Below are 144179 nucleotides of genomic sequence, written 5' to 3'. Positions count from 1 at the left end.
TGCTTTCTTATGGCCCTGCCAGGAGCCCAGGGAATCACACTTCTAATGACCCACTGACATAGGGTGTCTGGTGGTCAATATTCCTGGGACACAGGGATCGCGGAGAGTGTCATTCCTAATATTCCACCCGTTGCACTCCTTATAATGGATTTTAGAGAAAACACGCAAAGGAGTTATACTCGTTCAATCCCTGAGGTTGGAGCGCATACAGGCGGTAGATCCACTGTGTCTCTTTTTGTAATAGACGCCTATCAAAGTCGCCTCCTCTTGGCGATCTTCTAACCACTTCCACAGCCTGAAATTTAATGACATCCGCATCACCACCATGTACAGTTGACATATGTCTGGCGATAGGGGTATCAGCCCCTTTGCGGATGTCATTCAGATGTTCTGCTACTCTTCTACGGAATTCCCTTGTGGTTTTACCCGCATATTGTTTTCTGCAAACACAAGTGGCCAAGTATACCAAGCCACTGGTTTTGCAATTCACAAATGACCTGATGGTGAATCTCCGTTCAGTGACACTACAAACAAATGTTGCGCCCCTCTGAATCGCAGGGCAAGCCACGCACCCACCACAGCGGAAAGTCCCTGTAAGATTGGTACTCAACCAGGTAGATGTGGTAGGGGCCTGAAAGAAGCTGTGGACCAAGCGATCTCTGAAGTTATGTCCACGTCTGTACGTGATCAGAGGTGTGTCGCCTATCATATGTCCAATGTCTGGGTCTGATTTTAAAATACTCCAATAGGTCGTCAACAACTCTCTCACTGTGTTGTGTGCTTCATCATATGTGGCTATGATGCGCAACTGCTCTGTTCCCAGTGATCCCGGTTTAGGGGTAAGAAGGGCATCCCGATTTTGGGCCAGTGAATGATGGTACACCTTAGCTAGTACGTGTTGCGGGTACCCCCTACTCCTAAACCTGGTCTGTAGATCACTGGATGCCGTTCTAAAGTCCAACATGTTAGAACAGTTGCGCCTTACCCGAAGGTATTGCCCTTTGGGAATTCCCTTCTTCAGGGGCAAGGGGTGGCAACTGTCCCACCTGAGGAGGCTGTTGGTCGCAGTCTCTTTGCGGAACAGTCGTGTGCCAATATTGCCCATCTTGTCCCTGAAGATGGTCAAATCCAGGAAAGTGATTTGAGATTCCTGGATCTCTGACGTGAAGAATAGTCCCATCGTATTTATATTCAGATCTGAAACAAACCGATTGAAATCCTCAACACTCCCTGACCATAAAATCAACACATCATCGATGAAACGTAACCACAAGTTAATGTGGTCAGTCCATCTCTGATCATCAGCGAACACAACTTCCCGTTCCCACCAGCCCAGGTAGAGATTGGCGAAAGTCGGAGCACAGGGGCTCCCCATCGCCACTCCCCTGAGCTGGTGGTACATACGGTGATCGAAAATAAAACAGTTGTGTTCAAGGATGAACTTCATTAGTTCAAGGACAAACTCGTTATGCTGCCAGCAATGGATGCCACGTTGATTAAGAAATGAGGCCACAACTCCACACCCCCTATCATGGGGTATGGAGCTATACAGGGCCTCAACATCCAAGCTGGCCAGCATAACGTTTTCACCAAGATGAATTCCCTCCAGCTTCTTGATCACATCCATGGAATCACGTACATACGAGGATAGGGCCACCGCAAAGGGTCGTAGAATCCTATCCACGTATGTACTGATTGGATGTGTCAAGCTCCCAGTCCCTGAAACAATGGGACGTCCCTTTAATGGGGAAAGTCCCTTGTGCACCTTGGGTAACCCATAGAAGCAAGGGATCTGGGGATGTTTGGGGAACAAAAAATCAAACTCAGACCGATTGCTGGATTCACATCTACACTGCACTGTATAATGTCCCCCATGCTGGTTCTTCTAGCAAGTGTTCTGTCTCACCATAGTGCTGGATTCACATCTACGCTGCTCACTACTGCTTTATAATGTCCCCCATGCTGCTTCTTCTAGCAAGTGTTCTGTCTCACCATAGTGCTGGGTTCACATTTACACTGCTCACTACTGCTGTATAATGTCCCCTATGCTGCTTCATCTAGCAAGTGTTCTGTCTCACCATAGTGCTGGATTCACATCTACGCTGCTCAGTACTGCTGTATAATGTCCCCCATGCTGCTTCTTCTAGCAAGTGTTCTGTCTCACCATAGTGCTGGGTTCATATCTACGCTGCTCACTACTGCTGTATAATGTCCCCTATGCTTCTTCATCTAGCAAGTGTTCTGTCTCACCATAGTGCTGGATTCACATCTACGCTGCTCACTACTGCTGTATAATGTCCCCCATGCTGCTTCATCTAGCAAGTGTTCTGTCTCACCATAGTGCTCTGTCTCAACATAGTGCTGGGTTCATATTTACACTGCGCTGTACTGCTGTATAATGTCCCCTATGCTGCTTCATCTAGCAAGTGCTCTGTCTCACCATAGTGCTGGGTTCATATTTACACTGCGCTGTACTGCTGTATAATGTCCCCTATGCTGCTTCATCTAGCAAGTGCTCTGTCTCACCATAGTGCTGGGTTCATATTTACACTGCGATGTACTGCTGTATAATGTCCCCTATGCTGCTTCATCTAGCAAGTGTTCTGTCTCACCATAGTGCTGGGTTCACATTTACACTGCGCTGTACTGCTGTATAATGTCCCCTATGCTGGTTCTTCTAGCAAGTGTTCTGTCTCACCATAGTGCTGGATTCACATCTACGCTGCTCACTACTGCTGTATAATGTCCCCCATGCTGCTTCTTCTAGCAAGTGTTCTGTCTCACCATAGTGCTGGGTTCACATTTACACTGCTCACTACTGCTGTATAATGTTCCCCATGCTGCTTCTTCTAGCAAGTGTTCTGTCTCACCATAGTGCTGGATTCACATCTACGCTGCTCACTACTGCTGTATAATGTCCCCTATGCTGCTTCATCTAGCAAGTGTTCTGTCTCACCATAGTGCTGGGTTCACATTTACACTGCTCACTACTGCTGTATAATGTTCCCTATGCTGCTTCTTCTAGCAAGTGTTCTGTCTCACCATAGTGCTGGATTCACATCTACGCTGCTCACTACTGCTGTATAATGTCCCCTATGCTGCTTCATCTAGCAAGTGTTCTGTCTCACCATAGTGCTGGATTCACATCTACGCTGCTCACTACTGCTGTATAATGTCCCCTATGCTGCTTCATCTAGCAAGTGTTCTGTCTCACCATAGTGCTGGATTCACATCTACGCTGCTCACTACTGCTGTATAATGTCCCCCATGCTGCTTCATCTAGCAAGTGTTCTGTCTCACCATAGTGCTCTGTCTCACCATAGTGCTGGGTTCATATTTACACTGCGCTGTACTGCTGTATAATGTCCCCTATGCTGCTTCATCTAGCAAGTGTTCTGTCTCACCATAGTGCTGGGTTCATATTTACACTGCACTGCTGTATAATGTCCCCTATGCTGCTTCATCTAGCAAGTGTTCTGTCTCACCATAGTGCTGGATTCACATCTACGCTGCACTGTACTGCTGTATAATGTCCCCCATGCTGCTTCTTCTAGCAAGTGTTCTGTCTCACCATAGTGCTGGATTCACATCTACGCTGCTCACTACTGCTGTATAATGTCCCCTATGCTGCTTCATCTAGCAAGTGTTCTGTCTCACCATAGTGCTGGATTCACATTTACACTGCGCTGTACTGCTGTATAATGTCATCTATGCTGCTTCATCTAGCAAGTGTTCTGTCTCACCATAGTGCTGGGTTCACATTTACACTGCGCTGTACTGCTGTATAACGTCATCTATGCTGCTGCTTCTAGCACACATTCTTGCTCACCACAGTGCTGGGTTGACAGCTACACTGTTCAGTATGCTGTAACCAACATGCTGCTGGTACTTTAGTAAATGTTCTGTCAGGGCCGGTTCTAGGTAAAATGGGGCCCTGGGGCGAAAAACAATAAGAGCCCCCCCCCCTCCCCCACATGACACTTGCTGACTTTAACGTCCCGTATTGTAAACAAATGCAAGTGGCAAAGCAACATGTACAAGTAAACATTTCTGTAATATTTATTATTACAATAAATAAGTGCAACAAAAAAGGAATTAAATAAAAAAAATTCCAAGTACCAAAGTATTTTTCCAAATAAACAGTGCAGTTAGATTTTTTGGGTAGGCTTAAAATCCTGCTGTAGGGAAAAATTTGGTATTTTTTCCCAAATGGGGACATAAACACTACAAAAACACAATGTAAACCATACTGTGCAATAGTCAAATAAAAATGATTCCTGAAACTGGGCTCTAACAAATGTCCAGATAAAATTAAGTTCACTAATTGAAAATGAACCTTTGGCATGTGAACAAACATTTCTAAAGTGGCCTGAAAATAAGTAAAGTGCTCTTAAATTATATGTGCAATTACATCAACTATGACTAAAAAAAGTCATCCCAGGTAAGTGAATGCAACATCAACATGAGCTATAACAAAATAGTTTCCATCAAAATAATTAGAATGACCAGATGGAAATAAATAGAATTATTATAAACAAATGAATGTTTTAACTTAACGTTAGATAAAAAAAAAAATACTGCAACATCAAGCAAAAATAAATCTATTAAAGTGCAATGGTTTGAGAACCAACAAAATGATTGCTTTGAAATAAAGTTTTTTGACTTCTTATAAGTGAACCTTCCTGGCTTTTGCTGAGACAAACTCTTCTATCAATTTTGAGAAATCTAGATTTCTGCAAATGTCTTGCTCACTTGCAATCTCTGCCGATCTTGTGACATGGAGGATGGCAAATAGTTCTAGATTAGCTTTAACCATGAGAAGCTCCTCTCCCCGGATGCCACTGTGACGCTCAGGAGCATACGGAAGGCCACACTCTGGGTACAGATCCATAAGGTTGGTTCTGTAAATGTGATTTACCATGTTCAGGGTGGAATCAGATCCGTCCTCCGGCATGCTTCTGATGGCAGTAATTATTTCTAGCTTCAAGTCATTAGGGTCAATGTCGCCCATTTCTTCTGAGAAGTGCTTGCAATCTTCCAGTCTTTGCTGGTCTGTAGCAGCCGTCATCTCCTTTGTACTAAAGAGGAAACTGAAAAGATTGTAGAAAGCGTTTACTTGAGTAAATCTTTCTTTAATGTTTGTCAGGACAACATCAATCAGGGGTAGAAAGAAAACCGGTCATGTTCTTCTGGGTGCAGTCCACCTCATCTATTCCCTCATAGTCAAACAAACAGTCTTCGTTTTGTTCTATTTCTCTTGATGGGCAACACAAATTCCACACCTATTTCTTCTCCCAAGTCTTTAGCAATGGAACGGGCTGATTCAAAGCCAGTATCTCTGTATTCTTGCGAGAATTCCAGTGCTGCTTCCATTTCTTTTGCTAGGACATCCATGCCAATACTTGGACCCTGGAGGAGCTGGCAGGATTAATGTGGTACATCATACCACACCACAGTGCAGAGAGCGAATAGACCTGAAGAGATCTCTCAGCCTCTGCAGCGGTCACATCATCTGCATGACAAGATCTTCAAGTGCAGAGACCACATCCCCCAGGAACCTTAACACTATCAATCCCGCACTCCCATCGAGTCTCAGAGAGGGGTTTACCAGTGAGACGAGGGCAGTTCTGCTTCAAGATAGCCCACCGCTGTGTAGAGGAACTAAAAAGAACATCGGTTCTCTGTAAAACGCCCAAAAATATGACTGAAAAAACAGAAGATTTGGCAGCGTCCAGTATTACTACATTCCAAGTATGACGGCTGCAGGGCGTAAACAATGCTCGTTTATTAATGGCCACAATCCTTGTGTGGACGCCCTGTTCCTTCCCTTTCATGTTTCTGCCATTATCATAGCTCTGACCTCTGCAGGTATCAGTACTGATGTTCATTTCATCCAGGTGTCTTAAAGATACATCACCCAAGGCCTCCCCAGTGGTTTCTTCCCCAGCAAAGTGTTCAAAAACGGAGGCTCCTTCTGACAGTTCACAATGCGAATGGTTATGGATAGTTGTTCCACGTGGCTTGTATCAGGCGTGCAGTCAAAGGTCACACCATGGCTTGTATCAGGCGTGCAGTCCATGGTCACACCACGGCTTGTATCAGGCGTGCAGTCCATGGTCACACCGTGGCTTGTATCAGGCGTGCAGTCCATGGTCACACCGTGGCTTGTATCAGGCGTGCAGTCCATGGTCACACCATGGCTTGTATCAGGCGTGCAGTCCATGGTCACACCGTGGCTTGTATCAGGCGTGCAGTCCATGGTCACACTGTGGCTTGTATCAGGCGTGCAGTCCATGGTCACACCGTGGCTTGTATCAGGCGTGCAGTCCATGGTCACACCGTGGCTTGTATCAGGTGTGCAGTCCAAGGTCACACCATGACTTGTATCAGGCGTGCAGTCCAAGGTGCCTGTACGAAGTCCTTCTGCCACGGCCTGTAGTATGTATTACCCATCTGCCTTATAAGCTCGTTTTCAATGTCCTTACTCAGGTAGTGCCGTTAGATTTTTCTCACAAGTTTATTCATAACTGAGCCATATTTAGCAAGAAGCTCCACAAGCCAAGAAAATGACCATTGTGGGGCTGATATAGTCTATCTGTACTTCCACGTAAGGCCAGATTGCGCTGCGCCAAATGATGTCTATTGTCCTTGTTAGAGTAGAGCACCAGCAGTTGTTTCCAGTTCAATCTGCTGCAGGTTGGCACTATGGACATCCCTGTGCCTAGGCTATGCCAGTCCTGCGTGCACTGCTCGCGTTATTTCAGGTATGGATGGATATTTGTCCACTTGTTAAATCCATCTTCGGATATTGCGATATCCCCGTTTTCCAAATACGACGCAGTAGAAACAAAATACTTTACTTTTGTTCCTAAGGCCTCATGCACACAACCGTTCTGTTTTTTGCAGTCCGGGGATCCGCAAAAAACGGAAGCCGCCTGTGTGCCTTCCTCAATTTGCGGAACGGGCGGCCGATTGTAGAAATGCCTATTCTTGTCTGCAAAACGGACAAGAATAGGACAGGTTATATTTTGGGGGCCACGGAACGGAGCAACGGATGCGGACAGCGGAGTGCTGTCCACATCTTTTTCATCCCCATTAAAGTGAATGGGTCTGCACCCGAGCCACAAAAACTGTGGCTTGGATGCGGACCACAACAATGGTCGTGTGCATGAGGCCTAAACCGGCCAAGTACGTAGAACTTTGTCTCTATTGCCTACTTGAATGAAATCATTTTCTTTTGTAAAACGTCTTCTAGTTGCTGATTTGTTCTGTGGAAAGACAATGTCCATAATTTGCTCGGGGCCTCTCTTCACTAACTCCATTCTCTGGGCATCAGAAATCGCAGTCGGCCACAATGCTGGGTCGTCACTTCAAACATCAGTAATGGCTACATTTTCCGGTTGTAAAATAATACTCATGGAAAGAGCAGAATTAGTGCTTCCTGCAGCAGGTTCAGTGGTGACTGGTTCACTTCCACAGAAGAGACTGTGTCCTTGGCTCCGTGACCTTCAGCTTCCTCTCCCATTTCTGTGGCCGGTGGTAAAGGACTTCCATCACTAGATGCTGAAGCTTCAACTCGCTGGGATTCTCCATGTGGTTGAAAGAATGATGTTAGTTTGGGAAAGGTCTCTCCTTTTCTGAGAACCTCTGAGATAGAATCGCTTCATCTTGGCCCAGTAATCTGACAATGTATCCAGTTATGTACAAGTCGACTTCTATATTTATGTATTAAAGTGAATTTAATAATACCGTATATCACTCCAGGAGTACAGGACGGAGACGCCAGTGGCGGCCGGCGGCTCCTCCCTCACTAGGAGTGTCGCGTCCGTGATATCGATAAAACCAGAAACAGTCATCAATAAAAACATTAACAGGTTTAATCGTGGCTGCTTCATCAATCGGTGGACGTTCATACAGAAAAAAAACTGTATATTGTGGGGCACAGTGTAGAGGTATACTGTATATTGTGGCACAGTGTAGAGGTATACTGTATATTGTGGTGCACAGTGTAGCGGTATACTGTATATTGTGGGGCACAGTGTAGAGGTATACTGTATATTGTGCGGCACAGTGTAGCGGTATACTGTATATTGTGGGGCACAGTGTAGCGGTATACTGTATATTGTGGGGCACAGTGTAGAGGTATACTGTATATTGTGGCACAGTGTAGAGGTATACTGTATATTGTGGGGCACAGTGTAGAGGTATACTGTATATTGTGGGGCACAGTGTAGAGGTATACTGTATATTGTGTGGCACAGTGTAGAGGTATACTGTATATTGTGTGGCACAGTGTAGAGGTATACTGTATATTGTGTGGCACAGTGTAGAGGTATACTGTATATTGTGTGGCACAGTGTAGAGGTATACTGTATATTGTGTGGCACAGTGTAGAGGTATACTGTATATTGTGTGGCACAGTGTAGAGGTATACTGTATATTGTGTGGCACAGTGTAGAGGTATACTGTATATTGTGTGGCACAGTGTAGAGGTATACTGTATATTGTGTGGCACAGTGTAGAGGTATACTGTATATTGTGTGGCACAGTGTAGAGGTATACTGTATATTGTGTGGCACAGTGTAGAGGTATACTGTATATTGTGTGGCACAGTGTAGAGGTATACTGTATATTGTGTGGCACAGTGTAGAGGTATACTGTATATTGTGTGGCACAGTGTAGCGGTATACTGTATATTGTGGGGCACAGTGTAGCGGTATACTGTATATTGTGTGGCACAGTGTAGAGGTATACTGTATATTGTGTGGCACAGTGTAGAGGTATACTGTATATTGTGGGGCACAGTGTAGAGGTATACTGTATATTGTGGGGCACAGTGTAGAGGTATACTGTATATTGTGGGGCACAGTGTAGCGGTATACTGTATATTGTGGGGCACAGTGTAGCGGTATACTGTATATTGTGTGGCACAGTGTAGAGGTATACTGTATATTGTGTGGCACAGTGTAGAGGTATACTGTATATTGTGTGGCACAGTGTAGCGGTATACTGTATATTGTGGGGCACAGTGTAGAGGTATACTGTATATTGTGTGGCACAGTGTAGCGGTATACTGTATATTGTGGGGCACAGTGTAGAGGTATACTGTATATTGTGGGGCACAGTGTAGCGGTATACTGTATATTGTGGGGCACAGTGTAGAGGTATACTGTATATTGTGGGGCACAGTGTAGAGGTATACTGTATATTGTGTGGCACAGTGTAGAGGTATACTGTATATTGTGTGGCACAGTGTAGAGGTATACTGTATATTGTGTGGCACAGTGTAGAGGTATACTGTATATTGTGTGGCACAGTGTAGAGGTATACTGTATATTGTGTGGCACAGTGTAGAGGTATACTGTATATTGTGTGGCACAGAGTAGAGGTATACTGTATATTGTGGGGCACAGTGTAGCGGTATACTGTATATTGTGTGGCACAGTGTAGAGGTATACTGTATATTGTGGGGCACAGTGTAGAGGTATACTGTATATTGTGGGGCACAGTGTAGAGGTATACTGTATACTGTGTGGCACAGTGTAGAGGTATACTGTATATTGTGTGGCACAGTGTAGCGGTATACTGTATATTGTGGGGCGCAGTGTAGAGGTATACTGTATATTGTGTGGCACAGTGTAGAGGTATACTGTATATTGTGTGGCACAGTGTAGAGGTATACTGTATATTGTGTGGCACAGTGTAGAGGTATACTGTATATTGTGGGGCACAGTGTAGAGGTATACTGTATATTGTGGGGCACAATGTAGAGGTATACTGTATATTGTGGGGCACAGTGTAGCGGTATACTGTATATTGTGTGGCACATTGTAGAGGTGTACTGTATATTGTGTGGCACAGTGTAGAAGTATACTGTATATTGTGGGGAACAGTGTAGAGGTATACTGTATATTGTGTGGCACAGAGTAGCGGTATACTGTATATTGTGGGGCACAGTGTAGAGGTATACTGTATATTGTGGGGCACAGTGTAGAGGTACAGTCATGTGAAAAAATTAGGACACCCTTTGAAAGCATGTGGTTTTTTGTAACATTTTTAATAAATGGTTATTTCATCTCCGTTTCAACAATACAGAGAGATTAAAGTAATCCAACTAAACAAAGAAAACTGAAGAAAAGTCTTTTCAAGATCTTCTGTAAATGTCATTCTACAAAAATGCCTATTCTAACTGAGGAAAAAGATAGGACACCCTCACATGTATTCCCTCTTAAATTGGCTCAGATCTCACACCAGGTGCACATAATTAGTAGATCGTTACTCTGCATGTTGAATGAGGCTTGCCCTATTTAAACCTCAGACATTTAGTTTGGTGTGCTCCTGACTGTTGAAGTGAGAGTGAGCACCATGGTGAGAGCAAAAGAGCTGTCAGAGGACTTCAGAAAAAAGATTGTAGCAGCCTATGAGTCTGGGAAGGGATTTAAAAAGATCTCAAAAGATTTTGAAATCAGCCATTCCACTGTCCGGAAGATAGTCTACAAGTGGAGGGCTTTCAAAACAACTGCCAACATGCCCAGGACTGGTCGCCCCAGCAAGTTCACCCCAAGAGCAGACCGCAAGATGCTAAAAGAGGTCTCCAAAAACCCTAAAGTGTCATCTCGAGAACTACAGCAGGCTCTGGCTACTGTTGAGGTAGAAGTACATGCCTCTACAATCAGAAAGAGACTGTACAAGTTTAACTTGCATGGGAGGTGTGCAAGGAGGAAACCTTTGCTTTCCAAGAGAAACATCGAGGCCAGACTGACATTTGCCAGAGATAAAGTTGACAAAGACCAGGACTTCTGGAATAATGTTCTTTGGACAGATGAGTCCAAAATTGAATTATTTGGACACAACAGCAGAGGACATGTTTGGCGTAAACCAAACACAGCATTCCAAGAAAAGAACCTCATACCAACTGTGAAGCATGGAGGTGGAAGTGTCATGGTTTGGGGCTGCTTTGCTGCAGCAGGACCTGGTCAGCTCACCATCATAGAATCCACGATGAATTCTACTGTGTATCAGAAGGTGCTTGAAGAACATGTGAGACCATCAGTTAGAAAATTAAAGCTGAAGCGGAACTGGACCATGCAACATGACAATGACCCAAAACATACTAGTAAATCAACCAAAGATTGGCTGAAAAAGAAGAAATGGAGAGTCCTGGAATGGCCAAGTCAAAGTCCAGATTTGAATCCCATTGAGATGCTGTGGGGTGACTTGAAAAGGGCTGTACGTGCAAGAAACCCCTCAAACATCTCACAGCTGAAAAAGTTCTGCATTGAGGAGTGGGGTAAAATTTCCTCAGACCGATGTCGAAGACTGGTAGATGGCTACAAGAACCGTCTCACTGCAGTTATTTCAGCCAAAGGAGGTAACACTCGCTATTAGGGGCAAGGGTGTCCTATCTTTTTCCTCAGTTAGAATAGGCATTTTTGTAGAATGACATTTACAGAAGATCTTGAAAAGACTTTTCTTCAGTTTTCTTTGTTTAGTCGGATTACTTTAATCTCTCTGTATTGTTGAAACGGAGATGAAATAACCATTTATTAAAAATGTTACAAAAAACCACATGCTTTCAAAGGGTGTCCGAATTTTTTCACATGACTGTATACTGTATATTGTGGGGCACAGTGTAGAGGTATACTGTATATTGTGGGGCACAGTGTAGAGGTATACTGTATATTGTGGGGCACAGTGGATGCTATATGTGTATAACAAACATATTCCACATGAACACTTAGTTACTTGACTTGGCCCTTGGGGATCTCGGACACCACTTCCACACTTTGGCCGGGGGCTCGGCGGAGCTGATGTTGTGCTTTATCCTAATGAGAAAGATTTCATAATAAGGATTTGGAGAAGGGGCAGAGGGATAGCAGAGCAGGGAGAGGCTGGTGCTGCTACTAGGGGGTCATACCATGGGGGAGTAATAAAGCCCACCATAATGCCCCCCCCCCAGTAGTAATAATTCTCCTTATAATGTGACAGTGCAAAAAATACCCCCTTGTAATGCCCCCAGTTGAGCTAATGTCCCCATAGTGCCCCCATAATGTGCCAGTATAAAATACCCCTATATAGTGCCCCTAGTAAATGCCTTCATAGTACTCCTCTCCCCCCTTCCTCCTAGTGCCCCCCATAATGTACCAGTATAAAATGCCCCATATATAGTGCCCCAGTAGATGCCCTCAGTGTCCCCCATGATTTGCAAGCATAAAATACCCCTTTTTAGTGCCCCCATAGTATCCTCTCCCCCCTTCCCCATAGTACCCACCATAATGTGTCCCAGTATAAAATGCCACTGTACAGAACACTCCATTTAACATACCCCTTCTTTATGGCCTCAGTAGATGCCCCTATAGTGCAACCTAATAATGTGCCAGTAAAAAGTGCCCCCAATAATGTGCCAGTAAAAAGTGCCCCTATAGATGCCCCTCAATCATGTGCCAGTAAGAAGTGCCCCCATAGTGCAACCTAATGTGACAGTAAAAAGTGCCCCCAATGATGCCCCCCAGCCTCAATGTCACATTTTACCCCCTCAATGTCATCTCCCCCCCTCCTTTTTACATCACCCCCTTCGCGTCACATCATTCCCCCCCCCCTCTATGGCAGCACACTTCCCACCCTCCATCCCTCCCCCTGAATGTCACATTTCTCCCCCTCCATGGGCCAGTGGCAGCACCACATCTCTCCTACCCCCCCCTCCCTTCATGGCACATGGCACTTCCCCCCCCCTTGCCTATACGGAAGCGCCGGCCCTGGTCGGTTGGCTTGCTGAAGATAATGCTTCCAGTCGGTTAAGCATCACCCTCTCTTCCACCAAGTCCAGTCTCTGTAGCCAAGAGTCTGGTCAGCCAACTCCTCGCTCAGATCATCCTTCCTCCCACCATGGAGAGGCCTGCCAAACGAGTGACCCCACACTCGGATATTCCCAGGAGCTCTTTTCAGCTCCACTATTAGATTTGGCCCTCACGGCCAGCATGCTTGAAGAGGGACCTGAGATATTGTGCCCTGATTCCCAACCTCTTGAGCCTTTACAGTCTCAAGAAGATGACGGTGGTGAACGTCAATCATCAGTTCATGAGGTGGATGACGATGAGACACAGTTGTCAATAACTGAGGTTGTGGTTAGGTGAAGTCAGGAGGATGAGCAGAGTGAGGAAGGTGGTTGACGATGAAGTCACTGACCCAACATGGGAAGGTGAAAATCCGAGCGAGGACAGCAGTACAGAGGGGGAGGGATACGCAGAACCACAACAGGCTGGAAGAGGCAGTGGGGTTGCAAAAGGGAGAAGTCGGCCCACACCTAACAGGCCCGCAACCGTTACACCGATCACCCCCATTAGTAAATCTACCTTGCCATGGGGTAGGTGTTCCGCAGTATGGTGCTTTTTTTGAGGAAAGTGCAGACGACAAAAGAGTGGTAGTTTGCAACCTGTGCCGTACCAAAATGAGCCGAGGCATGAACACTAGCAACCTCACCACCACCAGCATGATCCGCCACATGGCATCCAAGCACCCTACTAAGTGGGCCGAACGCCTGGGTCCACAATCTGGGTCTGCGGGTCACACCACTGCCTCCTCTTCACCTGTGTTATGTGCTGTCCAATCCCCTGTCCAAGACGCAGTCCCGGATGCCTCTCGCCCTGCACCTGTACCTTCAAATGAACCATCAGCGACCACATCCACTTCCCTGTCCCAGCGCAGCGTCCAAATGTCCATAACACAGTCATTTGAACGCAAGCGCAAATACCCACCCACCCACAGGCCATAGCATTTAATGTGCAACTTTCGAAATGATTGGCCCTTGAAATGTTGCCATATAGGCTTGTGGACACTGAGGCCTTCCGCAGCCTGATGTCGGGCGCGATCCCTCGGTATGCAGTCCCCAGCCGCCACTATTTTACACGGTGTGCCGTGCCCGCCTTACACCAGCATGTGTCCCAGAACATCACCCGTGCCCTGACCAACGCAGTTACTGGAAAGGTCCACTTAACCACGGACAAGTGCTGGTGGCGAGGGACGCTACATTTCCCTGACCGCACACTGGGTGAATGTGGTGGAGGCCGGGAGTGATGAGTCGTACTCGTACCCTGGGATGGCACAGGTGCTACCCACACCCAGGACTGCGGGCCCTACGTCCATCAGGGTCTCCTCAAGCAGCTCTGTTACTGGCTCCAACCCCCACTTCTCCTCCTCCACCTCATCCTCCTCCACTTCCACCTCCAGCAGCCATCAGCCCTCAGTCCGTAGCTGGAAGCAGTGTAGCACTGCTGTGGGGAGGCCTCAACAGGCCTTGCTGAAGCTGATCTGCTTAGGGGACAAGCAGCACACCGCCGCAGAGCTGTGGCAGGGGATAAGGGACCAGACCGAGCTGTGGCTCTCTCCACTCAACCTACAACCAGGCATTGTTGTGTCTGACAATGGCCGTAACTTGGTGGCGGCTTTGGAGCTCGGCAAGCTGACACACATCCCATGCCTAGCCCACGTCTAAAACTTAGTGATTCATCAAAACCTACCCCAATTTGCCAGAACAATTTGCCCATTTCCACAAGTCGTCCACAGCGTCAGCCGGTCTGTCAACGCTGCAGCAGCGCTTTAACTTGCCAGCTCACAGACTGTTGTGCGACGTGAGCACGCGCTGGAACTCCACGTTCCACATGTTGGCCAGGCTTTGTGAGCAGCAGAGGGCAGTAGTGGAATACCAGATCCAACACCGTCGTCGCCTTTCCAGTCAGCTTCCGTTATTCACAAGCGAGGAGTGGGCATGGATGTCTGACCTCTGTGAGGTGTTAAGAAACTTTGAGGAATCAACACAGATGGTGAGCGGCGATGACGCTATTATCAGCGTCACCATCCCACTTCTGTGTCTACTCAAACGCTCGCTGCTCACAATTACACAGGGTGATAGCCAGACCAGCCACAGTTTCCATCTGACAACGTGGTGGCAGAGTCCGTACTTCCTTAGGCAACCGAGGAGGGGAGACGAGGGGAACACACAGCAGTTCCAACAGAGGCAGGGCAACACTCTCCAAGGCCTGGGACACTTTCATGACACCCCGCCAGCACCCTCACCCTGATGCGCAGCCTACTGTCACAAGGAGGGAAACATTTTGGAAGATGGTGAAGGAGTATGTAGCAGACCGTGTCAGCGTCCTCAGTGATCCCTCGGTGCCTTACAACTACTGGGTGTCCAAGCTGAATACGTGGCTCGAACTGGCGCTCTACGCCTTGGAGGTGCTGGCCTGCCGCCAGCATTTTGTCTGAGCGGGTATTTAGTGCTGCTGGGGGCATAATAACAGATAAGCGCATCCGCTTGTCCACTGGCAATGCTGACATGTTGACTCTTATAAAAATGAACAAGGCCTGGATTGCCCCTGACTTCTCAACTCCACCAGAAGAAAGCGGATGAACATAAAGGCACTTTCAATCTATCATTTATAATGTACTCAATCTACTGTAGTGTGTTCCCATGCACCTTTTCCACCCCAAAAAAAGAGTATATGGTTGAATCTTGTTTTCTCCTCCTCCAGATTGTATATATTCCCTCTGCTCAAATTATTTTAACAGGGTCAGCTCACCTGCAGGTCCTCAACTAAAATTTTTTTATAGGGTCAGCTCACCTGCATGCACTCACATATAATGTTTTACAGGGTCAGCTCACCTGCAGGCCTCACATATAATGTATTACAGGGTCAGCTCACCTGCAGCCCCTCACATATAATGTAATACAGGGTCAGCTCACCTGAAGGCCCTCACATATAATGTATTACAGGGTCAGCTCACCTGCAGGCCTCACATATAATGTATTACAGGGTCAGCTCACCTGCAGGCCTCACATATAATGTAATACAGGGTCAGCTCACCTGCATGCCCTCACATATAATGTATTACAGGGTCAGCTCACCTGCATGCACTCACATATAATGTTTTACAGGGTCAGCTCACCTGCAGGCCTCACATATAATGTATTACAGGGTCAGCTCACCTGCAGGCCTCACATATAATGTAATACAGGGTCAGCTCACCTGCATGCACTCACATATAATGTTTTACAGGGTCAGCTCACCTGCAGGCCTCACATATAATGTATTACAGGGTCAGCTCACCTGCAGGCCTCACATATAATGTATTACAGGGTCAGCTCACCTGCAGCCCCTCACATATAATGTAATACAGGGTCAGCTCACCTGAAGGCCTCACATATAATGTATTACAGGGTCAGCTCACCTGCAGGCCTCACATATAATGTATTACAGGGTCAGCTCACCTGCAGCCCCTCACATATAATGTAATACAGGGTCAGCTCACCTGAAGGCCCTCACATATAATGTATTACAGGGTCAGCTCACCTGCAGGCCTCACATATAATGTATTACAGGGTCAGCACACCTGCAGGCCTCACATATAATGTATTACAGGGTCAGCTCACCTGCAGGCCTCACATATAATGTATTACAGGGTCAGCTCACCTGCAGGCCTCACATATAATGTATTACAGGGTCAGCTCACCTGCGAGCCCTCACATATAATGTATTACAGGGTCAGCTCACCTGCAGGCCTCACATATAATGTATTACAGGGTAAGCTCACCTGCAGGCCTCACATATAATGTATTACAGGGTCAGCTCACCTGCAGGCCCTCACATATAATGTATTACACGGTCAGCTCACCTGCAGGCCTCACATATAATGTATTACAGGGTCAGCTCACCTGCAGGCCTCACATATAATGTATTACAGGGTCAGCTCACCTGCAGACCTCACATATAATGTATTACACGGTCAGCTCACCTGCAGGCCCTCACATATAATGTATTACAGGATCAGCTCACCTGCAGGCCTCACATATAATGTATTACAGGGTCAGCTCACCTTCTGATGACGACAGTGAAGTCTTGCCTGTTGGTACTCTGGCACACATGGCTGACTTCATGTTAGGCTGCCTTTCCCGTGACCCGTGCGTTATATGCATTTTAGACAACACTGATTACTGGGTGTTCACCCTTCTCGACCCCCGCTACAAAGAGAACTTCTCATCTCTCATTCCCGTAGTGGAGAGGACGAGTAAAACGGTGCAATACCAGAAGGGGCAAGGCAACAACAGCCAATCAGATTCAAGCAATTAACCTCAATTAGATGTGGTACCCCTTTCTCAGGGTCCCTCTCCAGCATTGAACCCTGATTCCCAGGTTCCCATGATCACCATGGTAGGTGCAGAAAACAACATCGAAAGTTGATGGGCCAGACATCCAAATGGATCGTCGCCGTCACGGGGACGTGCAATCGCCCAGAAGTTATCTAGAGTCACCAATGCGGCAGCAGGCCCTCGCCCTTAAGGTTTTAGATGGTCAGATCAGCAGGCCCTTGGCTCCAAATGTTTTTGAGGGTCACCAGCAGGCCATCAATCATAATTTTTCAGGGCTGTGTATGACGCCCTCCTGTATGTGTAATAAAGGGTGTATTGGAGTGCCGGTTCCTTGGCAGCCCTTTCCCTTAGCGCACAGGCTTTGTAGGAATCCGACTACCTGAACAATTGTACTACAATGTGAATGAGGCCTCCTTTATGTGATATACAGGTTGTATCGGAGTGCCTCTTCCTTGTAATTTTTTGCAGCACTTTAAATACAATTTAATATACTGGAAAGAATGTTTCCTAACAATTTGAAATTGTAAAATTGATTTTTTTGGGGGGGTTTTGTGCGTATTTTTGTCCGTCTGTAAAAGTGGCGTACACGTCGGACAACATGGTTCCCAGCAGCGACCTGGGAGTCAAAGATGCATCCAGACATCGTTCCCGTGCTGTTCTCAATCCGGTGGAGTTTGTCACTTTCTGACTTTTTCCAATGGACCAGGCAGGGGGTGCCTGGTTGTCTCCCATTGACTTCCATTATACTCGGGATCTCGGCCCACAGGAATATACAATGTGTTCGGGCCGAACACCCGAATACTTTGGTGCTCGATCATCACTACGCATGACCATTTTGCGGCTCCGAGGCTTCTGTCATTACAGAGGGTTGCCCTCTCCTGCATCGGACTCGGGTGACGGGCGAAAGCCAAACCACCGCAGGCTGTAATTAGTCATGCGCCGCTCAAACAGCCGTAATGCGGTAATAGTCACATGCACTTACATCTATCTCACCATTGGCCATTTGAAGTTTAAAGGTCCCTTCCTGCCTCAGTCTAAACCACTCCTCCAGAAGCCTCAACGTGAATCGCGCGTAGAGCGTCCGCATCGTCATCCATATCCTGGTAAGTCTTTATTCAGATACCTCTATACATTAGTCATGCACTTTACCTACAATTTATTCCGTGTTCGTATCCGCCGTACGACGCATTACGTAGGATTAGATACAGTTTTGAGGCGGTGTTTTTTTGCCCTTCTGCTTAGTATCATACATTTATCCCATTATTCACACATGAATTAATTCTGAATGTAGGTTTTTTGACTTTTGGACGGTTAAATATTTTGCTGTACTTATAAAAGACGGTTGTGTGTTGTCATGCGGTGCTATTTTATCGGATTCCCTACTATTATGTTGTATTTGATTTGTCTTTTTAATCATAATTAATAAAAATTTATAGGTATATTAGGAAATAGTTTTCACTCATTCTTTTTGAAGGCATTTATACATTTTGAGTGTTCCGGTTAGATTATTCTAGGATCTTTAGTGGTACTTCACATTTTAGCAGGTCTGAGTAGATTTATTACTTATTGGCGCACCAAGTATTGTTGTGACATGACAGCACTGTGTCTAACAGAGACACTAATCCCTATCATAGCACAGTAATCCCTATCACACTACCCAACACCCTGCACTGGAACCTATCTAACCTACACTGTATCACTATCTAACCTACACTGACTATCTCCCACTAACTTCCTGCAACAAAGCTTAGTGGATCATCATCAAATTCCGTTCAGCACCTGCAGAGAAATTTGACGGTATCATCCATTGATGGAAGGGCTCTATCAGAGTCCATCTCAGAACCTGTAAAACTACAGGTGGGAGCTCTTCATACTGATGTGATTTTGGATTCTCAAGTCTGCCCCATCCTCTCCTCCTGGGACTTCTATGGCTTCGTACTCATGAACCTGTTCTTGACTTGAGGACCGGGGAGGCGTTTCATTGAGGGCAGTGCTGCCTAGGGAGATGTCTTCTGTTCAGCTGGCTCAGTCATCACAGGTACTACCCAATCTCCAGGGTCTGCCTGCAGCACATCGTGCCTACCTGGATGTCTTTGATAAGAAAGAGGCTGAGACATTACCACCACACATGCCGCATGACTGCCCGATTGACTTGGTTCCTGGATACTCGCCTCCTCGTGGATGCATCTATCCCCTGTCACCAGCGGAGATTCAGGTGATGTCTGAATATATCAAGGGAAATCTTGACAGAGGATTCATCCACAAATCTTCATCTCTGGCTGGCGCAGGGTTCTTCTTTGTGAAGAAAAAAGATGTCATCCTATGTCCATGCATCGATTATAGGGGGCTCAACAAAATCACCATAAAGAACAAATATCCTCTTCCTCTGATTCCTGAGTGGATCGACCATCTCAGAGGAGCAAAGATCTTCTCCAAATTAGACCTACGTGGGGCCTATAACTTGGATCAGAATCTGTCAAGGGGATGAGTGGAAGACCGCTTTTAACACCGGAGATGGTCACTACGAGTACTTGGTGATGCCCTTTGGGCTAAGCAATGCCGCAGCAGTCTTCCACGATTTTGTGAATGACATCTTCCGAGACGTGCTCTATTACTGCGTGGTGGTGTACCTTGCCGACATTCTTGTTTTCTCTCCAGATTTAGCTTCCCACCGGAGACAGGTCCATCAAGTCTAGCAAAGATTAAGAGAGAATCATAGGTCTATGCTAGGGCTGCACGATATATCGCAAAAGTAATCGAATCGCGATAAACGGAAAATGCGGTTTGGCGATTCGGCCGAGCCGAAAATGCCGCGATTATTATATATGAAGGGGCCCCTATTGATAAAAAAAAGTCCTCTGTCCTATTGATAACAGGTCCAGCCTCTGTACTTACTTTCACAATGAATGCACTGCAGCGACGAGCGGGAGCGAGCGAGGCAGCCGGCCGGCGCGGGACTGACGTCACTTAGTCACGCTCCTGCTTCCTGAATTAAGTGGGAGGAGCGTGACAGTGACGTCAGTCACGCGCCGGCCGGCTCGCTCTCTGCCGCTCTCTGCACTGCAGTGCATTCATAGTGAAAGTACAGAGGCTGGCCATTTTATGATAGAGCGGCGCCCAGGGATCTAAGTGCACTTACTATTATTCCTGGGCGCCGCTCCGTTCGTCCGCTGTGGCCCCCGGTATTTTCAGCATTCAGAGGAAGGAGGAGGAGACGCCAGTGTCTGTCCTTCTCCATAACAGCAGCGCTGTCCAATCAGAGCGCAGAGCTCAGTCAGGGAGAAAAAAAACTCCCTGGCTCTGAGCTCTGAGCTGTGATTGGACAGCGCTGCTGTCATGGAGACGGAGACTCACTGGCGTCTCCTCCGCCTTGCTTTGAATGTTGAAAATACCGGGGGCCACAGCGGACGAACGGAGCGGCGCCCAGGAATAATAGTAAGTGCACTTAGATCCCTGGGCGCCGCTCTATGCAGCCTGCTACCAAGTTCATATTCTTTGGACCTATGAAAGGTCCTCTTTAATTACATTCATTGGTGGTGCAGTGTGCGCAGTTTAGGACACATGAAGGGACACATAGGGCCATGAGGGGGACCAGCATAAGATGCTATATGTGTGTCTTATGCTGGCCCCCATCGTGGCCCCATGTGTTATAGCACACATCCCCTATAACAGCGTCCTCCACAGATCCCCCATAACAGTGCCCTCCACAGATCCCCCACATAACAGCGTCACCCACAGATCCCCCACATAACAGCGTCCTCCACAGATCCCCCACATAACAGCGTCATCCACAGATCCCCCACATAACAGCGTCATCCACAGATCCCCCACATAACAGCGTGCTCCACAGATCCCCCACATAACAGCGTCCTCCACAGATCCCCCACATAACAGCGCCCTCCACAGATCCCCCACATAACAGCGTCCTCCACAGATCCCCCACATAACAGCGCCCTCCACAGATCCCCCACATAACAGCGTCATCCACAGATCCCCCACATAACAGCGTCATCCACAGATCCCCCACATAACAGCGTCATCCACAGATCCCCCACATAACAGCTGCCTCCACAGATCCCCCATAACAGCGTGCTCCACAGATCCCCCACATAACAGCGTCATCCACAGATCCCCCACATAACAGCGTCATCCACAGATCCCCCACATAACAGCGTCATCCACAGATCCCCCACATAACAGCGCCATCCACAGATCCCCCACATAACAGCGTCCTCCACAGATCCCCCACATAACAGCGTCATCCACAGATCCCCCACATAACAGCGTCCTCCACAGATCCCCCACATAACAGCGTCATCCACAGATCCCCCACATAACAGCGTCCTCCACAGATCCCCCCCATAACAGCATCATCCACAGATCCCCCACATAACAGCGTCCTCCACAGATCCCCCACATAACAGCGCCCTCCACAGATCCCCCACATAACAGCGCCATCCACAGATCCCCCATAACTATGTCATACCCAGCCGCGTCAGCGGCTCATATGGGAAAATCCAAGCAAATAGACCTCTAGCACAATTCCCTTAAAATATCGCATCGCACATCGTTATCGCAATTTTTAGGGCCCTAATCGCAATCGCACAAAATTCCCATATCGTGCAGCCCTAGTCTATGCCAAGTTCGAAAAATGTATTTTTGAGCAGTCCTCTCTTGCATTTCTGGGGTACATAATATCGGATACCGGTCTACAGATGGATCCTGAGAAGCTGTCAGCGATCTTAAAGTGGCCTCGTCCTTCTGGTTTGAAAGCAATCCAGCGTTTCTTGGGGTTCGCTAACTATTACCGACAGTTCTCCATAGCCCCCAGAAGTAGTAAAGCTCACCATAATGCCCCCTAGTAGTAATAATTCCCTGTATAATGTGACAGTAGTAAAAATTCCACCCAATTATGTGAACTAGTACAAAAATGCCTCCATTCTGTGTGCCAGTACAAAAAATACCTCCTCTTAGTGCTCGCAGTTGAGCTAATGTCCCCATAATGTATGCCAGTAAAAAATACCCATATATAGTGCCCCCAGTAAATTCCCCCATTGTGCTCCTCCCCCTTCCTAATAGTGCCCCTGGTAGATTATCCCATAGTACCCTCCCAAAAAAATGCCCCTATATAGTGCCCCAGTAGTAATAGATGGCCATAGTGTCCCCCATAATGTGAAAGTATAAAGTACCCAATATTAGAGCCCCCAGTAAATGCCCCCATAATGTGCCAGAATAAAATACCCTATCTTTGTGCCCCTATAGTGTCCACCATAATGTGTCAGTAAAAAATGCCCTTTCTTACTGCCCCCTAGATGTGGACCAGGAGTTCGGGTTTGTAAGATGAAGCATGTCCAAAAGTCGGGGTAAGCTGAGGAGTGGTAATATAGCCACGATCCAGGAGACCCACCACCCCACCTGCCTCCTTGGGGCGGGTTCAGAGCCCTTCCTCTAACTGTGTCATTGGTTCCGATATGGACCATGACCGCTGGGTCTTCTCCAGCCCCTCCCAGTAATCTGTCAGCCCGATCCACGATGTGTCGAACTCGAGCGCCAGGAAGACAATCCCGGTCTTTGTGACAGATCGCCCTATCTGTACCCCTAATAATGGAGTCCCCCACTACCAGCACCCGTCTGCCCTGCTCTCCTGCAGCTGACATTCCCCGGGCTGGCAGAGGGAGCGTCCGGCTGCAGCAGTGCCGTCCCTGGACTGACACCCCCCTCATCTGACAACCTTGTGTCAGATCGGGGGTGGCCTCCCTGACGCTCTTCCCTCTACCCCGCTGTTTCCCAACTACCTACCTCACCTTCCTGAGCCTCCAGGCTACCTCCCTTACATCTACTCCATAGGGCGTCTACACCGCTCGTTTAGATCCATGATGTGCGATTCCAAATGAGTAATTTAAACACAGATATGGAGACGGCGGCTCCCGGACGGCAGGAACCTGACGAGACGTGCACTGGACGGTGCGGTCAGTGATGGAGCTCAGACTAATGGGGAGAACACAAAGGAAAAACACAATACAGTGCAATAGTAAGCAACTGTCTGCAGTCCTGGGATCTACAGTCACACACCGGACCCCTGAACGCAGCTCCCGGACGGCAGGAACCTGACGAGACGTGCACTGGACGGTGCGGTCAGTGATGGAGCTCAGACTAATGGGGGGGGAACACAAAGGAAAAACACAATACAGTGCAATAGTAAGCAACTGTCTGCAGTCCTGGGATCTACAGTCACACACCGGACCCCTGAACGCGGCTCCCGGACGGCAGGAACCTGACGAGACGTGCACTGGACGGTGCGGTCAGTGATGGAGCTCAGACTAATGGGGGGGGAACACAAAGGAAAAACACAATACAGTGCAATAGTGAGCAACTGTCTGCAGTCCTGGGATCTACAGTCACACACCGGACCCCTGAACGCGGCTCCCGGACGGCAGGAACCTGACGAGACGTGCACTGGACGGTGCGGTCAGTGATGGAGCTCAGACTAATGGGGGGGAACACAAAGGAAAAACACAATACAGTGCAATAGTAAGCAACTGTCTGCAGTCCTGGGATCTACAGTCACACACCGGACCCCTGAACGCAGCTCCCGGACGGCAGGAACCTGACGAGACGTGCACTGGACGGTGCGGTCAGTGATGGAGCTCAGACTAATGGGGAGAACACAAAGGAAAAACACAATACAGTGCAATAGTGAGCAACTGTCTGCAGTCCTGGGATCTACAGTCACACACCGGACCCCTGAACGCGGCTCCCGGACGGCAGAATTCTGACAAGACGTGCACTGGACGGTGCGGTCAGTGATGGAGCTCAGACTAATGGGGGGGAACACAAAGGAAAAACACAATACAGTGCAATAGTAAGCAACTGTCTGCAGTCCTGGGATCTACAGTCACACACCGGACCCCTGAACGCAGCTCCCGGACGGCAGGAACCTGACGAGACGTGCACTGGACGGTGCGGTCAGTGATGGAGCTCAGACTAATGGGGAGAACACAAAGGAAAAACACAATACAGTGCAATAGTAAGCAACTGTCTGCAGTCCTGGGATCTACAGTCACACACCGGACCCCTGAACGCAGCTCCCGGACGGCAGGAACCTGACGAGACGTGCACTGGACGGTGCGGTCAGTGATGGAGCTCAGACTAATGGGGGGGAACACAAAGGAAAAACACAATACAGTGCAATAGTGAGCAACTGTCTGCAGTCCTGGGATCTACAGTCACACACCGGACCCCTGAACGCGGCTCCCGGACGGCAGGAACCTGACGAGACGTGCACTGGACGGTGCGGTCAGTGATGGAGCTCAGACTAATGGGGGGGAACACAAAGGAAAAACACAATACAGTGCAATAGTAAGCAACTGTCTGCAGTCCTGGGATCTACAGTCACACACCGGACCCCTGAACGCAGCTCCCGGACGGCAGGAACCTGACGAGACGTGCACTGGACGGTGCGGTCAGTGATGGAGCTCAGACTAATGGGGGGGAACACAAAGGAAAAACACAATACAGTGCAATAGTGAGCAACTGTCTGCAGTCCTGGGATCTACAGTCACACACCGGACCCCTGAACGCGGCTCCCGGACGGCAGAATTCTGACAAGACGTGCACTGGACGGTGCGGTCAGTGATGGAGCTCAGACTAATGGGGGGGGAACACAAAGGAAAAACACAATACAGTGCAATAGTAAGCAACTGTCTGCAGTCCTGGGATCTACAGTCACACACCGGACCCCTGAACGCAGCTCCCGGACGGCAGGAACCTGACGAGACGTGCACTGGACGGTGCGGTCAGTGATGGAGCTCAGACTAATGGGGGGGGAACACAAAGGAAAAACACAATACAGTGCAATAGTAAGCAACTGTCTGCAGTCCTGGGATCTACAGTCACACACCGGACCCCTGAACGCGGCTCCCGGACGGCAGGAACCTGACGAGACGTGCACTGGACGGTGCGGTCAGTGATGGAGCTCAGACTAATGGGGGGGAACACAAAGGAAAAACACAATACAGTGCAATAGTGAGCAACTGTCTGCAGTCCTGGGATCTACAGTCACACACCGGACCCCTGAACGCGGCTCCCGGACGGCAGAATTCTGACAAGACGTGCACTGGACGGTGCGGTCAGTGATGGAGCTCAGACTAATGGGGGGGAACACAAAGGAAAAACACAATACAGTGCAATAGTAAGCAACTGTCTGCAGTCCTGGGATCTACAGTCACACACCGGACCCCTGAACGCGGCTCCCGGACGGCAGGAACCTGACGAGACGTGCACTGGACGGTGCGGTCAGTGATGGAGCTCAGACTAATGGGGGGGAACACAAAGGAAAAACACAATACAGTGCAATAGTGAGCAACTGTCTGCAGTCCTGGGATCTACAGTCACACACCGGACCCCTGAACGCGGCTCCCGGACGGCAGGAACCTGACGAGACGTGCACTGGACGGTGCGGTCAGTGATGGAGCTCAGACTAATGGGGGGGGACACAAAGGAAAAACACAATACAGTGCAATAGTGAGCAACTGTCTGCAGTCCTGGGATCTACAGTCACACACCGGACCCCTGAACGCGGCTCCCGGACGGCAGAATTCTGACAAGACGTGCACTGGACGGTGCGGTCAGTGATGGAGCTCAGACTAATGGGGGGGAACACAAAGGAAAAACACAATACAGTGCAATAGTGAGCAACTGTCTGCAGTCCTGGGATCTACAGTCACACACCGGACCCCTGAACGCGGCTCCCGGACGGCAGGAACCTGACGAGACGTGCACTGGACGGTGCGGTCAGTGATGGAGCTCAGACTAATGGGGGGGGAACACAAAGGAAAAACACAATACAGTGCAATAGTAAGCAACTGTCTGCAGTCCTGGGATCTACAGTCACACACCGGACCCCTGAACGCGGCTCCCGGACGGCAGGAACCTGACGAGACGTGCACTGGACGGTGCGGTCAGTGATGGAGCTCAGACTAATGGGGGGGAACACAAAGGAAAAACACAATACAGTGCAATAGTGAGCAACTGTCTGCAGTCCTGGGATCTACAGTCACACACCGGACCCCTGAACGCGGCTCCCGGACGGCAGAATTCTGACAAGACGTGCACTGGACGGTGCGGTCAGTGATGGAGCTCAGACTAATGGGGGGGAACACAAAGGAAAAACACAATACAGTGCAATAGTAAGCAACTGTCTGCAGTCCTGGGATCTACAGTCACACACCGGACCCCTGAACGCAGCTCCCGGACGGCAGGAACCTGACGAGACGTGCACTGGACGGTGCGGTCAGTGATGGAGCTCAGACTAATGGGGGGGAACACAAAGGAAAAACACAATACAGTGCAATAGTGAGCAACTGTCTGCAGTCCTGGGATCTACAGTCACACACCGGACCCCTGAACGCGGCTCCCGGACGGCAGAATTCTGACAAGACGTGCACTGGACGGTGCGGTCAGTGATGGAGCTCAGACTAATGGGGGGGAACACAAAGGAAAAACACAATACAGTGCAATAGTAAGCAACTGTCTGCAGTCCTGGGATCTACAGTCACACACCGGACCCCTGAACGCGGCTCCCGGACGGCAGAATTCTGACAAGACGTGCACTGGACGGTGCGGTCAGTGATGGAGCTCAGACTAATGGGGGGGGAACACAAAGGAAAAACACAATACAGTGCAATAGTGAGCAACTGTCTGCAGTCCTGGGATCTACAGTCACACACCGGACCCCTGAACGCGGCTCCCGGACGGCAGGAACCTGACGAGACGTGCACTGGACGGTGCGGTCAGTGATGGAGCTCAGACTAATGGGGGGGGAACACAAAGGAAAAACACAATACAGTGCAATAGTAAGCAACTGTCTGCAGTCCTGGGATCTACAGTCACACACCGGACCCCTGAACGCGGCTCCCGGACGGCAGGAACCTGACGAGACGTGCACTGGACGGTGCGGTCAGTGATGGAGCTCAGACTAATGGGGGGGAACACAAAGGAAAAACACAATACAGTGCAATAGTGAGCAACTGTCTGCAGTCCTGGGATCTACAGTCACACACCGGACCCCTGAACGCGGCTCCCGGACGGCAGAATTCTGACAAGACGTGCACTGGACGGTGCGGTCAGTGATGGAGCTCAGACTAATGGGGGGGAACACAAAGGAAAAACACAATACAGTGCAATAGTAAGCAACTGTCTGCAGTCCTGGGATCTACAGTCACACACCGGACCCCTGAACGCAGCTCCCGGACGGCAGGAACCTGACGAGACGTGCACTGGACGGTGCGGTCAGTGATGGAGCTCAGACTAATGGGGGGGAACACAAAGGAAAAACACAATACAGTGCAATAGTGAGCAACTGTCTGCAGTCCTGGGATCTACAGTCACACACCGGACCCCTGAACGCGGCTCCCGGACGGCAGAATTCTGACAAGACGTGCACTGGACGGTGCGGTCAGTGATGGAGCTCAGACTAATGGGGGGGGAACACAAAGGAAAAACACAATACAGTGCAATAGTAAGCAACTGTCTGCAGTCCTGGGATCTACAGTCACACACCGGACCCCTGAACGCGGCTCCCGGACGGCAGGAACCTGACGAGACGTGCACTGGACGGTGCGGTCAGTGATGGAGCTCAGACTAATGGGGGGGAACACAAAGGAAAAGAGTATTACACTCACCGGTAATCCGGTTTCCTGGAAGTCTCCATGACACCAAGTCCTGAGATTGACTTCCTTCTGATTGGACAGGAAAAACACAGAGAGGTTAAAACCCCCACCCCCTCCTCACATCACCAGTGTATTTTAACGAAGAACCCCAGGATGAAAGGATAATAGCTAATAGCAGAAAAAAAGGGTGGGATATATGTGGTGTCATGGAGACTTCCAGGAAACCGGATTACCGGTGAGTGTAATACTCTTTTCCCCAGTCGTCTCCATGACACCAAGTCCTGAGACAATATCAAAGATACAATTAGGGGGGGACAACTGCCGACAGGACCTTACGTCCAAATCTTAGGTCGTCATTAGCAGCTACATCTAGTCTGTAGTGCTTAGTGAAAGTATGAACTCTTTTCCATGTTGCTGCCCTGCAAATCTGTTGTAAGGAGGCTGAGGCTTTTTCCGCCCAGGAGGCAGCCATGCCTCTCGTAGAATGTGCTTTTAGGGAAGCAGGGACGTCTTTTCCCTGAGCTTTATATGCTTCGGAGATTGCCATCTTAATCCATCTGGAGATGGAACTTTTTGCCGCTTTCTTCCCTTTGTTAGGACCTGAAAATTGGACAAACAGATTTTTGTCTTTTCTCCAAAGGCTGGTAGCTTCCAGGTACTTTAAGACCGCTCTCCGGACATCTAATGTGTGGTAAGTGATTTCTTGATCGTTTTTCGGATCGTCACAGAACGAGGGGAGAACAATGTCCTGAGACCTATGGAAGGTCGAGACTACCTTGGGGAGGAAAGTCGGATCTAATTTGAAAATTAATTTGTCCTCAAATATTGCAAGGAATGGTTCTTGGATGGACAAGGCCTGCAGCTCACAGACCCTTCTGGCTGAGGTTATTGCCACCAGAAAAATCGTTTTAATGGTAAGCCATCTGATGTGGATAGAGTCCAGAGGTTCGAATGGATCGGAGGTTAGACCCCCTAGTACTGTATTAAGGTTCCATGGTGGCACCATGTTTCTAATTGTAGGTCTGATCCTATCTGCCGCCTTAAGGAATCTGGATATCCAGGGATGTTCCGTTAGCTTGGTATTATATAGTGCTCCTAAAGCCGATACCTGGACCCTAAGGGTATTGGGGGATAGACCTAAATCTAGCCCTTCTTGAAGAAAATCCAGGATTAGTGAGATGTTGGCTCTAAACTGGTTGAAGGAGGTCCCAGACCAATCAGCAAATTTCTTCCATATTTTTTGGTACTTGTCGTTGGTACTCTGTTTCCTGCTAAGGAGTAAGGTGTTCACTACTTTTTTTGATAGACCAAAGTTTAATAAGTTGGATTCTTCAGAATCCAGGCTGTTAACTTTAGTATTTTCAGGTCTGGGTGAGAAATAGGTCCCTGACTTAGAAGGTCCGGCCTTTGAGGTAGAAGGAGAGGAGCTTCCACGCTGAGGGCTTTCAAGAGGGAGAACCAACTTCTCTTGGGCCAGAAGGGGGTTATCAGGATTAGTGTACACTTTTCTTTTAGGAACTTCTGTAACACTCTGGGGATAAGCGGAAATGGGGGGAAGGCGTAGACTAAGTTTGTTGTCCAACTCTGGTTGAGGGCGTCTACTGCCCGAGGATGATCCCTGGGGTTGAGGGAGAAGAACTGGTTTAGCTGATGATTTCTCCTGGATGCAAACAGGTCTATCGTCGGCCTGCCCCATTTCTTCGTGATTAAATGGAAGGCTTCTGGGGCTAACATCCATTCCCCTGGGTCTAGTCTGTGCCGGCTTAGGTAATCGGCCTGAATGTTTAAAACTCCCTTCAAATGAACCGCTGAAAGAGATTGAATGTTGCCTTCTGCCCAGGAAAAGATTTTGTTTGCCAGGTTCTGTAGCGGGCGATGCCTTGTGCCTCCCTGGTGTTGGATAAAGGCCACGGCTGTAGCGTTGTCCGAGTAGACTAGGACGTGACGACCCTTTGCCAGCTGACTTGTGTGTTTCAGTGCTTCCCACACTGCCCTCAGCTCCTTGAAATTTGAGGATTGCTGGCTCACGTAATTCCCCCATGTTCCCTGGTAGGAGTTCCCCTGGACGACCGCTCCCCACCCGTGGAGGCTGGCATCTGTTGTGATGACTAGAGGGAGATCTTGTGCCCAGAAAATCCCGTTTTCTAGGTTCGAATTGCTGAGCCACCAAGTTAGTGATTTTTTGGTCTCTGCATCTAAGAATATTTTCCTCTCTAGGGTTAATTGCGATCTGTTCCATTTGTCTAAGATGAATTTCTGGAGTGGTCTTAGATGGAACTGTGCCCAGGCAACTGCTGGAATGCAAGCGGACAGACTCCCTAGTACCTTCATGGCCTGTCTTATTGAACAGAATTTCTCCTTCTTGAACTTCCTCAAAGCTGTCTGAAGTTTTACTATCTTTTGAGGTGGTAGAAAGGATCTTTGGGAGACTGTGTCTAGAGTAATGCCCAGAAAAACTTTCCGTTTGGATGGGATTAAATCCGATTTTTTCCAATTGATGAGCCAACCTAGGCTCTGTAGATGATCCAGGACTAACCCGAGATGGATTCCCATGGTCTCTATGTTGTCCGCCACTACCAGTAGGTCGTCCAGATAGGGGATCACACAAATTGCCTTTTCTCTCAAGGTTGTCAAGGCTTCCGCCATTATTTTGGTAAAAACCCTTGGGGCAGAAGAGATCCCGAAGGGGAGACACCTGAACTGGAAATGCTGAATGTTTCCCTCCAATTCTATTGCGAACCTTAGGAATTCCCTTGATGACCTGTGAATTGGGACGTGATAATAGGCGTCGCTTAAATCTATTGTGGCCATCACTGCATCCTTTTTTAAGAGTTTCACTGCTGACTTCAGGGTCTCCATTTTGAATTTTTGATATCTTACGTATTTGTTTAGATGTTTCAGATTTATAATTACCCTGGATTTCCCGTTTGGTTTCTTTATAATGAAGAGGCGGGAATAGAATCCCAGTCCTGTCTGATTTTTCGGGACGGGCTCTATGGCGTCCAAGGTTAATAGGTTTTTTATGTCGTTTTTTAAGGTCGCAGTTTGAGATGGGGGAAGGGTAGTGATCACATATTTCTGTGGAGGGGAAGAGAGAAGATCTATCAGATAACCCTCTTGTATAATACTTAAGATCCACCGGCTGTTTGTTACATGCTCCCAAGATCTTAGAAAGGAGCCGAGTCTTCCCCCCACTGGTATGGCGTCATTGTTTGTTGTTGGATGAGGAGGCTTCGGCCCGATTTGGGTTGAAGAGGAAGCTTCTCCCCCTGCCTCCCTTCGCATAGCTCCACCTCCCAGTCTTCCCTTTATCTTTTTTATTTTCGGGTTGAAAAAATCGGTCACGAAAGGGCTGCCTTTTTTGTTTATATCTTTCCTCTGGAAACCCTCTTTTTTTATTTGTCGCGTTGTCTAGGATTTTATCTAGATCTTCTCCGAAAACGTACTGACCGTGGAAGGGGAGTGCGATTAATTTATTTTTAGATGTGATATCTCCTGACCACGCTTTAAGCCATAGTGCCCTTCTCGCTGTATTTGAGAGAACAGCTGTACGGGCGGACAGTTTAACTGATTCAGCAGCTGCGTCTGCTAGAAAGGAGGTTGCCATCTTTAATAGAGGCAAGCTCTCTAGAATTTGATCCCGTGGTGTCTTATTGACCAGATGTATCTCTAGCTGGTCTAGCCAAAGGTTCAGTGTTCTGGCCACACATGTGGAGGCAACGCCCGGTTTGAGAAGGGCCGCCGTAGTCTCCCAGGTCTTTCGCAAGAGACTTTCCGCTTTCCTGTCTAGAGGATCTTTCAATTGTGCTGAGTCTTCAAACGGTAGGGCCGTATGTTTTGCTACCTTGGCCACTGGCGCGTCTACTTTGGGAATGGTCTCCCAATCCGTACAGTCCTCTTGGCTAAAGGGGTAGCGCCTCTTAATTCCTCTTGGGATAAAGGATCCTTTATCCGGTTTTTCCCATTCAGACCTAATTAATTTTTGGACACTATCAGGGACTGGAAAAACGGCTTTCTTCCTTTCACCTAGACCCCCAAAAATTTCTTGCTGGGTAGACCTAGGGGTTTTAGGCATCTCCATCTGAATGGTGGCCCTGATGGCCCTGATAAGTTCATCAATATCTTCAGGATTGAACAGGAAGCGCTTATATTCGCCCTCTTCATCTGAAGATGCCGGGTGTTTTTGGACAGATTCGGAGTCTGAGACCGCCAGCCCCTCAGAGTCGGAATCCAGGATAAGTGATTTAACACTACGGGCGTCCTGAGTGGGGGGAACTTTGGGAGGAGTAGGTTCTCTGGTAGTTAAGGCTAGCTGAACCTCTTCTTTTACCACTTTTCTAATGTCTTCAATTAGACTAGAAGACTCAGACTTGATGACACTGGCAGTACATTCTTTACACAGGGGCTTGGATCCAGTGTTAGACAATCTTTTGCAGCAAATACCACATTTTCTAGTTTTTTTGGCTGCAGAAGCCGAATCCTTTTCTCCCTGAAATGGTAAGGGAGGAAAGGATGAGCAGACTGAACCCACCATACAAGGCATGTACCTGAGAACAGGTTACTCACTGTCCCAGGGTTTGATGCAGGCTCGGTTCCAGAGCCCGGCGTGAGGGGGGTGCTCATCTTGACTCCCGACCGCTTCAGAGATGCTTCACCAAAATATGTGAGCCGCGCTATGCAGGGCGCCGTTACACAGGTCCTGAGCGTTTTTATAGTGTCTCCATGTGCTTCTCATGCTGCAGGACCTGTGGCGCATGTTGATGACGTCAGCGCGCTTAGCTCCGCCCCCGGCGTCTGACGTCATCCGCCTGCCGGCCGGAAGGGACACATCACAGTGCCGATCCGCCGTGTTCCTCCTTCCCTCTGCATCAAGCCCTCCGGGACCGCCGCAGAGGGAATCTTCGCAGGGGCACTACCTATGTGCCCGAGCCCAGGCCTAACCAAACGGAGGAGGGAGAGCTGCACTGCAGATCCGACCTCGGCCCAGATGAAAAAAAAAAAAAAAACTCCAGGTGAGCCCAAACGAGCTCCGTGCACCTCTCCTGCTTCCTATCCTGATGGGACAGGAAAAACACTGGTGATGTGAGGAGGGGGTGGGGGTTTTAACCTCTCTGTGTTTTTCCTGTCCAATCAGAAGGAAGTCAATCTCAGGACTTGGTGTCATGGAGACGACTGGGGAAAAACACAATACAGTGCAATAGTGAGCAACTGTCTGCAGTCCTGGGATCTACAGTCACACACCGGACCCCTGAACGCGGCTCCCGGACGGCAGGAACCTGACGAGACGTGCACTGGACGGTGCGGTCAGTGATGGAGCTCAGACTAATGGGGGGGAACACAAAGGAAAAACACAATACAGTGCAATAGTGAGCAACTGTCTGCAGTCCTGGGATCTACAGTCACACACCGGACCCCTGAACGCGGCTCCCGGACGGCAGAATTCTGACAAGACGTGCACTGGACGGTGCGGTCAGTGATGGAGCTCAGACTAATGGGGGGGAACACAAAGGAAAAACACAATACAGTGCAATAGTGAGCAACTGTCTGCAGTCCTGGGATCTACAGTCACACACCGGACCCCTGAACGCGGCTCCCGGACGGCAGGAACCTGACGAGACGTGCACTGGACGGTGCGGTCAGTGATGGAGCTCAGACTAATGGGGGGGGGAACACAAAGGAAAAACACAATACAGTGCAATAGTAAGCAACTGTCTGCAGTCCTGGGATCTACAGTCACACACCGGACCCCTGAACGCGGCTCCCGGACGGCAGGAACCTGACGAGACGTGCACTGGACGGTGCGGTCAGTGATGGAGCTCAGACTAATGGGGGGGAACACAAAGGAAAAACACAATACAGTGCAATAGTGAGCAACTGTCTGCAGTCCTGGGATCTACAGTCACACACCGGACCCCTGAACGCGGCTCCCGGACGGCAGAATTCTGACAAGACGTGCACTGGACGGTGCGGTCAGTGATGGAGCTCAGACTAATGGGGGGGAACACAAAGGAAAAACACAATACAGTGCAATAGTAAGCAACTGTCTGCAGTCCTGGGATCTACAGTCACACACCGGACCCCTGAACGCGGCTCCCGGACGGCAGGAACCTGACGAGACGTGCACTGGACGGTGCGGTCAGTGATGGAGCTCAGACTAATGGGGGGGAACACAAAGGAAAAACACAATACAGTGCAATAGTGAGCAACTGTCTGCAGTCCTGGGATCTACAGTCACACACCGGACCCCTGAACGCGGCTCCCGGACGGCAGGAACCTGACAAGACGTGCACTGGACGGTGCGGTCAGTGATGGAGCTCAGACTAATGGGGGGGAACACAAAGGAAAAACACAATACAGTGCAATAGTGAGCAACTGTCTGCAGTCCTGGGATCTACAGTCACACACCGGACCCCTGAACGCGGCTCCCGGACGGCAGAATTCTGACAAGACGTGCACTGGACGGTGCGGTCAGTGATGGAGCTCAGACTAATGGGGGGGAACACAAAGGAAAAACACAATACAGTGCAATAGTGAGCAACTGTCTGCAGTCCTGGGATCTACAGTCACACACCGGACCCCTGAACGCGGCTCCCGGACGGCAGGAACCTGACGAGACGTGCACTGGACGGTGCGGTCAGTGATGGAGCTCAGACTAATGGGGAGAACACAAAGGAAAAACACAATACAGTGCAATAGTGAGCAACTGTCTGCAGTCCTGGGATCTACAGTCACACACCGGACCCCTGAACGCTGATTATTTCCTCTGGATTCACAGAGATGACGCAGCCTGGACTATGCGTCATTACTGGGGGTGTGTCCTGATGGGAGGAGTCTCGGAGGATGCTCTGGATGTGACTAGAGTATAGCCAGCTCTGTGGCCTTCACACCCGTTTCTTAGCATTACTTAGAAGGAACGTGCCTGGCATCGCCCACTTCCTGCTCTGCCCAGTTTTGGAAACCTGGCAATCAAGCGCAATTCCCAAAAAGCCAGAAATGCTTGCGCAGACGGGACACACACCAAGATAAGCTAATTTTGCAGCTAGTTTCCTAGAGTCCAGGCGTTGATAAATGTGGGCTGCAGTAGGGGTGGGCGATATAGACGATATGCGATATAAATTTGTGCCACGATATGGATTTTGAGCATATCGCCGGACCGCGATATGATCCTGAACCGGCACACTGGAGAAGGAGAGAGTCCCTCCCTCCCCGCTGTGCGCGGCTGCCGCTGACCACCAATGACAAAAGAGGAGGAGGAGGGGAGGGACTGACTGTAAATCATTGAGTTTTCACGATCTCAGTGAGCGTGTGAAAACTCAAATCCGATGGTATATTCTAACCCCCAGGCGTTCCCATGGTGACAGGGACGCTTGCCTGGGGGTTAGAACATACAGGGCCACGCCGCTGACAGTAGAACATTTAAAAACTAATCAGTAACTGTAACTTTATTAATTGGTGATCTCTTTACTGTATACCTTACTAGGTCTTAGCTCCGGTAACAGCAGGCAGTGCGGGGGGCGGCGCTCACTCAGTGACGTCACGAGCCTGCTCCTCCCACTAGGCGGCACAGGCGCGTGACATCAGTGAGTGAGCGCCGCCCCCCGCACTGCCTGCTGTTACCGGAGCTAAGACCTAGTAAGGTATACAGTAAAGAGATCACCAATGAATAAAGTTACTGATTAGTTTTTAAATGTATTCCTGTGAGCGTCGGGGGGGGGGGGGGGGATCTGTGGATGGCACCGTTTAGGGGAGGGAGGGTGTCTGTGGATGGCACCGTTTAGGGGAGGGGGGGGGATCTGGGGATGGCACCATTTAGGGGAGGGGGGGGGATCTGTGGATGGCACTGTTTAGGGGAGGGGGGGGATCTGGGGATGGCACCATTTAGGGGAGGGGGGGGATCTGTGGATGGCACTGTTTAGGGGAGGGGGGGGGGGGGATCTGTGGATGGCACCGTTTAGGGGGGGGGGGGGGATCTGTGGATGGCACTGTTTAGGGGAGGGGGGGGATCTGGGGATGGCACCATTTAGGGGAGGGGGGGGATCTGTGGATGGCACTGTTTAGGGGAGGGGGGGGGGGATCTGTGGATGGCACCGTTTAGGGGAGGGGGGGGGGATCTGTGGATTGCACCGTTTAGGGGAGGGAGGGTGTCTGTGGATGGCACCGTTTAGGGGAGGGGGGGGATCTGGGGATGGCACCATTTAGGGGAGGGGGGGGGGATCTGTGGATGGCACTGTTTAGGGGAGGGGGGGGGTCTGGGGATGGCACCATTTAGGGGGGGGGGGGGATCTGTGGATGGCACTGTTTAGGGGAGGGGGGGGGTCTGGGGATGGCACCATTTAGGGGAGGGGGGGGATCTGTGGATGGCACTGTTTAGGGGAGGGGGGGGATCTGGGGATGGCACCATTTAGGGGAGGGGGGGGATCTGTGGATGGCACTGTTTAGGGGAGGGGGGGGGATCTGGGGATTGCACCGTTTAGGGGAGGGGGGGGGGGGATCTGTGGATGGCACCGTTTAGGGGAGGGAGGGTGTCTGTGGATGGCACCGTTTAGGGGAGGGGGGGGATCTGGGGATGGCACCATTTAGGGGAGGGGGGGGATCTGTGGATGGCACTGTTTAGGGGAGGGGGGGGATCTGTGGATGGCACTGTTTAGGGGAGGGGATCTGTGGATGGCACCGTTTAGGGGAGGGGATCTGTGGATGGCACCGTTTAGGGGAGGGAGGGTGTCTGTGGATGGCACCGTTTAGGGGAGGGGGGGGATCTGGGGATGGCACCATTTAGGGGAGGGGGGGGATCTGTGGATGGCACTGTTTAGGGGAGGGGGGGGGGATCTGTGGATGGCACCGTTTAGGGGAGGGGGGGGGATCTGGCGATGGCACCGTTTAGGGGAGGAAGGGGGATCTGGCGATGGCACCGTTTAGGGGAGGAAGGGGGATCTGGCGATGGCACCGTTTAGGGGAGGAAGGGGGATCTGGGGATGGCACCGTTTAGGGGAGGGAGGGGGGATCTGGGGATGGCACCGTTTAGGGGAGGGAGGGGGGATCTGTGGATGGCACCGTTTAGGGGAGGGGGGGGATCTGTGGATGGCACCGTTTAGGGGAGGGGGGGATCTGGGGATGGCACCGTTTGAGGGAGGGGGGGGGGGAATCTGTGGATGGCACCATTTAGGGGAGGAAGGGGGATCTGGGGATGGCACCGTTTAGGGGAGGAAGGGGGATCTGGGGATGGCACCGTTTAGGGGAGGGGGATCAGCTCCCTGCTGTTGTGTGCACAGGGCAGCAGGGAGAGTGTAAAGTCCTATTCACCCTAATCGAGCTCTACTAGGGTGAATATGACAAGGGTTCTACGTTCTAGCCCTTAAGGAGACTAATAGTTATTAAATAAAAAGTAAAAAAAAAGTTTAAACACGCCCCCCAAATATAGAAAACATATATCGCAATATATATCGCATATCGCACATGCTTAAAATTATATCGCAATATAGATTTTAGGCCATATCGCCCACCCCTAGGCTGCAGCTCTGGGTGCAACTACAGTATAAAGCCTCATTCACAGTATTTTATTATAATAATTGAAAGATCGGCGTCTTCTCCACTTCTGGACCGACTGCTACAAAAATACCGCTGTGTGAATGAGGCCAACATGTCCGCAGCTCTGGGGGTGAAAGGAGAATGAAAAATGCTGTAGCAGTACAATTGTGTCTGCAGCTCTGGATGTGACTAGATTCTCACACAAGGAAGAGGTAATAGGCACACTGCGCCTCCATCTTTATTTCTCCCCCGGGTACACAGGGGGCGCTTACACATTGCTGGGCACTGAGAACTTCCGGTGGATTCTCTCGTATCGCTGCAGCTCTTGCTGTGACACAGACGGCTGAAGACGCTCTGCTGCCTGCACCAAATGCTCCAGACGAAGGACGAGCCCTGCAGCCGGGTCACCTGCGCCTGGAAGGAAGAAGCAGCCAGATGTCAGACCCCCAAGGGCTACAGCCCTGACTCCTACCTTCCTCACAGCTCTGCTTCCTGTCAGTGAATGCCACCGTTGGCTGCTCACAGTTTAGGGCCGGTTCTAAGGAATCAGTGCAGGTCGGGCTGTCAGCAACAAATAATGGTCATGTTCACACAGCTGAGGGTTTGTTACAAAGTACAGTCCTGATCAAAAGTTTAAGACCACGTGAAAAATTGCAAAAAAATCCTATGTATCATGGCAGGATCTTCACAAGGTTCCAAGTGGAGCTTCAACCTGCAACAAGAAGAAATGGGAGGGAGACAAAGCATTTTTTGAGCATTCAACTTAATGAAAACAACGAATAAACTGAAACAGGCTGTTTTTCAGCTGATTTAGGACCACATGCCTTTAACCACCTCAGCCCCCAGTGCTTAAACACCCTGAAAGACCAGGCCACTTTTTACACTTCTGACCTACACTACTTTCACCGTTTATTGCTCGGTCATGCAACTTACCACCCAAATGAATTTTACCTCCTTTTCTTCTCACTAATAGAGCTTTCATTTGGTGGTATTTCATTGCTGCTGACATTTTTACTTTTTTTGTTATTAATCGAAATTTAACGATTTTTTTGCAAAAAAATGACATTTTTCACTTTCAGTTGTAAAATTTTGCAAAAAAAAACGACATCCATATAGAAATTTTGCTCTAAATTTATAGTTCTACATGTCTTTGATAAAAAAAAAATGTTTGGGTAAAAAAAAAATGGTTTGGGTAAAAGTTATAGCGTTTACAAACTATGGTACAAAAATGTGAATTTCCGCTTTTTGAAGCAGCTCTGACTTTCTGAGCACCTGTCATGTTTCCTGAGGTTCTACAATGCCCAGACAGTACAAACACCCCACAAATGACCCCATTTCTGAAAGTACACACCCTAAGGTATTCGCTGATGGGCATAGTGAGTTCATAGAACTTTTTATTTTTTGTCACAAGTTAGCGGAAAATGATGATTTTTTTTTTTTTTTTTTTTTTTCCTTACAAAGTCTCATATTCCACTAACTTGTGACAAAAAATAAAAACTTCTATGAACTCACTATGCCCATCAGCGAATACCTTGGGGTCTCTTCTTTCCAAAATGGGGTCACTTGTGGGGTAGTTATACTGCCCTGGCATTCTAGGGGCCCAAATGTGTGGTAAGGAGTTTGAAATCAAATTCTGTAAAAAATGACCTGTGAAATCCGAAAGGTGCTCTTTGGAATATGGGCCCCTTTGCCCACCTAGGCTGCAAAAAAGTGTCACACATCTGGTATCTCCGTACTCAGGAGAAGGTGGGGAATGTGTTTTGGGGTGTCATTTTATATATACCCATGCTGGGTGAGAGAAATATCTTGGCAAAAGACAACTTTTCCCATTTTTTTATACAAAGTTGTCATTTGACCAAGATATTTATCTCACCCAGCATGGGTATATGTAAAAAGACACCCCAAAACACATTCCTCAACTTCTCCTGAGTACGGGGATACCAGATGTGTGACACTTTTTTGCAGCCTAGGTGGGCAAAGGGGCCCATATTCCAAAGAGCACCTTTCGGATTTCACTCCTCATTTTTTCCTGAATTTGATTTCAAACTCCTTACCACACATTTGGGCCCCTAGAATACCAGGGCAGTATAACTACCCCACAAGTGACCCCATTTTGGAAAGAAGACACCCCAAGGTATTCCGTGAGGGGCATGGCGAGTTCCTAGAATTTTTTATTTTTTGTCACAAGTTAGTGGAAAATGATGATTTTTTTTTTTTTTTTTTTTTTTTCATACAAAGTCTCATATTCCACAAACTTGTGACAAAAAATAAAAACTTCCATGAACTCACTATGCCCATCAGCGAATACCTTGGGGTCTCTTCTTTCCAAAATGGGGTCACTTGTGTGGTAGTTATACTGCCCTGGCATTCTAGGGGCCCAAATGTGTGGTAAGTAGGTAAATGACCTGTGAAATCCGAAAGGTGCTCTTTGGAATGTGGGCCCCTTTGCCCACCTAGGCTGCAAAAAAGTGTCACACATCTGGTATCTCTGTATTCAGGAGAAGTTGAGGAATGTGTTTTGGGGTGTCTTTTTACATATACCCATGCTGGGTGAGATAAATATCTTGGTCAAATGCCAACTTTGTATAAAAAAATGGGAAAAGTTGTCTTTTGCCAAGATATTTCTCTCACCCAGCATGGGTATATGTAAAATGACACCCCAAAACACATTCCCCAACTTCTCCCGATTACGGAGATACCAGATGTGTGACACTTTTTTGCAGCCGAGGTGGGCAAAGGGGCCCATATTCAAAAGAGCACCTTTCGGATTTCACAGGTCATTTTTTACAGAATTTGATTTCAAACTCCTTACCACACATTTGGGCCCCTAGAATGCCAGGGCAGTATAACTACCCCACAAGTGACCCCATTTTGGAAAGAAGAGACCCCAAGGTATTCGCTGATGGGCAATGTGAGTTCATGGAAGTTTTTATTTTTTGTCACAAGTTAGTGGAATATGAGACTTTGTATGAAAAAAAAATAAAAAAAAAAAATAAGCATTTTCCACTAACTTGTGACAAAAAATAAAAAATTCTAGGAACTCGCCATGCCCCTCACAGAATACCTTGGGGTGTCTTCTTTCCAAAATGGGGTCACTTGTGGGGTAGTTATACTGCCCTGGCATTTTCCAGGGGCCCTAATGTGTGGTAAGTAGGTAAATGACCTGTGAAATCCTAAAGGTGCTCTTTGGAATATGGGCCCCTTTGCCCACCTAGGCTGCAAAAAAGTGTCACACATGTGGTATCGCCGTATTCAGGAGAAGTTGGGGAATGTGTTTTGGGGTGTCATTTTACATATACCCATGCTGGGTGAGAGAAATATCTTGGCAAAAGACAACTTTTCCCATTTTTTTATACAAAGTTGGCATTTGACCAAGATATTTCTCTCACCCAGCATGGGTATATGTAAAATGACACCCCAAAACACATTCCCCAACTTCTCCTGAGTACGGCGATACCAGATGTGTGACACTTTTTTGCAGCCTAGATGCGCAAAGGTGCCCAAATTCCTTTTAGGAGGGCATTTTTAGACATTTGGATACCAGACTTCTTCTCACGCTTTGGGGCCCCTAGAATGCCAGGGCAGTATAAATACCCCACATGTGACCCCATTTTGGAAAGAAGACACCCCAAGGTATTCAATGAGGGGCATGGCGAGTTCATAGAAATTTTTTTTTTTTGGCACAAGTTAGCGGAAATTGATATTTTTAATTTTTTTCTCACAAAGTCTCCCGTTCCGCTAACTTGGGACAAAAATTTCAATCTTTCATGGACTCAATATGCCCCTCACGGAATACCTGGGGGTGTCTTCTTTCCGAAATGGGGTCACATGTGGGGTATTTATACTGCCCTGGCATTCTAGGGGCCCTAAAGCGTGAGAAGAAGTCTGGAATATAAATGTCTAAAAAATTTTACGCATTTGGATTCCGTGAGGGGTATGGTGAGTTCATGTGAGATTTTATTTTTTGACACAAGTTAGTGGAATATGAGACTTTGTAAGAAAAAAAAAAAAAAATTCTGCTAACTTGGGCCAAAAAAATATCTGAATGGAGCCTTACAGAGGGGTGCTAAATGACAGGGGGGTGATCAATGACAGGGGGGTGATCAATGACAGGGGGGTGATCAATGACAGGGGGGTGATCAATGACAGGGGGGTGATCAGGGAGTCTATATGGGGTGATAACCACAGTCATTGATCACGCCCGTGTAAGGCTTCATTCAGACGTCCGGATGCGTTTTGCGGATCCGATCCATCTATCAGTGCATCCGTAAAAATCATGCGGACATCTGAATGGAGCTTTACAGGGGGGTAATCAATGACAGGGGGGTGATCAATGACAGGGGGGTGATCAGGGAGTCTATATGGGGTGATCACCACAGTCATTGATCATGCCCCTGTAAGGCTTCATTCAGACGTCCGGATGCGTTTTGCGGATCGGATCCATCTATCAGTGCATCCGTAAAAATCATGCGGACATCTGAATGGAGCTTTACAGGGGGGTAATCAATGACAGGGGGGTGATCAATGACAGGGGGGTGATCAGGGAGTCTATATGGGGTGATCACCACAGTCATTGATCATGCCCCTGTAAGGCTTCATTCAGACGTCCGGATGCGTTTTGCGGATCGGATCCATCTATCAGTGCATCCGTAAAAATCATGCGGACATCTGAATGGAGCTTTACAGGGGGGTAATCAATGACAGGGGGGTGATCACCACAGTCATTGATCATGCCCCTGTAAGGCTTCATTCAGACGACCGGATGCGTTTTGCGGATCCGATCCATGTATCAGTGCATCCGTAAAAATCATGCGGACATCTGAATGGAGCTTTACAGGGGGGTGATCAGGGAGTCTATATGGGGTGATCACCACAGTCATTGATCATGCCCCTGTAAGGCTTCATTCAGACGTCCGGATGCGTTTTGCGGATCCGATCCATCTATCAGTGCATCCGTAAAAATCATGCGGACATCTGAATGGAGCTTTACAGGGGGGTAATCAATGACAGGGGGGTAATCAATGACAGGGGGGTGATCAGGGAGTCTATATGGGGTGATCACCACAGTCATTGATCATGCCCCTGTAAGGCTTCATTCAGACGTCCGGATGCGTTTTGCGGATCCGATCCATCTATCAGTGCATCCGTAAAAATCATGCGGACATCTGAATGGAGCTTTACAGGGGGGTAATCAATGACAGGGGGGTGATCACCACAGTCATTGATCATGCCCCTGTAAGGCTTCATTCAGACGACCGGATGCGTTTTGCGGATCCGATCCATGTATCAGTGCATCCGTAAAAATCATGCGGACATCTGAATGGAGCTTTACAGGGGGGTAATCAATGACAGGGGGGTAATCAATGACAGGGGGGTGATCAGGGAGTCTATATGGGGTGATCACCACAGTCATTGATCATGCCCCTGTAAGGCTTCATTCAGACGTCCGGATGCGTTTTGCGGATCCGATCCATCTATCAGTGGATCCGTAAAAATCATGCGGACGTCTGAATGGAGCTTTACAGGGGGTTGATCAATGACAGGGGGGTAATCAATGACAGGGGGGTGATCAGGGAGTCTATATGGGGTGATCAGGGGTGATTAGGGGTGATCAGGGGCTAATAAGGGGTTAATAAGTGATGGGGGGGGGTGTAGTGTAGTGTAGTGGTGCTTGGTGCTACTTTACTGAGCTACCTGTGTCCTCTGGTGGTCGATCCAAACAAAGGGGACCACCAGAGGACCAGGTAGCAGGTATATTAGACGCTGTTATCAAAACAGCGTCTAATATACCTGTTAGGGGTTAAAAAAAACACATCTCCAGCCTGCCAGCGAACGATCGCCGCTGGCAGGCTGGAGATCAACTCTCTTACCTTCCGTTCCTGTGAGCGCGCGCGCCTGTGTGCGCGCGTTCACAGGAAATCTCGCGTCTCGCGAGATGACGCGTATATGCGTGACTGTGCGCAGCGCTGCCACCTCCGGAACGCGATCCTGCGTTAGGCGGTCCGGAGGTGGTTAAAAGGCCAAAGATGTGGATTCATTGTCATTTTCTGTCAGGTAGTCACACGTTGTGATGGCAAAGGCAAAAACTCTCCCTTTTTGAAGGTGGTCGGGTTGTTGAGCTGCATAAGCAGGGTCTCTCACAGCCGCCATCGCTGCTGAGGTGGGACGCAGGAAGACAGTTATTTGGAATTTCTTAAATGATCCTGAGGGTTATGGAACAAAAAAGTCAAGTGGAAGACCCCAAAAAATGTCCTCAGCACTGAGCCGGAGGATCCAATTGGCTGTCCGTCAAGACACTGGACGATCCTTGACCCAAATGAAGGCCCTTACTGGTGCTGACTGCAGCCCCATAACCATCAGACGGCATCTGAGCCTGAAGGGCTTCAAAAACAAAAAACGTCTTCAAAGACCTCGTCTCCTTGAACGCCACAGAACTGCTCGTTTGGACTTTGCAAGAGAGCACCAAACATGGGACATTCAAAGGTAGAAGAAAGTTTTATTCTCTGATGAGAAAAATGTACCCTTGATGGTCCTGATGGTTTCCACCGTTACTGGCCTGACAAGCAGATCCCACCCGAGATGTTCTCTACGTGCCACAGTGGAGGGGGCGCCATAATGGTCTGGGGGGCTTTTTCCTTCAGTGGAACAATGGAGCTTCAGGAAGTGCAGGGGCGTCAAACGGCCGCTGGCTATGTCCAGATGTTGCAGAGATCATTCCTCATGACTGAGGGCCCTCGTCTGTGTGGTAACAGGACAACGCTACAGGACACAATGCCCGCAGGACAAGGGACTTCTTCCAGGAGAATAACATCACTCTTTTGGCCCATCCTGCGTGTTCCCCTGATCTAAATCCAACTGAGAACCTTTGGGGATGGATGGCAAGGGAAGTTTACAAAAATGGACAACAGTTCCAGACAGTAGATGGCCTTCGTGCAGCCGTCTTCACCACTTGGAGAAATGTTCCCACTCGCCTCATGGAAACGCTTGCATCAAGCATGCCGAAACAATAACGGCGGAGCTACTCATTACTGAGCTCATGTTTGGAGGTTGGATTTCTGTTTTGGGGGGGTTTAGTTTTTTTTTGGAGGTCTGGTCCTAAACATTTGATCAGCTGAAAAACAGCCTGTGTCAGTTTATTCGTTGTTTTCATTAAATTGAATGCTCAAAAAATGTTCTGTCTCACTCCCATCTCTTCTTGTTGCAGGTTGAAGCTCCACTTGGAGCCTTGTTAAGATCCAGCCATGATACATAGGATTGTCTGCCATTTATCAAGTGGTCTTAAGGACTGTATCAGTGTAGACAGAGGCCTAGTGTCCATTCACTGACAGCAAACAAAGTGGTGAGAGTGCAGAACATGAGCTACACTACAGGTCAACCATGTAGACCACCCGGGAGGATGGGCAGCACCGAGAGGCGGAGGGCCGCAGGGGTCCCTCCCGAGAGGCGGGGGCCGCAGGGGTCCCTCTCGAGAGGCGGAGGGCCGCAGGGGTCCCTCTCGAGAGGCGGAGGGCCGCAGGGGTCCCTCTCGAGAGGCGGAGGGCCGCAGGGGTCCCTCTCGAGAGGCGGAGGGCCGCAGGGGTCCCTCTCGAGAGGCGGAGGGCCGCAGGGGTCCCTCTCGAGAGGCGGAGGGCCGCAGGGGTCCCTCTCGAGAGGCGGAGGGCCGCAGGGGTCCCTCTCGAGAGGCGGAGGGCCGCAGGGGTCCCTCTCGAGAGGCGGAGGGCCGCAGGGGTCCCTCCCGAGAGGCGGAGGGCCGCAGGGGTCCCTCCCGAGAGGCGGAGGGCCGCAGGGGTCCCTCCCGAGAGGCGGAGGGCCGCAGGGGTCCCTCCCGAGAGGCGGAGGGCCGCAGGGGTCCCTCCCGAGAGGCGGAGGGCCGCAGGGGTCCCTCCCGAGAGGCGGAGGGCCGCAGGGGTCCCTCCCGAGAGGCGGAGGGCCGCAGGGGTCCCTCCCGAGAGGCGGAGGGCCGCAGGGGTCCCTCCCGAGAGGCGGAGGGCCGCAGGGGTCCCTCCCGAGAGGCGGAGGGCCGCAGGGGTCCCTCCCGAGAGGCGGAGGGCCGCAGGGGTCCCTCCCGAGAGGCGGAGGGCCGCAGGGGTCCCTCCCGAGAGGCGGAGGGCCGCAGGGGTCCCTCCCGAGAGGCGGAGGGCCGCAGGGGTCCCTCCCGAGAGGCGGAGGGCCGCAGGGGTCCCTCCCGAGAGGCGGAGGGCCGCAGGGGTCCCTCCCGAGAGGCGGAGGGCCGCAGGGGTCCCTCCCGAGAGGCGGAGGGCCGCAGGGGTCCCTCCCGAGAGGCGGAGGGCCGCAGGGGTCCCTCCCGAGAGGCGGAGGGCCGCAGGGGTCCCTCCCGAGAGGCGGAGGGCCGCAGGGGTCCCTCCCGAGAGGCGGAGGGCCGCAGGGGTCCCTCCCGAGAGGCGGAGGGCCGCAGGGGTCCCTCAGAATCCCCCAATACATCCTCACCTTCCTGCAGGCGCTGGACCTTCTCCTTGATGGCGCTCATCATGGCATCGGCACACAGGGCATAGAGGTCGGCCCCAGTCAGGGCGGCAGGACATTGATGTAAGACGTGGGACAGATCCACCGCCGGGTCCAGAGAGAACCTGCCCAAGAAGAGGAGGAGGAGCCAAGTGAGGAGGAGGAGGAGCCCAGCACCGACCAAGTGACTTGCCCCCGATGTCACATGATGTAGGGGCTCCTCTCTCAGCAGTATAACTCTCAGCGGAGCTACGGGTGACTACTCACCTGCGGGTCACGGCTTCCAGGACTCTCAGCTGGGAGTCACGGTCTTCATTTAACCCTACGTACACCAGCTTGTCAAACCTGGGAGGGAAGGAGAGTCGGTTGAGAGAAGAGATTGGCCCCTCCCCCACAGTCTATGATGCGGTGCCTCGCGCCTCACTGTAATACAGCAGAAGACCCCCATCTGGGTAAGAACATCTGCACCCCCCGCTGTAGAGGGGCCCATCGCCACGAGGAGTTCTCCCGCCATGACTATGCCTCTCCCACCTCATACCTCGCCCAGGGGTTGTCAGGGTAGCACCACCATTCCTTAAAGGGAACCTGTCACCGGGATTCTGTGTACAGAGCTGAGGCCATGGGTTACTAGATGGCCGCCAGCACATCCGCAATACCCAGTCCCCATAGCTCTGTGTGCTTTTATTCCCCGAGATGAGTCAGGGACAGGACTCATCTCAGGGACAGGACTCATCTCAGGGACAGGACTCATCTCAGGGACAGGACTCATCTCAGGGACAGGACTCATCTCAGGGACAGGACTCCTCTCAGGGACAGGACTCATCTCAGGTTAATTTGCAGATGCATCAAATCAGTTTTTTTCCACAATAAAAGCACCCAGAGCTATGGGGACTGGGTATTGCGGATGTGCTGGCGGCCATCTAGGAACCCGTGTCCTCAGCTCTGTACACAAAATCCCGGTGACAGGTTCCCTTTAAAGTCCTCTCAAAAGCCAAGGTCACATGACAGGAAGTTAGTGCGTAGAAGAGCGAGTCTGCTGATGTTACCGTGACGACCTCAGAGCAAGCACAAAATCCACATAGGAGCAGCGGAGGGGACCACCCCCACACCACACAGTCACCCTGGTACTAGGGTCATGTAGAATAAACGGGGGGCTACATAAGGGGGTGTCCTAAGTTACAGGAGGAGCTTTGTCCTGATGGGGGTTACCTCCCAGGCCGGAGCAGCGCAGGATCCAGCAGGTCAGGACGATTCGTGGCTCCAATCACAAAGAGGTCAGTGGAGGAGTGCAGCCCGTCCATCTCGGCCAGCAGCTGGGAGACCACCCTGAGGACAGAGCGACAATCAGAGGGGGCGCCGGCGGGACGTGACCAGAGTCCATACTGTGCAGAGAATACATCTCACCGGTCCATCACGCCTCCCGAGTCCCCGCTCCTCCCCCGCTTCGGGGCCAGCGAGTCCAGCTCATCGAAGAATATAATGCAGGGAGAAGCCGCTCGAGCCCTGGAGAAGACTGCAGAGAGAGGACAATGAGGAGGCACCAGCAGGGGCGGGCCCAAAAAAACACTGCGCCGGCAGGGGCGCACACACAGAGGGGGACAGGGGCGGGCCCAAAAAAACACTGCGCCGGCAGGGGCGCACACACAGAGGAGGACAGGGGCGGGCCCAAAAAAACACTGCGCCGGCAGGGGCGCACACACAGAGGAGGACAGGGGGCGGCGCGCACACACAGAGGAGGACAGGGGCGGGCCCAAAAAAACACTGCGCCGGCAGGGGCGCACACACACAGAGGGGGACAGGGGCGGGCCCAAAAAAACACTGCGCCGGCAGGGGCGCACACACACAGAGGGGGAAAGGGGCGGGCCCAAAAAAACACTGCGCCGGCAGGGGCACACACACAGAGGAGGACAGGGGCGGGCCCAAAAAAACACTGCGCCGGCAGGGGCGCACACACAGAGGGGGACAGGGGCGGGCCCAAAAAAACACTGCGCCGGCAGGGGCGCACACACAGAGGGGGACAGGGGGCGGCGCGCACACACAGAGGGGGACAGGGGCGGGCCCAAAAAAACACTGCGCCGGCAGGGGCGCACACACACAGAGGGGGACAGGGGCGGGCCCAAAAAAACACTGCGCCGGCAGGGGCGCACACACAGAGGAGGACAGGGGCAGGCCCAAAAAAACACTGCGCCGGCAGGGGCGCACACACAGAGGGGGAAAGGGGCGGCCCAAAAAAACACTGCGCCGGCAGGGGCGCACACACAGAGGGGGACAGGGGCGGGCCCAAAAAAACACTGCGCCGGCAGGGGCGCACACACACAGAGGGGGACAGGGGCGGGCCCAAAAAAACACTGCGCCGGCAGGGGCACACACAGAGGAGGACAGGGGCGGGCCCAAAAAAACACTGCGCCGGCAGGGGCGCACACACAGAGGAGGACAGGGGGCGGCGCGCACACACAGAGGAGGACAGGGGGTGGCGCACACACAGAGGAGGACAGGGGCGGGCCCAAAAATACACTGCGCCGGCAGGGGCGCACACACAGAGGGGGACAGGGGCGGGCCCAAAAAAACACTGCGCCGGCAGGGGCGCACACACAGAGGAGGACAGGGGGCGGGCCCAAAACACTGCGCCGGCAGGGGCGCACACACAGAGGAGGACAGGGGCGGGCCCAAAAATACACTGCGCCGGCAGGGGCTCACACACAGAGGAGGACAGGGGGCGGGCCCAAAAAAAACACTGCGCCGGCAGGGGCATACACACAGAGGAGGACAGGGGGCGGCGCTCACACACAGAGGGGGACAGGGGCGGGCCCAAAAAAACACTGCGCCGGCAGGGGCACACACACAGAGGAGGACAGGGGGCGGCGCGCACACACAGAGGAGGACAGGGGCGGGCCCAAAAATACACTGCGCCGGCAGGGGCACACACACAGAGGAGGACAGGGGGCGGGCCCAAAAAAAACACTGCGTCGGCAGGGGCACACACACAGAGGAGGACAGGGGGCGGCGCACACACACAGAGGGGGACAGGGGCGGGCCCAAAAAAAACACTGCGCCGGCAGGGGCACACACACACACACACAGAGGAGGACAGGGGCGGGTGCACACACACGGACAGGAGGCGGCGCGCGCACACACACACACGGACAGGGGGCGGCGCGCGCACACACACACGGACAGGGGGCGGCGCGCACACACACACACGGACAGGGGGCGTCGCGCACACACACACACACACGGACGGGGGCGGCGCGCGCACACACACACGGACGGGGGCGGCGCGCACACACACACACGGACGGGGGCGGCGCGCACACACACACACACAGACAGGGGGCGGAGTGCGCACACACACACACACACACACAGACAGGGGGCGGCGCGCGCACACACACACACACACACAGACAGGGGGCGGCGCGCGCACACACACACGGACAGGGGGCGGCGCGCGCACACACACACGGACAGGGGGCGGCGCGCGCACACACACACGGACAGGGGGCGGCGCGCACACACACACACACGGACAGGGGGCGGCGCGCACACACACACACACACACACACGGACAGGGGGCGGCGCACACACACACACAGGACAGGGGGCGGGCGCACACACGGACAGGGGGCGGGCGCACACACGGACAGGGGGCGGGCGCACACACGGACAGGGGGCGGGCGCACACACGGACAGGGGGCGGGCGCACACACGGACAGGGGGCGGGCGCACACACGGACAGGGGGCGGGCGCACACACGGACAGGGGGCGGGCGCACACACGGACAGGGGGCGGGCGCACACACGGACAGGGGGCGGGCGCACACACGGACAGGGGGCGGGCGCACACACGGACAGGGGGCGGGCGCACACACGGACAGGGGGCGGGCACACACACAGACAGGGGGCGGGCGCACACACACGGACAGGGGGCGGGCGCACACACACGGACAGGGGGCGGGCGCACACACACGGACAGGGGGCGGGGGCACACACGGACAGGGGGCGGGGGCACACACACGGACAGGGGGCGGGCGCACACACACGGACAGGGGGCGGGCGCACACACGGACAGGGGGCGGGCGCACACACGGACAGGGGGCGGGCGCACACACACAGACAGGGGGCGGGCGCACACACAGACAGGGGGCGGGCGCACACACAGACAGGGGGCGGGCGCACACACACGGACAGGGGGCGGGCGCACACACAGACAGGGGGCGGGCACACACACAGACAGGGGGCGGGCACACACAGACAGGGGGCGGGCACACACACGGACAGGGGGCGGGCGCACACACGGACAGGGGGCGGGCGCACACACACGGACAGGGGGCGGGCGCACACACGGACAGGGGGCGGGCGCACACACGGACAGGGGGCGGGCGCACACACACAGACAGGGGGCGGGCGCACACACAGACAGGGGGCGGGCGCACACACACGGACAGGGGGCGCACAGGTGTCTCTCACCTTCTCGGACGTTCTCCTCGCTCTGGCCCACGTACATGTTAATTAATTCTGGTCCCTTCACGCTGCAAAGAAAGAAGAAAACCTGGACAAAAAGTCCTGAACAGACCCCCCCGTGTATTACTGTACTGCAGCGGCGGCACGAAGCGCACGGCGTCATAGCAACCAATGAGGCCGTGCGCTCCTGCTCTCAGCAGGATGCCAGGCCGGGATACCACCGACCGCTCACGTCCGTGTTCCACGGTCGTGTGCATTCGGCTCTGTACCAGGAGATCCACCCTCAGGCCCCCCCTCCCCCTGCCAATCAGTGCTGTGTGAAGGCGGACGACTGCGCTCACATGTGCGGCTACCTGAGGAAGGTCATGGCGCACTCTGTGGCAACAGCTTTGGCCAGCAGGGTTTTTCCTGTTCCTGGGGGCCCATACAGCAAGATGCCCGACCTCCTGAGCCCCAAGGCCAGCACCTCAGGGTGCTCCAGAGGGAGCTGCACCGTGTCCAAGAGCTGACGCTTAGCATCTTCTAGTCCTCCCACATCCGTCCAGCGCACACAGGGGACCTGAGGAAACAGAGGACACCAGTGAGGAGGAGCACAAGTAGACTGCGGGGGCAGGTCCTCCTGTGGGGGTCCCCTGCACAAGGGGTGCCAAACTGTATATCAGTCAGTTCTTACTGCCCCCAAACACTACTCCCTGCCCCGCCCTCCAAATACCTCCAACACCCACAAACACCCCTCCCCCGCCGCCTGTGCAGGGCCCCTCCCCCGCCGCCTGTGCAGGGGCCCCTCCCCGCCGCGGTCTCTTGTCAGCAATACGGAGACAAAGCCTCAGTTCCAGAGAATAGTTTCTGTTCTTGCGCACATGTAGAATTCCTCCAGATTTCCAATGCGCTCCTTTACACTGATGTATACTCCGCAGTGATCGGGAGGCCACACTGTGGCTATCCGCCGTGGCGCCCCACGTGGTTGCTGTAGCGCTCGCCTCAGATTCAGTGTCTGTCTCCCGTGCTCACTGCTGAGTAAACATCGTTATTCACCCGTAGAGGACCCTCGCCATACATGTGCAGGAGCTGCGCCCACCACCCGATCAGCGGCACGGACAACCGCACCTCTGCTGCATACGCCGGCATCGGTACAAACAGCTGACCGCGGCATGCAGGGGGTCTGCGGGGGGTCCCAGCTCTGCAGCGAAAAATCTGAGCTCAAACAATTCTTTTTTTGTCACTTTACATCATAAAAAGTGCAACACCAAGCAATCAAAAAGGCGTATGCCCCCCAAAATCCTACCAGTCATCTCACTGTGCAAAAAATGAGCCCCTCCATAAGACAATCGGCCAGAAAATAAAAGAACTACGGCTCTCAGAATATGGAGATTGTATTTAATTGTTTCAAAAATGCTTTGTGTAAAACTAAATAATCAAAGTAGACATATTTGGTATTGCCGTGTCCGTAACGACCTGCTGTATAAAAATATCACATGACCTTAGCCCTCAAGTGAACACCGTAAAAAATAATAATAAAAAAAATTGTGTCAAAAAAGACATTTCTTTATCAGCTCACATCACAAAAAGTGTAAAACCAATCGACCAAAGAGTCCTACACAGCCCAAAATAGTGCCAGTCATCTCCTCCCGCAGAAAATGAGCCTGTACATAAGACAGCCGCCAAAATAATAAAAACTAAAAAAAACTATGGCTTTCAGAATATGGAGAAACAAAAAAATAATAATAATTATGTAAAACCGAAACAAAACCAAAAAATTTGTCAAATTTGGTATTGTGTCCGTAACAACCTGCTCTATAAAAATACCACATGATCGACCTGTCAGATGAACATTGAAAAAAATACCAAAAAATGTAATATAGAGCAACCAAAAATCCTCTGTACCCTAAAAATAGTCCCAAAAAAACGGCCACCTTATCCCGTAGTTTCCAAAATGTGGTCTTTTTTTGGAGTTTCTACTCTAGGGGTGCATCAGGGGGGCTTCAAATGTGACATGGCAACTTAAAATTATCCCAGTGAAATCTGCTTTCTAAAAACCATATGGCGTTCCTTTCCTTCTGCGCCCTGCCGTGTGCCCGTACAGCAGTCTACGACCACATATGGGGGGTTTCTGTAAACTGCAGAATCAGGGCCATAAATATTGAGTTTGGTTTGGCTGTTAACCCTTGCTTTGTAACTGGAAAAATAATTATTAGAATGGAAAATCTGCCAAAAAAGTGAAATTCTGAAATTTCATCTCCATTTTCCTTTAATTCTTGTGGAACACCTAAAGGGTTAACAAAGTTTGTAAAATCAGTTTTGAATACCTTGAGGGGTGTAGTTTATAGAATGGGGTCATTTTTGGGTGGTTTCTATTATGTAAGCCTCGCAAAGTGACTTCAGACCTGAACTGGTCCTCAAAAAGTGGGTTTTGGAAATTTTCAGAAAAATTTCAAGGTTTTCTTCTAAACTTCTAAGCCTTTTAAGGCGGCGGGGGAGGGGCCCTGCACGGGCGGCGGGGGAGGGGCCCTGCACGGGCGGCGGGGGAGGGGCCCTGCACGGGCGGCGGGGGAGGGGCCCTGCACGGGCGGCGGGGGAGGGGCCCTGCACGGGCAGATGCCACACTTCTTCCTCTTGTACAGCTAATAGAGGGCCCGTTGCTATACTTTTTGTGCTCTCTTTATACTGTTACAGGTCAGTCCCATATTCCCACATAAGATACTGAGGAATAAAGGAGAGTATGGAGGATGGGACGTCAGGTCTCTGGACTCTGCCCGTCTACATTTATTATACACTGAAGTTAGATTGAGGGGGCGAGCCGCTGTATCACATCATACTGGATTACACACCGCCATCACACCTCCACTAGTACACATACCTCTATCATACCTCCACCGTTACCCTAGTACACATACCTCTATAATACCTGCACCGTTACCCTAGTAGACATACCTCTATCACACCTGCACCATTACCCTAGTAGACATACCTCTATCATACCTGCACCGTTACCCTAGTAGACATACCTCTATCATACCTCCACCGTTACCCTAGTAGACATACCTCTATCATACCTCCACCGTTACCCTAGTAGACATACCTCTATAATACCTGCACCGTTACCCTAGTAGACATACCTCTATCACACCTGCACCATTACCCTAGTAGACATACCTCTATCATACCTGCACCGTTACCCTAGTAGACATACCTCTATCATACCTCCACCGTTACCCTAGTAGACATACCTCTATCATACCTCCACCGTTACCCTAGTAGACATACCTCTATCATACCTCCACCGTTACCCTAGTAGACATACCTCTATCATACCTGCACCGTTACCCTAGTAGACATACCTCTATCATACCTCCACCGTTACCCTAGTAGACATACCTCTATCATACCTCCACCGTTACCCTAGTAGACATACCTCTATCATACCTCCACCGTTACCCTAGTACACATACCTCTATCATACCTCCACCGTTACCCTAGTAGACATACCTCTATCATACCTGCACCATTACCATAGTAGACATACCTCTATCATACCTGCACCATTACCCTAGTAGACATGCCTCTATCATACCTCCACCGTTACCCTAGTAGACATACCTCTATCATACCCGCACCATTACCCTAGTAGACATACCTCTATCATACCTGCACCATTACCCTAGTAGACATACCTCTATCATACCTCCACCGTTACCCTAGTAGACATACCTCTATCATACCTCCACCGTTACCCTAGTACACATACCTCTATAATACCCGCACCATTACCCTAGTAGACATGCCTCTATCATACCCGCACCATTACCCTAGTAGACATACCTCTATCACACCTCCACCGTTACCCTAGTAGACATACCTCTATAATACCTGCACCATTACCCTAGTAGACATACCTCTATCATACCTGCACCATTACCCTAGTAGACATACTTCTATCACACCTGCACCATTACCCTAGTAGACATACCTCTATCATACCTGCACCATTACCCTAGTAGACATACCTCTATCATACCTCCACCGTTACCCTAGTAGACATAACTCTATCATACCTCCACCGTTACCCTAGTAGACATACCTCTATCATACCTGCACCGTTACCCTAGTAGACATACCTCTATCATGCCCGCACCGTTACCCTAGTAGACATACCTCTATCACACCTGCACCATTACCCTAGTAGACATACCTCTATCATACCTGCACCATTACCCTAGTAGACATACCTCTATCACACCTGCACCATTACCCTAGTACACATACCTCTATCATACCTCCACCGTTACCCTAGTACACATACCTCTATCATACCTGCACCATTACCCTAGTAGACATACCTCTATCACACCTGCACCATTACCCTAGTAGACATACCTCTATCATACCTGCACCGTTACCCTAGTAGACATACCTCTATCACACCTGCACCATTACCCTAGTAGACATACCTCTATCATACCTGCACCATTACCCTAGTAGACATACCTCTATCATACCTGCACCATTACCCTAGTAGACATACCTCTATCACACCTGCACCATTACCCTAGTACACATACCTCTATCATACCTCCACCGTTACCCTAGTACACATACCTCTATCATACCTGCACCATTACCCTAGTAGACATACCTCTATCACACCTGCACCATTACCCTAGTAGACATACCTCTATCATACCTGCACCGTTACCCTAGTAGACATACCTCTATCATACCTGCACCATTACCCTAGTAGACATACCTCTATCATACCTGCACCATTACCCTAGTAGACATACCTCTATCATACCTGCACCGTTACCCTAGTAGACATACCTCTATCATACCTGCACCATTACCCTAGTAGACATACCTCTATCATACCTGCACCATTACCCTAGTAGACATACCTCTATCATACCTGCACCATTACCCTAGTAGACATACCTCTATCATACCTGCACCATTACCCTAGTAGACATACCTCTATCATACCTGCACCATTACCCTAGTAGACATACCTCTATCATACCTCCACCGTTACCCTAGTAGACATACCTCTATCATACCTCCACCGTTACCCTAGTAGACATACCTCTATCATACCTGCACCATTACCCTAGTAGACATACCTCTATCATACCTGCACCATTACCCTAGTAGACATACCTCTATCATACCTGCACCGTTACCCTAGTAGACATACCTCTATCATACCTGCACCATTACCCTAGTAGACATACCTCTATCACACCTGCACCATTACACAAGTAGACATACCTCTATCATACCTGCACCATTACCCTAGTAGACATACCTCTATCATACCTCCACCATTACCCTAGTAGACATACCTCTATCATACCTCCACCATTACCCTAGTAGACATACCTCTATCATACCTCCACCATTACCCTAGTAGACATACCTCTATCATACCTCCACCATTACCCTAGTAGACATACCTCTATCACACCTGCACCATTACCCTAGTAGACATACCTCTATCACACCTGCACCATTACACAAGTAGACATACCTCTATCATACCTCCACCATTACCCTAGTAGACATACCTCTATCATACCTCCACCATTACCCTAGTAGACATACCTCTATCATACCTCCACCATTACCCTAGTAGACATACCTCTATCATACCTCCACCATTACCCTAGTAGACATACCTCTATCATACCTCCACCATTACCCTAGTAGACATACCTCTATCACACCTGCACCATTACCCTAGTAGACATACCTCTATCATACCTGCACCATGCTTATGGGTCAGAAGCAGGGAAACCAGCGAGGCTCCAGAAATGCAGACAGTAGACGCCTAGCCAGAAGATGCGTTAGCAGGGCACCCAACTCATCACAAGAGAACGGTGGTAGGTCCCGGCAGACGGTGGTACCAGGACTTGTCCCGTCATCTACAGGACACTGACCCCTCTGCCCCTCGGGACCTGTGGCCAGTCACAAGCAGATAAGGCTACCTTCTCGGGGCTGGGCTGTACCCCCAGATATGTCCACTCCATGCTATGGCATCACCCCAGCGAGCACCCTGCACAATATCCGGGACAGTCAGGAACAGACACCTACAAGAGATCTGGGTTTTGCCCGAATTCAGCAACAGCAGCCACAATCTCCACCATCTGTCCCTGGACCTTCCCCCCAGACATAGGAGGTGCTGCTCCAGATCCTCCAGTGCTAGGGGACTACTGCCTCCAACCAGTCGTCAGGCTCGACCGACAGGATCTCCTCCGCACGTCAGGCTCGCCCGACAGGATCTCCTCCGCACGTCAGGCTCGCCCGACAGGATCTCCTCCGCACGTCAGGCTCGCCCGACAGGATCTCCTCCGCACGTCAGGCTCGCCCGACAGGATCTCCTCCGCACGTCAGGCTCGCCCGACAGGATCTCCTCCGCACGTCAGGCTCGCCCGACAGGATCTCCTCCGCACGTCAGGCTCGCCCGACAGGATCTCCTCCGCACGTCAGGATCTCCTCCGCACGTCAGGCTCGCCCGACAGGATCTCCTCCGCACGTCAGGCTCGCCCGACAGGATCTCCTCCGCACGTCAGGCTCGCCCGACAGGATCTCCTCCGCACGTCAGGCTCGCCCGACAGGATCTCCTCCGCACGTCAGGCTCGCCCGACAGGATCTCCTCCGCACGTCAGGCTCGCCCGACAGGATCTCCTCCTGTCACACAGGAGGTTGGGGCGATGTTCCGACAGGGTGGCAGTATAAACCCACTACCATGTATCTCCGAGACGCACTCACCTTAGGGGCACCAATGGCTTCAGAATGAGCCTCCTGCAATTCAGCAAGTGCACCATCCAAATCCTGAGACGTCACAGGGAAACCGGCAGCCAGGAGGCCTTCTTCATCCTCCTCCGAAAGAGCACTACAAGGACAAGCAGAGTGAAAAATCAGGAGCAGGAGGGAGGGGGGGGAAGGGGGGCTAGAGAAGGGGCTGCCGGGGGGGCCTGGGAGGGCAGGAGGGGCCTAGTGGGGAAGGCAGGGGGGCTGCCGAGGGGGCCTGGGAGGGCCTAGTGGGGAAGGCAGAGGGGCTGCCGAGGGGGCCTGGGAGGGCAGGAGGGGCCTAGTGGGGAAGGCAGAGGGGCTGCCGAGGGGGCCTGGGAGGGCAGGAGGGGCCTAGTGGGGAAGGCAGAGGGGCTGCCGAGGGGGCCTGGGAGGGCAGGAGGGGCCTAGTGGGGAAGGCAGAGGGGCTGCCGAGGGGGCCTGGGAGGGCAGGAGGGGGCTAGTGGGGAAGGCAGAGGGGCTGCCGAGGGGGCCTGGGAGGGCAGGAGGGGCCTAGTGGGGAAGGCAGAGGGGCTGCCGAGGGGGCCTGGGAGGGCAGGAGGGGCCTAGTGGGGAAGGCAGAGGGGCTGCCGAAGGGGCCTGGGAGGGCAGGAGGGGCCTAGTGGGGAAGGCAGAGGGGCTGCCGAGGGGGCCTGGGAGGGCAGGAGGGGCCTAGTGGGGAAGGCAGGAGGGGCTGCCGAGGGGGCCTAGTGGGGAGGGCAGGAGGGGCCTAGTGGGGAAGGCAGAGGGGCTGCCGAGGGGGCCTGGGAGGGCAGGAGGGGCCTAGTGGGGAAGGCAGAGGGGCTGCCGAGGGGGCCTGGGAGGGCAGGAGGGGCCTAGTGGGGAAGGCAGGAGGGGCTGCCGAGGGGGCCTAGTGGGGAGGGCAGGAGGGGCTGCCGAGAGGGCCTGGGAAGGCAGAGGGGCTGTCAGACAGAACAAAAACAATAGATAATGAGATGCAAGAGACTTGGGAAGACGGGCAGGGAACTAACCAGGAATTGCGGACTCTGGTGCAGGAGATGCGTCCAGCTCCTGACAGCAAAGCAAGGAGATCCCCAACCACAAAACCCTGAAGAAGACACAAGGACAAGTCACGTTCACATGTACACAGATGCAGCAGAGCTGACTTTTTATCCACAATCCAAAGGCTTCTAGAGGATTTCAGGTAAACCTAGAGCTGGCCATACACTTGAGATAATGATTGGTCAATCCGTCGTCCATGGGATTGTTCGTAGGAAAGATCCCACCAACTAAACTGACCAGGGAAAGTCATCGGCCGATTCCATGCTATTTTTGGCCGATGAGTGGCCAAAGTTTTCCAGCAGGGCGGATTGCATTTTGGGCAGACAAGGGCCATTCTGGCCGACTTTAATCTTAGGTGTATGGCCACCTTAACATTACCAGGGAAAAAACAAAGGTCAAAGACGAGCTCAGCTCTTCTACATCTGTGCAAGGTCCTAGCTTCAGCAGCCCAGGCCACCTCCAAGAACACGGGTTATCCGCCAATCATTAGGTCGGTGCTTTGAGATTTTCTCACCGCAGTCCTGCGTGCCAGATGAGCGAGGTCCACATCCGTGCTGAGCGGGAGCGGAGCGGTGAGTACAGTCAGGAGGGACAGACGCTGTTCTTCTGTAGGAGGATTCACTGAAACTTCATGTAGAAAGCAGGACTGAAGATCCAAAGGGACCTCCTGTGCTCGAGAGGTTGTGGCCACCACAAGGAACGGCAGCTCCCTGTAAACACACAGTCTGCATGAGGGTCAATGGAAGAGACAGACGGGGAAGAGGACAACGCGGCCATCATTAGCAGGGAGAGGAAGATACCGGTCTGTGTGACTTGTCCCGAGCAGAAGACTGCACAGCTCAGAGACCACTCTTGTGTCTTCTCCAGATCCGCCTCGGTCCTTCCCCAGCAGATCCAGGTGACAGAGCAGCAGGACGCAGGGTCGACAGTCTCGGGCATGAGAGAAGACGGATCGCAGACGTGAGATGCTGCTGGCGCTGCTGTCCCGACACAGTCTTGCACACTCCACCTGAAAAAGGTAGAAGGTGAGCCCCACAGGTAGAGTCTGAGAAGGTTCTGTGGGGTCCCAGACACGGTGCACCCACCGGGTACAGATGTAAGTTCAGTCGGCTGCTGGCAGCTCTCAGCACGGTCATTTTACCACTGCCTTTCTGCCCAGTGAGGAGAACGCGACCTCCAGCCCCAAGAACATCACTCCTGTGGGTGGAGAGGAAGAGCAGGTCAGGTAGTGAGGTGCCGGAACCGAGGACAGCCTCACAGGGTGGGAAAACTTACGTGTTCTGCACATGAGGCAGGAGAACCCGACAAACCTCATCCACGGCATGAGACAGGCCTGCTGGGAACAAGCTGCTCCAGAACACGTGACCGTCATGGGAAGGAAAGGAGGGGACAAAGCTGCACACGCTGCCCACCTGTCAGGACATTGAGGTCACTGTGAGGACACAGAACATCAGACATGGAGACCACACACACATGTCCTCTGTATGATATCACCTGATAGAGAGTGGTGTGACGGCTGCTGGCCACGTAGCCTTCACTCATCTCCTCGCCCTCGATTTTCTGCACCTTAAAGTACAGTTCTGGACACCTGGAGGACGACACAGGGTGACACAGTGACCGAGGCCTACACACGTGTCCACGCCGACATACACGAGAACACACGTCAACCCCCAGACCGAGGCCTACACGCGCGCCCACGCCGACATACACGAGAACACACGTCAACCCCCAGACCGAGGCCTACACGCGTGTGCAGGCCGACATACACGAGAACACACGTCAACCCCCAGACCGAGGCCTACATACATGTGCACTCACAGACTTACATACATGTGGAGCACATCATCCTGCAGTTACTAACCTTACTGGGATCTGTGACTTGTTCAGCTGAAATTCTGAATGAGACAGACATGAGACACACAGCACGTCACCCACCTGGACGGCCCTGAGGAAAAAGAAGGCATCACACTAAGCAGGGCTCTCCCCCGGGAGAAAGAACCGCCAGCGGGGCTCTCCCCCGGGAGAAAGAACCGCCAGCGGGGCTCTCCCCCGGGAGAAAGAACCGCCAGCGGGGCTCTCCCCCGGGAGAAAGAACCGCCAGCGGGGCTCTCCCCCGGGAGAAAGAACCGCCAGCGGGGCTCTCCCCCGGGAGAAAGAACCGCCAGCGGGGCTCTCCCCCGGGAGAAAGAACCACCAGCGGGGCTCTCCCCCGGGAGAAAGAACCACCAGCGGGGCTCTCCCCCGGGAGAAAGAACCACCAGCGGGGCTCTCCCCGGGAGAAAGAACCACCAGCAGGGCTCTCCCCAGGAGAAAGAACCACCAGCAGGGCTCTCCCCGGGAGAAAGAACCACCAGCAGGGCTCTCCCCGGGAGAAAGAATTAAAGGCATGGTTCTAGCCTTAAAGGCGATGAACATCTTTGTGGGACATTTTGAGTGACTGGGAGGGAGCGTTCCCACTGAAGCGAGAGGGGCGGAGGAGATGTGATTACACGGCTCCATCGTGGGGCGCTGCATTCCCTTGATACAGCCAATTGCTGGGGGTGCGTGCACTCGGCCCCCGCCGATCCGGTATTAATATCTCTTCTATCTTCAGGATAGGTCATCAATAGAGCAGCACTAGAGCACCTCACGGATATCCTAGGAATGCATCAGCCAGTCCAAGGCCCAGTTCCGTTGGGGGTCAACACGATAATATCCACATAGAGCGGTGGCAGCATCTCCAATCCAGAAAGGTTTATTCACACGGGGTCCACGAGACAGTACACAAGGTCAAATAAAGTGCGACGTTTCGGCTACATGTGGCCTCTCTCCAGCTGAGACCTTCTCATGGACCCCGTGTGAATAAACCTTTCTGGATTGGAGATGCTGCCACCACTCTTTATGTGGATACAAGCCTGAAGATAGGTCATCAGCATAGGAAAATCGGACAAACCCTTTGATCAAGAAGGGTAGGGATCCAAGACAAAAAACAGGCAGAATCCAGAAAAGGGCAGGGTTCTAGCTTAGAAAGAGATCATGAGAGGGATCTCATCTAAATAATTATATCAAAGCAAAGTTCTACCCCAGAAACAAATAGAACGGCAGAAATAAGGCCAGGGTTCAAAAAACCTAGAACGAGAGATAAGGCCAGGGTTCTAAAAACCTGGAACGAGAAATAAGGCCAGGGTTCTAAAAACCTAGAACGAGAAATAAGGCCAGGGTTCTAAAAACCTAGAACGAGAAATAAGGCCAGGGTTCTAAAAACCTAGAACAAGAGATAAGGCCAGGGTTCTAAAAACCTGGAAAGAGAAATAAGGCCAGGGTTCTAAAAACCTAGAACGAGAAATAAGGCCAGGGTTCTAAAAACCTAGAACGAGAAATAAGGCCAGGGTTCTAAAAACCTAGAACGAGAAATAAGGCCAGGGTTCTAAAAACCTAGAACGAGAAATAAGGCCAGGGTTCTAAAAACCTAGAACAAGAGATAAGGCCAGGGTTCTAAAAACCTAGAACAAGAGATAAGGCCAGGGTTCTAAAAACCTAGAACAAGAGATAAGGCCAGGGTTCTAAAAACCTAGAACGAGAGATAAGGCCAGGGTTCTAAAAACCTAGAACGAGAAATAGGGCCAGGGTTCTAAAAACCTAGAACGAGAAATAGGGCCAGGGTTCTAAAAACCTAGAACAAGAGATAAGGCCAGGGTTCTAAAAACCTAGAACGAGAGATAAGGCCAGGGTTCTAAAAACCTAGAACGAGAGATAAGGCCAGGGTTCTAAAAACCTAGAACGAGAGATAAGGCCAGGGTTCTAAAAACCTAGAACGAGAAATAAGGCCAGGGTTCTAAAAGCCTAGAACGAGAAATAGGGCCAGGGTTCTAAAAGCCTAGAACGAGAAATAAGGCCAGGGTTCTAAAAGCCTAGAACGAGAAATAAGGCCAGGGTTCTAGCTTTCAACCTGAAAGGGCGGGGTTCTCACCTAGAAACAGAAACATGGGAAGGGTTCTAGACAAGAGGGTAGGGTTATAGCCTAGAACAGAAATGTGGGATGGGTTCTAGACAAGAGGGTAGGGTTATAGCCTAGAACAGAAATATGGGAAGGGTTCTAGACAAGAGGGTAGGGTTATAGCCTAGAACAGAAATGTGGGATGGGTTCTAGACAAGAGGGTAGGGTTATAGCCTAGAACAGAAATGTGGGATGGGTTCTAGACAAGAGGGTAGGGTTATAGCCTAGAACAGAAATATAGGAAGGGTTCTAGACAAGAGGGTAGGGTTATAGCCTAGAACAGAAATATAGGAAGGGTTCTAGACAAGAGGGTAGGGTTATAGCCTAGAACAGAAATATAGGAAGGGTTCTAGACAAGAGGGTAGGGTTATAGCCTAGAACAGAAATATAGGAAGGGTTCTAGACAAGAGGGTAGGGTTATAGCCTAGAACAGAAATATAGGAAGGGTTCTAGACAAGAGGGTAGGGTTATAGCCTAGAACAGAAATGTGAGATGGGTTCTAGACAAGAGGGTAGGGTTATAGCCTAGAACAGAAATATAGGATGGGTTCTAGACAAGAGGGTAGGGTTATAGCCTAGAACAGAAATATAGGAAGGGTTCTAGACAAGAGGGTAGGGTTATAGCCTAGAACAGAAATGTGGGATGGGTTCTAGACAAGAGGGTAGGGTTATAGCCTAGAACAGAAATGTGAGATGGGTTCTAGACAAGAGGGTAGGGTTATAGCCTAGAACAGAAATATAGGAAGGGTTCTAGACAAGAGGGTAGGGTTATAGCCTAGAACAGAAATATAGGAAGGGTTCTAGACAAGAGGGTAGGGTTATAGCCTAGAACAGAAATATAGGAAGGGTTCTAGACAAGAGGGTAGGGTTATAGCCTAGAACAGAAATGTGAGATGGGTTCTAGACAAGAGGGTAGGGTTATAGCCTAGAACAGAAATATAGGATGGGTTCTAGACAAGAGGGTAGGGTTATAGCCTAGAACAGAAATATAGGAAGGGTTCTAGACAAGAGGGTAGGGTTATAGCCTAGAACAGAAATATAGGAAGGGTTCTAGACAAGAGGGTAGGGTTATAGCCTAGAACAGAAATATAGGATGGGTTCTAGACAAGAGGGTAGGGTTATAGCCTAGAACAGAAATGTGGGATGGGTTCTAGACAAGAGGGTAGGGTTATAGCCTAGAACAGAAATATAGGATGGGTTCTAGACAAGAGGGTAGGGTTATAGCCTAGAACAGAAATATAGGAAGGGTTCTAGACAAGAGGGTAGGGTTATAGCCTAGAACAGAAATGTGGGATGGGTTCTAGACAAGAGGGTAGGGTTATAGCCTAGAACAGAAATGTGAGATGGGTTCTAGACAAGAGGGTAGGGTTATAGCCTAGAACAGAAATATAGGAAGGGTTCTAGACAAGAGGGTAGGGTTATAGCCTAGAACAGAAATGTGAGATGGGTTCTAGACAAGAGGGTAGGGTTATAGCCTAGAACAGAAATGTGGGATGGGTTCTAGACAAGAGGGTAGGGTTATAGCCTAGAACAGAAATGTGGGATGGGTTCTAGCCCAGAAACATAAATAAATGATGGGTTTTGGGACTGTTCAGAGAACACAAAGTAATAAAAGGCAGAAGGAAAAGTTACTGATCTGGAGACCACCAGTGGCGAGGCCGGCCCCACCTCACCCACCATTCTCTGTACTTGATGACAGGTATGGCTCCCTGATGTACAGGTGGGGGTCCCCGTGGAGAGGACGGGCCTCAGGCCGACCTTCTGGAAAGATAACCATGCGAGGAGCTGACCTGGGTGTCTGGAAGTGCTGGCACAAGGCTTGCTGGAAGGTGGCTTCACTGCTGTATGCTGGAGACTTCACCACGGAGACATGAAGCAAGGAGGCGACCGGAGGATCCACCAGAGCAGATCGACCTTCCACCGTAGGTTCGGTGCTGACCCGCTATGATGGAGGAACGGACAAGGGAGAAGAAGGAGAAGATCAGCAGCAGGTGACAGGACAGAGGCCATCTAGCAAAACACCAGGAGGAGATCTCAAGAACTTCCAGGCTGCCGCAAAGACAATCTAAGACCGCCAGATGGGCCTTCGTCACCATAGCAACCAGCGAAATACTTCCAGTTGGATCTGGTTGAAAAAGTGGCAAAATAAAGAGCACAAATCCTGAACTAACCCATTATCATGCTAGGGTGGAGGGTTGCTGCAGAAAGGGTTAAAGCCACAGAAAATTGTACTTTTTTTAAAAAATATCCTACTATGCGCTCCGAGGCGGAAAATAAGTGATAAACCTCCGAACAGCAGCTTCACCAGCGGCTGCAGACCGTCCGGAGCCGTGGCTTCCCTCCCTATGTACCAAGCTCTATCTCCACGTCCTGCACACGTCTGTGGCCTGTTATGTGGACCTATCTGTATTCCTGCACACGTCTGTGGCCTGTTATGTGGACCTATCTGTATTCCTGCACACATCTGTGGCCTGTTATGTGGACCTATCTGTATTCATACACACGTCTGTGGCCTGTTATGTGGACCTATCTGTATTCATACATACGTCTGTGGCCTGTTATGTGGACCTATCTGTATTCCTGCACACGTCTGTGGCCTGTTATGTGGACATCTCTGTATTCCTGCACATGTCTGTGGCCTGTTATGTGGACCTATCTGTATTTCTGCACACGTCTGTGGCCTGTTATGTGGACCTATCTGTATTTCTGCACACGTCTGTGGCCTGTTATGTGGACCTATCTGTATTTCTGCACACGTCTGTGGCCTGTTATGTGGACCTATCTGTATTTCTGCACACATCTGTGGCCTGTTATGTGGACCTATCTGTATTTCTGCACACGTCTGTGGCCTGTTATGTGGACCTATCTGTATTTCTGCACACGTCTGTGGCCTGTTATGTGGACCTATCTGTATTTCTGCACACGTCTGTGGCCTGTTATGTGGACCCATCTGTATTCATACACACGTCTGTGGCCTGTTATGTGGACCTATCTGTATTCCTGCACACATCTGTGGCCTGTTATGTGGACCTATCTGTATTCATACACACGTCTGTGGCCTGTTATGTGGACCTATCTGTATTCATACATACGTCTGTGGCCTGTTATGTGGACCTATCTGTATTCCTGCACACGTCTGTGGCCTGTTATGTGGACATCTCTGTATTCCTGCACATGTCTGTGGCCTGTTATGTGGACCTATCTGTATTTCTGCACACGTCTGTGGCCTGTTATGTGGACCTATCTGTATTCCTGCACACGTCTGTGGCCTGTTATGTGGACATCTCTGTATTCCTGCACACGTCTGTGGCCTGTTATGTGGACCTATCTGTATTTCTGCACACGTCTGTGGCCTGTTATGTGGACCTATCTGTATTTCTGCACACGTCTGTGGCCTGTTATGTGGACCTATCTGTATTTCTGCACACGTCTGTGGCCTGTTATGTGGACCTATCTGTATTTCTGCACACATCTGTGGCCTGTTATGTGGACCTATCTGTATTTCTGCACACGTCTGTGGCCTGTTATGTGGACCTATCTGTATTTCTGCACACGTCTGTGGCCTGTTATGTGGACCTATCTGTATTTCTGCACACGTCTGTGGCCTGTTATGTGGACCCATCTGTATTCATACACACGTCTGTGGCCTGTTATGTGGACCTATCTGTATTCCTGCACACATCTGTGGCCTGTTATGTGGACCTATCTGTATTCATACACACGTCTGTGGCCTGTTATGTGGACCTATCTGTATTCATACATACGTCTGTGGCCTGTTATGTGGACCTATCTGTATTCCTGCACACGTCTGTGGCCTGTTATGTGGACATCTCTGTATTCCTGCACATGTCTGTGGCCTGTTATGTGGACCTATCTGTATTTCTGCACACGTCTGTGGCCTGTTATGTGGACCTATCTGTATTTCTGCACACGTCTGTGGCCTGTTATGTGGACCTATCTGTATTTCTGCACACGTCTGTGGCCTGTTATGTGGACCTATCTGTATTTCTGCACACGTCTGTGGCCTGTTATGTGGACCTATCTGTATTTCTGCACACGTCTGTGGCCTGTTATGTGGACCTATCTGTATTTCTGCACACGTCTGTGGCCTGTTATGTGGACCTATCTGTATTCCTGCACACGTCTGTGGCCTGTTATGTGGACATACAGTCAGGTCCATAAATATTGGGACATGGACACAGTTCTAACATTTCTGGCTCTATACACCACCACAATGGATGTGAGATGAGACGGACACGATGTGCTTTACCTGCAGACTGTCAGCTGTAATCTGAGGGGATTTACATCCAAATCAGGTGAACGGTGCAGGAATTACAGCAGTTTACATATGTGCCTCCCACTTGTTATGGGACCAGAAGTAATGGGACAATTGTCTTCTCAGCTGTCCCATGGCCAGGTGTGTGTTATTCCCTCATTATCCCAATTACAATGAGCAGATACAAGGTCCAGAGGTCATTTCCAGTCTGCTATCTGCATTTGGAATCTGTTGCTGTCACAATATGAGATCCAAAGAGCTGTCACTATCAGTGAAGCCATCATTAGGCTGAAAAACACCACAAACCCATCAGAGAGATAGCAAAAACATTAGGCGCGGCCAAAACAACTGTTTGGAACATTCCTAAAAAGAAGGAACTCACCGGTGAGCTCAGCAACACCAAAAGACCCGGAAGACCCCAGAAAACAACTGTGGTGGATGAGCGAAGAATTCTTTACCTGGTGAAGAAAACGCCCTTCACAACAGTTGGCCGGATCAGGAACACTCTCCAGGAGGTAGGTGTATGTTTGTCAAAGTCAACCATCAGGAGAAGACCTCACCAGAGTGATTACAGAGGGTTCACCACAAGATGTAAACCATTGGTGAGCCTCAAACAGGAAGGCCAGATTAGAGTTTGCCAAACGGCATCTAAAAAAGCCTTCACAGTTCTGGAACAACATCCTATGGACGGATGAGACCAAGATCAACTTGTACCAGAGTGATGGGAAGAGAAGAGTATGGAGAAGGAAAGGAGCTGCTCATGATCCTAAGCATACCACCTCATCAGTGAAGCCTGGTGGTGGTAGTGTCATGGCGTGGGCATGTATGGCTGCCAATGGAACTGCTTCTCTTGTAGTTATTGATGATGTGACTGCTGACAAAAGCAGCAGGATGGATTCTGAAGTGTTTGGGGCAATATTATCTGCTCATATTCAGCCCAATGCTTCAGAACTCATTGGACGGAGCTTCACAGGGCAGATGGACAATGACCCAAAGCATACTGCAAAAGCAACCAAAGAGTTTAAGGGAAAGAAGTGGAATGTTCTGCAATGGCCGAGTCAATCACCGGACCTGAATCCGATTGAGCATTTCACTTGCTGAAGACAAAACTGAAGGGAAAATGCCCCAAGAACAAGCAGGAGCTGAAGACAGTTGCAGTAGAGGCCTGGCAGAGCGTCACCAGGGATGAAACCAGCGTCTGGTGATGTCTATGCGTTCCAGACTTCAGGCTGTAATTGACTGCAAAGGATTTGCAACCAAGTATTAAAAAGTGAAAGTTTGATTTATGATTATTATTCTGTCCCATTACTTTTGGTCCCTTAACAAGTGGGAGGCACATATGTAACTGCTGTAATTCCTGCACCGTTCACCTGATCTGGATGTAAATCCCCTCAGATTACAGCTGACGGTCTGCAGGTAAAGCACATCTTGTCCGTCTCATCTCACATCCATTGTGGTGGTGTATAGAGCCAAAAATGTTACAATTGTGTCCATGTCCCAATATTTATGGACCTGACTGTATATTCCTGCACACGTCTGTGGCCTGTTATGTGGACATATCTATTCCTGCACACGTCTGTAGCCTGTTATGTGGACATATCTATTCCTGCACACGTCTGTGGCCCCTGTGGACATATCTATTCCTGCACACGTCTGTGGCCCCTGTGGACATATCTATTCCTGCACACGTCTGTAGCCTGTTATGTGGACATATCTATTCCTGCACACGTCTGTGGCCCCTGTGGACATATCTATTCCTGCACACGTCTGTGGCCCCTGTGGACATATCTATTCCTGCACACGTCTGTGGCCCCTGTGGACATATCTATTCCTGCACACGTCTGTAGCCTGTTATGTGGACATATCTATTCCTGCACACGTCTGTGGCCCCTGTGGACATATCTATTCCTGCACAAGTCTGTGGCCCCTGTGGACATATCTATTCCTGCACACGTCTGTGGCCCCTGTGGACATATCTATTCCTGCACACGTCTGTGGCCTGTTATGTGGACATATCTGTTTTCCTGCACACGTCTGTAGCCTGTTATGTGGACATATCTATTCCTGCACACGTCTGTGGCCCCTGTGGACATATCTATTCCTGCACACGTCTGTGGCCCCTGTGGACATATCTATTCCTGCACACGTCTGTGGCCCCTGTGGACATATCTATTCCTGCACACGTCTGTGGCCCCTGTGGACATATCTATTCCTGCACACGTCTGTGGCCCCTGTGGACATATCTATTCCTGCACACGTCTGTGGCCCCTGTGGACATATCTATTCCTGCACACGTCTGTGGCCTGTTATGTGGACATATCTGTTTTCCTGCACACATCTGTAGCCTGTTATGTGGACATATCTATTCCTGCACACGTCTGTGGCCCCTGTGGACATATCTATTCCTGCACACGTCTGTGGCCCCTGTGGACATATCTATTCCTGCACACGTCTGTGGCCCCTGTGGACATATCTATTCCTGCACACGTCTGTGGCCCCTGTGGACATATCTATTCCTGCACACGTCTGTGGCCTGTTATGTGGACATATCTGTATTCCTGCACACATCTGTGGCCCTTGTGGACCGTTGTGTGCAGGAATACAGATCTGTCCACATAACAGTCCACAGGGGCCACAGATGTGTGCAGGGATACAGATATGTCCACATGTCTGTGGCCCCTGTGGACATATCTGTATTCCTGCACACATCTGTGGCCCCTGTGGCCTGTTATGTGGACATATCTATTCCTGCACAGGTCTGTGGCCCTTGTGGACGGTTATGTGGACATATCTATTCCTGCACACGTCTGTGGCCCCTGTGGACATATCTGTATTCCTGCACATGTCTGTGGCCAGTTATGTGGACATATCTGTATTCTTGCACACGTCTGTGGCCCCTGTGCCCTGTTATGTGGACATATCTGTATTCCTGCACATGTCTGTGGCCTGTTATGTGGACATATCTGTATTCTTGCACACGTCTGTGGCCCCTGTGCCCTGTTATGTGGACATATCTGTATTCCTGCACATGTCTGTGGCCTGTTATGTGGACATATCTGTATTCTTGCACACGTCTGTGGCCCCTGTGTCCTGTTATGTGGACATATCTGTTTTCCTGCACACGTCTGTGGCCCCTGTGGACTGTCATGTGGACATATCTGTATTCCTGCACACATCTGTGGCCCCTGTGGCCTGTTATGTGGACATATCTATTCCTCCACACGTCTGTGGCCCTTGTGGACTGTTATGTAGACATATCTATATTCCAGCACATGTCTGTGGCCTGTTATGTGGACATATCTATTCCTGTACACGTCTGTGGCCCCTGTGGACATATCTGTATTCCTGCACACGTCTGTGGCCCCTGTGGACTGTTATGTGGACATCTCTGTATTCCTGCACACGTCTGTGGCCTGTTATGTGGACATATCTATTCCTGCACACATCTGTGGCCTGTTATGTGGACATATCTATTCCTGCACACGTCTGTGGCCCCTGTGGACAGATCTGTATTCCTGCACACGTCTGTGGCCTGTTATGTGGACATATCTATTCCTGCACACGTCTGTGGCCCCTGTGGACATATCTATTCCTGCACACGTCTGTGGCCCCTGTGGACATATCTATTCCTGCACACGTCTGTGGCCCCTGTGGACATATCTATTCCTGCACACGTCTGTGGCCCCTGTGGACATATCTATTCCTGCACACGTCTGTGGCCTGTTATGTGGACATATCTATTCCTGCACACGTCTGTGGCCCCTGTGGACATATCTATTCCTGCACACGTCTGTGGCCTGTTATGTGGACATATCTATTCCTGCACACGTCTGTGGCCCCTGTGGACATATCTATTCCTGCACACGTCTGTGGCCCCTGTGGACATATCTATTCCTGCACACGTCTGTGGCCCCTGTGGACATATCTATTCCTGCACACGTCTGTGGCCCCTGTGGACATATCTATTCCTGCACACGTCTGTGGCCCCTGTGGACATATCTATTCCTGCACACGTCTGTGGCCCCTGTGGACATATCTATTCCTGCACACGTCTGTGGCCCCTGTGGACATATCTATTCCTGCACACGTCTGTGGCCCCTGTGGACATATCTATTCCTGCACACGTCTGTGGCCCCTGTGGACATATCTATTCCTGCACACGTCTGTGGCCCCTGTGGACATATCTATTCCTGCACACGTCTGTGGCCCCTGTGGACATATCTATTCCTGCACACGTCTGTGGCCCCTGTGGACATATCTATTCCTGCACACGTCTGTGGCCCCTGTGGACATATCTATTCCTGCACACGTCTGTGGCCCCTGTGGACATATCTATTCCTGCACACGTCTGTGGCCCCTGTGGACATATCTATTCCTGCACACGTCTGTGGCCCCTGTGGACATATCTATTCCTGCACACGTCTGTGGCCCCTGTGGACATATCTATTCCTGCACACGTCTGTGGCCCCTGTGGACATATCTATTCCTGCACACGTCTGTGGCCCCTGTGGACATATCTATTCCTGCACACGTCTGTGGCCCCTGTGGACATATCTATTCCTGCACACGTCTGTGGCCTGTTATGTGGACATATCTGTTTTCCTGCACACATCTGTAGCCTGTTATGTGGACATATCTATTCCTGCACACGTCTGTGGCCCCTGTGGACATATCTATTCCTGCACACGTCTGTGGCCCCTGTGGACATATCTATTCCTGCACACGTCTGTGGCCCCTGTGGACATATCTATTCCTGCACACGTCTGTGGCCCCTGTGGACATATCTATTCCTGCACACGTCTGTGGCCCCTGTGGACTGTGATCACGGCTACTGTGACTACACAATACGTCTCACCTGAATGAGGACCTCGCTGACAGAGCTGGTGCCACAGGCGAGGTTGAAGGCGAGGGTGGCAGAGATGACGGCAGTGCGGTTTGTGGGTGCCAGGCAGGGGCTGCTCAGCAGGTGGTTGTACTTGTGCGGGTGCCCCAACCAGAGGTCTGCCGCCACTATCATCGCCAGGTGTCGCCCCCTGTCACCCTGTGCGGGCGCCTTCCTGGTGCCGCTCCTGTCAGGCGGTAGAGACACCCACACCCACTCCCGGTGGTACAGACCCATCGCCCGCAGCTGCTTCCTGCTCACCCACAGGGCTGAGCACCGATCCACGGGGCCCCCAACTTCCTGCAGCCTCCCGGTCCGAACCAATGACAGGGCATCAATAGGGGCCACACGGAGCCTCAAAGGAAGGGGGGCTCTAGCAAAACTGGAGACCAGTGGAGAATGGAGATCAGGGGCGCCCGAGGCAACGTCCAGAAACCGCAGTGAACTGTCCATAGTCACGCTGTCTGAGCAGGGGACCCCCACATGGCGTCCACAGGGTGGTGCCGCCTCCTGCTGAGCCCCCCAGGGACCCCCCTCTTCCTCCGGACCCTCCACTTTCTCCAGTGCCCCCCAGGTACCCCCCTCACCTCTCTGCCCTCCCCGGAGATCCCCCTCTTCCTCCGGACCCCCCACTTTCTCCGGTCCCTCCCAGGTGCCCCCCTCCTCCTCCTGTCCCTCCCAGGAGCCCCCCTCTTCCTCCTGTCCCCCCACTTTCTCCGGTCGCTCCCAGGTGCCCCCTTCACCTCTCTGCCCTCCCCGGAGATCCCCCTCTTCCTCCGGACCCCCCACTTTCTCCGGTCCCCCCCAGGTGCTCCCCTCACCTCTCCGCCCTCCCCGGAGATCCCCCTCTTCCTCCGGACCCCCCACTTTCTCCGGTCCCCCCCAGGTGCTCCCCTCACCTCTCCGCCCTCCCCGGAGATCCCCCTCTACCTCAGGTCCCCCCACTTTCTCCGGTCCCCCCCAGGTGCCCCCTTCACCTCTCTGCCCTCCCCGGAGATCCCCCTCTTCCTCCAGACCCCCCACTTTCTCCGGTCCCTCCCAGGTGCCCCCCTCCTCCTCCTGTCCCCCCCAGGGGCCCCCCTCACCTCTACACCCTCCCCGGGGACCCCACTCTTCTTTCTGGGGCCCCCCTCCTCGCCCCAGGCCGTCCCCCTTAACCTCTATGCGGCTGATGCGAGTGTTGGGCCCCAGGACGCCCAGGAGGGTGGGCCGGGTGTCTAGTATCAGGGCTCCGGTCGCAGGCAGCACCTCTCCCCGACGGACGAGCAGTGGTCCCCGGGGAGCGGGTGTTCTGCGGCTCGGCACTGCCAGCAGCACCCAGTCCAGCGGCGGAGGAGTGCTGAGCAGGAAGCGCCGCGGGGTCAGGGGGCCCCTCGTCCGGACAAACAGCAGAGGGCCCCCTGGGTACCGGGAATCAACCATAACAGCCACTTCCGGGATCTAATTCCAGCTGGAGGAGGCGCATACTAGTGACGTCATTGCAAAGCGTGAAGCTATGACGTCAGCAGGGCCCTACCGCGCATGGACTTTTGACGCCATTGTGGAAGATCACGTGATATGATTTGATCACGTCACAACTCCTCCGACTTCTGGATATGGCGGCTTGTACGAGGTGGAGAAAAATGGCCGCGAGGACGTGACTTGTGGGCGGGGCTTGTTGTACGACGGATTTTACCTCTGAACTAAGACGGAACGAGTGACTGTTCCCATAGCAACACGTAATGTGGAACGTCACTTCGTCGGCTGCATGACGTCACACGCCGGACGCCACTGAAAATCCGCAGAGACCTCCTGAGAGGACGAGAGACGGCAAGAGACATGCCTTATAATAAACCTAAGAAAGAGAAGGTGAGAGACGGCCCCTCATTGACACAGAGAGAGACGGCCCCGCACTGACAGAGAGAGACGGCCCCGCACTGACAGAGAGAGAGAGAGACGGCCTCTCACTGACACAGAGACGGCCCCGCACTGACAGAGAGAGACGGCCCCTCACTGACAGAGAGAGAGAGAGACGGCCCCTCACTGACAGAGAGAGAGAGAGACGGCCCCGCACTGACAGAGAGAGACGGCCCCGCACTGACAGAGAGAGAGAGAGACGGCCTCTCACTGACACAGAGAGAGACGGCCCCGCACTGACAGAGAGAGACGGCCTCTCACTGACAGAGAGAGAGAGAGACGGCCTCTCACTGACAGAGAGAGACGGCCCCTCACTGACAGAAAGAGAAAGACGGCCCCTCACTGACAGAGAGAGAGAGAGACGGCCCCTCACTGACAGAGAGAGAGAGAGAGACGGCCCCTCACTGACAGAGAGAGAGAGAGACGGCCCCTCACTGACAGAGAGAGAGAGAGAGAGACGGCCCCTCACTGACAGAGAGAGAGAGAGAGAGACGGCCCCTCACTGACAGAGAGAGAGAGAGACGGCCCCTCACTGACAGAGAGAGAGAGAGACGGCCCCTCACTGACAGAGAGAGAGAGACGGCCCCTCACTGACAGAGAGAGAGAGAGACGGCCCCTCACTGACAGAGAGAGAGAGAGACGGCCCCTCACTGACAGAGAGAGAGAGAGACGGCCCCTCACTGACAGAGAGAGAGAGAGACGGCCCCTCACTGACAGAGAGAGAGAGAGAGAGACGGCCCCTCACTGACAGAGAGAGAGAGAGACGGCCCCTCACTGACAGAGAGAGAGAGAGACGGCCCCTCACTGACAGAGAGAGAGAGAGACGGCCCCTCACTGACAGAGAGAGAGAGAGACGGCCCCTCACTGACAGAGAGAGAGAGAGAGAGACGGCCCCTCACTGACAGAGAGAGAGAGACGGCCCCTCACTGACAGAGAGAGAGAGAGACGGCCCCTCACTGACAGAGAGAGAGAGAGAGACGGCCCCTCACTGACAGAGCGAGAGAGAGACGGCCCCTCACTGACAGAGAGAGAGAGAGACGGCCTCTCACTGACAGAGAGAGAGAGAGACGGCCCCTCACTGACAGAGAGAGAGAGAGAGACGGCCCCTCACTGACAGAGAGAGAGAGAGACGGCCCCTCACTGACAGAGAGAGAGAGAGACGGCCTCTCACTGACAGAGAGAGAGAGAGACGGCCCCTCACTGACAGAGAGAGAGAGAGAGACGGCCCCTCACTGACAGAGAGAGAGAGAGACGGCCCCTCACTGACAGAGAGAGAGAGAGAGACGGCCCCTCACTGACAGAGAGAGAGAGAGACGGCCCCTCACTGACAGAGAGAGAGAGAGAGAGACGGCCCCTCACTGACAGAGAGAGAGAGACGGCCCCTCACTGACAGAGAGAGAGAGAGACGGCCCCTCACTGACAGAGAGAGAGAGAGACGGCCCCTCACTGACAGAGAGAGAGAGAGACGGCCCCTCACTGACAGAGAGAGAGAGAGACGGCCCCTCACTGACAGAGAGAGAGAGAGACGGCCCCTCACTGACAGAGAGAGAGAGAGACGGCCCCTCACTGACAGAGAGAGAGAGAGACGGCCCCTCACTGACAGAGAGAGAGAGAGACGGCCTCTCACTGACAGAGAGAGAGAGAGACGGCCCCTCACTGACAGAGAGAGAGAGAGACGGCCCCTCACTGACAGAGAGAGAGAGAGACGGCCCCTCACTGACAGAGAGAGAGAGAGACGGCCCCTCACTGACAGAGAGAGACGGCCCCTCACTGACAGAGAGAGAGAGAGACGGCCCCTCACTGACAGAGAGAGAGAGAGACGGCCCCTCACTGACAGAGAGAGAGAGAGACGGCCCCTCACTGACAGAGAGAGAGAGAGACGGCCCCTCACTGACAGAGAGAGAGAGAGACGGCCCCTCACTGACAGAGAGAGAGAGAGACGGCCCCTCACTGACAGAGAGAGAGAGAGACGGCCCCTCACTGACAGAGAGAGAGAGAGACGGCCCCTCACTGACAGAGAGAGAGAGAGACGGCCCCTCACTGACAGAGAGAGAGAGAGACGGCCCCTCACTGACAGAGAGAGAGAGAGACGGCCCCTCACTGACAGAGAGAGAGAGAGACGGCCCCTCACTGACAGAGAGAGAGAGAGACGGCCCCTCACTGACAGAGAGAGAGAGAGACGGCCCCTCACTGACAGAGAGAGAGAGAGACGGCCCCTCACTGACAGAGAGAGAGAGAGACGGCCCCTCACTGACAGAGAGAGAGAGAGACGGCCCCTCACTGACAGAGAGAGAGAGAGACGGCCCCTCACTGACAGAGAGAGAGAGAGACGGCCCCTCACTGAGAGAGAGAGAGAGAGACGGCCCCTCACTGACAGAGAGAGAGAGAGACGGCCCCTCACTGACAGAGAGAGAGAGACGGCCCCTCACCGACAGAGAGAGAGAGAGACGGCCCCTCACTGACAGAGAGAGAGAGAGACGGCCCCTCACTGACAGAGAGAGAGAGAGACGGCCCCTCACTGACAGAGAGAGAGAGAGACGGCCCCTCACTGACAGAGAGAGAGAGAGACGGCCCCTCACTGACAGAGAGAGAGAGAGACGGCCCCTCACTGACAGAGAGAGAGAGAGAGAGAGACGGCCCCTCACTGACAGAGAGAGAGAGACGGCCCCTCACTGACAGAGAGAGAGAGAGACGGCCCCTCACTGACAGAGAGAGAGAGAGACGGCCCCTCACTGACAGAGAGAGAGAGAGACGGCCCCTCACTGACAGAGAGAGAGAGAGACGGCCCCTCACTGACAGAGAGAGAGAGAGACGGCCCCTCACTGAGAGAGAGAGAGAGAGACGGCCCCTCACTGACAGAGAGAGAGAGAGACGGCCCCTCACTGACAGAGAGAGAGAGAGACGGCCCCTCACTGACAGAGAGAGAGAGACGGCCCCTCACTGACAGAGAGAGACGGCCTCTCACTGACAGAGAGAGAGAGAGACGGCCCCTCACTGACAGAGAGAGAGAGACGGCCCCTCACTGACAGAGAGAGAGAGAGAGACGGCCCCTCACTGACAGAGAGAGAGAGAGACGGCCCCTCACTGACAGAGAGAGAGAGAGACGGCCCCTCACTGACAGAGAGAGAGAGAGACGGCCCCTCACTGACAGAGAGAGAGAGAGACGGCCCCTCACTGACAGAGAGAGAGAGAGACGGCCCCGCACTGACAGAGAGAGAGAGAGACGGCCCCTCACTGACAGAGAGAGAGAGAGACGGCCCCTCACTGACAGAGAGAGAGAGACGGCCCCTCACTGACAGAGAGAGAGAGAGACGGCCCCTCACTGACAGAGAGAGAGAGAGACGGCCCCTCACTGACAGAGAGAGAGAGAGACGGCCCCTCACTGACAGAGAGAGAGAGAGACGGCCCCTCACTGACAGAGAGAGAGAGAGAGAGACGGCCCCTCACAGAGAGAGAGAGAGAGAGAGAGACGGCCCCTCACTGACAGAGAGAGAGAGAGAGAGACGGCCCCTCACTGACAGAGAGAGAGAGAGAGAGACGGCCCCTCACTGACAGAGAGAGAGACGGCGCCTCACTGACAGAGAGAGAGAGAGAGACGGCCCCTCACTGACAGAGAGAGAGAGAGAGACGGCCCCTCACTGACAGAGAGAGAGACGGCGCCTCACTGACAGAGAGAGAGAGAGAGACGGCCCCTCACTGACAGAGAGAGAGAGAGACGGCCCCTCACTGACAGAGAGAGAGAGAGAGACGGCCCCTCACTGACAGAGAGAGAGACGGCGCCTCACTGACAGAGAGAGAGAGAGAGACGGCCCCTCACTGACAGAGAGAGAGAGAGACGGCCCCTCACTGACAGAGAGAGAGAGAGAGACGGCACCTCACTGACAGAGAGACGGCCCCGCACTGACAGAGAGAGAGAGAGAGACGGCCCCTCACTGACAGAGAGAGAGAGAGAGAGACGGCCCCTCACTGACAGAGAGAGAGAGAGACGGCCCCTCACTGACAGAGAGAGAGAGAGACGGCCCCTCACTGACAGAGAGAGAGACGGCCCCTCACTGACAGAGAGAGAGAGACGGCCCCTCACTGACAGAGAGAGAGAGACGGCCCCTCACTGACAGAGAGAGAGACGGCCCCTCACTGACAGAGAGAGAGACGGCCCCTCACTGACAGAGAGAGAGACGGCCCCTCACTGACAGAGAGAGAGAGAGACGGCCCCTCACTGACAGAGAGAGAGAGACGGCCCCCCACTGACAGAGAGAGAGAGAGACGGCCCCTCACTGACAGAGAGAGAGAGAGACGGCCCCTCACTGACAGAGAGAGAGAGAGACGGCCCCTCACTGACAGAGAGAGAGAGAGACGGCCCCTCACTGACAGAGAGAGAGAGAGACGGCCCCTCACTGACAGAGAGAGAGAGAGACGGCCCCTCACTGACAGAGAGAGAGAGAGACGGCCCCTCACTGACAGAGAGAGAGAGAGACGGCCCCTCACTGACAGAGAGAGAGAGAGACGGCCCCTCACTGACAGAGAGAGAGAGAGACGGCCCCTCACTGACAGAGAGAGAGAGAGACGGCCCCTCACTGACAGAGAGAGAGAGAGACGGCCCCTCACTGACAGAGAGACGGCCCCTCACTGACAGAGAGACGGCCCCTCATTGACAGAGAGACGGCCCCTCACTGACAGAGAGACGGCCCCTCACTGACAGAGAGACGGCCCCTCACTGACAGAGAGACGGCCCCTCACTGACAGAGAGACGGCCCCTCACTGACAGAGAGACGGCCCCTCACTGACAGAGAGACGGCCCCTCACTGACAGAGAGACGGCCCCTCACTGACAGAGAGACGGCCCCTCACTGACAGAGAGACGGCCCCTCACTGACAGAGAGACGGCCCCTCACTGACAGAGAGACGGCCCCTCACTGACAGAGAGACGGCCCCTCACTGACAGAGAGACGGCCCCTCACTGACAGAGAGACGGCCCCTCACTGACAGAGAGACGGCCCCTCACTGACAGAGAGACGGCCCCTCACTGACAGAGAGACGGCCCCTCACTGACAGAGAGACGGCCCCTCACTGACAGAGAGACGGCCCCTCACTGACAGAGAGACGGCCCCTCACTGACAGAGAGACGGCCCCTCACTGACAGAGAGACGGCCCCTCACTGACAGAGCGACGGCCCCTCACTGACAGAGAGACGGCCCCTCACTGACAGAGAGACGGCCCCTCACTGACAGAGAGACGGCCCCTCACTGACAGAGAGACGGCCCCTCACTGACAGAGAGACGGCCCCTCACTGACAGAGAGAGAGAGAGACGGCCCCGCACTGACAGAGACCACAGTGAATCCAGAGATAAACTGACTGCTGTGCTCAGAGACCGCTGAGTGACGCTCCTTTTTCTGGGCAGGAGCCGGTGAAGGTCTCCGCAGGGAGAGGGTCCGTGAAGAACGGGAAAGATGCCGGAGGGGCTGCAGCGGAGGAGGTGAGTTTGCCTTCTTCTGGCCTGTCTTGGTGGTCACTCCTTGATGTCATAGTGCTCTGTGGGGATCATGTGACTGATGTCACCACATGTGCTCCAATGAGGTCACCCCCCAGAATCATGTCCTTGTGAGAGGTGGGAGTAACCCTGTAAAGACACTGCAGAATTATAAGCAATCGGGGGTGTTCCCATGTAATACCTTTGGATTCCCAGATAAGGACCCAAGAGGAGAACACCTTCCCGAGTAATGATGTGCAGATTCGGACCCAGCACAGGGAATGGCGCGCTCTCTGAGAGGATCGGTCAGGCTGCTGCGCTCGCTCCCCAGGGTCCGGAAACGCATAGAAACTCGCGCTCTGCTGGGCCGTCTATAAGATTATTTATTAAAAACATCCGAAAAACAATAGAAATAAATGAGGATTGTACTGAGTCCGCTCCTTGTCTTCTGGATGTCTCTGTACTTTGTTCTCTTTCACTCCACTTGAGTCCGTTCTTCGTCTTCTGGATGTCTCTGTACTTTGTTCTCTTTCACTCCACTTGAGTCCGTTCTTCATCTTCTGGATGTCTCTGTACTTTGTTCTCTTTCACTCCACTTGAGTCCGTTCTTCGTCTTCTGGATGTCTCTGTACTTTGTTCTCTTTCACTCCACTTGAGTCCGTTCCTCGTCTTCTGGATGTCTCTGTACTTTGTTCTCTTTCACTCCACTTGAGTCCGTTCTTCGTCTTCTGGATGTCTCTGTACTTTGTTCTCTTTCACTCCACTTGAGTCCGTTCCTCATCTACTGGATGTCTCTATACTTTGTTCTCTTTCACTCCACTTGAGTCCGTTCCTCGTCTTCTGGATGTCTCTATACTTTGTTCTCTTTCACTCCACTTGAGTCCGTTCTTTGTCTTCTGGATGTCTCTGTACTTTGTTCTCTTTCACTCCACTTGAGTCCGTTCTTCGTCTTCTGGATGTCTCTGTACTTTGTTCTCTTTCACTCCACTTGAGTCCGTTCCTCGTCTTCTGGATGTCTCTGTACTTTGTTCTCTTTCACTCCACTTGAGTCCGTTCTTCGTCTTCTGGATGTCTCTGTACTTTGTTCTCTTTCACTCCACTTGAGTCCGTTCCTCGTCTTCTGGATGTCTCTGTACTTTGTTCTCTTTCACTCCACTTGAGTCCGTTCCTCGTCTTCTGGATGTCTCTATACTTTGTTCTCTTTCACTCCACTTGAGTCCGTTCTTCGTCTTCTGGATGTCTCTGTACTTTGTTCTCTTTCACTCCACTTGAGTCCGTTCTTCGTCTTCTGGATGTCTCTGTACTTTGTTCTCTTTCACTCCACTTGAGTCCGTTCCTCGTCTTCTGGATGTCTCTGTACTTTGTTCTCTTTCACTCCACTTGAGTCCGTTCCTCGTCTTCTGGATGTCTCTGTACTTTGTTCTCTTTCACTCCACTTGAGTCCGTTCTTCGTCTTCTGGATGTCTCTGTACTTTGTTCTCTTTCACTCCACTTGAGTCCGTTCTTCGTCTTCTGGATGTCTCTGTACTTTGTTCTCTTTCACTCCACTTGAGTCCGTTCTTCGTCTTCTGGATGTCTCTGTACTTTGTTCTCTTTCACTCCACTTGAGTCCGTTCCTCGTCTTTTGGATGTCTCTGTACTTTGTTCTCTTTCACTCCACTTGAGTCCGTTCTTCGTCTTCTGGATGTCTCTGTACTTTGTTCTCTTTCACTCCACTTGAGTCCGTTCCTCGTCTTCTGGATGTCTCTATACTTTGTTCTCTTTCACTCCACTTGAGTCCGTTCCTCGTCTTCTGGATGTCTCTATACTTTGTTCTCTTTCACTCCACTTGAGTCCGTTGTTCGTCTTCTGGATGTCTTTGTAGTTTGATCTGTTTCAGTCCACTTCACGTCTTTTGGATGTACTTTGTTCTCTTTCACTCTTTGTACTAGGGTTGTCTTGGGTATCGAAATTTCGATACCCAATTGATACTTTTATACCAGTATCAGTTTGGTACTGGGATTTCCATATTTTTTTATACTGGGCTGTGCTGCTGCGCAGTCTAGTATCACAGAACATGAGCGCGCTGCTGTCAGCGCGCCATGTTCCCTCAGCAGCACAGGGGAGAAGGAGTCTCTCTCTCCCTCCCCCTGTGCCGCGTTGCCAATGAGGAGAGAGACGCGGAGGAGGGGCGGGCGCCCTGCGCCACCAATGAAAATTAAAGGATAACTGTCACATTTAGACCCTAATTTAAATTTTCATATATGTAGTTAGTAATAACATGATATTCCAGAATCAGTTACTATTAGACTGACTTACCCCATAGTTACTAAGATTCAGCCCTTAGCAACCAGTCTGCATAAAACTGCAATTTCACTATTCAGTTAAGATGGCCGCCACTGCCCTCACCCTGAGGCTAATCCCGCCTGCCCTCACTAGCCCCCCAAAAGTGTCAGTAACCAGAGCCCTCCCCCTAAAGGGTTAATCTCCTGCAGCACAAAGGGGTCCTCTTACCACATGTTGCTTTCATTTATACACTGAGCAGACGGCAGATCTCCCTTCCCTGCTCTGCGCTGCTCCAACTCTGCATTCTTCAGCTCTGCTGAGTGAGGGAGCGTCTGCCAAGTGCAGGGACAGGGAGAAGTGCACACAGCCCAGGCACTGTTATCAGCTGCTGGGGAGGACCTGGCTTTAGTCATTTACTTACAGTCCCTGGCTGTCAGTAATGTGACCTTGCACGCAGCGTGCTTCTGCGTCCTCCGTCCTTCATCAGATAGACGGACCATGCCTAGCAACCCTATTGTAAGCACAGGTAAAAGCAGGCAGTACAGGGATCATAAATGTGGAATTAAGGGGTAATTGAATACACAGTGAAAAGTGGAAATAGGGCCATCAGGGAGATATTAATCACCACAATCCAATACTCCAAAAAAAATAATAATACGACAGTTATACTTTAAGGTCTAATACAAATACAGGAGGCGGTGCCCAGCCTTTATGACAGGAAGCTGCGATCGGTGGTAGTTAACCCCTCAGGTGATCGCAGCTCCCTGTCAGAGGCAGGGTGTCGGCTGTGTGATTCTGCGACGACACACCCACCTCCTGTATTAAACGTTAATAATCATTGGTGGCACAGTGCGCCCTCCCCAGCATTAAAAACATTGGTGGCACAGTGCGCCCTCCCCAGTATTAAAAACATTGGTGGCACAGTGCGCCCTCCCCAGTATTATAATCATTGGTGGCAGTGGCCACAGTGTCCCCTCCCCTTCTCCTCATTGGTGGCAGTGGCAGCTTCTGATCGGAGCCCCAGCAGTGTAATCCCGGGGCTCCGATCGGTTACCATGGCAGCCAGGACGCTACTGAAGCCCTGGCTGCCATGGTCAGCTCCCTGCTGCTGTGTGTACTATACACAGGACAGCAGGGAGAGTGTGAAGTCCTAGTCACCACAATAGATCTCTATCAGACACTACTGAAGCCCTGGCTGCCATGGTAACATCCCTGCTACTGTGTGTACTATGCACAGGGCAGCAGGGAGAGTGTGAGGTCCTATTCACCCTGATAGAGCTCTATCAGACACTACTGAAGCCCTGGCTGCCATGGTAACCTCCCTGCTGCTGTGTGCACTATGCACAGGACAGCAGGGACAGTGTGAGGTCCTATTCACCCTCATAGAGCTCTATCAGACACTACTGAAGCCCTGGCTGCCATGGTAACCTCCCTGCTGCTGTGTGTACTATGCACAGGACAGCAGGGACAGTGTGAGGTCCTAGTCACCCTGACAGAGCTCTATAAGACACTACTGAAGCCCTGGCTGCCATGGTAACATCCCTGCTGCTGTGTGTACTATGCACAGGACAGCAGGGACAGTGTGAGGTCCTATTCACCCTGATAGAGCTCTATCAGACACTACTGAAGCCCTGGCTGCCATGGTCAGCTCCCTGCTGCTGTGTGTACTATGCACAGGACAGCAGGGACAGTGTGAGGTCCTAGTCGACCTGGTAGAGCTCTATCAGACTCTACTGAAGCCCTGGCTGCCATGGTAACCTCCCTGCTGCTGTGTGTACTATGCACAGGACAGCAGGGACAGTGTGAGGTCCTGGTCACCACAATAGATCTCTATCAGACACTACTGAAGCCCTGGCTGCCATGGTCAGCTCCCTGCTGCTGTGTGTACTATGCACAGGACAGCAGCGAGAGTGTGAGGTCCTATTCACCCTGATAGAGCTCTATCAGACACTACTGAAGCCCTGGCTGCAATGGTCAGCTCCCTGCTGCTGTGTGTACTATGCACAGGACAGCAGGAAGAGTGTGAGGGCCTAGTCACCCTGACAGAGCTCTGTCAGACTCTACTGAAGCCCTGGCTGCCATGGTAACATCCCTGCTGCTGTGTGTACTATGCACAGGACAGCAGGGAGAGTGTGAGGTCCTATTCACCCTATAGAGCTCTATCAGACACTACTGAAGCCCTGGCTGCCATGGTAACATCCCTGCTGCTGTGTGTACTATGCACAGGGCAGCAGGGAGAGTGTGAGGTCCTATTCACCCTGATAGATCTCTATCAGACTCTACTGAAGCCCTGGCTGCCATGGTAACATCCCTGCTGCTGTGTGTACTATGCACAGGACAGCAGGGAGAGTGTGAGGTCCTAGTCACCCTGATAGAGCTCTATCAGACACTACTGAAGCCCTGGCTGCCATGGTAACATCCCTGCTACTGTGTGTACTATGCACAGGGCAGCAGGGAGAGTGTGAGGTCCTATTCACCCTGATAGATCTCTATCAGACACTACTGAAGCCCTGGCTGCCATGGTAACCTCCCTGCTTCTGTGTGTACTATGCACAGGACAGCAGGGAGAGTGTGAGGTCCTAGTCACCCTGATAGATCTCTATCAGACACTACTGAAGCCCTGGCTGCCATGGTAACCTCCCTGCTGCTGTGTGCACTATGCACAGGACAGCAGGGAGAGTGTGAGGTCCTATTCACACTGATAGATCTCTATCAGACACTACTGAAGCCCTGGCTGCCATGGTAACATCCCTGCTGCTGTGTGTACTATGCACAGGACAGCAGGGAGAGTGGGAGGTCCTATTCACCCTGATAGATCTCTATCAGACACTACTGAAGCCCTGGCTGCCATGGTAATCTCCCTGCTGCTGTGTGTACTATGCACAGGACAGCAGGGACAGTGTGAGGTCCTAGTCACCACAATAGAGCTCTATCAGACACTACTGAAGCCCTGGCTGCCATGGTAACATCCCTGCTGCTGTGTGTACTATGCACAGGACAGCAGGGAGAGTGTGAGGTCCTAGTCACCCTGATAGAGCTCTATCCAACTCTACTGAAGCCCTGGCTGCCATGGTCAGCTCCCTGCTTCTGTGTGTACTATGCACAGGGCAGCAGGGAGAGTGTGAGGTCCTATTCACACTGATAGATCTCTATCAGACACTACTGAAGCCCTGGCTGCCATGGTAACATCCCTGCTGCTGTGTGTACTATGCACAGGGCAGCAGGGAGAGTGTGAGGTCCTATTCACCCTGATAGATCTCTATCAGACACTACTGAAGCCCTGGTTGCCATGGTAACATCCCTGCTGCTGTGTGTACTATGCACAGGGCAGCAGGGACAGTGTGAGGTCCTAGTCACCACAATAGAGCTCTATCAGACACTACTGAAGCCCTGGCTGCCATAGTCAGCTCCCTGCTGCTGTGTGTACTATGCACAGGGCAGCAGGGAGAGTGTGAGGTCCTATTCACCCTGATAGAGCTCTATCAGACACTACTGAAGCCCTGGCTGCCATGGTAAGCTCCCTGCTGCTGTGTGTACTATGCACAGAACAGCAGGGAGAGTGTGAGGTCCTATTCACCCTGATAGAGCTCTATCAGACACTACTGAAGCCCTGGCTGCTATGGTAACATCCCTGCTGCTGTGTGTACTATGCACAGGGCAGCAGGGAGAGTGTGAGGTCCTAGTCACCACAATAGAGCTCTATCAGACTCTACTGAAGCCCTGGCAGCCATGGTAACATCCCTGCTGCTGTGTGCACTATGCACAGGACAGCAGGGAGAGTGTGAGGTCCTAGTCACCACAATAGATCTCTATCAGACACTACTGAAGCCCTGGCTGCCATGGTAACATCCCTGCTGCTGTGTGTACTATGCACAGGGCAGCAGGGAGAGTGTGAGGTCCTAGTCACCACAATAGATCTCTATCAGACACTACTGAAGCCCTGGCTGCCATGGTAACCTCCCTGCTGCTGTGTGTACTATGCACAGGACAGCAGGGACAGTGTGAGGTCCTATTCACCATAATAGAGCTCTATCAGACTCTACTGAAGCCCTGGCTGCCATGGTAACCTCCCTGCTGCTGTGTGTACTATGCACAGGGCAGCAGGGAGAGTGTGAGGTCCTAGTCACCACAATAGAGATCTATCAGACACTACTGAAGCCCTGGCTGCCATGGTAACCTCCCTGCTGCTGTGTGTACTATGCACAGGACAGCAGGGAGAGTGTGAGGTCCTATTCACCCTGATAGAGCTCTATCAGACACTACTGAAGCCCTGGCTGCTATGGTAACATCCCTGCTGCTGTGTGTACTATGCACAGGGCAGCAGGGAGAGTGTGAGGTCCTAGTCACCACAATAGAGATCTATCAGACACTACTGAAGCCCTGGCTGCCATGGTAACCTCCCTGCTGCTGTGTGTACTATGCACAGGACAGCAGGGAGAGTGTGAGGTCCTATTCACCCTGATAGAGCTCTATCAGACACTACTGAAGCCCTGGCTGCCATGGTAACCTCCCTGCTGCTGTGTGTACTATGCACAGGGCAGCAGGGAGAGTGTGAGGTCCTATTCACCCTGATAGAGCTCTATCAGACACTACTGAAGCCCTGGCTGCCATGGTAACCTCCCTGCTGCTGTGTGTACTATGCACAGGACAGCAGGGAGAGTGTGAGGTCCTATTCACCCTGATAGAGCTCTATCAGACTCTACTGAAGCCCTGGCTGCCATGGTAACCTCCCTGCTGCTGTGTGTACTATGCACAGGGCAGCAGGGAGAGTGTGAGGTCCTATTCACCCTGATAGAGCTCTATCAGACACTACTGAAGCCCTGGCTGCCATGGTAATCTCCCTGCTGCTGTGTGTACTATGCACAGGGCAGCAGGGAGTGTGTGACGTCCTATTCACCCTGATAGAGCTCTATCAGACACTACTGAAGCCCTGGCTGCCATGGTAATCTCCCTGCTGCTGTGTGTACTATGCACAGGGCAGCAGGGAGAGTGTGAGGTCCTATTCACCCTGATAGAGCTCTATCAGACACTACTGAAGCCCTGGCTGCCATGGTAACATCCCTGCTACTGTGTGTACTATGCACAGGGCAGCAGGGAGAGTGTGAGGTCCTATTCACCCTGATAGAGCTCTATCAGACACTACTGAAGCCCTGGCTGCCATGGTAATCTCCCTGCTGCTGTGTGTACTATGCACAGGGCAGCAGGGAGAGTGTGAGGTCCTATTCACCTTGATAGAGCTCTATCAGACACTACTGAAGCCCTGGCTGCCATGGTAACATCCCTGCTACTGTGTGTACTATGCACAGGGCAGCAGGGAGAGTGTGAGGTCCTATTCACCTTGATAGAGCTCTATCAGACACTACTGAAGCCCTGGCTGCCATGGTAACATCCCTGCTACTGTGTGTACTATGCACAGGGCAGCAGGGAGAGTGTGAGGTCTTATTCACCCTGATAGAGCTCTATCAGACACTACTGAAGCCCTGGCTGCTATGGTAACATCCCTGCTGCTGTGTGTACTATGCACAGGGCAGCAGGGAGAGTGTGAGGTCCTAGTCACCCTGATAGAGCTCTATCAGACACTACTGAAGCCCTGGCTGCCATGGTAACATCCCTGCTACTGTGTGTACTATGCACAGGGCAGCAGGGAGAGTGTGAGGTCCTATTCACCCTGATAGAGCTCTATCAGACACTACTGAAGCCCTGGCTGCCATGGTAATCTCCCTGCTGCTGTGTGTACTATGCACAGGGCAGCAGGGAGAGTGTGAGGTCCTATTCACCTTGATAGAGCTCTATCAGACACTACTGAAGCCCTGGCTGCCATGGTAACATCCCTGCTACTGTGTGTACTATGCACAGGGCAGCAGGGAGAGTGTGAGGTCTTATTCACCCTGATAGAGCTCTATCAGACACTACTGAAGCCCTGGCTGCTATGGTAACATCCCTGCTGCTGTGTGTACTATGCACAGGGCAGCAGGGAGAGTGTGAGGTCCTATTCACCCTGATAGAGCTCTATCAGACACTACTGAAGCCCTGGCTGCCATGGTAACATCCCTGCTGCTGTGTGTACTATGCACAGGGCAGCAGGGAGAGTGTGAGGTCCTATTCACCCTGATAGAGCTCTATCAGACACTACTGAAGCCCTGGCTGCCATGGTAACCTCCCTGCTGCTGTGTGTACTATGCACAGGGCAGCAGGGAGAGTGTGAGGTCCTAGTCACCACAATAGATCTCTATCAGACTCTACTGAAGCCCTGGCTGCCATGGTAACCTCCCTGCTACTGTGTGTACTATGCACAGGACAGCAGGGAGAGTGTGAGGTCCTAGTCACCACAATAGATCTCTATCAGACACTACTGAAGCCCTGGCTGCCATGGTAACATCCCTGCTGCTGTGTGTACTATGCACAGGACAGCAGGGAGAGTGTGAGGTCCTAGTCACCACAATAGATCTCTATCAGACACTACTGAAGCCCTGGCTGCCATGGTAACCTCCCTGCTGCTGTGTGCACTATGCACAGGACAGCAGGGAGAGTGTGAGGTCCTATTCACCCTGATAGAGCTCTATCAGACTCTACTGAAGCCCTGGCTGCCATGGTAACCTCCCTGCTGCTGTGTGTACTATGCACAGGACAGCAGGGAGAGTGTGAGGTCCTAGTCACCACAATAGAGCTCTATCAGACACTACTGAAGCCCTGGCTGCCATGGTAACCTCCCTGCTGCTGTGTGTACTATGCACAGGACAGCAGGGAGAGTGTGAGGTCCTAGTCACCCTGATAGAGCTCTATCAGACACTACTGAAGCCCTGGCTGCCATGGTAACCTCCCTGCTGCTGTGTGTACTATGCACAGGACAGCAGGGACAGTGTGAGGTCCTAGTCACCACAATAGAGATCTATCAGACACTACTGAAGCCCTGGCTGCCATGGTAACCTCCCTGCTGCTGTGTGTACTATGCACAGGACAGCAGGGAGAGTGTGAGGTCCTATTCACCCTGATAGATCTCTATCAGACACTACTGAAGCCCTGGCTGCCATGGTAACCTCCCTGCTGCTGTGTGCACTATGCACAGGACAGCAGGGAGAGTGTGAGGTCCTATTCACCCTGATAGAGCTCTATCAGACTCTACTGAAGCCCTGGCTGCCATGGTAACCTCCCTGCTGCTGTGTGTACTATGCACAGGACAGCAGGGAGAGTGTGAGGTCCTAGTCACCACAATAGATCTCTATCAGACACTACTGAAGCCCTGGCTGCCATGGTAACCTCCCTGCTGCTGTGTGTACTATGCACAGGACAGCAGGGAGAGTGTGAGGTCCTAGTCACCCTGATAGAGCTCTATCAGACACTACTGAAGCCCTGGCTGCCATGGTAACCTCCCTGCTGCTGTGTGTACTATGCACAGGGCAGCAGGGAGAGTGTGAGGTCCTAGTCACCACAATAGAGATCTATCAGACACTACTGAAGCCCTGGCTGCCATGGTAACCTCCCTGCTGCTGTGTGTACTATGCACAGGACAGCAGGGAGAGTGTGAGGTCCTATTCACCCTGATAGAGCTCTATCAGACACTACTGAAGCCCTGGCTGCTATGGTAACATCCCTGCTGCTGTGTGTACTATGCACAGGGCAGCAGGGAGAGTGTGAGGTCCTAGTCACCACAATAGAGATCTATCAGACACTACTGAAGCCCTGGCTGCCATGGTAACCTCCCTGCTGCTGTGTGTACTATGCACAGGACAGCAGGGAGAGTGTGAGGTCCTATTCACCCTGATAGAGCTCTATCAGACACTACTGAAGCCCTGGCTGCCATGGTAACCTCCCTGCTGCTGTGTGTACTATGCACAGGGCAGCAGGGAGAGTGTGAGGTCCTATTCACCCTGATAGAGCTCTATCAGACACTACTGAAGCCCTGGCTGCCATGGTAACCTCCCTGCTGCTGTGTGTACTATGCACAGGACAGCAGGGAGAGTGTGAGGTCCTATTCACCCTGATAGAGCTCTATCAGACTCTACTGAAGCCCTGGCTGCCATGGTAACCTCCCTGCTGCTGTGTGTACTATGCACAGGGCAGCAGGGAGAGTGTGAGGTCCTATTCACCCTGATAGAGCTCTATCAGACACTACTGAAGCCCTGGCTGCCATGGTAATCTCCCTGCTGCTGTGTGTACTATGCACAGGGCAGCAGGGAGTGTGTGACGTCCTATTCACCCTGATAGAGCTCTATCAGACACTACTGAAGCCCTGGCTGCCATGGTAATCTCCCTGCTGCTGTGTGTACTATGCACAGGGCAGCAGGGAGAGTGTGAGGTCCTATTCACCCTGATAGAGCTCTATCAGACACTACTGAAGCCCTGGCTGCCATGGTAACATCCCTGCTACTGTGTGTACTATGCACAGGGCAGCAGGGAGAGTGTGAGGTCCTATTCACCCTGATAGAGCTCTATCAGACACTACTGAAGCCCTGGCTGCCATGGTAATCTCCCTGCTGCTGTGTGTACTATGCACAGGGCAGCAGGGAGAGTGTGAGGTCCTATTCACCTTGATAGAGCTCTATCAGACACTACTGAAGCCCTGGCTGCCATGGTAACATCCCTGCTACTGTGTGTACTATGCACAGGGCAGCAGGGAGAGTGTGAGGTCCTATTCACCTTGATAGAGCTCTATCAGACACTACTGAAGCCCTGGCTGCCATGGTAACATCCCTGCTACTGTGTGTACTATGCACAGGGCAGCAGGGAGAGTGTGAGGTCTTATTCACCCTGATAGAGCTCTATCAGACACTACTGAAGCCCTGGCTGCTATGGTAACATCCCTGCTGCTGTGTGTACTATGCACAGGGCAGCAGGGAGAGTGTGAGGTCCTAGTCACCCTGATAGAGCTCTATCAGACACTACTGAAGCCCTGGCTGCCATGGTAACATCCCTGCTACTGTGTGTACTATGCACAGGGCAGCAGGGAGAGTGTGAGGTCCTATTCACCCTGATAGAGCTCTATCAGACACTACTGAAGCCCTGGCTGCCATGGTAACATCCCTGCTGCTGTGTGTACTATGCACAGGGCAGCAGGGAGAGTGTGAGGTCCTATTCACCCTGATAGAGCTCTATCAGACACTACTGAAGCCCTGGCTGCCATGGTAACCTCCCTGCTGCTGTGTGTACTATGCACAGGGCAGCAGGGAGAGTGTGAGGTCCTAGTCACCACAATAGATCTCTATCAGACTCTACTGAAGCCCTGGCTGCCATGGTAACCTCCCTGCTACTGTGTGTACTATGCACAGGACAGCAGGGAGAGTGTGAGGTCCTAGTCACCACAATAGATCTCTATCAGACACTACTGAAGCCCTGGCTGCCATGGTAACATCCCTGCTGCTGTGTGTACTATGCACAGGACAGCAGGGAGAGTGTGAGGTCCTAGTCACCACAATAGATCTCTATCAGACACTACTGAAGCCCTGGCTGCCATGGTAACCTCCCTGCTGCTGTGTGCACTATGCACAGGACAGCAGGGAGAGTGTGAGGTCCTATTCACCCTGATAGAGCTCTATCAGACTCTACTGAAGCCCTGGCTGCCATGGTAACCTCCCTGCTGCTGTGTGTACTATGCACAGGACAGCAGGGAGAGTGTGAGGTCCTAGTCACCACAATAGATCTCTATCAGACACTACTGAAGCCCTGGCTGCCATGGTAACCTCCCTGCTGCTGTGTGTACTATGCACAGGACAGCAGGGAGAGTGTGAGGTCCTAGTCACCCTGATAGAGCTCTATCAGACACTACTGAAGCCCTGGCTGCCATGGTAACCTCCCTGCTGCTGTGTGTACTATGCACAGGACAGCAGGGACAGTGTGAGGTCCTAGTCACCACAATAGAGATCTATCAGACACTACTGAAGCCCTGGCTGCCATGGTAACCTCCCTGCTGCTGTGTGTACTATGCACAGGACAGCAGGGAGAGTGTGAGGTCCTATTCACCCTGATAGATCTCTATCAGACACTACTGAAGCCCTGGCTGCCATGGTAACCTCCCTGCTGCTGTGTGCACTATGCACAGGACAGCAGGGAGAGTGTGAGGTCCTATTCACCCTGATAGAGCTCTATCAGACTCTACTGAAGCCCTGGCTGCCATGGTAACCTCCCTGCTGCTGTGTGTACTATGCACAGGACAGCAGGGAGAGTGTGAGGTCCTAGTCACCACAATAGATCTCTATCAGACACTACTGAAGCCCTGGCTGCCATGGTAACCTCCCTGCTGCTGTGTGTACTATGCACAGGACAGCAGGGAGAGTGTGAGGTCCTAGTCACCCTGATAGAGCTCTATCAGACACTACTGAAGCCCTGGCTGCCATGGTAACCTCCCTGCTGCTGTGTGTACTATGCACAGGACAGCAGGGACAGTGTGAGGTCCTAGTCACCACAGTAGAGCTCTATCAGACACTACTGAAGCCCTGGCTGCCATGGTAACCTCCCTGCTGCTGTGTGTACTATGCACAGGACAGCAGGGAGAGTGTGAGGTCCTATTCACCCTGATAGATCTCTATCAGACACTACTGAAGCCCTGGCTGCCATGGTCAGCTCCCTGCTGCTGTGTGTACTATGCACAGGACAGCAGGGAGAGTGTGAGGTCCTGGTCACCACAATAGAGCTCTATCAGACACTACTGAAGCCCTGGGTGCCATGGTAACATCCCTGCTGCTGTGTGTACTATGCACAGGACAGCAGGGAGAGTGTGAGGTCCTATTCACCCTGATAGAGCTCTATCAGACACTACTGAAGCCCTGGCTGCCATGGTAATCTCCCTGCTGCTGTGTGTACTATGCACAGGACAGCAGGGAGAGTGTGAGGTCCTGGTCACCACAATAGAGCTCTATCAGACACTACTGAAGCCCTGGCTGCCATGGTAACATCCCTGCTACTGTGTGTACTATGCACAGGGCAGCAGGGAGAGTGTGAGGTCCTATTCACCCTGATAGAGCTCTATCAGACACTACTGAAGCCCTGGCTGCCATGGTAACATCCCTGCTGCTGTGTGTACTATGCACAGGGCAGCAGGGAGAGTGTGAGGTCCTATTCACCCTGATAGAGCTCTATCAGACACTACTGAAGCCCTGGCTGCCATGGTAACCTCCCTGCTGCTGTGTGTACTATGCACAGGGCAGCAGGGAGAGTGTGAGGTCCTAGTCACCACAATAGATCTCTATCAGACTCTACTGAAGCCCTGGCTGCCATGGTAACCTCCCTGCTACTGTGTGTACTATGCACAGGACAGCAGGGAGAGTGTGAGGTCCTAGTCACCACAATAGATCTCTATCAGACACTACTGAAGCCCTGGCTGCCATGGTAACATCCCTGCTGCTGTGTGTACTATGCACAGGACAGCAGGGAGAGTGTGAGGTCCTAGTCACCACAATAGATCTCTATCAGACACTACTGAAGCCCTGGCTGCCATGGTAACCTCCCTGCTGCTGTGTGCACTATGCACAGGACAGCAGGGAGAGTGTGAGGTCCTATTCACCCTGATAGAGCTCTATCAGACTCTACTGAAGCCCTGGCTGCCATGGTAACCTCCCTGCTGCTGTGTGTACTATGCACAGGACAGCAGGGAGAGTGTGAGGTCCTAGTCACCACAATAGATCTCTATCAGACACTACTGAAGCCCTGGCTGCCATGGTAACCTCCCTGCTGCTGTGTGTACTATGCACAGGACAGCAGGGAGAGTGTGAGGTCCTAGTCACCCTGATAGAGCTCTATCAGACACTACTGAAGCCCTGGCTGCCATGGTAACCTCCCTGCTGCTGTGTGTACTATGCACAGGACAGCAGGGACAGTGTGAGGTCCTAGTCACCACAATAGAGATCTATCAGACACTACTGAAGCCCTGGCTGCCATGGTAACCTCCCTGCTGCTGTGTGTACTATGCACAGGACAGCAGGGAGAGTGTGAGGTCCTATTCACCCTGATAGATCTCTATCAGACACTACTGAAGCCCTGGCTGCCATGGTAACCTCCCTGCTGCTGTGTGCACTATGCACAGGACAGCAGGGAGAGTGTGAGGTCCTATTCACCCTGATAGAGCTCTATCAGACTCTACTGAAGCCCTGGCTGCCATGGTAACCTCCCTGCTGCTGTGTGTACTATGCACAGGACAGCAGGGAGAGTGTGAGGTCCTAGTCACCACAATAGATCTCTATCAGACACTACTGAAGCCCTGGCTGCCATGGTAACCTCCCTGCTGCTGTGTGTACTATGCACAGGACAGCAGGGAGAGTGTGAGGTCCTAGTCACCCTGATAGAGCTCTATCAGACTCTACTGAAGCCCTGGCTGCCATGGTAACCTCCCTGCTGCTGTGTGTACTATGCACAGGACAGCAGGGACAGTGTGAGGTCCTAGTCACCACAATAGAGATCTATCAGACACTACTGAAGCCCTGGCTGCCATGGTAACCTCCCTGCTGCTGTGTGTACTATGCACAGGACAGCAGGGAGAGTGTGAGGTCCTATTCACCCTGATAGATCTCTATCAGACACTACTGAAGCCCTGGCTGCCATGGTCAGCTCCCTGCTGCTGTGTGTACTATGCACAGGACAGCAGGGAGAGTGTGAGGTCCTGGTCACCACAATAGAGCTCTATCAGACACTACTGAAGCCCTGGGTGCCATGGTAACATCCCTGCTGCTGTGTGTACTATGCACAGGACAGCAGGGAGAGTGTGAGGTCCTATTCACCCTGATAGAGCTCTATCAGACACTACTGAAGCCCTGGCTGCCATGGTAATCTCCCTGCTGCTGTGTGTACTATGCACAGGACAGCAGGGAGAGTGTGAGGTCCTGGTCACCACAATAGAGCTCTATCAGACACTACTGAAGCCCTGGCTGCCATGGTCAGCTCCCTGCTGCTGTGTGTACTATGCACAGGACAGCAGGGAGAGTGTGAGGTCCTATTCACCCTGATAGAGCTCTATCAGACACTAATGAAGCCCTGGTTGCCATGGTAACCTCCCTGCTGCTGTGTCTACTATGCACAGGACAGCAGGGAGAGTGTGAGGTCCTATTCACCCTGATAGAGCTCTATCAGACTCTACTGAAGCCCTGGTTGCCATGGTAACCTCCCTGCTGCTGTGTGTACTATGCACAGGACAGCAGGGAGAGTGTGAGGTCCTATTCACCCTGATAGAGCTCTATCAGACTCTACTGAAGCCCTGGCTGCCATGGTAATCTCCCTGCTGCTGTGTGTACTATGCACAGGGCAGCAGGGAGAGTGTGAGGTCCTAGTCACCACAATAGAGCTCTATCAGACACTACTGAAGCCCTGGCTGCCATGGTAACCTCCCTGCTGCTGTGTGTACTATGCACAGGACAGCAGGGAGAGTGTGAGGTCCTAGTCACCCTGATAGATCTATCAGACACTACTGAAGCCCTGGCTGCCATGGTAACCTCCCTGCTGCTGTGTGCACTATGCACAGGACAGCAAGGAGAGTGTGAGGTCCTATTCACCCTGATAGAGCTCTATCAGACACTACTGAAGCCCTGGCTGCTATGGTAACATCCCTGCTGCTGTGTGTACTATGCACAGGGCAGCAGGGAGAGTGTGAGGTCCTATTCACCCTGATAGAGCTCTATCAGACACTACTGAAGCCCTTTCTGCCATGGTAACCTCCCTGCTGCTGTGTGCACTATGCACAGGACAGCAGGGACAGTGTGAGGTCCTAGTCACCACAGTAGAGCTCTATCAGACACTACTGAAGCCCTGGCTGCCATGGTAACCTCCCTGCTGCTGTGTGTACTATGCACAGGACAGCAGGGAGAGTGTGAGGTCCTAGTCACCCTGATAGATCTCTATCAGACACTACTGAAGCCCTGGCTGCCATGGTAATCTCCCTGCTGCTGTGTGTACTATGCACAGGACAGCAGGGACAGTGTGAGGTCCTAGTCACCACAATAGATCTCTATCAGACACTACTGAAGCCCTGGCTGCCATGGTAACATCCCTGCTGCTGTGTGTACTATGCACAGGACAGCAGGGACAGTGTGAGGTCCTATTCACCCTATAGAGCTCTATCAGACACTACTGAAGCCCTGGCTGCCATGGTAACATCCCTGCTGCTGTGTGCACTATGCACAGGACAGCAGGGAGAGTGTGAGGTCCTATTCACCCTGATAGAGCTCTATCAGACACTACTGAAGCCCTGGCTGCCATGGTAACCTCCCTGCTGCTGTGTGTACTATGCACAGGGCAGCAGGGACAGTGTGAAGTCCTATTCACCCTGATAGATCTCTATCAGACACTACTGAAGCCCTGGCTGCCATGGTAACCTCCCTGCTGCTGTGTGTACTATGCACAGGACAGCAGGGACAGTGTGAGGTCCTATTCACCCTATAGATCTCTATCAGACACTACTGAAGCCCTGGCTGCTATGGTAACCTCCCTGCTGCTGTGTGTACTATGCACAGGGCAGCAGGGAGAGTGTGAGGTCCTATTCACCCTGATAGATCTCTATCAGACACTACTGAAGCCCTGGCTGCCATGGTAACATCCCTGCTACTGTGTGTACTATGCACAGGACAGCAGGGAGAGTGTGAGGTCCTAGTCACCCTGATAGATCTATCAGACACTACTGAAGCCCTGGCTGCTATGGTAACATCCCTGCTGCTGTGTGTACTATGCACAGGACAGCAGGGACAGTGTGAGGTCCTAGTCACCCTGATAGAGCTCTGTCAGGGTGAATAGGACAAGGGATGACACGATCCCAGGTTCTGGCCCCTAAGGGGGAAATAGTTATTTTAAAAAAAGTGTAAAAAAAATTAATAAATAAAAAGTTTACCCCACCAAAATATTAAGTATAAATCGCCCCTTTTCCCAATTTTCCATATAAAATATATAAACAATAGACAAATTAGGCTGCTCTCACACTGGCGTTTTAGTTTCCGTTTCTGAGATCCGTTCAGGGCTCTCACATGCATTCTAATGCATTCTGAATGGATAAGGATCCGCTGTGTCAGTTTGCCTCCGTTCAGTCTCCGTTCCCCTCTGGAGGCGGCCTGCAGCGGTTTGGTGTCCGCCTGATGAAACGGATCCGTGTTCTCTGACACAATAGAAAACGGATCGGTCTTTGCTATGTTAAAGATAATATAAACGGATCCGTTCTGAGCGGATGCATGCGGTTGTATTATCTGAACGGATCCGCACCAAACGCGAGTGTGAAAGTAGCCTAAACATATCGCATGTCGCCACGTCCGAAAAGTCCAAACTATTAAAATATTTAAAAGATCTCCTATGCGGTGAACGCTGGAACAGAAAAAAGAGAATAAAAACTGCACGATTCACCATTTTTAGTCACCTTGTCCCCCAAAAAATAGGATCGGACTGTTCGATTGTCGGCCGGATGTTCCATAAAATGCGGATTGCACGCGGCGGCTTTTGGTGTTTTATTTTTCGTGTGGTATCAAGTATCGCAATACTTCTTTATGGTACCAAAATTCTGATTCGGTTTTGATATCAAAACAACCCTAGTATGTACTTTGTTCTCTTTCAGTTCGCTCCTCGTCTTCTGGATGTCTCTGTACTTTGTTCTCTTTCAGTCCGCTCCTCGTCTTCTGGATGTCTCTGTACTTTGTTCTCTTTCAGTCCGCTCCTCGTCTTCTGGATGTCTCTGTAGTTTGTTCTCTTTCAGTCCGCTCCTCGTCTTCTGGATGTCTCTGTACTTTGTTCTCTTTCAGTCCGCTCCTCGTCTTCTGGATGTCTCTGTACTTTGTTCTCTTTCAGTCCGCTCCTCGTCTTCTGGATGTCTCTGTACTTTGTTCTCTTTCAGTCCGCTCCTCGTCTTCTGGATGTCTCTGTACTTTGTTCTCTTTCAGTCCGCTCCTCGTCTTCTGGATGTCTCTGTACTTTGTTCTCTTTCAGTCCGCTCCTCGTCTTCTGGATGTCTCTGTACTTTGTTCTCTTTCAGTCCGCTCCTCGTCTTCTGGATGTCTCTGTACTTTGTTCTCTTTCAGTCCGCTCCTCGTCTTCTGGATGTCTCTGTACTTTGTTCTCTTTCAGTCCGCTCCTCGTCTTCTGGATGTCTCTGTAGTTTGTTCTCTTTCAGTCCGCTCCTCGTCTTCTGGATGTCTCTGTACTTTGTTCTCTTTCAGTCCGCTCCTCGTCTTCTGGATGTCTCTGTACTTTGTTCTCTTTCAGTCCGCTCCTCGTCTTCTGGATGTCTCTGTACTTTGTTCTCTTTCAGTCCGCTCCTCGTCTTCTGGATGTCTCTGTACTTTGTTCTCTTTCAGTCCGCTCCTCGTCTTCTGGATGTCTCTGTACTTTGTTCTCTTTCAGTCCGCTCCTCGTCTTCTGGATGTCTCTGTACTTTGTTCTCTTTCAGTCCGCTCCTCGTCTTCTGGATGTCTCTGTACTTTGTTCTCTTTCAGTCCGCTCCTCGTCTTCTGGATGTCTCTGTACTTTGTTCTCTTTCAGTCCGCTCCTCGTCTTCTGGATGTCTCTGTACTTTGTTCTCTTTCAGTCCGCTCCTCGTCTTCTGGATGTCTCTGTAGTTTGTTCTCTTTCAGTCCGCTCCTCGTCTTCTGGATGTCTCTGTACTTTGTTCTCTTTCAGTCCGCTCCTCGTCTTCTGGATGTCTCTGTACTTTGTTCTCTTTCAGTCCGCTCCTCGTCTTCTGGATGTCTCTGTACTTTGTTCTCTTTCAGTCTGCTCCTCGTCTTCTGGATGTCTCTGTACTTTGTTCTCTTTCAGTCTGCTCCTCGTCTTCTGGATGTCTCTGTACTTTGTTCTCTTTCAGTCCGCTCCTCGTCTTCTGGATGTCTCTGTACTTTGTTCTCTTTCAGTCCGCTCCTCGTCTTCTGGATGTCTCTGTACTTTGTTCTCTTTCAGTCCGCTCCTCGTCTTCTGGATGTCTCTGTACTTTGTTCTCTTTCAGTCTGCTCCTCGTCTTCTGGATGTCTCTGTACTTTGTTCTCTTTCAGTCCGCTCCTCGTCTTCTGGATGTCTCTGTACTTTGTTCTCTTTCAGTCCGCTCCTCGTCTTCTGGATGTCTCTGTACTTTGTTCTCTTTCAGTCCGCTCCTCGTCTTCTGGATGTCTCTGTACTTTGTTCTCTTTCAGTCCGCTCCTCGTCTTCTGGATGTCTCTGTACTTTGTTCTCTTTCAGTCCGCTCCTCGTCTTCTGGATGTCTCTGTACTTTGTTCTCTTTCAGTCTGCTCCTCGTCTTCTGGATGTCTCTGTACTTTGTTCTCTTTCAGTCTGCTCCTCGTCTTCTGGATGTCTCTGTACTTTGTTCTCTTTCAGTCCGCTCCTCGTCTTCTGGATGTCTCTGTAGTTTGTTCTCTTTCAGTCCGCTCCTCGTCTTCTGGATGTCTCTGTACTTTGTTCTCTTTCAGTCCGCTCTAGGGATCGACCGATATTGATTTTTTAGGACCGATACCGATAATTTGTGAACTTTCAGGCCGATAGCCGATAATTTATACCGATATTCTGGGAATTTTCATTTTTGAGAAAAAAATAATTCCTACACAAATCTGCTGAAAATTAATATGTTTATTGTTAATGTGTATTTTTTTTTTTTTATAAATCTTTTTCATTTATACTTAATATTTTTTGTGTTTTTTTTTTACTAACTTTTAGCCCCCTTAGGGACTAGAACCCTTGTCCCATTCACCATGATAGATCTCTATCTGCATCTACAGGATAAACGTCATCTGCTGCAGTCAGAGAACCCCTTTATCTGTATCTACAGGATAAATGTAATCTGCTGCAGTCAGAGAACCCCTTTATCTGCATCTACAGGATAAACGTCATCTGCTGCAGTCAGAGAACCCCTTTATCTGTATCTACAGGATAAACGTCATCTGCTGCAGTCAGAGAACCCCTTTATCTGTATCTACAGGATAAATGTAATCTGCTGCAGTCAGAGAACCCCTTTATCTGCATCTACAGGATAAACATCATCTGCTGCAGTCAGAGAACCCCTTTATTATCATTTAGCCTTTAAAGGAACACAAGCTCAACAAGGAACAATAAAGACAAAACGGAAGCGCGCTGCTCGCGGTCAATAAGATTATTTATTACTCTGGAAATAAAAGGCGAGCTACGTGTTTTAGCCGCCACCTTCATCAGGCTTGATAATCGGAAGGAAATACATCTATACAGGGCCGACCGGTGAGCAGGAGTGAGAGGAGGGACGAATGTTGAGGAGCTAACGGAGAGGAGGAGCCAAGGGACGGGAGTAGAGAAAGAGCGAGCAGAGAGAATCTGAGGAGCGAGCAGGGAGGTGCCTGGGGAATGAGCGGAGAGGAGGCGCGAGCAGAGAGGATCCGAGGATTGAGCAGGGATGAGTGGAGAGGAGGCGCGAGCAGGGAGGAGCCGAGGGATGAGAGGAGAAGCGAGCATAGAGCATCCGAGGATCAAGCAGGGAGGATCTGAGGGACTGAAGGAGAGGAGGAGTGAGCAGGGAGGAGCTGAGGTATGAGAGGAGAGGAGGAGCGAGCAGGGAGGATCTGAGGGATGAGAGGAAAAGAGGAGCAAGCAGGGAGGAGCTGAGGGATGAGAGGAGGGGAGGAGCCAAGGGATGGAAGTAGAGGAGTGAGCAGGGAGGAGCTGAGGTATGAGTGGAGGAGCGAGCAGGGAGGAGCTGAGGGATGAGAGGAGGAGCAAGCAGGGAGGATCTGAGGGATGAGAGGAAAAGAGGAGCGAGCTGAGAGGGAGCAGGGAGAAGCCGAGGAGCGAGCAGGGAGGAGCTGAGTGACAAGAGGAGAGAGAATTCGAGGATCTAGCAGGGTGGAGCCGAGGGACGGAAGGAGAGGAGGAGCAAGCAGAGAGAATCTGAGGGATGGAAGGAGAGGAGGAGCAAGCAGAGAGGATCTGAGCAGCGAGCAGGGAAGAGCGGAGGGACAGGAGGAGAGGAGGAGCGAGCAGGGAGGAGCCGAGGGATGAGCAGAGAGAAAAAGCGAGCATAGAGCATCCGAGGATCAAGCAGGGAGGAGCTGAGGGACGGAAGGAGAGGAGGAGCGAGCAGGGAGGAGCTGAGGTATGAGAGAAGGAGCAAGCAGGGAGGATCTGAGGGATGATAGAAGGAGCGAGCAGGGAGGAGTTAAGGTATGAGAGGAAGAGCGAGCAGGGAGGATCTGAGGAATCCGAGAAGGAGCAAGCAGGGAGGATCTGAGGGATGAGAGGAAAAGAGGATCAAGCAGGGAGGAGAGGAAGAGCAAACAGGGAGGAGCTGAGGGACGAAAGGAGAGGATGAGCGAGCAGGGAGGAGCTGAGCTATGAGAGGAGAGGAGGAGCGAGCAGAGAGGAACCGAGGTATGACAGAAAAAGAGGAGCGAGGCGCGAGCAGAGAGGATCCGAGGATTGAGCAGGGATGAGTGGAGAGGAGGCGCGAGCAGGGAGGAGCCGAGGGATGAGAGGAGAAGCGAGCAGGGAGGAGCTGAGCTATGAGAGGAGAGGAGGAGCGAGCAGAGAGGAACCGAGGGATGACAGAAAAAGAGGAGCGAGCAGGGAGGAACTGAGGTATGAGAGGAGGAGCAAGCAGGGGGGATCTGAGGGATCAGAGGAGAGGAGGAGCGATCAGGGAGGAGCTGAGGTATGAGAGAAGGAGCAAGCAGGGATGATCTGAGGGATGAGAGAAGGAGCGAGCAGGGAGGAGCTAAGGTATGAGAGGAGGAGCGAGCAGGGAGGATCTGAGGAATCCGAGAAGGAGCAAGCAGGGAGGATCTGAGGGATGAGAGGAAAAGGGGATCAAGCAGGGAGGAGAGGAGGAGCAAACAGGGAGGAGCTGAGGGACGAAAGGAGAGGAGGAGCGAGCAGGGAGGAGCTGAGCTATGAGAGGAGAGGAGGAGCGAGCAGAGAGGAACCGAGGGATGACAGAAAAAGAGGAGCGAGCAGGGAGGAGCTGAGGTATGAGAGGAGGAGCAAGCAGGGGGGATCTGAGGGATCAGAGGAGAGGAGGAGCGATCAGGGAGGAGCTGAGGTATGAGATGTGTAGGGCGGGGTGGACCCTGCATGTAGAGTGTGGGGCGGTGTGGATCACGGTATGGAGATGTGTAGGATGGGGTGGACCCTGCGTGTAGATTACAGGGCGGTGTGGATCTCAGTAAGGAGATGTGTAGGGCGGGTGGACCCTGCATGTAGAGTGTGGGGCGGTGTGGATCACGGTATGGAGATTTGTAGGGCGGTGTGGATCTCAGTAAGGAGATGTGTAGGGCGGGGTGGACCCTGCATGTAGAGTGTGGGGCGGTGTGGATCACGGTATGGAGATGTGTAGGGTGGGGTGGACCCTGCATGTAGATTGCTGGGCGGTGTGGATCACAGTACGGAGATGTGTAGGGTGGGGTGGATCACGGTACGGAGATGTATAGGGCGGGGTGGACCCTGCGTATAGATTGCGGGGCAGTGTGGATCAAGGTACGGAGATGTATAGGGCGGGGTGGATAGCGGTAAGGAGATGTATAGGGTGGGGTGGACCCTGCGTGTAGATTGCGGTGTGGTGTGGTGTGGATCACGGTATGGAGATGTATAGGGCGGGGTGGACCCTGCATGTAGATTGCGGGGCGGTGTGGATCACGGTACGGAGATGTGTAGGGCGGTGTGGATCACGGTATGGAGATGTATAAGGCGGTGTGGATCGCGGTACGGAGATGTGTAGGGCGGTGTGGATCACGGTACGGAGATGTGTAGGGCGGTGTGGATCACGGTACGGAGATGTGTAGGGCGGTGTGGATCAAGGTACGGAGATGTGTAGGGCGGTGTGGATCACGGTATGGAGATGTATAAGGCGGTGTGGATTACGGTAAGGAGATGTGTAGGGCGGTGTGGATCACGGTACGGAGATGTTTAGGGCGGTGTAGATCACGGTACGGAGATGTGTAGGGCGGTGTAGATCACGGTACGGAGATGTGTAGGGCGGTGTGGATCACGGTACGGAGATGTGTAGGGCGGTGTGGATCAAGGTACGGAGATGTGTAGGGCGGTGTGGATCACGGTATGGAGATGTATAAGGCGGTGTGGATTACGGTAAGGAGATGTGTAGGGCGGTGTGGATCACGGTACGGAGATGTTTAGGGCGGTTTAGATCACGGTACGGAGATGTGTAGGGCGGTGTAGATCACGGTACGGAGATGTGTAGGGCGGTGTGGATCACGGTACGGAGATGTGTAGGGCGGTGTGGATCAAGGTACGGAGATGTGTAGGGCGGTGTGGATCACGGTATGGAGATGTATAAGGCGGTGTGGATTACGGTAAGGAGATGTGTAGGGCGGTGTGGATCACGGTACGGAGATGTTTAGGGCGGTGTAGATCACGGTACGGAGATGTGTAGGGCGGTGTAGATCACGGTACGGAGATGTGTAGGGCGGTGTGGATCACGGTATGGAGATGTGTAGGGCGGTGTGGATCACTGAACGGAGATGTATAAGGCAGTGTGGATCACGGTAGGGAGATGTGTGGATCACGGTAGGGAGATGTGTAGGGCGGTGTGGATCACGGTATGGAGATGTATAAGGCGGTGTGGATCACGGTATGGAGATGTATAAGGCGGTGTGGATTACAGTAAGGAGATGTGTAGGGCGGTGTGGATCACGGTATGGAGATGTGTAGGGCGGTGTGGATCACGGTATGGAGATGTATAAGGCGGTGTGGATCACGGTATGGAGATGTATAAGGCGGTGTGGATTACGGTAAGGAGATGTGTAGGGCGGTGTGGATCACGGTATGGAGATGTGTAGGGCGGTGTGGATCACGGTATGGAGATGTATAAGGCGGTGTGGATTACGGTAAGGAGATGTGTAGGGCGGTGTGGATCACGGTGCGGAGATGTGTAGGGCGGTGTGGATCACGGTGCGGAGATGTGTAGGGCGGTGTAGATCACGGTACGGAGATGTGTAGGGCGGTGTGGATCACGGTATGGAGATGTGTAGGGCGGTGTGGATCACGGAACGGAGATGTATAAGGCAGTGTGGATCACGGTATGGAGATGTGTAGGGCGGTGTGGATTACGGTAAGGAGATGTGTAGGGCGGTGTGGATCACGGTGCGGAGATGTGTAGGGCGGTGTGGATCACGGTGCGGAGATGTGTAGGGCGGTGTAGATCACGGTACGGAGATGTGTAGGGCGGTGTGGATCACGGTATGGAGATGTGTAGGGCGGTGTGGATCACGGAACGGAGATGTATAAGGCAGTGTGGATCACGGTATGGAGATGTGTAGGGCGGTGTGGATCACGGTATGGAGATGTGTAGGGCGGTGTGGATCACGGAACGGAGATGTATAAGGCAGTGTGGATCACGGTATGGAGATGTGTAGGGCGGTGTGGATTACGGTAAGGAGATGTGTAGGGCGGTGTGGATTACGGTAAGGAGATGTGACCCAGTGGCTGCATTCGCTCCCTGGTAGTAACATGCTGTACTTCTCCTGTCTAAAGGCTCAGCAGGGGGTGAACAAGCGCCCCAGCCCCAGCGCTCCGCCCACAACTCAGCTAAACAAGATCCAGTATGGCGGTGGAGGACAAGTGGTGAAGCGGGAGCGAAGGCAGAGTTCATCCAGATTCAGCCTCAGCAAGAACAGAGAACTGCACAAACTTCCACCTCTGAAAGGTAAGAGGCCGTGTGCTCCGCAGCCGTCAGCGGCATTAATCCCCTCTGAGGGGGGCAAGTGGTCCTCCCCCCATCGTTACTCGCCACGCTCTCTCCCCCCCATCATTACTCGCCACGCTCTCTCCCCCCCATCGTTACTCGCCACGCTCTCTCTTCCCCATCGTTACTCGCCACGCTCTCTCCCCCCCATCGTTACTCGCCACGCTCTCTCCCCCCCATCGTTACTCGCCACGCTCTCTCTCCCCCCATCGTTACTCGCCACGCTCTCTCTCCCCCCATCGTTACTCGCCACGCTCGCTCCCCCCATCGTTACTCGCCACGCTCTCTCCCCCCCATCGTTACTCGCCACGCTCTCTCCCCCCCATCGTTACTCGCCACGCTCTCTTCCCCCATCGTTACTCGCCACGCTCTCTCCCCCCATCGTTACTCGCCAGGCTCTCTCCCCCCCATCGTTACTCGCCACGCTCTCTCCCCCCATCGTTACTCGCCATGCTCTCTCCCCCCCCATCGTTACTCGCCATGCTCTCTCCCCCCCCATCGTTACTCGCCATGCTCTCTCCCCCCCCATCGTTACTCGCCATGCTCTCTCCCCCCCCCATCGTTACTCGCCATGCTCTCTCCCCCCCCATCGTTACTCGCCATGCTCTCTCCCCCCCCATCGTTACTCGCCAAGCTCTCTCCCCCCCCCCCATCGTTACTTGCCACGCTCTCTCCCCCCATGGTTAAGGCAGGGACAGTAGTTTTGAACGAACGTTCAGGGCTGTGTGTCTGTAGGACGGGGCCACTTCAGTAGAGAGGGCTATTCTCCACAAGGCGGAGCAGAATAAGACATGTTCTGTCGGATCGGCAAAACTAAGCATGAAATGACATTGTGGGCATGAGGGCCAAAGCTAATCTAAGCTTTTAAACAAGACCAAGATGGCGTGGCACCATACATGGCAAGTTTCAGTTCTTAGAAATGGATCCCAGTGGAGATGCATGTCCCCTCCACTTCTACCCGATTTCTAAAGGCTGTATCTCCATGTAGATCGCCTAGCACTGCGATCTCGTTCTTGCTTAAAATCTTAACACGTTTCAAACAAGATTATGCTCGCATCTGTAAGAGGTAAAGCTGACCCCCTTCAGTCAGTGTGGAGGAGGAGTAGGGGGCGTGCGGACAGGCTGCACAGAGGAGAGACACAGGTTCTCTTTCCCAGTATAACTGTACATGTCTCGGGGGGGGGGGGATAACATAGACTTCTGGGCATGTTATCTATCCCTCTCTCCCCCATCAATCACAAGGCACACTTGTTTTCTGAGCAATTAAAAGGGAACAGACACTTCCTCCCTCAGTCTGGTTTCCTGTCCGGGAGCACCTTGTGATGGATTGGACGGGGTATGCTGCGAACACTTGTGTTGTGTGGTTGGTGTGAATCTGTTTGGTGCCTTTAGCGTGATTGAGATTTTTGAATCTTTGATACTCTATCTCAAGGATGTCAACCTGCGGCCCTCCAGCTGTTGTAAAACTACAACTCACATCATTTACTGCTGTAGGCTGATGCCTGTAGGCTGCCCTGGCATGCTGGGAGTTGTAGTTTTGCAACAGCTGGAGGGCCGCAGGTTGGGCATCCCTGCTCTATGGCTCTGGGGCCCGGTTGACTTCCTGCTGGCTCTGGGGCTCGGTTGACTGGCTCTGGGGCCCGGTTGACTGCCTCCTGGCTCTGGGGCCCGGTTGACTGCCTCCTGGCTTCAGAGACTGGAAGGTTGACTTAAGGCCTTCCTGGCTAAATACCTTTGATTCTATGAATACCTTTTGCATTCTATGCCCTTGGGTCGGTGCCTGTCGGGCTGGTTGCCCCTTGGGTCGGTGCCTGTCGGGCTGGTTGCCCCTTGGGTCGGTGCCTGTCGGGCTGGTTGCCCCTTGGGTCGGTGCCTGTCGGGCTGGTTGCCCCTTGGGTCGGTGCCTGTCGGGCTGGTTGCCCCTTGGGTCGGTGCCTGTCGGGCTGGTTGCCCCTTGGGTCGGTGCCTGTCGGGCTGGTTGCCCCTTGGGTCGGTGCCTGTCGGGCTGGTTGCCCCTTGGGTCGGTGCCTGTCGGGCTGGTTGCCCCTTGGGTCGGTGCCTGTCGGGCTGGTTGCCCCTTGGGTCGGTGCCTGTCGGGCTGGTTGCCCCTTGGGTCGGTGCCTGTCGGGCTGGTTGCCCCTTGGGTCGGTGCCTGTCGGGCTGGTTGACCCTTGGGTCCGTGCCTGTCGGGCTGGTTGCCCCTTGGGTCGGTGCCTGTCGAGCTGGTTGCCCCTTGGGTCGGTGCCTGTCGGGCTGGTTGCCCCTTGGGTCGGTGCCTGTCGGGCTGGTTGACCCTTGGGTCCGTGCCTGTCGGGCCCGGCTGGCTTTGAGCCACGTTTTTTTTGTGGTGGGGTGACTAATTTCCTGGCTTCTATGCTTGTGTAGCTGATTGCCTCGGTGTTTATTCTTGTAGCCGTCTGCTTGTGTAGTGCAGTTCTGTTTGATTGGCTGCCTACCTGCGCAGCTATGGCCTGCGGCTCGTGCAACCATATCTGGATTACTGTATTTGGCTCTGAGTGGGTGTCTGTGATCAGCTGTGCCTGAGGTGCCGCCATGTCTCGGGGGTGGTCTTTGCTGGTGGCCATGCATGGTGAACTAATTCTGTGGCTATGTCTAATTGATTATTTTAAGTTTGATTGCCTACAGAACGCATAGCACACTAACAAAGCCCTATAATGCTCCTGGTGGGGAGTGAGAAGATGGGCTGTGATGAGGAGACAGCCCTGCGCTGGTGAACGCAGCGGCACACAGATAAACTAGTAAGCGATCTTACATCCCTTCACTATGCCCTACACAGCCCCCTACTTATTTCATAATGTCTGGACCCATGAAAGGTCCTCTTTAACAGCATCCGGATCTAGATGTCAGATAAGTCGCACCAAACAATTTTACCCCTCACACATAAACATCAATAAAGTTCTCCTTTTAGACTGTCCCTATCCTGTCTTTACTATACAATATGTGAAACGCATCACTAACATCAGCCTTTACACAATGCAGTAATAGTGACAATCACTGGAGAGGAAGAGTTATAGATTTCTGACAGATGCAGGAGGTCTCTGTCACAACAGAGTTTCTTACTGACCGTTGCCATAAACCATTATCCATTATTATTATTCTGTTATAAACCAGTATGTCAAACCAGTGCAAATTGGGCTCCTGGAGCACAGAAGATAGAGGCCAAGGTCAAGGAGAAGGGCAGAGGCTGGAGCACAGAAGAGGGAGGTCAAGGAGAAGGGCAGAGGCTGGAGCACAGAAGAGGGAGGACAAGGTCAAGGAGAAGAGTGGAGTCTGGAGCACAGAAGAGAGAGGACCTGGTCAAGAAGAGCGGAGGCTGGAGCACAGAAGAGAGAGGACAAGGAGAAAGTTGGAGGCTGGAGCACAAAAGAGAGGGGACAAGGTGAAGGAGAAGAGCAGAGGCTGGAGCACAGAAGAGAGGACAAGGTGAAGGAGAAGAGCGGAGGCTGGAGAATAGAAGAGAGGGGACAAGGTGAAGGAGAAGGGCAGCGGCTGGAGCACACAAAAGAGGGGACACGGTGAAGGAGAAGAGCAGAGTCTGGAGCACAGAAGAGAGAGGACAAGGAGATGGGTGGAGACTGGAGCACAGAAGAGAGGACAAGGTCAAGAAGCAGGGCAGAGGCTGGAGCACAGAAGAGAGAGGACAAGGTAAAGAAGAAGAGCAGAGTCTGCAGCATAGAGAGGAGACACTGTGAAGGAGAAGGTCAGACGCTGGAGAACAGAAGAGAGAGGAAGAGTTCAAGAAGAAGAACAGAGGCTGGAGCACAGAAGAGAGAGGACAAGGAGGTGGGTGGAGGCTGGAGCACAGGAGAGATAGGATGTCACAGTGTAAGGGGAAGGGAGGAACACCAGAAAGACCACAGAAGGAAAATTACCAGGAACTAGGTAGGCCTCAAGGCTAGAGACAGGGAAATGGTGACCACTTACGGAAACCCTAAACCTAGCCCTGACTCCTGTCAGTATGAATAGACCCTGAATGTGGGAATATTCATACACCGGAAACCTAGGCCCTAGAAACCCTGAAAAGCCCTAGGATTGGTGACGGGGTCTAAGACTACTGTATCCTTCCAAGATGAACGAACCAGCATCTCCCTGAGGCCTAGTAAGTGACGAACAAATGGGAGCAACAGAATACCAAGAGAAGTACACTTATCTTATATAGCAAATGGGTGAGCAGGAACTTAGATGAGGACCACACACCAGCTCTTCCAACTCCAGGCAGAGAATATCAACCGCATGGTAAGAAGTGTGAGTCCAGATTAAATAGAGGAGCAGTAATGACTACAAGCTGCACCTGAGACAAGAGGTGTGGTCATTACCAACAACAACACTGCAAAGTGAAAACCGAGATGCTGGCTGTCAAATAACCTTACGTGATGCAAGTCTCTCAGATCTTCTAACCTCTGTCACAGGAGGGATCGTGACATTACCCCCCCCCCCCCCCCCCCCCCCCCCCCCCCCCCCCCCCCCCCTTCTACGGGTGACCTCCGGACACCCAGGACCAACCTTATCCGGATGAGCCCTGTGAATGACTCTCACAAGATATTGGAGGGATCTACGGAGAATACGTGAGTTCACTATCCTGTAGATCTGAAATTCAAGATTACCATCCACGATGACAGGAGCCAGCAGTAAGGAGGACGGTTAGCAGGTTCGACATATTTCTTCAGCAATGATTTGTGGAAAACATTATGAATTTTTAAAGCCTGTGGAAGTTCAAGACGAAAGGCTACCGGGTTAATAATGGCAGAGATCTTATATGGACCAATAAACCTTGGACCCAACTTCAAAGAAGGTACCTTCAACTTAATGTTTCTTGTGGACAGCCACACAGAATCACCCACTCTCGTGTCCGGACCACTCACATGTCTCTTGTCAGCCATCCGTTTATACTTGTTGCTTGTTTTTTTTTCCGCCCAAATAGATGACAAAGAAGAAAATCTTTCTTCTTCCGGTATACCAGAAATCTCAGTACCAGAAAATGTGCCAAACTGTGGATAGAACCCAAATGCCCCAAAAAACGGCGACTTATCAGTAGGCTCATGTCTACGGTTATTTATGGCAAACTCTGCCAAAGACAAAAATGAAGACCACTGCTCCTAATTGTCTGAGACAAATCATCTCAAATAAATTTCCAGTCCGTTCCATGGAGGATGAAAGGCAGAAGAGAAGGACAATTGTACCCCAGGCGAGTACAGAACGCCTTCCAGAATCTGGATACAAACGGAGTCCCCCTATCAGACACCACATCAGAGGGAATGCCATGTAGCTTCACGATGTTATCGACAAACACTTGTGCAAAAATTTGAGCATTAGGTAGAACTGGTAATGCTATAAAGTGCGACATCTTGCTGAAGCGGTCAACAACCACCAGAATCACAGTTTTTCCTGAGGAATTTGGAAAATCTGTGATAAAGTCCATGGACAATTGAGTCCAAGGTCGGGATGGGATGGACAACAGAAGTAGAGATCCTGAAGGCTGAGTATGTGTCCCCTTAGCACGTGCATAAGTACCACAAACTGACACATAACCCTCGGACAGGAATCCGATGCATCACCCTGGGCCTCCAAGTCTTCTGCCTTAAGGTCAGGATAAAGGGCAGATATTACCACCCCTTCAGCCAATATCTGAGTAGGATCTTCCGAATCACCCCCCAAGAAACCTACGCGACAAAGCGTCCGTCTTGACATTCTTAATCCCAGCGCGAAAGGTGACAACGAAATTAAATCTGGTAAAAACAACGACCATCTGGCCTGCCTTGAGTTTAGTCGTTTAGCCGACTCCAGATAAGCCAGATTTTTGTGATCGGTAATTACCATAATGGGATGAATCGCTCCTTCCAACCAATGACGCCATTCCTCAAAAGCCAACTTAATGGCCAGCAACTCTCTATTACCCACGTCATAATTTTTCTCAGCAGCTGAGAGCTTTTTTGAGAAGAAAGCACATGGGCGCCATTTACTAGGTGAAGGACCCTGCAAAAAGACTGCTCCTACCCCTACCTCTGATGTGTCATAGCCTTTCATTGTGGAAGTTGATGTATCAGGTTGCATCAGTATAGGAGCAGAAGCAAAACATTCCTTCACAGCTGAAAAGGCTTGTAATGCCTCATCAGACCAGACTGAGAGATCCGAACCTTTCCTAGTCATGTCCTTAAAGGTTTAACCACAGTCGAGTAGTTCAAAATAAATTTACGGTAGTATTTGGTGAACCCCAAAAGTCGCATAAGCGCTTTCAGATCTTCGGGTCGATCCCAGTCCAACACAGCACGGACCTTTTTAGGATCCATACGAAAAGCTGAAGATGAGAGTAGGTAGCCCAGAAATTGCACTTCCGGAAATGCAAATATACACTTTTCCATCTTGGCATACAATTTATTCTCTCTTAGGATCTGTAAGACCTGTCTCACGTGATCCTGATGCGTCTCCATGTCAGGAAAATAAATCAGAATATCATCCAGATACACCGCAACAAACCTGTCTACCAGATGATGAAAGATGTCATTGATGAAATGTTGAAAAACCGCAGGAGCATTGGTTAACCCAAAAGGCATGACCATATTTTCAAAATGACCCTCAGGGGTATTAAAGGCGTCTTCCATTCGTTCCCCTCCTTGATCCTTATCAGATTATATGCCCCCCTCAAATCCAACTTAGAGAACACCTTGGCACCGACAATCTGATTGAACAAATGCGGGATCAAAAAAAGGGGATAGGGATCACGGACAGTAATGCGATTAAGCTCACGGAAGTCCAAACATGGCCTAAGAGTTCCGTCCTTTTTCTCAACAAAGAAGAACGCTGCATCCACTGTGCATTTGGATGGTCTAATATGACTGTTGGCCAAACTCTCGGTGATATATTCTCGCATAGGGGCTCTTTTGGGTTTGGAAAGATTATACAACCGAGACTTGATCAACCTAGCTCCGGGAACAAGTTTGACGGGGCAATCATACTCCCAATGTGGAGGCAACTCCTGGTCTCCACTTTTAGAGAATACATCAGAAAAATATGAAATAAAGGAAGGTACAACTTTAGTAGCTACCATATAAAGCGATGTGCTAAGACAGTTGTCGATGCAATAATCACTCCAATCAAGAATCTGTTTCGCTTGCCAATCGATGGTAGGATTATGTTTGCTTAACCATGGTAAACCTAACACCAAGGGACCAGGCAGACCTTTCAGCAGAAAACACGAAATGGATTCTTGATAAAAATCACCCACCTTTAAACGGATGTCCTGCACCATTTGTGATAAACCTTTCTGTGTGAGTGGAGCGGAATCAATTGCAAACACCGAAATATTTTTGTCTAATGCACTTGTTGTCAATCCATGCATACGGACAAACTGACCATCAACTAGGTTAACCCCTGCCACACGGTCAATAAACACTTCAATTCCCACCGTTTTGGAATCTATCGCCACCTCGGCAGACAGGAGAAATCAGGTACTACTGGCAAATGACAAACGTAAATTCTCAGATTCCCTACCCACACCACCAAGAGTGAGATGAGGATTAAACACATTTTTTTTTCTTTGTCACCCTGCCGCTGAACATAAGGACAAACGTTAACAAAATGTCCCCTTTTTCCACTGAAAAAGCAGAGCCTCATCTTATGCCTAAAGTTCTTATTACCAGGTCCAGGGGTCGCTCCCCCCAGCTGCATTGGTTCATCACCAGACATAAACTCAAGTGTTTCTCTAAGCAAAAGAGTCGGAGGAGGCCGCCACCTTATATGATAGTACGTCCTGAGAGTGAGGAACCTTAGATCTCTCTCTCAGGCATCTATCAATACGTACAGCAAGGGACATGGCCGCCTCCAATGACTCAGGATATTCGTGAAACGCCAACGTGTCCTTCAGGCTCTTAGATAACCCTTGACAGAATTGACTACGGATAGGTGGATCATTCCACTTCGTATCCGTAGCCCATCTCCTAAATTCAGAGCAATAGGTCTCCGCAGAATGCTCTCTCTGCCGTAAGCCACGCAACTTAATCTCGGCCAGGGAGATCCAATCTGGGTCATCGTAGATAAGACCTAGAGCTCTGAAAAATTCATCTACCGATCGGAGGGACTGTGATCCGGTCGGCAAAGAAAAAGCCCAAGATTGAGCATCATCTTTAAGTAACGAAATGATTATACCTACTCTTTGACTCTCGTCTCCAGAAGAGTTAGAACGTAGTCTAAAATATAATTTGCATGACTCCCTGAACCGAATAAAGTTGTGACTTTACCCCTGAAAATCTGTCCAGGAGAGCGACCTTAGGTTCAGGGCAGGCCTGGTTCCCGCTGCCAGAACCAGCCGCCTGCAGTCTCTGGATCTGTGAGACGGTCGTGCGGAGGTCAGCTACCTCCGAAGACAGTCCCTGCAGTTGTCCGACCAGTGCAGAAATCGTATCCATCACTGCACTGACACAAACAAATTTTTTTTTAGGCGGTTGATAATGTCACAGTGTAAGGGGAGGGGAGGAACACCAGAAAGACAACAGAAGGAAAATAAACCGGAACTAGGCCTCAAGGCTAGGGACAGGGAAATGGTGACCACCTACAGAAACCCTAAACCTAGCCCTGACTTCTGTCAGTATGATTAGACCCTGAAGGTGGGAATATTCATACACCGTATACCTAGGCCCTAGAAACCCTGAAAAGCCCTAGGATTGGTTCTTCCCAGATAAATAAACCAGAGTCTCCCTGAGGCCTAGTAAGCGACGAGCAAATGGGAGCAACAGAAATACACTTATCTTATATAGAAAATGGATGGGCAGGAACTCAGATGAGGACAACACACCAGCTCTTCCAACTCCAGGCAGAGAATATCAACCGCATGGTAAGAAGTGTGAGTCCAGATTAAATAGAGGAGCAGTAATGACTACAAGCTGCACCTGACATAAGGTGTGGTCATTACCAACAACAACACTGCAAAGTGAAAACTGAGATGCTGTCAGATAACCTCACGTGATACAAGTCTCTCAGATCTTCTAACCTCTGTCACGGGAGGGATCATGACAGAGGACAAGATCAAGAAGTAGAGCAGAGTCTGGAACATAGAGAGGGGGTACGGTGAAAGAGAATAGCCGAGGCTGGAGCACAGAAGAGAGAGGTCAAGGAGAAGGGCAGAGGTTGGAGCACACCAGTATGAAAGGGAGACTGAGTGGATGCATGAGGGAGGACCATAATATTCCGAGGAGGTGGAGGGCTACTGTTGGAAATCCCCTGGCCAAGCTTTATTATAGGTTATCTCCTGTCGGCCTGAGATTATGAGAGAAGTTGCAGAGAGGCACAACTTCTGCAGCTCTGAGACATGGACAGTTCTCTTACCAAACAGGGTTGACCTTTTGTTCTTGAATGAACACCAATCAGGGAAATCGGTGGGAGTTGTGTTAAAAGGGTGTTTCCAGGCTCTGCATATTGATGATCTTTCCTCAGGATAGGTTATCACTATCTGATCACGGGGCCTGGCACCCCCACCGATCAGAAGCACAGCTCTGCCGATCAGGAGGCCTGGCACCTCCACCGATCAGAAGCACTGTACCACACGGTGGTGCTAACACACCCCTATCTGATCAGCACAGTGTGACTTAGTGATTTATGACGACCAGTGTCATACCTTTAACAAACAGACTCATATACCAAGAGAAACTTAGGATCTTCTGTTTATCAAACAGGATATACAGTGGAGGAAATAATTATTTGACCCCTCACTGATTTTGTAAGTTTGTCCAATGACAAAGAAATGAAAAGTCTCAGAACAGTATCATTTCAATGGTAGGTTTATTGTAACAGTGGCAGATAGCACATCAAAAGGAAAATCGAAAAAATAACTTTAAATAAAAGATAGCAACTGATTTGCATTTCATTGAGTGAAATAAGTATTTGAACCCTCTAACAAAAAAAGACTTAATACTTGGTGGAAAAACCCTTGTTTGCAAGCACAGAGGTCAAACGTTTCTTGTAATTGATGACCAAGTTTGCGCACATTTTAGGAGGAATGTTGGTCCACTCCTCTTTGCAGATCATCTCTAAATCCCTAAGGTTTCGAGGCTGTCTCTGTGCAACTCTGAGCTTGAGCTCCCTCCATAGGTTTTCGATTGGATTAAGGTCCGGAGACTGACTAGGCCACTCCATGACCTTAATGTGCTTCTTCTTGAGCCACTCCTTTGTTGCCTTTGCTGTATGTTTTGGGTCATTGTCGTTCTGGAACACCCATCCACGACCCATTTTCAGTTTCCTGGCAGAGGGAAGGAGGTTGTCGCTCAGGATTTCACGATACATGGCTCCGTCCATTTTCCCGTTAATGCGAATAAGTTGTCCTGTGCCCTTAGCAGAAAAACACCCCCAAAGCAAAATGTTTCCACCCCCATGCTTGACGGTGGGGACGGTGTTTTGGGGGTCATAGGCAGCATTTTTCTTCCTCCAAACACAGCGAGTTGAGTTAATGCCAAAGAGCTCTATTTTGGTCTCATCAGACCACAGCACCTTCTCCCAGTCACTCTCTGAATCATTCAGGTGTTCATTGGCAAACTTCAGACGGGCCTGCACATGTGCCTTCCTGAGCAGGGGGACCTTGCGAGCCCTGCAGGATTTTAATCCATTGCGGTGTAATGTGTTTCCAATGGTTTTCTTGGTGACTGTGGTCCCTGCTAATTTGAGGTCATTAACTAACTCCTCCCGTGTAGTTCTAGGATGCTTTTTCACCTTTCTCAGAACCATTGACACCCCACGAGGTGAGATCTTGCGTGGAGCCCCAGAGCGAGGTCGATTGATGGTCATTTTGTGCTCCTTCCATTTTCGAACAATCGCACCAACAGTTGTCACCTTCTCTCCCAGCTTCTTGCTAATGGTTTTGTAGCCCATTCCAGCCTTGTGCAGGTCTACAATTTTGTCTCTGACATCCTTGGACAGCTCTTTGGTCTTTCCCATGTTGGAGAGTTTGGAGTCTGCTTGATTGATTGATTCTGTGGACAGGTGTCTTTTATACAGGTGACTAGTTAAGACAGGTGTCCTTAATGAGGGTGACTAATTGAGTAGAAGTGTCTAACCACTCTGTGGGAGCCAGAACTCTTAATGGTTGGTAGGGGTTCAAATACTTATTTCACTCAATGAAATGCAAATCAGTTGCTATCTTTTATTTAAAGTTATTTTTTCGATTTTCCTTTTGATGTGCTATCTGCCACTGTTACAATAAACCTACCATTGAAATGATACTGTTCTGAGACTTTTCATTTCTTTGTCATTGGACAAACTTACAAAATCAGTGAGGGGTCAAATAATTATTTCCTCCACTGTAACAATAAAACACGGATTATACAGGAAAATAACTGTTATCCCTTGACTCTGTTTTCCTATGACCAATCAAAAATATGATATTAATATGATAAAATATTCAGCTCGGCAATCAGACTAGGGAATATAACTTTTCAAGGGCTTAGTCCTCTTTTCAAATAATGTCAGATCTTCCATTAACAATATGCATCTTTGCTAAGAGAATAATCAGCATTATGGAGGCACCTAACACTATATATTCCCACAGTATGGGAACTCTTGGCTATATACCGAGAGAAATATCTTATTAATATCACGAGTAGTAAACAAAATATACGTTACCGGGTCAAAGGTAGACAGAGTTCAGATGGGACCAGTTCTGAAGAACTTTCCTAGTAATCCAAAAAATAATCCAAGTTTCTTCTGGTAAAGTTTTCTTTTTGATTGAATGAATGGGTGGATGGATCTATGGATCTCTCGCTCTCTCCTAATGCTCTGCACACGAGTAATTATTCCCCCCCCCCTTATCTAAGAATCATCCCCTTCTAGATTAGGGATTTCCAATCGGGTAAGGTGGGTGTATTCGCATGCTAATAACATCATGATGTCATATTAACTCCTAATATGGCATAAAACAAATAATGAAATAATATAATATTGTCCATCTGCCTCCAGATGGCACTGTGGTACTGCAGATGAACATCACAACCTTAAATATTTAAAACTAAATATCTAATAAAAAGGTTAACATGACCTTCTTGACCTTTTTAATACACATCATTGAGGAAGGTCTTTTCCTGACACTTTTAATTACCTATATCCTGGACTTGTTGGAGTTGGCCGTCTTCTCCTATCTTTTTGAAATATATGTTAACTTGATAAAAATTTTATATAGCGGCTTTGATGCTTGGCATCGGAACTTGTACATTTCACTTATCTACATCCATGAATAGCTATTGTTTTGAAATAACATTTACTCTTCTCAGAAATTCAATTAACATAAACTTACTTTAATGTTTCTGTACCTTCTACAATACATTCTAAATGATAAATACATGGTATAACATATATATAAATCGATACATTGTTACACATAGATAACACATTATATGAATTATTGGTTAAAATATGTTGTAAACTAAATATACCATACAGAGATATATATAATATAATTATGAATATATAAATTGAACCTCATACAGCAGGTGTGCCTCAAGGATATGAATCCTTATCACGTCATGGCTTATCCATGAAACAACCTTGTTCCCTTCAGACAGACATGTCTGAGGAGGCTAGTTTACTCCCCATAGATAAACCCATATCTTTAGCAATAATTTTTAAATACAATGTCCGTTTATGTTCACAATTATTTTTATATAAACTGAACTTGCCATGAACTCATCTTGGCTTCCTCAGCCACATAACAGAACTTTGGTTCAGGCTGATTTCCTCTTAAAGGCAATGAGATGAGCATTCATTTTGGTTATAAGGTCATTGGATAATATTGTATACGTATGAAAATGCACAACAAAGCACAGCTCCACCGATCTGGGGGCCTGGCACCCCCACCGATCAGAAGCACAGCTCCACCCTCTGCAAGGTCCACTCTTGGTTGCTGCTGTATTCGAGTGAGTGTAGCTGAGCGCAGTAACCGGCACAGAGTGGAGCTGGTGCCTGGGGATTCAGGATCAGATATTGATGACCTATCGATGTGGAAGTCCAAGGGAAGGGTTTCTGTCACCACAATTTTCTCTATTAAACAGGCTGACATGTGCAAATGTCACCTGAATTTAACTTTGCTATTTATTTTTTTTTTTCAGTGTGCCCCAGTTTTTGTGCAATTATAACTGCAGTGAGGCAGCCGGCAAGCATCCTTCCCTTACTGCGCCTTCGCGAGTACTGAAAAGGATGGCGCAGGCGCGAGATTTCCCTGGCAGACGGAAATGAGACCAACGCTGGCCTGGCCCTGTCAATCAAGAGTAGAAGGGCGTGGCACGGGGTGGGAGAACGGAGCCTCTAGGAGCAGATGCAACACCCCCCCCCCCCCCCCCCCCGCTCCTAGAGGCTAATTTTTATATAATAAAAGTTATAATTGCACAAAAACAGGGGCACTGAAAAAAAAGAATAGCAGAGTTAAATTCAGGTGACATTTGCACATGTAGAATGTCAGCCTGTTTAATAGTGAACATTGTGCTGACAGAAACCCTTTAAATGGAGCCATTAGAACGTGCAGCCCCCCAATACAGTGACCTTCCACCTCTGGGAAGATGACGAGAAAACGTTGGTCCCCAAGGGTTAAGCTGCTGACCTCTACAGCCCTTCTGTCTCCCTTCACAGATTGCCCCCTGGGAGAGGAGCGGGAGACCCTGTTTGTCCAGAAGATTCGACAGTGCTGCGTCCTCTTCGATTTTGTTTCTGATCCTCTCAGTGACCTGAAATATAAAGAGGTGAAGAGAGCGGCGCTCAGCGAGATGGTGGAGTACATCACTCACAGCCGCGATGTGGTGACTGACTGCATCTACCCCGAGGCCGTGCACATGGTAAGAACCTCCCTTCCTTCTTATCTGGATGGTCAGCAGCACAGAGCATTTCAGGAGAACATGTGGTGCTGTATGTTCTTCTCTGTAGTTTCTTCTGTGTTTTCTGTAACTACTGTCCTGCACTTCTCAGTTCTCAGTGAATTTATTCCGGCCACTTCCACCCTCTTCTAACCCCAGCGGAGCAGAGTTTGACCCGGAGGAGGATGAGCCTACACTGGAGGCTGCATGGCCCCATCTGCAGGTAGTGGCACTTTCCACGTTTGCCACATTCTAGGCTGTGCTGTGTCCTATAATGTGGAGAGAGCAGGATGTGTGGGTTTGTGATTATCGCCCCATGCTGGGGTCTTCCAGTGTTGGGTGGGTTTCCCCTTGGTTTTGACATGGTGGAGGGTTATTGACCCATGCTGGGGTCTTCCAGTGTTGGGTAGGTTTCCCCTTGGTTTTGATATGGTGGAGGGTTATTGACCCATGCTGGGGTCTTCCAGTGTTGGGTGGGTTGCCCCTTGGATTTCACATGGTGGAGGGTTATTGACCCATGCTGGGGTCTTCCAGTGTTGGGTAGGTTTCCCCTTGGATTTCACATGGTGGAGGGTTATTGACCCATGCTGGGGTCTTCCAGTGTTGGGTAGGTTTCCCCTTGGATTTCACATGGTGGAGGGTTATTGACCCATGTACAGCTTGGAAGAAAGAAGAGACAGAGGGGATATGATAGAAACTTTTAAATACATAAAGGGAATCAACTCGTTAAAGGAGGAGAGCATATTTAAAAGAAGAAAAACTACCACAAGAGGACACAGTTTTAAATTAGAGGGGCAAAGGTTTAAAAGTAATATAAGGAAGTATTACTGTACTGAGAGAGTAGTGGATGCATGGAATAGCCTTCCTGCAGAAGTGGTAGCTGCAAATACAGTGAAGGGGTTTAAGCATGCATGGGATAGGCATAAGGCCATCCTTCATATAAGATAGGGCCGGGGACTATCCATAGTACTCAGTATATTGGGCAGACTAGATGGGCCAAATGGTTCTTATCTGCCGACACATTCTAGGTTTCTATAAAACTTACCAGGAAAGGTTAAAGGACCTTAACATGCTGGGGTCTTCCAGTGTTGGGTAGGTTGCCCCTTGGATATGACTATCACTTACAGTTGACATTTTCTTTCGTTCCTCAGCTGGTTTATGAGTTTTTTCTCAGATTTCTGGAGTCTCCCGACTTTCAGCCCAACGTGGCAAAGAAATACATGGATCAGAAGTTTGTGCTGTCGGTAAGAGGTGTGCCCTGTGTGATTGTGTGTGTTCGGTGAAGACCCCCGCTTGTTGTGATGTGCGCCCCTCACGTCTCCTCAGCTCCTGGATCTGTTTGACAGTGAAGATCCTCGAGAACGAGATTTTCTGAAGACCATTCTACACCGGATCTATGGAAAGTTCCTGGGGCTGCGAGCGTACATGAGGCGGCATATTAATAACATATTTTACAGGTAGGACCCCCTGGTCAAGGGGTGCAGTCCCCCTCGGAGCCCCTCACCACCCACTGGCGGTCATCACTAATCATTTGTTTGTTTGTTTTTTAGGTTTATTTATGAGACTGAACATCACAATGGAATTGCTGAACTTCTGGAGATCCTCGGCAGGTACGTATGTGAATAATAGGGATGATAGTTCCAGCATTGCTTCACAGGCTTTACCCTGGCCAGTCTCTCTTCTCTTGGTTGCTGAGCCTGGCATCATTTGGGCACGGCCCCCCAGATGACCCCACATTACCCATTTTACTCTTATTTCAGCATTATTAATGGCTTCGCACTTCCTCTGAAAGAAGAGCACAAGATGTTTCTGATCCGAGTCCTGTTACCTCTGCACAAGGCCAAGTCTCTGAGCGTCTACCACCCCCAGGTAATGAACCCTCCTGGAATCACACCCTGTCCTACTCCAGGGCCAGACTGCAGGGGGCGCAGTAGTGGCAGATTGTGGCCTCTTTCCATTTGTGCATCCGGTATAGAACTAGGTGATGACATCATGGAATCCGTTTTTTCCACAACTCTAGATAATAGGTGATGGGGGTGGAGAAAAGCATCCTTCCAGAGGTCTCACATAGTACAACCACAAGGTCATAGTCTTCTAGCCCAGCCATGTGTGACCTGTCTCCTCCCATCCCCCCAGCCATGTGTGACCTGTCTCCTCCCATGTGAAAATGACTGTGATGTCATTGTATTACCCAAAATGCACTTTTGCTGTTGGTGTAATGTTACTCACTTACCCCTAGGTGACACTATTACCTAAGCTATTAGTATCATTCTAGTAAGGGTTAAATATCCAAGTTTGCTTTATCTCACATGCTATACACACGGCCTATGGAACCTTAAATCAGAGCTGAGGGATTAAATTTTGACAGAAAAACTAACTAAAACACAGACGTTTGGGCACCATTTAGACTTTTCCCGCACTCTTAATTTATGTTACATATAATAATATAATTAACATTGTACTCCTCGGTTACTCCAACGGGTGATCGATTGTTAGTTAAAATAACACATCTATCCCTGAACAGAGACGCATTAACAAAGTCCACACAAATTCGTGCTTTAGGAGTATATGCGTTCTTAGTGAGAAATATATATATAATTATAACAAATACATAAATGTCCTTAATAATACGTAACAATATAAAACGATACATATGTCTTATTAATTTTCTTATACAAACAAAACTAAGGTTGATTATACGTGTATATAGATATTACAGATTTTCTGCTTCATTAATAGATACCAAACTGTAGAGGTAATTAGTACCAGCTGCGTCTAGAGAACATCCTTATCTAAGTCATAAATCCATAAGGAGACAAGAATGCCTCTTCTCAGACCGGTACATGAACTGTCCTTTCCATGAACTTCTCTCGGCCATCTTTAAAATACTTAACATATAACAATATGGCCTCTTATAGGTCTAATCCACTATAATTAAGATATTTACATATAAATATTATATACCTATAAAAAGGCAGAACAATGTGTGACCTGTCTCCCCCCATCCCCCCGCCATGTGTGACCTGTCTCCTCCCATCCCCCCGCCATGTGTGACCTGTCTCCTAAATGTGTGACCTGTCTCCTCCCATCCTCCAGCCATGTGTGACCTGTCTCCTCCCATCCTCCAGCCATGTGTGACCTGTCTCCTCCCATCCTCCAGCCATGTGTGACCTGTCTCCTCCCATCCTCCAGCCATGTGTGACCTGTCTCCTCCCATCCTCCAGCCATGTGTGACCTGTCTCCTCCCATCCTCCAGCCATGTGTGACCTGTCTCCTCCCATCCTCCAGCCATGTGTGACCTGTCTCCTCCCATCCTCCAGCCATGTGTGACCTGTCTCCTCCCATCCTCCAGCCATGTGTGACCTGTCTCCTCCCATCCTCCAGCCATGTGTGACCTGTCTCCTCCCATCCTCCAGCCATGTGTGACCTGTCTCCTCCCATCCTCCAGCCATGTGTGACCTGTCTCCTCCCATCCTCCAGCCATGTGTGACCTGTCTCCTCCCATCCTCCAGCCATGTGTGACCTGTCTCCTCCCATCCTCCAGCCATGTGTGACCTGTCTCCTCCCATCCTCCAGCCATGTGTGACCTGTCTCCTCCCATCCTCCAGCCATGTGTGACCTGTCTCCTCCCATCCTCCAGCCATGTGTGACCTGTCTCCTCCCATCCTCCAGCCATGTGTGACCTGTCTCCTCCCATCCTCCAGCCATGTGTGACCTGTCTCCTCCCATCCTCCAGCCATGTGTGACCTGTCTCCTCCCATCCTCCAGCCATGTGTCACCTGTCTCCTCCCATCCTCCAGCCATGTGTGACCTGTCTCCTCCCATCCTCCAGCCATGTGTGACCTGTCTCCTCCCATCCTCCAGCCATGTGTGACCTGTCTCCTCCCATCCTCCAGCCATGTGTCACCTGTCTCCTCCCATCTCCCCAGCCATGTGTCACCTGTCTCCTCCCATCTCCCCAGCCATGTGTGACCTGTCTCCTCCCATCCTCCAGCCATGTGTGACCTGTCTCCTCCCATCCTCCAGCCATGTGTGACCTGTCTCCTCCCATCCTCCAGCCATGTGTGACCTGTCTCCTCCCATCCTCCAGCCATGTGTGACCTGTCTCCTCCCATCCTCCAGCCATGTGTGACCTGTCTCCTCCCATCCTCCAGCCATGTGTCACCTGTCTCCTCACATCTCCCCAGCCATGTGTGACCTGTCTCCTCCCATCCTCCAGCCATGTGTGACCTGTCTCCTCCCATCCTCCAGCCATGTGTGACTGAAGGTTCTACTTTTCTCGTTCTCTTTCCCGGCAGCTGGCGTACTGCGTGGTCCAGTTCCTGGAGAAGGACAGTACCCTGACAGAACCGGTGAGTTCAGTGGATCATCTATAGTTGTGACTGTTTATTGTGTGTGGAAATTGCTCCAATGGTTGGTGAGGAATGCCAGGCAGGCATATTGTGTACCATCTCAGTGCAAACCTACACCCGGACCAGCAAACGTGTGTAGACTGTAACCGTGTCCAGATCATGATGTGAGGTGAATGTGTTACGTGTGTAGACTGTAACCGTGTCCGGATCATGATGTGAGGTCTATATGTCACGTGTGTAGACTGTAACCGTGTCCGGATCATGATGTGAGGTCTATATGTCACGTGTGTAGACTGTAACCGTGTCCGGATCATCATGTGGGGTGAATGTGTCACGTGTGTAGACTGTAACCGTGTCCGGATCATGATGTGAGGTCTATATGTCACGTGTGTAGACTGTAACCGTGTCCGGATCATGATGTGAGGTCTATATGTCACGTGTGTAGACTGTAACCGTGTCCGGATCATGATGTGAGGTCTATATGTCACGTGTGTAGACTGTAACCGTGTCCGGATCATCATGTGGGGTGAATGTGTCACGTGTGTAGACTGTAACCGTGTCCGGATCATGATGTGAGGTCTATATGTCACGTGTGTAGACTGTAACCATGTCCGGATCATGATGTGAGGTCTATGTGTCACGTGTGTAGACTGTAACCGTGTCCGGATCATGATGTGAGGTCTATATGTCACGTGTGTAGACTGTAACCGTGTCTGGATCATCATGTGAGGGCTATATGTCACGTGTGTAGACTGTAACCATGTCCGGATCATCATGTGGGGTGATTAGTTCCTGGAGCTTAGAATACAGCGGGCCGTGCACCTTCTGCAGTGGGTGGGTTGTGAAGATTGCTCCTCAGGCTTCTTCTAACCTGTTGTATCATGTGTTCCTCAGGTCATCTCTGGACTTCTGCGTTTCTGGCCTCGTACTCACAGCCCTAAGGAGGTCATGTTCTTGAATGAGTTAGAAGAAATTTTAGATGTGATGGAGCCTTCAGAATTCACCAAAATCATGGAGCCTCTATTCAGGCAGCTGGCACAGTGCGTGTCCAGCCCCCACTTCCAGGTAGTCACCTCTCCGTACTGTGTGTATTACATCATGATTGGATGATGTCATTGCGGGAGTAGTGAGGTCACACAGTTCGTATCAGGTCAGTAATTGGTTGATGTCACAGGGGGACGATATTGAGGTAGCAGTCTATATATATATATTAGTCGGTGATTGGATGATGTCACAGGGGGACGATATGGAGGTAACACAGTCTGTATATACAGGGAGTGCAGAATTATTAGGCAAATGAGTATTTTGACCACATCATCCTCTTTATGCATGTTGTCTTACTCCAAGCTGTATAGGCTCGAAAGCCTACTACCAATTAAGCATATTAGGTGATGTGCATCTCTGTAATGAGAAGGGGTGTGGTCTAATGACATCAACACCCTATATTAGGTCTGCATAATTATTAGGCAACTTCCTTTCCTTTGGCAAAATGGGTCAAAAGAAGGACTTGACAGGCTCAGAAAAGTCAAAAATAGTGAGATATCTTGCAGAGGGATGCAGCACTCTTAAAATTGCAAAGCTTCTGAAGCGTGATCATCGAACAATCAAGCGTTTCATTCAAAATAGTCAACAGGGTCGCAAGAAGCGTGTGGAAAAACCAAGGCGCAAAATAACTGCCCATGAACTGAGAAAAGTCAAGCGTGCAGCTGCCAAGATGCCACTTGCCACCAGTTTGGCCATATTTCAGAGCTGCAACATCACTGGAGTGCCCAAAAGCACAAGGTGTGCAATACTCAGAGACATGGCCAAGGTAAGAAAGGCTGAAAGACGACCACCACTGAACAAGACACACAAGCTGAAACGTCAAGACTGGGCCAAGAAATATCTCAAGACTGATTTTTCTAAGGTTTTATGGACTGATGAAATGAGAGTGAGTCTTGATGGGCCAGATGGATGGGCCCGTGGCTGGATTGGTAAAGGGCAGAGAGCTCCAGTCCGACTCAGACGCCAGCAAGGTGGAGGTGGAGTACTGGTTTGGGCTGGTATCATCAAAGATGAGCTTGTGGGGCCTTTTCGGGTTGAGGATGGAGTCAAGCTCAACTCCCAGTCCTACTGCCAGTTTCTGGAAGACACCTTCTTCAAGCAGTGGTACAGGAAGAAGTCTGCATCCTTCAAGAAAAACATGATTTTCATGCAGGACAATGCTCCATCACACGCGTCCAAGTACTCCACAGCGTGGCTGGCAAGAAAGGGTATAAAAGAAGAAAATCTAATGACATGGCCTCCTTGTTCACCTGATCTGAACCCCATTGAGAACCTGTGGTCCATCATCAAATGTGAGATTTACAAGGAGGGAAAACAGTACACCTCTCTGAACAGTGTCTGGGAGGCTGTGGTTGCTGCTGCACGCAATGTTGATGGTGAACAGATCAAAACACTGACAGAATCCATGGATGGCAGGCTTTTGAGTGTCCTTGCAAAGAAAGGTGGCTATATTGGTCACTGATTTGTTTTTGTTTTGTTTTTGAATGTCAGAAATGTATATTTGTGAATGTTGAGATGTTATATTGGTTTCACTGGTAAAAATAAATAATTGAAATGGGTATATATTAGTTTTTTGTTAAGTTGCCTAATAATTATGCACAGTAATAGTCACCTGCACACACAGATATCCCCCTAAAATAGCTAAAACTAAAAACAAACTAAAAACTACTTCCAAAAATATTCAGCTTTGATATTAATGAGTTTTTTGGGTTCATTGAGAACATGGTTGTTGTTCAATAATAAAATTAATCCTCAAAAATACAACTTGCCTAATAATTCTGCACTCCCTGTATGGTCAGTGATTGGATGATGTCACAGGGGGACGATATTGAGGTAACAGTCTATATATATATATATATATATATATATGGTCAGCGATTGGATGATGTCACAGGAAGGGTAGTGAGGTTGCACCTTCTGTGTGTGAAGGCCGCAGTAACACCACACAGTGGGGCGAACTCCTGCACAGCAGCGGATGGGCAGGAGTGTCGGGGGATGGACTCTAACCCTATCCTAAGGAAAGGCCATCAGGGTAAGAGACCCAAACAACCTCATTAATTAGAATATTTAGTTGACCTTTAGCATGGCCTGTCCCATCCCACCTTTCATCTTCGCCATGGACTATGCTTGTCTGCACTGATTTTTCCTTCTTGCAGGTAGCAGAGAGAGCGCTTTACTACTGGAATAATGAATACATCCTGAGCCTGATGAGTGACAATGCTGCCCAGATTCTGCCCATCATGTTCCCATCGCTGTACCGCAACTCCAAGAACCACTGGAATAAGTAAGTGATGTGAGAATATGGTGGTAAGTCCATACGTTATGACCTCTGACCCTGTGTTAAGCTTGTTGTCTGTAATATCTACTCACTGGTGGTTTATCCTCTCTGTATCAGGCTGGTTGTCTGGAGGTTTATCCTCTGTATCAGGCTGGTTGTCTGGAGGTTTATCCTCTGTATCAGGCTGGTTGTCTGGTGGTTTATCCTCTCTGTATCAGGCTGGTTGTCTGGAGGTTTATCCTCTGTATCAGGCTGGTTGTCTGGAGGTTTATCCTCTGTATCAGGCTGGTTGTCTGGAGGTTTATCCTCTGTATCAGGCTGGTTGTCTGGTGGTTTATCCTCTCTGTATCAGGCTGGTTGTCTGGAGGTTTATCCTCTGTATCAGGCTGGTTGTCTGGTGGTTTATCCTCTGTATCAGGCTGGTTGTCTGGTGGTTTATCCTCTGTATCAGGCTGGTTGTCTGGTGGTTTATCCTCTGTATCAGGCTGGTTGTCTGGTGGTTTATCCTCTCTGTATCAGGCTGGTTGTCTGGTGGCTTATCCTCTGTATCAGGCTGGTTGTCTGGAGGTTTATCCTCTGTATCAGGCTGGTTGTCTGGTGGTTTATCCTCTCTGTATCAGGCTGGTTGTCTGGTGGTTTATCCTCTGTATCAGGCTGGTTGTCTGGTGGTTTATCCTCTGTATCAGGCTGGTTGTCTGGTGGCTTATCCTCTGTATCAGGCTGGTTGTCTGGTGGCTTATCCTCTGTATCAGGCTGGTTGTCTGGTGGTTTATCCTCTGTATCAGGCTGGTTGTCTGGTGGCTTATCCTCTGTATCAGGCTGGTTGTCTGGTGGCTTATCCTCTGTATCAGGCTGGTTGTCTGGTGGTTTATCCTCTGTATCAGGCTGGTTGTCTGGTGGTTTATCCTCTGTATCAGGCTGGTTGTCTGGTGGTTTATCCTCTGTATCAGGCTGGTTGTCTGGTGGTTTATCCTCTGTGTCAGGCTGGTTGTCTGGTGGTTTATCCTCTGTATCAGGCTGGGTGTCTGGTGGTTTATCCTCTCTGTATCAGGCTGGTTGTCTGGTGGTTTATCCTCTCTGTATCAGGCTGGTTGTCTGGTGGTTTATCCTCTGTATCAGGCTGGTTGTCTGGTGGTTTATCCTCTCTGTATCAGGCTGGATGTCTGGTGGTTTATCCTCTGTATCAGGCTGGTTGTCTGGTGGTTTATCCTCTGTATCAGGCTGGTTGTCTGGTGGTTTATCCTCTGTATCAGGCTGGTTGTCTGGTGGTTTATCCTCTGTATCAGGCTGGTTGTCTGGTGGTTTATCCTCTGTATCAGGCTGGTTGTCTGGTGGTTTATCCTCTCTGTATCAGGCTGGTTGTCTGGTGGTTTATCCTCTGTATCAGGCTGGTTGTCTGGTGGCTTATCCTCTCTGTATCAGGCTGGTTGTCTGGTGGTTTATCCTCTGTATCAGGCTGGTTGTCTGGTGGTTTATCCTCTGTATCAGGCTGGTTGTCTGGTGGCTTATCCTCTGTATTAGGCTGGTTGTCTGGTGGCTTATCCTCTTTGTGTTACGGTAGTTTTCTGGTGGTTACTCCACAATCTGTTGTCAGCCCATGTATGGCGTTCAAAGTTTTATATGTATGGCCTGCTATACAGCGTGGGTTGATAGTGGTTGTAGCACATTTGAGATTCTTATCTTTATCACAGTTAAGGAACTGTATAATTTGTCGCATGCTGGGTAGTGATATATAGTATCTGTATATTGTGTGTCACATGCTGGGTAGTGATATATAGTATCTGTATATTGTGTGTCACATGCTGGGTAGTGATATATAGTATCTGTATATTGTGTGTCGCATGCTGGGTAGTGATATATAGTATCTGTATATTGTGTGTCACATGCTGGGTAGTGATATATAGTATCTGTATATTGTGTGTCACATGCTGGGTAGTGATATATAGTATCTGTATATTGTGTGTCACATTCTTTGTAGTGATATATAGTATCTGTATATTGTGTGTCACATGCTGGTTAGTGATATATAGTATCTGTATATTGTGTGTCGCATGCTGGGTAGTGATATATAGTATCTGTATATTGTGTGTCACATGCTGGGTAGTGATATATAGTATCTGTATATTGTGTGTCACATGCTGGGTAGTGATATATAGTATCTGTATATTGTGTGTCACATTCTTTGTAGTGATATATAGTATCTGTATATTGTGTGTCGCATGCTGGGTAGTGATATATAGTATCTGTATATTGTGTGTCACATGCTGGGTAGTGATATATAGTATCTGTATATTGTGTGTCACATGCTGGGTAGTGATATATAGTATCTGTATATTGTGTGTCACATTCTGGGTAGTGATATATAGTATCTGTATATTGTGTGTCACATGCTGGTTAGTGATATATAGTATCTGTATATTGTGTGTCACATGCTGGTTAGTGATATATAGTATCTGTATATTGTGTGTCACATGCTGGGTAGTGATATATAGTATCTGTATATTGTGTGTCACATGCTGGTTAGTGATATATAGTATCTGTATATTGTGTGTCACATGCTGGGTAGTGATATATAGTATCTGTATATTGTGTGTCACATGCTGGGTAGTGATATATAGTATCTGTATATTGTGTGTCACATGCTGGGTAGTGATATATAGTATCTGTATATTGTGTGTCACATTCTTTGTAGTGATATAGGCTCTGTGTATTGTGTGTCACATGCCAGTGCTCCAGACTAAAAAAAATACCTAGTAGCCATTGGCTCCTGAACTGAAAAATTTAGGAGCCAAATAAAATTTTTAGTCGCCAAATCGAAACCGAATCAAAATGTTGGTATTGTGACAACGCTACGCCGATCAGATCAGAGTAGGGTTGTTTCGATACCAAAATTTTGATTCGCTTTCGTCACCATAAAAAAGTATTGCGATACTCAATACCGCACAAAAAAAAAACACAAAAAAAAGCCGCGTGCATTTCACATTTTATGAAACGTTCGGCCCATAATAGAACCGTCCTATCCTATTTTTTGGGGTGACAAGGTGACTAAAAAATGGCGAATGCTCACCGCATAGGAGATATTTTTTAATAATTTTATAGTTTGGACTTTTCGGACGCAGCGCTATGTAATATGTTTATTTATTGTTTATATATTTTATATGTAAAAGTGGGACAGGGGGGATTTAAACTTAATATTTTAGGGTACTTTCACATTAGCGGTTTTCTTTTCCGGCACTGAGTTCCGTCGTCGGGGCTCAATACCGGAAAAGAACTGATCAGGCATATCCCCATGCATTCTGAATTGAGAGCGATCCGTTCAGGATGCATCAGGACGTCTTCAGTTCAGTCGTTTTGACTGATCAGGCAAAAGATAAAACCGCAGCATGCTACGGTTTCATCTCCGGCGAAAAAAAACAGAAGACTTGCCTGAATGCCGGATCCGGCATTTTTCCCCATAGGAATGTATTAGTGCCAGATCCGGCATTCAAAATACCGGAATGCCGGATCCGTCCTTCCGGTCTGCGCATGCACAGACCGGTAAAAATGTGTAAAAAGATACAAGACGGATCCGTCTGTCCGCATGACACAAATGCTTTCAGTCACATCCAGATCGGCGGATCCGGCGGGCAGTTCTAACGACAGAACTGCCGGCCGGATCACACTGCCGCAAGTGTGAAAATAGCCTTAGTGTTTGTGTTTTTTATTTTATTATTTTTTTTTTTACTTACTATTAGCTCCTTAGGGGCTGGAACCCTTGTCCTATTGACCCTTAGGCCCCTTTCACATGGGCGAGATTTCTGCGCGGATGCGATGCGTGAGGTGAACGCATTGCACCCGCACTGAATCTGGACCCATTCCCTTCTATGGGGCTGTGCACATGAGCGGTGATTTTCACGCATCAATTGTGCGTTGCGTGAAAATCGCAGCATGTTCTATATTGTGCGTTTTCCACGCAACGCAGGCCCCATAGAAGTTAATTGGGCTGCGTGAAAATCGCAAGCAAGTGCGGATGCGGTGCGATTTTCAAGCATGGTTGCTAGGATGACAGTCTATTCACTGTTATTTTCCCTTATAACAACACGGTTACAAGGGGAAATAATAGCATTCTGAATACAGACTGCTTAGTAGAAGGTCAATATAATAAACATTATATACACCCTAGTATAATAAACATTGGTGGCGCAGTGCGCCCCCCCCCCCCCAGTATAATAAACATTGGTGGCGCAGTGCGCCCCCCCCCCCCCCAGTATAATAAACATTGGTGGTGCAGTGGGCAGTGCCAATGAGGTTAAAAAAATTAACTCTCCTCCTCCAATTGATCGCGTAGCTGCCGGTCGTCTGTTCTTTCTTCAGGACCTGTCAAAGGACCTGTGGTGACATCACTGAGCTCATCACATGGTACATCACATGATCCATCACCATTGTAATGGGCCATGTGATGAGCTCAGTGACGTCACCACAGGTCCTGAAGAAAGAACAGGAGACCGGCAGCTACGCGATCAATTGGATTAGGTGAGTTAATTAAAAAAAAAAAATTTTAACCCTCATTGGCACTGCCCACTGCGCCACCAATGTTTATTATACTGGGGTGTTGGGGGGGCGCACTGCGCCACCAATGTTTATTATACTGGGGGGGCGCACTGCGCTCATGTTTATTATACTGGGGGGGGGGCACTGCTCCACCAATGTTTATTATACTGGGGTGTTGGGGGGGGGGGGGGCGCACTGCGCCACCAATGTTTATTATACTGGGGTGTTGGGGGGGGGCACTGCTCCACCAATGTTTATTATACTGGGGTGTTGGGGGGGGGCGCACTGCGCCACCAATGTTTATTATACTGGGGTGTTGGGGGGGGCGCACTGCGCCACCAATGTTTATTATACTGGGGGGGCGCACTGCTCCACCAATGTTTATTATACTGGGGTGTTGGGGGGGGCGCACTGCGCCACCAATGTTTATTATACTGGGGGGGCGCACTGCTCCACCAATGTTTATTTATACTGGGGTGTTGGGGGGGGCGCACTGCGCCACCAATGTTTATTATACTGGGGTGTTGGGGGGGCGCACTGCGCCACCAATGTTTATTATACTGGAGGGGCGCACTGCGCCACCAATGTTTATTTAAACTGGGGGGGGCGCACTGCTCCACCAATGTTTATTTATACTGGGGTGTTGGGGGGGGGGGGGGGCGCACTGCGCCACCAATGTTTATTATACTAGGGGGGCGCACTGCGCTCATGTTTATTATACTGGGGGGGCGCACTGCGCCACCAATGTTTATTATACTGGGGGGAGGGCGCACTGCGCCACCAATGAAGATAACTGACCTGTTAATACGAAAGGAAACTAAAACAAGGAATTACAAAATTAAAAACAAAAGAAGGAAGGTATATGGAAGAAGATAAAGAACTAGCTGACGGCCTCAATGAATATTTCTGTTCAGTCTTTACAAAGGAAAATGAAGGAAAAGGACCTCAGTTAGGAAAGAAGACTAATGAATCTGTTGATGCATGTGTCTTTACAGAGGAAGAGGTTCTAAGTCAGCTGTCTAAAATTACTACAAATAAGTCACAGGGGCCTGATGGGATACACCCAAAGCTATTAAAAGAGCTCAGCGGTGAACTAGCAAAACCATTAACAGATTTATTTAACCAATCACTGGCAACAGGAGTCGTCCCAGAAGATTGGAAATTAGCAAATGTTGTGCGCATTCACAAGAAAGGTAGTAGGGAGGAATCGGGCAACTATAGGCCAGTAAGCCTGACATCAATAGTGGGGAAATTAATGGAAACCATACTTAAGGAGAGGATTGTGGAACATCTAAAATCCCATGGATTGAAAGATGAAGAACAGCATGGGTTTACTTCAGGGAGATCGTGTCAAACTAATCTTATAGATTCTTTGATTGGGTGACTAAAATAATAGATGGCGGAGGTGCAGTAGACATCGCTTATGTAGACTTTAGTAAGGCTTTTGATACTGTCCCACATAGAAGGCTTATCAATAAAGTGCAGTCTTTGGGCTTGGACTCCCATATTGTTGAATGGATTAGGCAGTGGCTGAGGGACAGGCAACAGAGGGTTGTAGTCAATGGAGTATATTCAGACCAAGGTCTTGTTACCAGTGGGGTACCTCAGGGGTCTGTTCTGGGACCCATATTGTTTAATATCTTTATCAGCGACATTGCAGAAGGCCTCGATGGTAAGGTGTGTCTTTTTGCTGATGACACAACGATTTGTAACAGGGTTGATGTTCCTGGAGGAATACACCAAATGGAAAAGGATTCAGGAAAACTACAGGAACGGTCAAAAATCTGGCAACTAAAATGTAATGTTGATAAGTGCAAGATAATGCACCTGGGGCGTAAAAACCCAAGAGCAGAATATACAGTCAGTGATACAGTCCTAACCTCAGTATCTGAGGAAAGGGATTTAGGGGTCATTATTTCAGAAGACTTAAAGGTAGGCAGACCATGTCATAGAGCAGCAGGAGATGCTAGCAGAATGCTGGGGTGTATAGGGAGAGGCATTACCAGTAGACAGAGGGGGGCGCTCATGCCGCTCTACAGAGCACTAGTGAGACCTCACTTGGAGTATTGTGCTCAGTACTAGAGACCATATCTCCAGAAGGATACTGATACTTTGGAGAGAGTTCAGAGAAGAGCTACTAAACTGGTCCATGGATTGCAGGATAAAACTTACCAGGAAAGATTAAAGGACCTTAACATGTATAGCTTGGAAGAAAGACGAGACAGAGGGGAGATGAGAGAAACTGCTAAATACATAAAGGGAAGCAACAAGGGAAAAGAGGAGAGAAGATTTACAAGAAGAAAAACTGCTACAAGAGGACATAGTGTTTTACTGAGAGAGTAGTGGATGCATGGAATAGCCTTCCTGCAGAAGTGGTAGCTGCAAATACAGTGAAGGAGTTTAAGCATGCATGGGATAGGCATAAGGCTATCCTCCATATAAGATAGGGCCGGGGGCTATCCATAGTACTCAGTATATTGGGCAGACTAGATGGGCCAAATGGTTCTTATCTGCCGACACATTCTAGGTTTCTAAATACAGGAGGCGGGTGCAGGAATCAAATAGCCGGCACCCGACCTCTGACAGGGAGCTGCGATCATCTCCTGTGCCCCACCGCTGTATTCAACGGCAGAGCTGCGGCGGCGGGTCTAGTCACAAATAGCGACAAGAATAAAAAGTCTTGTCGCCATTTGTAAATTCTAAGTCGCATTGGCGACCATTTTGGTCACCATCTGGAGCCCTGCATGCTGGATAATGATATATAGATGCAGTGTATCATGTGTCATTTGCAGGGTAATGATATATAGGTTGTCCCGATCCAGCGGGTATGAACCCTCTGTGCTACGTTTCCTACTTCCTCTAAGGGCTTTGTCTAAGTGAGCCTCTCATTCTTTGCAGTACCTCTGATGGTGGGTAGGAACTTTCCTGAGGTCGTTACCTCTTGAGGAGGATCGGCACATGGGGTAGCAGGTTCAGGCAGACCAGGGAGTTCCAGAGCAAGGTCCCAGAGGTACAGACAGCAGGCCGAGTTGTAACCAAGCAACACTGCAGGACCTAAGGATGAGGCAGAGGCGTAGCCAAAAAAGCAATGGCTCAGGGCAGGCTGCACAGGTCAGGCAATCCAGGTCGGCAACAGGAGAGTCAAGGCAAAGCAGGCAGGGATCAAACAGGTAGCGGAGTCCAGAAACATAAGCACGGGTCATGTATACAGGAACACAAGCAGAGATAACAGCAACCTTTGCAGGACACAAGGACCTTGACGCTCAGGCACCTGGGAAGAGGGCTGGACCACTTAAGTAGGTGCAGAAGGGCTAGGATTGATCAGCACGGTCACATATGCTAAACCCATAAATCGCAGGAAATGACACGCAGCAGCCCTTAAGTGATGCAGGGAAGAAGCAGCAAGCATGCTGTGCCCAGGGCTGGAAGGAAACAGTGGAGCAGATTCACAGCCTAAATACACACAAGGAACTCTGAGTTGGCTCAGAGCCAGAAGGGAAAGGCTGGTGGCAGCAATGCAAACCACAGCTAAGAACCCCGCTGCCCGCACCTGTCAGCACGGCGTGCAGCAGCGGGAAGGAGTGAAGAAGCCCGGCGCCCCTACCTGCGTGTGGGGACAGGGATCTTGACTAACACTGGGTGGTGATATATAGGCTGTGTAGCTCGTGCGTTACATGCTGGATAGTGATAAATAGGCTGTGTATATTGTGTTTATTGTGCTGGGTAGTGATATATAGGCCAATTTATATAGTGTTTTAAATGCTGGGTAGTGATATACTTGCTCTGTGCACATTCTGGGTAGTGATATATAGGCTGTGTATATTGTGTGACTTGCTGGGTAGTAATATTTAGGCCGTGTATATCATGTGTCACATGCTGGGTAGTTATATACAGGCTCTGTTCAGATGCTGGGTGGTGATATATAGGCTGTGTATGTCGTGTGTCACATGCTGGGTAGTGATATACAGGCTGTGTATGTAGTGTGTCACATTCTGGGTAGTGATATACAGGCTGTGTATGTAGTGTGTCACATTCTGGGTAGTGATATTTAGGCTGTGTATATTGTGTGTCACATTCTGGGTAGTGATATTTAGGCCATGTATATTGTGTGTCACATGCTGGGTAGTGATATACAGGCTGTGTATGTAGTGTGTCACATTCTGGGTAGTGATATTTAGGCCATGTATATTGTGTGTCACATTCTGGGTAGTGATATTTAGGCCATGTATATTGTGTGTCACATTCTGGGTAGTGATATACAGGCTGTGTATGTCGTGTGTCACATGCTGGGTAGTGATATTTAGGCTGTGTATATTGTGTGTCACATTCTGGGTAGTGATATACAGGCTGTGTATGTAGTGTCACATTCTGGGTAGTGATATATAGGCTGTGTATGTAGTGTGTCACATGCTGGGTAGTAATATTTAGGCTGTGTATATTGTGTGTCACATTCTGGGTAGTGATATATAGGCTGTGTATGTAGTGTGTCACATGCTGGGTAGTAATATTTAGGCTGTGTATATTGTGTGTCACATTCTGGGTAGTGATATACAGGCTGTGTACATCATGTGTCACATTCTGGGTAGTGATATTTAGGCTGTGTATATTGTGTGTCACATTCTGGGTAGTGATATTTAGGCTGTGTATATTGTGTGTCACATTCTGGGTAGTGATATACAGGCTGTGTATATTGTGTGTCACATTCTGGGTAGTGATATACAGGCTGTGTATATTGTGTGTCACATTCTGGGTAGTGATATACAGGCTGTGTATATTGTGTGTCACATTCTGGGTAGTGATATACAGGCTGTGTACGTCATGTGTCACATTCTGGGTAGTGATATACAGGCTGTGTATGTAGTGTGTCACATGCTGGGTAGTAATATTTAGGCTGTGTACATCATGTGTCACATGCTGGGTAGTAATATTTAGGCTGTGTATATTGTGTGTCACATTCTGGGTAGTGATATACAGGCTGTGTACGTCATGTGTCACATTCTGGGTAGTGATATTTAGGCTGTGTATATTGTGTGTCACATTCTGGGTAGTGATATATAGGCTGTGTATGTAGTGTGTCACATGCTGGGTAGTGATATTTAGGCTGTGTATGTAGTGTGTCACATTCTGGGTAGTGATATACAGGCTGTGTATATTGTGTGTCACATTCTGGGTAGTGATATACAGGCTGTGTATATTGTGTGTCACATTCTGGGTAGTGATATTTAGGCTGTGTACATCATGTGTCACATTCTGGGTAGTGATATACAGGCTGTGTACATCATGTGTCACATTCTGGGTAGTGATATTTAGGCTGTGTATATTGTGTGTCACATGCTGGGTAGTGATATATAGGCTGTGTATGTAGTGTGTCACATGCTGGGTAGTGATATTGAGGCTGTGTATGTAGTGTGTCACATTCTGGGTAGTGATATACAGGCTGTGTATATTGTGTGTCACATTCTGGGTAGTGATATACAGGCTGTGTATATTGTGTGTCACATTCTGGGTAGTGATATTTAGGCTGTGTATATTGTGTGTCACATGCTGGGTAGTGATATACAGGCTGTGTATATTGTGTGTCACATTCTGGGTAGTGATATTTAGGCTGTGTATGTAGTGTGTCACATGCTGGGTAGTAATATTTAGGCTGTGTATATTGTGTGTCACATTCTGGGTAGTGATATACAGGCTGTGTATATTGTGTGTCACATGCTGGGTAGTAATATTTAGGCTGTGTACATCATGTGTCACATTCTGGGTAGTGATATACAGGCTGTGTACATCATGTGTCACATTCTGGGTAGTGATATTTAGGCTGTGTATATTGTGTGTCACATTCTGGGTAGTGATATACAGGCTGTGTACGTCATGTGTCACATTCTGGGTAGTGATATTTAGGCTGTGTATATTGTGTGTCACATTCTGCAGGGCTCCAGATGGCGACCAAAATGGTCGCCAATGCGACTTAGAATTTAAAAATGGCGACAAGACTTTTTAGTCTTGTCGCCATTTGCGACTAGACCCGCCGCCGCAGCTCTGCCGTTGAATACAGCGGCGGGCACAGGTGCTGATAGTTCTCTGCCCGCCGCCGATGTCGATGTCTCTCCCTCTCACTCGCCCCTGTGCTGCTGCTGCCGCCAATAAGAAGAGAGACAGGAGGAGGGGAGGGGCTGTGGCCACTGCGCCACAAATAAAGATAACTGACCTGTTAATACAAATACAGGAGGCGGGTGCGCCACTGCGCCCCCCCCCCCCAACACCCCAGTATAATAAACATTGGTGGCGCAGTGCCCCCCCCAACACCCCAGTATAATAAACATTGGTGGCGCAGTGCCCCCCCCAACACCCCAGTATAATAAACATTGGTGGCGCAGTGCCCCCCCCCCCCCAACACCCCAGTATAATAAACATTGGTGGCGCAGTGCGCCCCCCCAACACCCCAGTATAATAAACATTGGTGGCGCAGTGCCCCCCCCCAACACCCCAGTATAATAAACATTGGTGGCGCAGTGCCCCCCCCCCCAACACCCCAGTATAATAAACATTGGTGGCGCAGTGCCCCCCCCCCCAACATCCCAGTATAATAAACATTGGTGGCGCAGTGCCCCCCCCAACACCCCAGTATAATAAACATTGGTGGCGCAGTGCCCCCCCCCCAACACCCCAGTATAATAAACATTGGTGGCGCAGTGCCCCCCCCCAACACCCCAGTATAATAAACATTGGTGGCGCAGTGCGCCCCCCCAACACCCCAGTATAATAAACATTGGTGGCGCAGTGCCCCCCCCCAACACCCCAGTATAATAAACATTGGTGGCGCAGTGCCCCCCCCCAACACCCCAGTATAATAAACATTGGTGGCGCAGTGCCCCCCCCCCCCAACACCCCAGTATAATAAACATTGGTGGCGCAGTGCCCCCCCCAACACCCCAGTATAATAAACATTGGTGGCGCAGTGCCCCCCCCCCCCAACACCCCAGTATAATAAACATTGGTGGCGCAGTGCCCCCCCCCCAACACCCCAGTATAATAAACATTGGTGGCGCAGTGCCCCCCCCCAACACCCCAGTATAATAAACATTGGTGGCGCAGTGCCCCCCCCCCAACACCCCAGTATAATAAACATTGGTGGCGCAGTGCCCCCCCCCCCAACACCCCAGTATAATAAACATTGGTGGCGCAGTGCCCCCCCCCCAACACCCCAGTATAATAAACATTGGTGGCGCAGTGCCCCCCCCCCCAACACCCCAGTATAATAAACATTGGTGGCTCAGTGCTCCCCCCCCCCAACACCCCAGTATAATAAACATTGGTGGCGCAGTGCCCCCCCCCCCCCCCAACACCCCAGTATAATAAACATTGGTGGCGCAGTGCCCCCCCCCCAACACCCCAGTATAATAAACTTTGGTGGCGCAGTGGGCAGTGCCAAGGAGGGCTAAAAAAATAAATAAAAATTAACTCACCTCCTCCAATCGATCGCGTAGCTGCCGATCTGTTCTTTCTTCAGGACCTGTCAAAGGACCTGTGGTGACGTCACTGAGCTCATCACATGGTCCATTACCATGGTGATGGATCATGTGATATACCATGTGATAAGCACAGTGATGTCACCACAGGTCCTTTGACAGGTCCTGAAGAAAGAACAGGAGACCGGCAGCTACGCGATCAATTGGAGGAGGAGAGTTAATGTTTTATTTATTTTTTTAACCCTCAATTGACCTTCTACTATGCATTCTGTATTAAAGAATGCTATTATTTCCCCTTGTAACCGTGTTGTTATAAGGGAAAATAACACAGTGAATAGACTGTCATCCTAGCAACCGTGCGTGAAAATCGCACCGCATCCGCACTTGCTTGCGATTTTCACGCAGCCCCATTAACTTCTATGGGGCCTGCATTGCGTGGAAAACGCACAATATAGAGCATGCTGCGATTTTCAAGCAACGCACAATTGATGCGTGAAAATCACCGCTCATCTGCACAGCCCCATAGAAGTGAATGGGTCCGGATTCAGTGCGGGTGCAAAGGGTTCACCTCACGCATCGCATCCGCGCAGAAATCTCGCCCATGTGAAAGGGGCCTAAGGGTGAATAGGACAAGGGTTCCAGCCCCTAAGGAGCTAATAGTAAGTAAAAAATAAAAAACACAAACACTAAGGCTATTTTCACACTTGCGGCAGTGTGATCCGGCGGGCAGTTCCGTCGTTAGAACTGCCCGCCGGATCCGCCGATCTGGATGTGACTGAAAGCATTTGTGAGACGCATCCGGATGCGGATGCGTCTCACAAATGCATTGCAAGAACGGATCCGTCTCTCCACTTCTCATGCGGACAGACGGATCCGTCTTGTATCTTTTTACACATTTTTACCGGTCTGTGCATGCGCAGACCAGAAGGACGAATCCGGCACTAATACATTCCTATGGGGAAAAATGCCGGATCCGGCATTCCGGCAAGTCTTCAGTTTTTTTCGCCAGAGATAAAACCGTAGCATGCTGCGGTTTTCTCTTTTGCCTGATCAGTCAAAATGACTGAACTGAAGACGTCCTGATGCATCCTGAACGGATCGCTCTCCATTCAGAATGCACGGGGTTAAAACTGATCAGTTCTTTTCCGGTATTGAGCCCCTGTGACGGAACTCAGTGCCGGAAAAGAAAAACGCTAGTGTGAAAGTGCCCTAAAATATTAAGTTTAAATCCCCCCTTTCCCAATTTTACATATAAAATATATAAACAATAAATAAACATATTACATAGCGCTGCGTCCGAAAAGTCCAAACTATAAAATTATTAAAAAATATCTCCTATGCGGTGAGCGCCGTAACAGACATAAATAAATAAAAACCATGCGATTCGCCATTTTTTAGTCACCTTGTCACCCCAAAAAATAGGATAGGACTGTTCTATTATGGGCCGAACGTTTCATAAAATGCAAAATGCACGCAGCTTTTTTTGGTATTTTTTTTTTTTTTTGCGTGGTATTGAGTATCGCAATACTTTTTTATGGTAACGAAAGCGAATCAAAATTTTGGTATCGAAACAACCCTACACTGATCTGATCGGCGTAGCGTTGTCACAATACCAACATTTTGATTCGGTTTCGATTTGGCGACTAAATTTTTCTGTTCAGGATCCAATGGCTACTAGGTATTTTTTTTTGTCTGGAGCACTGTTCTGGGTAGTAATATTTAGGCTGTGTACATCGTGTGTCACATGCTGGGTAGTGATATATAAGCTGTGTATATTGTGACTTGCTGGGTAGTAATATTTAGGCTGTGTACAGTACAGACCAAAAGTTTGGACACACCTTCTCATTCAAAGAGTTTTCTTTATTTTCATGACTATGAAGGCATCCAAACTATGAATTAACACGTGGAATTATATACATAACAAACAAGTGTGAAACAACTGAAAATATGTCATATTCTAGGTTCTTCAAAGTAGCCACCTTTTGCTTTGATTACTGCTTTGCACACTCTTGGCATTCTCTTGATAAGCTTCAAGAGGTAGTCCCCTGAAATGGTCTTCCAACAGTCTTGAAGGAGTTCCCAGAGATGCTTAGCACTTGTTGGCCCTTTTGCCTTCACTCTGCGGTCCAGCTCACCCCAAACCATCTCGATTGGGTTCAGGTCCGGTGACTGTGGAGGCCAGGTCATCTGGCGCAGCACCCCATCACTCTCCTTCATGGTCAAATAGCCCTTACTTTCAAAGTTTTCCCAATTTTTCGGCTGACTGACTGACCTTCATTTCTTAAAGTAATGATGGTCACTCGTTTTTCTTTACTTAGCTGCTTTTTTCTTGCCATAATACAAATTCTAACAGTCTATTCAGTAGGACTATCAGCTGTGTATCCACCTGACTTCTCCTCAACGCCACTGATGGTCCCAACCCCATTTATAAGGCAAGAAATCCCACTTATTAAACCTGACAGGGCACACCTGTGAAGTGAAGACCATTTCAGGGGACTACCTCTTGAAGCTCATCAAGAGAATGCCAAGAGTGTGCAAAGCAGTAATCAAAGCAAAAGGTGGCTACTTTGAAGAACCTAGAATATGACATATTTTCAGTTGTTTCACACTTGTTTGTTATGTATATAATTCCACATGTGTTAATTCATAGTTTTGATGCCTTCAGTGTGAATCTACAATTTTCATAGTCATGAAAATAAAGAAAACGCTTTGAATGAGAAGGTGTGTCCAAACTTTTGGTCTGTACTGTATATCATGTGTCACATGCTGGGTAGTTATATACAGGCTCTGTGCACATGCTGGGTAGTAATATTTAGGCTGTCTATAGTGTGTCACATGCTGGGTAGTGATATACAGGCTCTGTGCACATGCTGGGTAGTGATATTTAGGCTGTGTATATTGTGTGTCACATGCTAGGTAGTGATATACAGGCTCTGTGCACATGCTGGGTAGTGATATACAGGCTCTGTGCACATGCTGGGTAGTGATATACAGGCTGTGTACGTCGTGTGTCACATGCTAGGTAGTGATATACAGACTCTGTGCACATGCTGGGTAGTTATATATAAGCTGCGTACATCGTGTGTCACATGCTGGGCAGTGATATACAGGCTCTGTGCACATGCTGGGTAGTGATATACAGGTTGTGTATGTAGTGTGTCACATGCTGGGTGGTGATATATAGGCTGTGTATGTCGTGTGTCACATGCTGGGTAGTGATATTTAGGCTGTGTATGTAGTGTGTCACATGCTGGGTAGTGATATTTAGGCTGTGTACATCGTGTGTCACATGCTGGGTAGTGATATTTAGGCTGTGTATATTGTGTGCCACATGCTGGGTAGTGATATACAGGCTGTGTATATTGTGTGTCACATGCTGGGGAGTGATATACAGTCTCTGCACATGCTGGGTAGTGATATACAGGTTGTATATGTAGTGTGTCACATGCTGGTTAGTGATATACAGGCTTTGTTTGCATGCTGGGTGGTGATATATAGGCTGTGTACATCGTGTGTCACATGCTGGGTAGTTATATACAGGCTTTGTTCGCATGCTGGGTAGTGATATTTAGGCTGTGTACGTCGTGTGTCACATGCTAGGTAGTGATATACAGGCTCTGTGCACATGCTGGGTAGTGATATACAGGCTGTGTACGTCGTGTGTCACATGCTAGGTAGTGATATACAGGCTCTGTGCACATGCTGGGTAGTGATATACAAGCTGTGTACGTCGTGTGTCACATGCTGGGTAGTGATATACAGGCTCTGTGCACATGCTGGGTGGTGATATATAGGCTGTGTACATCGTGTGTCACATGCTGGGTAGTGATATTTAGGCTGTGTATATTGTGTGCCACATGCTGGGTAGTGATATACAGGCTGTGTACGTCGTGTGTCACATGCTGGGGAGTGATATACAGGCTCTGTGCACATGCTGGGTAGTGATATTTAGGCTGTGTATATTGTGTGTCACATGCTGGGTAGTGATATACAGGCTGTGTATATTGTGTGTCACATGCTGGGTAGTGATATACAGGCTCTGTGCACATGCTGGGTAGTGATATACAGGCTGTGTATATTGTGTGTCACATGCTGGGTAGTGATATATAGGCTGTGTACATCGTGTGTCACATGCTGGGTAGTGATATACAGGCTCTGTTCACATGCTGGGTAGTGTTATACAGGCTGCGTACAGCGTGTGTCACATGCTGGGCAGTGATATACAGGCTCTGTGCACATGCTGGGTAGTGATATACAGGTTGTGTTTGTAGTGTGTCACATGCTGGGTAGTGATATTTAGGCTGTGTATGTAGTGTGTCACATGCTGGGTAGTGATATACAGGCTGTGTATGTAGTGTGTCACATGCTGGGCAGTGATACTTAGGCTGTGTACATCGTGTGTCACATGCTGGGTAGTGATATTTAGGCTGTGTATATTGTGTGCCACATGCTGGGTAGTGAAATACAGGCTGTGTATATTGTGTGTCACATGCTGGGGAGTGATATACAGGCTCTGTGCACATGCTGGGTAGTGATATACAGGCTGTGTATATTGTGTGTCACATGCTGGTTAGTGATATACAGGCTTTGTTTGCATGCTGGGTAGTGATATTTAGGCTGTGTACGTCGTGTGTCACATGCTAGGTAGTGATATACAGGCTCTGTGCACATGCTGGGTAGTGATATACAGGCTCTGTGCACATGCTGTGTAGTGATATACAGGCTGTGTACGTAGTGTGTCACATGCTAGGTAGTAATATACAGGCTGTGTACGTCGTGTGTCACATGCTAGGTAGTGATATGCAGGCTCTGTGCACATTCTGGGTAGTGATATACTGGCTGTGTATATTGTGTGTCACATGCTGGGTAGTGATATACAGGCTCTGTGCACATGCTGGGTAGGTATATACAGGTTGTGTACGTCGTGTGTCACATGCTGGGTAGTGATATCCAGGCTGTGTACGTCGTGTGTCACATGCTGGGTAGTGATATACAGGCTGTGTATATTGTGTGTCACATGCTGGGTAGTGATATACAGGCTCTGCACATGCTGGGTAGTGATATACTGGCTCTGTGCACATGCTGGGTAGTGATATTTAGGCTGTGTACGTCGTGTGTCACATGCTGGGTAGTGATATATAGGCTGTGTACGTCGTGTGTCACATGCTGGGTAGTGATATACAGGCTCTGTGCACATGCTGGACAGTGATATACAGGCTGTGTATGTAGTGTGTCACATACTGGACAGTGATATACAGGCTGTGTATGTAGTGTGTCACATGCTGGGTGGTGATATACAGGCTCTGTGCACATGCTGGGTAGTGATATACAGGCTGTGTACGTCGTGTGTCACATTCTGGGCAGTGATATACAGGCTGTGTACGTCGTGTGTCACATGCTGGGCAGTGATATTTAGGCTGTGTACGTCGTGTGTCACATTCTGGGCAGTGATATACAGGCTGTGTACGTCGTGTGTCACATGCTGGGCAGTGATATACAGGCTGTGTACGTCGTGTGTCACATGCTGGGCAGTGATATTTAGGCTGTGTACGTCGTGTGTCACATTCTGGGCAGTGATATACAGGTTGTGTACGTCGTGTGTCACATGCTGGGCAGTGATATACAGGCTGTGTACGTCGTGTGTCACATGCTGGGTAGTGATATACAGGCTCTGTGCACATGCTGGACAGTGATATACATGCTGTGTATGTAGTGTGTCACATGCTGGACAGTGATATACAGGCTGTGTATGTAGTGTGTCACATGCTGGGTGGTGATATACAGGCTCTGTGCACATGCTGGGTAGTGATATACAGGCTGTGTACGTCGTGTGTCACATGCTGGGTAGTGATATACAGGTTGTGTACGTCGTGTGTCACATGCTGGGTAGTGATATACAGGCTGTGTACATCGTGTGTCACATGCTGGGCAGTGATATACAGGCTGTGTACGTCGTGTGTCACATGCTGGGCAGTGATATTTAGGCTGTGTACGTCGTGTGTCACATTCTGGGCAGTGATATACAGGTTGTGTACGTCGTGTGTCACATGCTGGGCAGTGATATACAGGCTTTGTACGTCGTGTGTCACATGCTGGGCAGTTATATACAGGCTTTGTTCGCATGCTGGGTGGTGATATACAGGCTCTGTGCACATGCTGGGCAGTGATATTTAGGCTGTGTACGTCGTGTGTCACATTCTGGGCAGTGATATTTAGGCTGTGTACGTCGTGTGTCACATTCTGGGCAGTGATATTTAGGCTTTGTACGTCGTGTGTCACATGCTGGGCAGTTATATACAGGCTTTGTACGTCGTGTGTCACATGCTGGGCAGTTATATACAGGCTGTGTACGTCGTGTGTCACATGCTGGGCAGTGATATTTAGGCTGTGTACGTCGTGTGTCACATGCTGGGCAGTGATATTTAGGCTGTGTACGTCGTGTTTCACATTCTGGGCAGTGATATACAGGCTTTGTACGTCGTGTGTCACATGCTGGGCAGTGATATTTAGGCTGTGTACATCGTGTGTCACATGCTGGGCAGTGATATACAGGCTGTGTACGTCGTGTGTCACATGCTGGGCAGTGATATTTAGGCTGTGTACGTCGTGTGTCACATTCTGGGCAGTGATATACAGGTTGTGTACGTCGTGTGTCACATGCTGGGCAGTGATATACAGGCTTTGTACGTCGTGTGTCACATGCTGGGCAGTTATATACAGGCTTTGTTCGCATGCTGGGTGGTGATTTACAGGCTCTGTGCACATGCTGGGCAGTGATATTTAGGCTGTGTACGTCGTGTGTCACATTCTGGGCAGTGATATTTAGGCTGTGTACGTCGTGTGTCACATTCTGGGCAGTGATATTTAGGCTTTGTACGTCGTGTGTCACATGCTGGGCAGTTATATACAGGCTTTGTACGTCGTGTGTCACATGCTGGGCAGTGATATACAGGCTGTGTACGTCGTGTGTCACATGCTGGGCAGTTATATACAGGCTTTGTACGTCGTGTGTCACATGCTGGGCTGTTATATACAGGCTTTGTTTGCATGCTGGGTGGTGATATACAGGCTGTGTACGTCGTGTGTCACATGCTGGGCAGTTATATACAGGCTTTGTACGTCGTGTGTCACATGCTGGGCAGTTATATACAGGCTTTGTTTGCATGCTGGGTGGTGAAGTTATGTACTGATCACCTTTTCCTTGCAGGACTATACATGGACTGATATACAACGCCT

The 144179-nt window shown here is 50.3% G+C and overlaps 2 protein-coding genes across 3 annotated transcripts; one reads left to right on the top strand and one right to left on the bottom strand.

Moving 5' to 3' along the window:
- Positions 1 to 37383: 37383 nt before the first annotated feature.
- PEX6 (peroxisomal biogenesis factor 6) lies at positions 37384 to 71754 on the bottom strand. Of its 2 annotated transcripts, none has more exons than XM_040413036.1 (17): positions 71178 to 71754; positions 63837 to 63988; positions 59933 to 60016; positions 59566 to 59659; positions 59347 to 59483; positions 59157 to 59268; positions 58872 to 59080; positions 58586 to 58796; positions 58041 to 58117; positions 57028 to 57151; positions 50619 to 50824; positions 50272 to 50333; positions 47209 to 47317; positions 47014 to 47130; positions 46072 to 46149; positions 45790 to 45929; positions 37384 to 37755 (listed from the first exon to the last, which is right to left on the bottom strand). In XM_040413036.1, the coding sequence occupies exons 1-17, from the start codon at positions 71655 to 71657 to the stop codon at positions 37610 to 37612; spliced, it is 2538 nt and encodes an 845-aa protein (XP_040268970.1). In that variant the 5' UTR covers positions 71658 to 71754; the 3' UTR covers positions 37384 to 37609. The 2 variants fall into 2 exon arrangements, with proteins under 2 accessions (XP_040268970.1, XP_040268971.1); XM_040413037.1 differs by having other exon boundaries at positions 37387 to 37755; positions 58586 to 58781.
- Positions 71755 to 72789: 1035 nt separating this feature from the next.
- On the top strand, positions 72790 to 144175 carry LOC120982864 (serine/threonine-protein phosphatase 2A 56 kDa regulatory subunit delta isoform-like; the record flags this gene model as incomplete). The annotated part of the gene is made up of 13 exons (XM_040413038.1): positions 72790 to 73052; positions 78499 to 78573; positions 103222 to 103393; positions 117053 to 117255; positions 117386 to 117496; positions 118425 to 118517; positions 118600 to 118730; positions 118824 to 118883; positions 119034 to 119142; positions 121572 to 121625; positions 122520 to 122690; positions 124826 to 124953; positions 144151 to 144175. Coding segments are annotated over exons 1-13 (1362 nt in total), but the record flags the coding sequence as incomplete, so codon positions are not given.
- Positions 144176 to 144179: the final 4 nt, after the last annotated feature.

Source organism: Bufo bufo, assembly GCF_905171765.1.
Source record: "Bufo bufo chromosome 4 unlocalized genomic scaffold, aBufBuf1.1 SUPER_4_unloc_3, whole genome shotgun sequence".
In the NCBI taxonomy this organism is placed as follows: domain Eukaryota; kingdom Metazoa; phylum Chordata; class Amphibia; order Anura; family Bufonidae; genus Bufo; species Bufo bufo.
This window is presented reverse-complemented; position numbering and strand designations above follow the sequence as displayed.

Bases quoted from the DNA above. Each gene is read 5' to 3' on its own strand.
- PEX6 (XM_040413036.1), bottom strand. From the start codon at position 71,657: ATGGACAGTTCACTGCGGTTTCTGGACGTTGCCTCGGGCGCCCCTGAT. The intron at 59,269-59,346 runs GTAAGTTTTCCC...CTCCACCCACAG, and splicing joins CTGCCTCATGTGCAGAACAC to GAGTGATGTTCTTGGGGCTG. The intron at 58,118-58,585 runs GTGAGAAAATCT...TGTCTTCTTCAG, and splicing joins ATCTGGCACGCAGGACTGCG to GGTTTTGTGGTTGGGGATCT.